This window comes from Musca vetustissima, unplaced genomic scaffold (assembly GCF_032173495.1).
Source record: "Musca vetustissima isolate MV318-11 ecotype Yass unplaced genomic scaffold, APGP_CSIRO_Mvet_v1 utg8833, whole genome shotgun sequence".
Taxonomy (NCBI): domain Eukaryota; kingdom Metazoa; phylum Arthropoda; class Insecta; order Diptera; family Muscidae; genus Musca; species Musca vetustissima.
In genome coordinates this window covers 44,513-150,746 of record NW_026879097.1, presented here as the reverse complement: position 1 = coordinate 150,746, position 106,234 = coordinate 44,513, and the positions used below count along the sequence as shown (strand labels likewise).

The window sequence follows — 106,234 nt, the reverse complement described above, 5'->3', positions numbered from 1 at the left end:
AGCTCCCATATATAGTTTCGTCCGATTTAAGGTAAATGGTGCACCAAAGTCCCTCTATATCTTCCGATTTGCACGAAATTTGGCACAGACTACTGAATTAGGTCCAGAATGATGTATGCCAAGTTTCGAGAAAATCGTTTCAGATTTAGATATAGCTCCCATATATAGTTTCGTCCAAAGTCCCTCAATATTTTTCGATTTGCACAAAATTTGGCACAGAGTACTGAATTAGATGCAGAATGATGTGTGCCAAGTTTCAAGAAAATCGGTTCAGATTTAGATGTATCTCCCATATATAGTTTCGTCCGATTTAAGGTAAATGGGGCACCAAAGTCCCTATATATCTTTCGATGTGCACGAAATTTGGCACAGACTACTGAATTAGGTCCAAAATGATGTGTGCCAAGTTTCGTCCGATTTAATGTAAATGGGGCACCAAAGTCCCTATATATCTTTCGATTTGCACGAAATTTGGCACAGACTACTGAATTAGGTCCAGAATGATGTGTGCCAAGTTTGGAGAAAATCGGATCAGATTTAGATATAGCTCCCATATATAGTTTCGTCCGATTTAAGGTAAATGGTGCATCAAAGTCCCTCTATATCTTTCGATTTGCACGAAATTTGGCACAGACTACTGAATTAGGTCCAGAATGATGTGTGCCAAGTTTCGAGAAAATCGTTTCAGATTTAGATATAGCTCCCATATATAGTTTCGTCCAAAGTCCCTCAATATTTTTCGATTTGCACGAAATTTGGCACAGAGTACTGAATTAGGTCCAGAATGATGTGTGCCAAGATTCGAGAAAATCGTTTCAGATTTATATGTAGCTCCCATATATATTTTCGTCCGGTTTAAGGTAAATGGGGCACCAAAGTCCTTCTATATCTTTCGATTTGCACAAAATTTGGCACAGAGTACTGAATTAGATCCCGAATGATGTGTGCCAAGTTTCAAGAAAATCGGTTCAGATTTAGATGTATCTCCCATATAAAGTATCGTTTTAAGGTATTTATATATCACAAAATTTGGCACAGAGTACTGAATTAGATCCCGAATGATGTGTGCCAAGTGTCAAGAAAATCGGTTCAGATTTAGATATAGCTCCCATATATAGTTTCGTCCGATTTAAGGTAAATGGGGCACCAAAGTCCCTCAATATCTTTCGATTTGCACGAAATTTGGCACAGAGTACTGAATTAGGTCCAAAATGATGTGTGCCAAGTTTCGAGAAAATCGTTTTAGATTTAGATATAGCTCCCATATATAGTTTCCTCCGATTTAATGTAAATGGGGCACCAAAGTCCCTCTGTATCTTTTGATTTGCACGAAATTTGGCACAGACTACTGAATTAGGTCCAGAATGATGTGTGCCAAGTTTGGAGAAAATCGGATCAGATTTAGATATAGCTCCCATATATAGTTTCGTCCGATTTAAGGTAAATGGTGCACCAAAGTCCCTTTATATCTTCCGATTTGCACGAAATTTGGCACAGACTACTGAATTAGGTCCAGAATGATGTGTGCCAAGTTTCGAGAAAATCGTTTCAGATTTAGATATAGCTCCCATATATAGTTTCGTCCAAAGTCCCTCAATATTTTTCGATTTGCACAAAATTTGGCACAGAGTACTGAATTAGATCCAGAATGATGTGTGCCAAGTTTCAAGAAAATCGGTTCAGATTTAGATGTATCTCCCATATATAGTTTCGTCCGATTTAAGGTAAATGGGGCACCAAAGTCCCTATATATCTTTCGATTTGCACGAAATTTGGCACAGACTACTGAATTAGGTCCAAAATGATGTGTGCCAAGTTTCGAAAAAATCGGTTCAGATTTAGATATAGCTCCCATATATAGCTTCGTCCAAAGTCCCTCTATATCTTTGGATTTCCACGAAATTTAGCACAAAGTACGGAATTAGGTCCAGAATGATGTGTGCCAAGTTTCAAGAAAATCGGTTCAGATTTAGATATAGCTCCCATATATAGTTTCGTCCGATTTAAGGTAAATGGGGCACCAACGTCCCTCAATATTTTTCGATTTGCACGAAATTTGGCACAGAGTACTGAATTAGGTCCAGAATGATGTGTGCCAAGTTTCGAGAAAATCGTTTTAGATTTAGATATAGCTCCCATATATAGTTTCGTCCGATTTAATGTAAATGGGGCACCAAAGTCCCTCTGTATCTTTTGATTTGCACGAAATTTGGCACAGACTACTGAATTAGGTCCAGAATGATGTGTGCCAAGTTTGGAGAAAATCGGATCAGATTTAGATATAGCTCCCATATATAGTTTCGTCCGATTTAAGGTAAATGGTGCACCAAAGTCCCTCTATATCTTTCGATTTGCACGAAATTTGGCACAGACTACTGAATTAGGTCCAGAATGATGTGTGCCAAGTTTCGAAAAAATCGATTCAGATTTAGATATATCTCCCATATATAGCTTCGTCCAAAGTCCCTCTATATCTTTCGATTTCCACGAAATTTAGCACAAAGTACTGAATTAGGTCCAGAATGATGTGTGCCAAGTTTCGAGAAAATCGGATCAGATTTAGATATAGCTCTCCTTATATGGTTTCGCCCGATTTTAGGTAAATGGTGCACCAAAGTCCCTATATATCTTTCGATTTGCAAGAAATTAGGCACAGCGTAATAAGTTAGGCCTAGAATGATGTGTATTAAGTTTCCTGAAAATTGGTTTAGATTTAGATATAGTTTCGTCCGATTTAGTATAAATGGTGCACCAAAGTCCCTCCAAATCTTTCGATTTGCATGAAATTTGGCACAGAGTACTGGATAAGGTCCAGAATGATGTGCGCCAAGTTTCGAGAAAATCGTATAAGATTTAGATATAGCTCTCCTTATATGGTTTCGCCCGATTTTAGTTAAATGGTGCAGCAAAGCCCCTATATATCTTCCGATTTGCAAGAAATTAGGCACAGCGTAATGAGTTAGGCCTAGAATGATGTGTATTAAGTTTCCTGAAAATCGGTTGAGATTTAGATATACCTCCTATATATAGTTTCGACCGATTTAGTGTAAATGGTGCACCAAAGTCCCTCCAAGTCTTTCGAATTTCACGAATTTTTGTATAACGTACTGATTTAAGTCTAGAGTGATGTCTGTTAAGTTTCGTGAAAATCGGTTCAGATTTAGATATAGCTCTCATATATATTTTCGTCCGATGTAAGGTAAATATTGTACCAAAGTCCCATAATATCTATCGGTTTGCACGAAATGTTTGCCTTACAGGAAATTCGATGTAAAGGGACTGGCGTATGTAAATCAGATGATGACGCCCTGTATTATAGCTGCCATGAAACGAGACATGATTTTGGCTGCGGATTTATGGTTAACAGGAGAATAAAAGACCTCGTCTCCAGATTCACTCGAGTAGATGAGCGAATTGCTATAACCCGTATTAAAAGCAAAGTTCTTCTACATCAGTCTCATTTGCGCCCATGCTCCGACCGAAGATAAAGATGAACAGACCAAAGACATATTTTACGAGAGCCTAGAAACAGCAGTTCCTCAGAAATTGATAAGAAAGAAATGCTTCCGAACAAGTTTGCATCGTCAAGATTAGTCGATTCAGTTCTAAAATCGCAATTGATCAGTACGCTACTATGAGATTCATTTGGTTGCTGTTGTTAATTTTGCAAGCGGTTTATGCCGGAGACAAAAATGAGATTTCAACAAAGCAATATTTGGTGAGAGAGAGAGGGAGTATTGAATTTTTTACTATTTTTTTTTTTTTTTGTAAAAAATTGTTTTAATAGGACTTAAACAATCCGGAAGATAGTGCTTTGATATGGGAGAGTCTTTTCATAAAATTAAATAGGGTCGTGGAGGCAACACAGACATTTGAACAAAATTTTGAAAGCATCAACAAAAGGTATGACGACATTCGAATATAATGATATGGAAATATTAAAAATAACAAAAAAAAATGAATGGAATTTCAGGTTGGATGAATTGTCTAAGAGGTGAGGAAAAAAATATAAAAAAGGTAAGGAAAAATATTTAAAAAAAATGTCCTCGTTTTTGGTCTTCTAGGCTAAATGAACAGAAGAGGGATCTTCCAACCAAGCCATTGGATATTGGGAATATAAATGGAGCCCCAAAAAAGTAAGTTCGCAGCTGTTATCTTGATTTGAACAAATACTCTATTTTTTCTCAATTTTTTTTTTTGGTCTCCAGCCAATGGACAACGATTCTGCGACGTCAGGATGGTTCGGTAGATTTCAATCGTAATTGGAACGATTATAAAAATGGTTTCGGCAATCCGGATGCCGATTTCTTTATTGGCCTTGAAATGCTGCATCGTCTAACAAGTAACGGCAGACCCCAAGAGCTACTGGTCGTTTTGGTGGATTATGAAAATGTAACACGTTTTGCCCGATATGACAGGTTTCGTATTGGTTCGGAGGCTGAAAAATATGCCATTACTGATTTGGGTAGTTATAGTGGTGATGCTGGTGACGGTATGGGCTGGCATAGAGGCAAAAAGTTTACTACCTTCGATCAGGATAATAATGCTGGTAAAATCAGGGATTGTCCACAAAATTTTAAGGGGGGTTGGTGGTTCCATGACCCCTGTTATAGTGGGTAAGTATTTTGAGGTCGGAATAAATTAAGAAATCCGATTAAGATTTGTTCTTTTAGACATTTACATGGTCCATATAGGACAAAGGAAAATTCACAGACTTGGGGTGTTAGCTGGGATCCATGGAGAAAATGGAATGTTTCGTTGAAATACGCAGCTATGATGATACGGGATAAAATGTAAATAATTTTTCCGGGATATAACTATGACTGGGTCCTGATAATAAATCTTTTAAAAATTATTATCAAAATTTTCAAATATTTTTAAAAAAAAATTCTTATAGGCAAACAGAGCAGGAAAATCATCCAACCAAGGCTGTGGACAACAAGAATGGCAAAGAAGTTCCAGAAAGGTGAGAAATAAATCGAAACTATTACCCTGATCTTCACATGTCTTTAAAAATGGTGTTCCCTTCTCGTTAATTTTTTTCTTCAGCCAATGGACAAAGATACTACGACGTCAGGATGGTTCGGTAGATTTCAATCGTAATTGGATGGATTACAAACTTGGCTTCGGCAATCCTGATGCTGATTTCTTTATTGGCCTTGAAATGCTGCATCGTTTAACCAGTAACGGCAAACCCAAGGAATTATTAATCGTTTTGGTGGACTATGAAAATGAAACTCGATTTGCCCGCTATGACAGATTTCGTATTGGTTCGGAAGCTGAAAAATATGCCATTACCGCATTGGGCACATACAGTGGTGATGCTGGTGATGGTATGAGCTGGCATAGAGGCAAAAAGTTTACTACATTTGATCAGGATAATAATGCCGGTAGTATACGGGATTGTCCACAAAATTTTAAGGGTGGTTGGTGGTTCCATGACCCTTGCTATAGTGGGTAGGTATTCATTCATTTCGAAGTATGCAATCAAATTAAGATTTCTTTTACTTCTAGACATTTACATGGTCCATATAGAACCAAGGAAAATTCTAGAACCTGGGGTGTTAGCTGGGATCCTTGGAGAAAGTGGAATGTATCCATGAAATATGCAGCAATGATGATACGAGATAAAATGTAAACTCAAAATGATGTAAATATTAAATAAAACTTATTTTCTGGACTTAAAAAATTAAAGTTTTTTGTAGTACCCGGAAAACATATTTTGACGCCTTGTATGAAACCCTAAAAAAATATTTTTAAAAATCCACAATCCAGCCTGAAAATTTATTTTTAACCAGTAAGGAAAGTAGTAAAGTTGGACTGGGCCGACTTCACCACTTTGGGTATACATATTGTACATATGTATCCCTACAATTGCTTGTCAATGTTCCATCGGTGGAACATACTCATGACTTTCGGCAACTATTTTCATTTCGGCAATTTAATTTCATTCGGGCAGATTCAGAGTCGTCTGCGTACCATGGGACAAATTTATGAAAACGATTTAAAGCAAAATTGTTACACGCTGTTCGGTACGCCGCATTGTTAAAAATGTGATTTCAATCAGAAACCCGTTCAAAATACATATGGAAGATATGGCTGCATTTGCACCAATTTCAACAAAACGCATTTAAATAAAATGTCCAAATGTCTATGTGGGGGCTATATCAAAATCTGAATCAATTTTTGCGAAACTTATCACACACCATTCTAGACTCAATTCAGTACCCTATGCCAAATTTCGTGTAAATCGATGGATATATAGGGGCTTTGGAAGACCATTTACCTTAAATCGGACAAAAATATATATGGGAGCTATATCTAAATCTGCACCGATTTTCAAGAAATTTTATACACATCATTCTAAACTCAATTCAGTACGCTATGCCAAATTTCGTGCAAATCGGAAGGGATATATAGGGACTTTGGTGCACTATTTACCTTAAATCGGACGAAAATATATATGGTAGCTATATCCAAATCTAAACCGATTTTCAAGAAACTTAACACACATCATTCTGGACCTAATTCATTACGCTGTGCCAAATTTCGTGCAATTCGAAAGATATAGAGGGACTTTGGTGCACCATTTACATTAAATCGGACAAAAATATATATAGGAGCTATATCTAAATCTAATCCGATTTTCAGGAAACTTAACACACATCATTCTAGACCTAATTCATTACTCTGTGCCAAATTTCGTGCAAATCGAAAGATATATAGGGACATTGGTACACCATTTACCTTAAATCGGACGAAAATATATATGGGAGCTATATCTAAAGCTGAACCGATTTTCACGAAACTTAACACACATCATTCCGGACCTAATTCATTACGCTATGCCAAATTTCGTGCAAATCGAAGGATATTAAAGGACTTTGGTGCACCATTTACATTAAATCGGACGAAAGTATATATGGGAGCTATATCTAAATCTGAACCGATTTTCACCAATTTCGATAGGGTTCGTCCTTGGGCCAAATAAGTGACCTATGCCAAATTTCATCCAATTCGGATCATAAATGCGACATGTTCTTTGTTTACAATTTAACATCAACAGACGGACGGACGGACATGCATAAATCGACATAGAAAGTGATTCTATGCATATTGTCAAAAGGAACCATGTGTCTATCTCGTTTCCTATTGCCTGTTATAAATATATGCACAAATACATAATACCCTGTACCACAGTGTGGTGAAGGGGGTTATATGGGGCGAATATTAATAATTTTTGGTAGGGATATCTGTTACCATATACGACTACAAAATAGCTATGCGCAAACAAAAGACTCTACCCACTCTAGCGTCTAAACGATCTATCTTAATTCGTTTAGACGCTAGAATGATTACAACAGACAGCCGGACATGCTTAAATCGTCATAGAATTTTACGCTGATCAAGAATATGCATATATGGGCAATATTGTCAATTTTTTAATATTCCATTTTCAAAAAATCGGCTTTTTTGTTTTCATAGTACATCAATGATTTTTGGTACACATATAGAGAAAAATGTTCTGACTCCGAATCCGTTCGCAATCAAATTTTTGGTTCATTATAGTTCGGATTATAGTAAGACCCTTCCGATAAATCTTGGGGTCCTATGGATTTTCACGAAGAAGATTTTATGTCATCCGAAACGTAAAAAACCTTGCTGATCGCGCGTACCCATATCATTCAATTAACAGATCTAAAAAGTTGGCCCGAAATATAGGATGAGTATTACTCTAAAGCTGTGCATACTACAAAAAACACAATATATATATCAAATAACTCAGATTAGCGGCTACAATAATAATATAATCGATTTTCAGAAGTTCGTGATTGCGCATTGAAAATCGAGCTTCAAAATGTCAGCCTCATTTAAAGATAGATGCAGATAAAATTTTGAAAAATGATGCATAAGAGACTTAGTCCTCATTTTGTAGGCTTCTAGTTTTACTTTGACACGAAGACCGTGAAATGAGTGGCTTAGTCACAAATCGATAGAGAACATTAAAAAACTGGTTCGCCTCAACCTGTTTTTACACATTTTTTCACATTTAAGTAGACACAGCTTCCACGCATATAAACTTAAGAGGTCAATATCACGAAAAGTTTGCAACGACAGATCAATAAACCCAAAATTATTCACTTTTTATACCCTTCACCACACTGTGGTACAGGGTATTATGTCTTTGTGCATATGTTTGTAACAGGCAAAAGGAAACGAGATAGACACATGGTTCCTTTTGAGAATATGCATAGAATCACTTTCTGAGTCGATTTATGCATGTCCGTCCGTCCGTCCGTCCGTCCGTCTGTCCGTCTGTCCGTCTGTCCATGTTAAATTGTAAACAAAGTACAGGTCGCATTTATGATCCGAATTGGATGAAATTTGGCATAGGTCACTTATTCGGCCCAAGGACGAACCCTATTGAAATTGGGAAAAATCGGTTCAGATTTAGATATAGCTCCCATATATATATTTAACCGATTTAATGTAAACGGTCCCTATATATCTTTCGATTTGCACGAAATTTGGTACAGCCTAATCATTTAGGTCTAGAATGATGTCTGCCAAGTTTCGTGAAAATCGGTCCAGATTTAGATATAGCTCCCATATATAGTTTAGTCCGATTTCATGTAAATGGTGCCCCAAAGTCCCTATATATCTTTTGATTTGCACGAAATTTGGTATAACGTGCTGAATTAAGCCTAGAGTGATGTATGCCAAGTTTGGAGAAAATCGGTCCAGATTTAGATATAGCTCCCATATATAGTTTCGTCCGAATTCATGTAAATGGTGCCCCAAAGTCCCTATATATATTTCGATTTGCACGAAATTTGGTACAGCCTAATCATTTAGGTCTAGAATGATGTCTGCCAAGTTTCGTGAAAATCGGTCCAGATTTAGATATAGCTCCCATATATAGTTTCGTCCGATTTCATGTAAATGGTGCCCCAAAGTCCCTATATATCTTTTGATTTGCACGAAACTTGGTATAACGTGCTGAATTAAGCCTTGAGTGATGTATGCCAAGTTTGGAGAAAATCGGTCCAGATTTAGATATAGCTCCCATATATAGTTTCGTCCGATTTCATGTAAATGGTGCCCCAAAGTCCCTATATATCTTTCGATTTGCACGAAATTTGGTACAGCCTAATCATTTAGGTCTAGAATGATGTCTGCCAAGTTTCGTGAAAATCGGTCCAGATTTAGATATAGCTCCCATATATAGTTTCGTCCGATTTCATGTAAATAGTGCCCAAAGTCCCTATATATCTTCTGATTTGCACGAAATTTGGCATAACGTACTGAATTAAGCCTAGAGGGATGTCTGCCAAGTTTGGAGAAAATCGGTCCAGATTTAGATATAGCTCCCATATATAGTTTCGTCCGATTTGATGTAAATGGTCCACCAAAGTCGCTAAATATCTTCCGATTTGCACGAATTTTGGCATAACGTACTGAATTGAGTCTAGAATGATGTCTGCCAAGTTTCGTGAAAATAGGTCCTGATTTAGATATAGCTCCCATATATAGTTTCGTCCGATTTCATGTAAATGGTGCACCAAAGTCCCTATATATCCTTCGATTTGCACGAAATTTGGCATAACGTACTTAATTGAGCTTAGAATGATGTCTGCCAAGTTTCGTGAAAATCGGCCCAGATTTAGATATAGCTCCCTTTTATTATAGATTGATTTTAAGTAATTGACGTACTAAGGAACCAATTGGAATAAAACGTTCTGAAAGTTGTATAACCTAACCTGTGACAAGTTTGTTTGAAATCGCTCAATATTTGGATAGAGCTTCCATATATATTTTCGCCCGATTTCTAGTAAATTGGGCATCAAACTCCTCATGTTAGTCAGATTGACATCAAATTTTGCACAACTTAAAAAATTGAGCATAGAATTACGTAGTTGCGTTTTCTAGAAGTGCAGACATAGCCCAACGGATGACCTATTTATATTTGTTTGAAGTCGATTGACATACTTTATGGATAGATCTAGGTAGATTCACTGATAAATATCACATTTTTTTCATCCAATTTTATGTTATAGTCCTGCTTAATATACCCATAGTGGTGAAGGGTATCATATAGTCGGCCCCGTCCGACTTTACTACTTTCCTTACTGGTTTTACTTGTTTCATATTCTTCAGTAATTTCCGTGTTATAAAGGGGTGAACCTCGGCTTCAGCTATGTTAAAAAATTGACAATATTGCCCATATACTGTATAGGGTAGGAAATGATTATTTCGATGCGTTACAAACGGAAAAACAAAACTAATATACCCTCCATACTATGGTGGATATATATGGGGGATATATCTATGTACAAAACTGTCAGCATCAATACATCCTACCCCATAAAAACCCAGAGAATGCGTCTAAAACCTTCAAAATTAAGAAGATAGAGGAGTACAGTCGAATTCGGTTAAGCGAAAACGCCTAATTTCAGAAAATATTTTTCTCTTAAGCAGGATTTTCAATTAAAAGAACTTTGGATAAGCGAAACTCGTTGCGCTTTAGGGAACCCCCCCCCCCCCATTCTCGATTTGAATTTTTTAAGATTTTCAATGGGCTGGTAAATCAATACCAATGCTTGTTAAGGTTTGTAACTTTGCACATATATAATTGAAGATTTAAAAAAGAAGAAAAATAATTTACAAAAAATTTTTGTTATTGTTTTGTTGTTGTTTTTTGTAATTAAAGAAAAGTCCTTATTTTTGATGGCGGGCATGATAACTCCTCACTGGAACATCGGAATCCGAAAATTCCAACGGTGTTAGAAAGAGTACATGTCTGGCTCTCGTATGAACTAGGATTATTGACTTCGCTCTAAAATTAACAAAATGGTGGACCTTTGAAAAAATATTTTTGGAAAATCGCCGATTTTTGACCAAAAACCAAATTAAAAAATAAGGAAGATCTTCACCGATTGGCTTTATCCTAGTTCATACGAGAGCTATACACTCCCAGAGAAACGATGTAAAATTTGGAACCGATTGGATTATTAGTTTTTGAGTTATCGTGCCCGCCATTCGCAAAAAAATGTTTAGAGAAAAACGCGTTTAAAGTTTGAGAAACCCTTTAGCCGTCACTTGATGCTGACACACTAAATCGGATATATCTTCAACAGTTCTTGAGATTTTCACTTGAAATTTTGTAGAGACATTCTTTAATCAGTGTAGATTCGAATTATATCAACAAAAATTTTGACCCCGAGAATGGGGGGGGGGTCCCCTTAAACGAAGTTTTCAATCAATATCTGAAAAAATCGTGAAATTTATAAATCATATTATAAAATGAATTGAGTATGAACTACTTTTTTTCGTAGACATTTGCTTGGATGGTTGGAAAAATGTGCAAAATAATTTTAGGGTTGGACATAAAAATTGTAATGAATTTCGTCGTCCTTACAAAAATCATATTTTTCTCTTTAACAAGTGCTCGTTTCATATATATTTGAGTTTTTGCAACAATAACGTATATCTCTTATACAGATTTTCAATTAGCCGGTTTTTCTTTTAATCGATGTAAAGTGTTCGAAAAATCACTCGAAATATTAGTTTAAAATTTTTAGTTTCAATTAACAGATTTTTTCGATTAGCCGGCGATCGCTTTTCCGAATTCGACTGTACTTTAATATGAGGACTATGTACAAATCATTCATATTGACAATTTTCTGTATAAATGCCATTCTCCAAAACCCCGCAAAAACCGGCATTAATACTTTTTATTGGGAAAATTCGACACACAATTAAAATCGAAAGTTTCAAATTATAGTCAATTTGATGGAAAAACGTGCTTGAGGGCCTATTTGGTATTTTTATACCCTTTACCACACTGTGGTACAGGGTATTATGTCTTTGTGCATATATTTGTAACAGGCAAAAGGAAACGAGATATACACATGGTTCCTTTTGAGAATATGCATAGAATCACTTTCTAAGTCGATTTATGCATGTCCGTCCGTCCGTCTGTCTGTCTGTGCATGTAAAATTGTAAACAAAGTACAGGTCGCATTTATGATCCGAATTGGATGAAATTTGGCATAGGTCACTTATTCGGCCCAAGGACGAACCCTATTGAAATTGGGAAAAATCGGTTCAGATTTAGATATAGCTCCCATATATATATTTAACCGATTTAATGTAAACAGTCCCTATATATCTTTCGATTTGCACGAAATTTGGTACAGCCTAATCATTTAGGCTAGAATTATGTCTGCCAAGTTTCGTGAAAATCGGTCCAGATTTAGATATAGCTTCCATATATAGTTTCGTCCGATTTCATGTAAATGGTGCACCAAAGTCCCTATATATCTTTCGATTTGCACGAAATTTGGCATAACGTACTGAATTAAGCCTAGAGAGATGTCTCCCAAGTTTCGAGAAAATCGGTCCAGATTTCTATATAGCTCCCATATATAGTTTCGTCCGTTTTCATGTAAATGGTGCCCCAAAGTCCCAATATATCTTTCGATTTGCACGAAATTTGGCATAACGTACTGAATTAAGCCTAAAGTGATGTCTGCCAAGTTTCGAGAAAATCGGTCCAGATTTAGATATAGCTCCCATATATAGTTTCGTCCAATTTCATGTAAATGGTGCACCAAAGTCGCTATATATCTTTCGATTTGCACGAAATTTGGCAAAACGTACTGAATTAGGTCCAGAATGATGTGTGTTAAATTTCCTGAAAATCGGTTCAGGTTTAGATATAGCTCCCATACATATTTTCGTCCGATTTTAGGTAAATATTGCACCAAAGTCCCTATATATCGTTAGATTTGCACGAAATTTGGCATAGCGTAGGGAATTAAGTCTAGAACGATGTGTGTAAAATTTCGTGAAAATCGGTTCAGATTTAGATATAGCTCCCATATATATTTTCGTCCGATTTTAGGTAAATAGTGCATCAATGTCCCTATATATCCTTCGATTTGCACGAAATTTGGGATAGCGTACTGAATTATGTCTGGAACGATGTGTGTTAAATTTCGTGAAAATAGGTTCAGATTTAGATATAGCTCCCATATATATTTTCGTCCGATTTTATGTAAATGGTGCAACAATGTCCCTATATATCCTTCGATTTGCACGAAATTTCGCATAGCATACTGAACTAAGTCTAGAACGATGTGTGTTAAATTTCGTGAAAATCGGTTCAGATTTAGATATAGCTCCCATATATATTTTCGTCCGATTTTGGATTTATAAGTAAATTTGGATTTATAAGTAAATAAAGAACTCAAAATGTGGCCGAATGCAAAAACCATACTGAAATAAGTGTAACCTATATTTCGATATTTCGCTTTAAATTTATTTACATTATTTTGTCCCATCGTAAGAAGCAACTCTATACCTGACCAAAATTTAGTATAGGTTGCAGAATGGCATGTTTAATTTCATGTTAATGGTTCTTCAATAATGCGACGTCTGTTAGGATTCATCTGTTTAATATACCCACAGTGGTGAAGGGTATCATATAGTCGGCCCCGTCCGACTTTACTACTTTCCTTACTGATTTTTAGCACTTCCTAGTACTTTTTCAAACAAATTCTAGCATTTTTTATCAACAAAGTTCTGGCAACACTGCCTGAGAAAGACTTCCAAAAATATGAGATAGACTTTCAAAAATATTTTTAAAAAATCAACGCCTCTGATAGCCCTTGAAAAAATATTCTTTAAAAATTCCACTTCTGAGATAGACATCCAAAAAATATTTTTTAAAAAGTTCACGTCTCTGATAGCTCATGAGAAACTATTCTTTAAAAAATCCACGCATCTGATAGTCCTTGAAATTTTTACTTTCGAAAAATCCACGCGTTTTCCTTAAAGAAAATAAAACACCATTTTTTGATTTATTTTATAAAATAGTGTTTTTTATTCTTTTCATTGTTTTTGTTTTTTTGTTTCTTTCCATTATTTATAGTTTGTTTGACTTCTTATTAACTTATTATCAATTTGTTGTTGTTGATTTAATACATTATTATAATTACTTTTTTTAATATTTTTGTTTTTGTTTTATTTCTTGTGGTTTGTTTGTAGTTGACCAATTTTCAAAATGTAATTAATTATTTTTTTATTTGTTTGCTATTTTGTTGATGTTGTTTGTGTGAGTATTTGTTTATTGTGTTGTTCAATTAAATTTCATTTAATTTAAACAAATTAGATTTTTTTATTTCAGCTGTTAGTGATTGATGTGTTTGTTGTTTTTGTTGCTGCTTTTTTGTTTTTATTTTCTTTCTATGGCAGTGGTATTTAAGAAAAAATAAATAAATCCATTTTTTTAATAATAAAATAAAATTTGTTGGTTTTTTGTATTAATACATTTTTTATATTATATATAGAAACTAAACACACACATATATTTTGTTTTATTTATTTTTTTATTATAATTTTTATTTATGAATAATATTTTTTTTTATTTTATTTTTAATTTTTAATTCTTACTTTATAGTTTTCTTAATAATACTTGGTTTTTGTTGTTGTGTTTTTTGTTTGTATATATATAATTATATATATTTTCAGTTTTTTTTTTAATTTTAATTTGTGTAGTTTATTTTTTAATTTTTTATTATCAAATATTTTTTTAAATTTTCTTTATATACAAGTTTTAGCTATTTTTTAAGAAAAACAAAACATATGAACCAGTTCAAAAAAAAAATTATACACAAAATTGGGAAGCTTTCTTAGTTCTTAAAAAATTATGTAGAAAATAAAAATAAATTTTTACAAGATATTTCAGTGGCTTGAATCGAAAAAATAATAATATTTATACTTTTTATTAAAGTTATACGCCAATACAAAATGTTCAAAACAAATGGTAACAATTCTTTATTCTTAAAGAAAATATTTAGAAAAAATATTAATTTTTTACAGAGTGTTTTTTTAATTTTGTAAATTAAATTTTTTTTAATAATAATTTTATTTTCAGGAAGTCTTATAAATAATTATTTTTTAAGAATTTGTTTTTAATTTTTTTTCAATTAGTTAATAAATTAATTACATCGACATATTTTTTTTAATTTATTTTTTTTTTAACTTGACAAAATAGCGCTTACATTGTATTAGAGAAAACAAGCCGTAATTTTTTATAAACATTTTTTTTCTTTATAAAATTATTTGTTTTATTTATTAGTTTCTTATAGTTTTTTTTGGTAAATTAATTAATTACTATACAGACATATATAATATATTTTTTTATTATTTAAAGGTGGTTGTTTTTGTAGTGTGATGTTATTTTTGTTTATAAAACATATTTAAAAAAATGATTATTAATATACAATAATAAGAAATATATATAAAAGAATTTTTAAAGTAAAAATTATATATTAAAATAATTAAATTTATATACAAATATATTTTTAAACATACAAAGTTAAAATTAAAAATTTCAAAATATAATAAGGTTAAATAAAAAATATATGAAGAATTATTAAATTAAACTAAATTATAAATTCATTAAAGGAATATTTCTTTATATAAAAATATATTTTGGTATAAAACATACAATTTAATAAAAAAATAAAACAAATACCGACATTTAAATGTATTTAAATCTAATAAAAATGAATCAATAATTATATGAAATCATTTTAAACTAAAAACCAGTGAGCCGAGCAGTATTGTAGGACGGGGCCGACCATATGATACCCTACACAACTTCCACAAACATTTAACTTTGTGTGGTTCTATATTCTGAGCTTGGGCAATATTTCGCGATATTTTTACACTCTTGACCGACTAGAGGTCAACAAATATTACTAATATTCAGTACAGAACTTCTAATTACTTGTCCAGATTCCTTTCAGCGTAGGTTGTGTTGTGATGTTCGGCTTTCAATGTGGCCTATAGATCGACTCGAAAAAATACATAAACAAATAAGTTTTCGGTCCAATTCATCCCAAAATTGTTATCTGATCATCACCGAAAATTATAGGCGTTGTACTTGACCATAACTGGAACCTCATGAAAAATTTCAAAACTATCAGCGCTATATTTTCGTCCTCTAGTGTGGTAATGGGTTACTAAATAATATCTGAATACGTAAGCACCTTTAAACATTTGAGTGTAACTCCCACATTACTATATTTGGTATCGATTTAAAGACCAAACACTCCTCTTGGATATACTATCAACATCTCGGGTCTATATCCTTCAGGATTAAATATATACGCTATAGAATACAAATTTTGTAATTTTTCACACAAAAGTCAGGGTCCTTTTGACCCGCAAAATTTTTATCGATCTTTATCAAAACAGGCATGTTTATTTTTTGGGCCGATCCCCTTCACAATATAAAAATTTGCGAAGTTTGGGCCATAATTGCGGCCTGTGGAGCGACCAGAAAATCAGACAAAAATAAAGTTTTTGGTTCATTTCATCCTTTACCAAAAACAACAGGGGTCTTCATTGGCCAGAACTCATCCTACGTGCAAAATTTCGTGAAGATTGATCCATAACTGTGGCCTGTATCGTGTTTACAAATTATACTGGACAGACGGACGGACGGACACACATGTCTAGATCGACTCAGCTAGTCGAGGTATGACTATCCGTATACTTAAGGGTCTAGGACCTAGGTCTAAGACCAATATTTCGCGGCGTTACAAACTCTTGGGGCTGCACAAAGATATAAAACCCTGACAACATAGTTGTGTAGGGTATAAAAAGCCTAGAATCCTAGAAAAGTTGAAGAAGAAGAAGTTACCTACCAACATTTTTTTTACTATACGCATTCGATTCCAATTTTTTGTGTCAAGTCAACGATAAATATTCATATTTTTTAAAACGACGCATTTGATTTGCCTCAAACGTATGTTTTTTGTTTTAAATATTTCCCATGTTGCGTATACATACTGTCAACATGTATACGCCAAGAATTCTTGATAATGTGAAGGAGATCTCTCTCAAAATTTGACAGAATTAGACTTGAAAACTCTAAAATTGAACTTGCTCCCTGCAACTGTTTCAAATATTTCTCGTAAAAAATCAAAATAAATTTAATTTCTACATCATATTTCGTATACATACTGACAGCAGTTATACGCCTAGTTTTCCCAAAATTCTTTAAAAACGAAGAAAATGTTGTTTAAATTTGACAATAGTCCATTAATAAATGGTAATTAATGACTGCAGTGTGGCAAATTGGAAACGTTTCGAAAGTACCCCTTTTCACAAATATTCCTATATAACTCAAGTTTTTAGATCTGTTAAATATCTTGCTGATATCTTAAAAATCACCTTCTAGACCAGATGAAAACTCCAGAAGACTGGAAGAAATAAGTTGCTGAGGTCACGAACGATTCTTTTTGGAATAACAGAAAATAAACTTTTTGAGATTTGAAGTCATGATTAGATCAACCACTCAAAATTGTAAAAGAAAAATTCACGATTAGAGATCTGAAGTCCTTCGAACTGAATATTGAATATGCATCAGAGATTTTTTAAAGTATTTTTTCAAGGTCTATCATGGGGTATTTTTTGTTTTAATATTTTTGTTTCATGGTCTATTAGACGTCGATTTTTTAAACTATTTTTCTTTAAAGTTTTTCAAGAATATTATATATTTTTAGTCTACCAATCCAAATAAATTTAATTCTTGCACTATGTTGCGTATACATACTGTCAGCATGTATTCGCTTAGTTGACCCTCAATATTTTTTCAGATCAGAAAATCAGAGACAAGCATTTTTTAAATCTTTTTTCGTGGGTAATTGAGTTTTTATATTTATCAAGCCCTTCTTTAAGACGTATCACAGGCCTAGACTCCCCTTGTTTTTTTAAAGAATATTTTTTAAGGTTTTTCGATGGGACGGGTACTTAAAAGAATAATTTCAATGTCTTTCTGAAGCATGGATTTTTTTTAATAAAAAATAATTTTTTTTACCAAACGATTGGATTTTTGAATACTTTTCGTGGATGCGTGGATTTTTAAAAGAATATTTTTAACGACTAAAATAGCGGTACATTTTTTAAAGAGCTAAAAAAGGGATAAAATAGTGTCGAATTTTAAAGGGCTCAAATACGTGTACATATATATTTAAAATTTTTTTCATGGACTAAAATAGCCTATATTTTTTAAATGTCTAAAATAGGTGTTGATATTTTAAAGAATATTTTTTCATGGGCTAAAATAGGTGTGGATATTTAAAGAATATTTTTTTGAAGGGCTAACATATATGTGGATATTTAAAGAATACAGGGTGAGATGAAAAAACTGCAACCAACTTTAGACTGTTGTCATTTCTAAGCCACTAGTCCGACATCTGGTACAATTATTCCAGTGACAGCTCATTATATTGTTTACAAGCGTACAAAAGAATTTTGGTGACAATTGTCCAGAAAAAAGTTGTTCGTGATGAAATTCAAGCATCATTCAATCATGTGATTTCTTTATATTGGCTGGCAACTAATTTGTTTGGAAGTTTATTAAAATATTTAAAAACAAACAATTAAAATATTAGACAAATTTATAAAAAAAATAATTCAATTCAGTTGATTTTGTTTTAAATAAAAATTTAAATATTTATGAAATCTGAAATTTAAAAATGTAATACCAAAAATGTAATGTTTTCTTTCGATTTTTAAATATAAACTTTAAGGAATTTTATTAAAGTATTAAAAAAATTAAAAATCAAAATTATTTAAAATTAAGAAATATTTGTTTACAAAATTAATTAACAAATGTTATACCAAACATATTTTTGTTTTTTTTTTTAATTTTTCTTTTATTCTCAAAGGAGGGGGTCCATCGTTTAGAATCATAGAGATTTAATTTTTTTATTTTCTTCTGTTTTTTTAATAACTTTCCTTTTTTTCCTTTAACATTTCAAAAGTCTAAACATAATTTGTCCTTAGAATATTATTTATTTTTTTTCATATTCAAATATGTTCAAATATTTTATACAGAGTTGGTTTGTTTGTTTGTTTTGGTTTCATTTCTTGTTCTTAACATTGTATTTTATCGTTTTCATCATGAATGTATTTTATTTATTGTGTTCAATTTGTTACTTAATTTTTGTTTTTAATTTATTTTTATATTTTTATTAATTATTTTTTGTGATTATTTGTTTATGATTTTTTTTTTGCATTTCTTCTTTTGTATCTTCACTTTTGATTTGAATTTCAATTTATGCATTTTTTTCGTTTCGGGGAAGGCAGAAAATAAAATAAACTAAAATTTTAAATTAAAATGAAACACTTTTTAATTAAATATTTAAAATTTTAAAAACTGTTTTATAAAAAAAATAATAGAACAGTTTTTGATAATAAAAAATTGGGAGTTTCTTAGACCCATTAAAAAAAACAAAAGCTTACAGCAGACGTGACTTTTTTCGAACATATTTTTTACAACATAGTCGAGGACCTGTATTCAAAATTGCCAGCATTTTATCGCCCTTTTTTCGAAAATATAGATTTAACCTCATAGAAAATAAAAAAATATACAAATATTTTAAATACCTTCGTTTTCTGAAAAGCCTTCAAAATACAGTTTTTTTTTAATCCACGCCATTTGATATGCCTCAAGATCAGGATCTAGACTTTTTACCTAATATATTATTTGTGTGGGGTATATAACAGGCTGCCCAAATCAGCTACACTGCTTTGTTTTCATTTAATAAAAAAAATATTCGAAATTTTAATTATCTTTGAAAGTTCATATAATGCTAATTTTCTCTCAGATAATATAGGCTTATATATGCAATATCAATATGGAATAAAACTTTACAATCCCTTCTAACCACTTTTGCAAAATTTATGAAAATCGGTCAAGTAGTTGCTGAGTTATTTGCATTTGAATTCAACGATGTTCCGAAATACACCCTACTGTTCGATGCTGGGCACCTGTTACCTGAAAATGTAAAATCACACAGAAACCATGTTTTCAAAAACGGCAATTTTTTTCGTTCATTGTGGCTGCTGTTCGATTGTAATGAAAATTCTAGCATACTTTTAGGCCGAAAATAGTCTCACAGCGATATTTATACCCTTCACCACACAGTGGTACACGGTATTATGGCTCTGTGCATATGTTTGTAACAGGCAAAAGTAATCGAGATATACCCATGGTTCCTTATGAGAATATGCATAGAATCACTTTCTGAGTCGATTTACGCATGTCCGTCTGTCCGTCCGTCCATGTATTTTTGTTAACAAAGTACAGGTCGCATTTATGATCCGATTTGGATGAAATTTGGCACAGTTCACTTATTTGGCCCAAGGACGAAACCTATTTTGTTAAAATCGGTTCAGATTTAGATACAGCTCATATATAGTTTCGTTCGATTTTTTGTGAATGATGCACCAAACTCCCAATATTTTTCCAATTGAGACAAATTTTGCACAGGGTACTGAATTATATTCAGATTGATGTCTGCGAAGTTTTTTTTTTAAATCGGTTCAGATTTAGATATAGCCCCCATATATAGTTTCGTCCGATTTTATGTGAATGATGCACCAAACTCCCAATATTTGTCCGATTGGGACAAATTTCTGTACAGAGAACTGAATTAGGTGCAGACTGATGTATGCGAAGTTTTGTTGAAATCGGTTCAGATTTAGATATAGCTCCCATATGTAGTTTCGTCCGATTTTTTGTGTCCAATTCAGGCAACATTTTGCACAGGGTACTGAATCATATTCAGATTGATGTCTGCGAAGTTTTTTTTTAAATTCGGTTCAGATTTAGATATAGGTCCTATATATAGTTTCGTCCGATTTTTTGTGAATGATGCACCAAACTCCCAATATTTGTCTGATTGAGTACAATTTTGCATAGCGAATACTATTGAGAAAAAAATGATGCGTGATAAGGTTTGTCGAAATCGGTTCAGATTTTGATATAGGTCTTATATACATATATTTTCGTTCGATTTTATGTAAATGGTGGTTACACGAAATTTGGCAGAGGGTATTAAATTGAATATAGAGTGAGTACAAACCGTTGTATGCAAGGGTTACTAAATTAGGTCCATATGTTTATATATAGCTCCCATACATAATTTGACTCGATTTCATACAAATGCTACACCAAAGAATTCAAGTCTCACCGTTTGACATGCAATTTTTCATTGATTTCAGAATGGTATGTGTATGGGGTTTTTTCCATCTCAATGGTACTCCAAAGATACTATGATCGTTCTATCTACAGGATATTTAGATATTAACATGTCTTGCATGTACTCAAAGTGTTGAAGGGTATCATATAGTCGGCCCCGTCCGACTTTTGAATTTTCCTTACAGGTTTTAATTTAATCTCTTTTGGAGCTCCGACATAGACGTGGATTTTTTTAAAGAATATTTGTTTGGAATATTTGTTAAAGAATATTTTTTGGAGGCCTATCCAAGGCGTGGATTTATTAAAGAATATTTTTTGGAGGCCTATCCAAGGCGTGGATTTATTAAAGAATATTTTTTGGAGGCCTATCCAAGGCGTGGATTTATTAAAGAATATTTTTTGGAGCTCCAACTGAGGCGTGAATTTTTTAAAGAATATTTTTTGGAGGCCTTTCCAAGGCGTGGATTTATTAAAGAATATTTTTTGGAGGCCTATCCAAGGCGTGAATTTATTAAAGAATATTTTTTGGAGGCCTATCCAAGGCGTGAATTTATTAAAGAATATTTTTTGGAGGCCTATCCAAGGCGTGAATTTATTAAAGAATATTTTTTGGAGGCCTATCCAAGGCGTGAATTTATTAAAGAATATTTTTTGGAGGCCTATCCAAGGCGTGAATTTATTAAAGAATATTTTTTGGAGGCGTGGATTTTTTAAAGAACATTTTTCAAGACCAATCCTAAAAACCCTTAAGGGAACACCACCCCCCCCATTTTCGATTTTTTATTTTTAAGATTTGAAATGGGCTGGTAAATGAATACCAATGCTTGTTAAGGTTTGTAACTTTGCACATATGGGAAATTACAAAAATCTTTTAAATTCCTTGAAGCTGAGGTTTGCAAGGTTATAACTCGCGAAATATGAACATATTGCATATAATTTAAATTCAATTCTATAAAATGAAGTGTTCTTGTCAAAATCTTGAAATATTGGTAATAAATAATAAGTTGCGTGGAAGCTGTGATGGTGGTAATGTAAAAAAATGGGTGAAAATGTGTTGAAGCCAACGAGTTTTTTTGTGTTCGTTCCCGATTTGTGGCTAAACTACACAATGCACGCACATGTGATCAGTGACTAAGTTGCAGAATACCCCATGGACAATATGGTTCTAATGTATGATTTTTCGATATAATCACTGCATCCACCCAAAATGGATGCTGACATTTTGAAGCCGGATTTTCGGTGTTTTTTGAATTTTTCTTATAATTAGGATGCGCATCCAGATAATAGAATAAACTAATTATAGGATCGTAGAACTTGTGATTCTGCTTCGTTTAGTGTATATCTCATGAATGTGCTCACTGTAGCTTCTTTGCAATTGGGTTCCAATGACGAAAATTTGGTGCGTAAATTTTTATAAAAAACATATTTTTTGAGTCTTAAATTAAGAAAGTCCATTCAAATTCCGTGGAACCCCGCGTGATTTTAGTTTTTTTACGTGCCGGATCTAATGAGCCCATCCATGTTGAATTCCGTCCAATAAAACGGCGGATATAGGTACCTTGAATGTGGGAAAAACTGCAAAAACTTATTTTGACAAATTCGCGTAAATAATCGCGGTTTTCTTCGAATTAATTTTACATTCATTTATGCTTGTATTGTCAAATTCGCGAATCTGTGTGGAAATAGGTCAAAAATACATCGATACGCGAATAATATGCATATTTTATCCAAAATTGATTGTGGAGGCACATCCGCGGTTCTTAACCGATCCTTTTAAAATAGGTGTCCTTTTGCGTATTTTCATAGGAGATTACTAAAATCGGATGCGCATAAAAATCGTATGCACGTTGCGTGATTTTTAGCCATTTTTAGGGTTTTTGCATAGTAAAGTGCATCGAGTGGCACACTTTGACCGCTAAATTAAACATTGAAAAATTAATAATTATTGAAAGACATTGATTTTTATACGAAAATCGCATGCGCATCAACTGATTTCAATTAATTCGCGAATTGCAAGCTTTTCAATATTGATCATTTTTATGTATTGTAAATGCAATATATTTAGCCATTAATGACGTCGAAACTCTTATCAGATGAATCTGCCGATATTTAAAATCATCTAAAAGAATTTGCAGAAGAAAGCGTCGTATATTTTAGAAGATTAAGGCAAAACCGTATCCTCTTAACCATACTAAAAAAATCGAAAATTAAAAAAAAAAAAATAGTTTTAATTCAAAAATTAATTTATTTTATTTTCCGATATCTTCATGTTTCTATTTGTTTTTCGCGACTATTAAACCGTATTTCAGTGTGATTTGACTAGTACGCAAAGAAAACAATGGTGTTTAAGCATTTGTGAAGAAATTCGCGAATTACAACGAATAGGAATCCATTTAATATATATTTGAAATACAAGATTTAAAACCGCTATAACTTTTGTGCGCAGCATCCGAATTTGTGAACGCGAACAGATTTCGAATCAGCATATTTTTCTTAACCTATGTACCAAAAATCATAAATGTGCTCGCAAAAAAAATTTTCAAAATTTTTTTAATGGAATTTTAAAAGAATTTTGTAATTTCCCATATATACTTGAAGATTTAAAAAGGAAGACAAATAATTTACAAAAAATTTTTGTTGTAGTTTTTTGTGATCAAAGAAGAGTCTTTATTTTTGATGGCGGGCATGATAACTCCTCACTGGAACAACGGAATCCGAAAATTCCAAAGGTATTAGAAAGGGTACATGTCTGGCTCTCGTTTGAACTAGGATTATTGACTTCGCACAACAATCGCCTATTTTTGACCACAAACTAATTTAAAAAAATAAGGAAGATCTTCACCGATTGGCTTTATCTAAGTTCATACGATAGCTATATACTCACAGAGAAACGTCCCAAAATTTGAAATCGATTGGGTTATTACTTTTTGAGTTATGGTGCCCTGATGATTCGAGAAAAATGCGTTTAAAGTTTGAGAGTCACTCTTGCCGTCACTTGATGCTGACACAATAAATCGACTATATCTTCAAGAGTTCTTGAGATTTTCACTTGAAATTTTGTAGGGACATTCTGGAATTAGTGTAGATTCGTAAAATTAAATAAAATTTTTTGACACCGAGAATGGGAGATGTCCCCCCTTAAATAAAAAGAAAACAAAAAGAGTTACATTTTTTTTCGTTTAAAATCAAACTAAATTTCTATTTGTAAAATCAAACAAAATAAAAAAAATTAGTATAAATCATAAAACTAAAATAAAAACTAAAAAAATATTATTATGAATTACATTTTTTTACTGAGAATTTTACTGTGTGTTGTTGTAGTATGTATTGTAACGCTATAGAGGTATTACATATATATTTAAATTTAAAATTAAACATACAAAAAAATTGGAAATCAATAAAGAATACTAAAGTCAATTTGACAAAGAAAAGAGAAGGAATCATGATAATCGCAGTAATAATAAAGTAAATATAAAATAGTATATCCTTGGCAAAGGATTCGAAGAAAAAATATATATTTTTTATCTCTCACATGTGTGTGTATATAGAAAAAAAATACTATTAGAAGAGTACCGTTAAAAAAATTGAGAAAAATGAGAGAAAAGAAAACCACTAAAAATACCTGATATAAAATATAATTAATAATCATAATATTTATATATATAACTAACATGATCTATGTGTATACATAAATATATATATATAGTTCGAAGTGGGATATTTTTCTTTCACATTGTTGTTGTTGTTTTTTTTTTTGTTTGTTTGGTTGATTTATTTCTTCTTCATCATAATTATTTTTTTTCTTTTTATAAATTTTTCATTCAAAAAAAAATTTTAAAATAGAAAATAATTGTCAATTAAAATTTAACAAATTAAATTATAATAATTAGCATAGAAAATATTATTTATATTTAATTTGAGTTCATGATTTGATTTTTGTATTTTTCTTGTTGTTGTTTTATTATTATTAATTAAACTAAAATTTTGTTGTGGCTGCTTTGGCTGCTGCTGCTGACGCTTCCGGTCTTCTTCTCTTCGATCCGTTGTTGTCATCATTTCGTGTGTCTGTCAAACTTTGTTATTGGGCGCTCGGGTTGTTGCTTCATATGCTCCACGTCCCAAAGCAGCATAGGCATCGGCATATAAATCGGGATTATGCAATGATGGCGGTCGGTTATAATTTACTTGTTGCGGACCGACGACTAGAAATGAAAAATAAAATCAAAAAAAGATAAAATCAAATTATATATATTATTAAATTCGAATAAAAATATTTCAGGGCATTCAGAATAATTCGTTAGTGTGTGTTAAACATAAAAATAAAAAAATATAAATAATATTTTAAAAAGACAGGCATTTTTTAAAATATTTTCCCAGAGACTATAAGAGGCGTGGATTTTTAAAGAATATTTTGTCAGGGTCTAACTGAGGAGTGGATTTTTAAAGAATATTTTGTCAGGGTCTATAAAAGGCGTGGATTCTTTAAAGAATATTTTTTCAGGGTCTATAAAAGGCGTGGATTCTTTAAAGAATATTTTTTCAGGGTCTATAAAAGGCGTGGATTCTTTAAAGAATATTTTTTTCAGGGTCTATCAAAGGCGTGGATTTTTAAAGAATATTTTTTCAAGGCCTATCAAAGGAGTGGATTTTTAAAGAATATTTTTTCAAGGACTATCAAATGCGTGGATTTTTAAAGAATATTTTTTCAAGGCCTATCAAAGGAGTGGATTTTTAAAGAATATTTTTTCAAGGCCTATCAAAGGCGTGGGTCTATCTGAGGCGTGGATTTTTAAAGAATATTTTTCAAGGCCTATCAAAGGCGTGGGTCTATCTGAGGCGTGGATTTTTAAAGAATATTTTTTCAAGGACTATAGAATTCGTATATGTTTTAAAAATGTTTTTTCAAGGCCTATCAAAGACGTGGGTCTATCTGAGGGTGGTATTTTAAAGAATATTTTTTCAGGGTCTATCTGAGGCGTAGTTTATTTAAAGAATATTTTTTGAGGCGTAGATTTTTTAAAGAACATTTTTTAGGGTCTATCTGAGGGGTGGGTTTTGTAAAGAATATTATTTGGGGTCTATCTGAGGCGTAGATTTCTTAAAGAAATTTTTTTAGGGTCTATGTGAGGGGTGGATTTTGAAAAGAATATTATTTGGGGTCTACCTGAGGCGTAGATTTCTTAAGGAATATTTTTTCAGGGTCTATCTGAGGGGTGAATTTTCTAAGGAATATTTTTTTTTAATTAGTAAAATGTTAGTAAAAAACAAATAATATTTAAATTAATAAAAAGTCATGCACATACAATAACAACAACAAATGATAACAACTACAAAAAACCAACAATGCAATCAAACGAGCAACAACATAATTGTAACCAAATAAAAAAATTAAAAAAAAAACAGCACAAAAATCAAAAATTCAATTCAAAATCTTAACTTAATTTCAAACCAAAAAAAGAAAATATTGTGATTATTACCAATTGTGAGATCATTATGATCACGTTATTCAATTAAAAATAATATATTTTTGGCGGCATATATATATGTGTGTATAATTATTATTAGTTATGTAAAACTATTCTTCTGTGTGAGATTTCATTTTCTTCGTTCTTGTCTTTTTTTATTTATTTTTTTTAGATTAACTAGCAGTCATATATGGCTGTGTGTGTGATGTGATGTAAGTTCGTTTGATGATGTGTGCGTGAGTCCGTTTTAATTTTCAAAAATTATTCATCAGTCAGAACTTTGCCCCGCAAAAAAAGAAGTCGTCTAATAGACAATACGTCGACTTTTACTCGAGGGCTTTTGACTGTTTGCCTGATCTTTGCATTTGTGTTCTTTGTGAGCGCCATGTTTGCTATTCGAAGTCGCCGCCGCCGCTGTAGAGGAGGAGGACGAGGTGTTTATACGTGATGATCGGGATTTATTGCGTATGTCAACTACAACAAAAAAATAAAGGAAGTGAGGGGGAAGTTTTTTGTTTTGTTTAAAAGTTGTAATAAAAATAGAACAAAAAATAAATATTCAACTATTTTTAACTGAAATTTAAATAAGTTAAACAAAAATTCAAAATATTAAAAAAAACACAATTAATTAATTTGTCAACAAAAACTAGTGTGTGTTGAAATTTTTATACTAAATTTTCAGTAGAGAAAATAAGAGGAGAGATATGAAAAGTTGTAGACAAAAATATGTTTTCGGGATCTATATGAGGCGATTATTATTTTTAAATAAATTGTCAAGGACTATAAGATGCGTGGAATTCGGAAAATATTTTGTCCAATGACTATAAAAGGCGTAACTATAAAAATATTTTTTCAAGGTCTATAAAGGGTTGCATTTTTTAAAAATATTTTTTTATGGTTAATCCGAGTAAGGGATTTTTAAAGATATAGCTATATATGGGTGCTATATCATTACCCTTATATACTTTGGTCCGATTTAAGGTAAACGGTACATCAAAGTCCCTATATATCTTTGGATTTTCACGAAATTTTGCAAAGCGTAATGAATTAGGTCTAGAATGATGTTTTTAAAATTTCGTGAAAATCGGTTTAGATTTAGATATAGTTCCCATATATATTTTGTCCGATCTAAGGTAAATGGTGCACCAAAGTCCCTAAATATCATTCGATTTGCTCGAAATTTGGCACAGCGTACTGAATTAAGCCTAGAATGGTGTGTGCTGAGTTTCGTGAAAATCGGTTCAGATTTCGATATCGCTCTCATGTATATTTTCGTCCGATTATAGGTAAATAGTGCACCAATGTTCCTTTATATCCTTGGATTTGCACGAAATTTATCATAGCGTACTGAATTATGTTGAGAATTAAGTCCAGAACGATGTTTGTTAAATTTCATGAAAATCGGTTCAGATTTAGATATAGCTCCCATATATATTTTTGCCCGATTTAATGTAAATGGTGCACCACCGTCCCTATATATCCATTGATTTGTTCGAAATTTGGCATGTTACGTTTCGGGAAAATCGGTTCAGATTTCGATATAGCTCCCACATATACATATATATTAGTTCGATTTTACATAAATGGTGCACCAAACTCCTGTTTGTCCGATTAACACGAAATTTTGCACAACGTATGAAATTGAGACTTGAATGACGTTATTGCGTTTTGTTGACGGCCTGTAGATGAGGAAGTGGATAATCCTCGCCTCATTTGAAAGGAACGGCGGTGTCGTCTCGAAGTTCGCTACGGATTCTGCGGGAGAGCAATATTTGAGGAATAATAAGGGTGAGCTTTGTTGGGGAATGGAGAAACTCTGTTTCCGCCTCCCATCTCCAAAGCAATAAGCGGACAGCAGCAAGCACTAAACGTGGTGCAGATCAATCTGCATCACTGTAGAGCAGCAGCTGCTGACCTGCTACTCACCCTCTTTTCCTCAAATACGGACATCGCGCTCATCCAGGAACCTTACCTGTATAAAGGTAAGGTGACTGGCCTGGGCGAAAAAAAATACACGGTTTTGACCGCCTCCAATGAAGAGAAGGTAGGTGGAGGTGCTGAAAAATTGAGTTTAGTACAGCGATCGGCTTCTATCCTGATTACCGAGCGTTAAGAAGAATTTCCAACCTTTGGACATTCTGATTAAATTCCAGGCGGCCAGGTGTGCCGTGAGTCTCCGGGAAACGGATGCCTTGAAATCGGTGAACTATGGTCATGGCAGCATCCTAAACATAACGCCAGGTTGTGACCTCTTTAGGCGAATAGTCATATTACTGACTATGTTCCTTCTCATAGGGACTTTAATGACATCAAAGTTCAGTTTCCTAGTAGGGAATCCTGGACTAGTGGCTGTTTACCTCTGCCAGGTCCGTCATTCTTTACAGACGGGTCAAAGATGGAGGAAGGCACTGGCGCAGGGGTTTACTGTAGGGATTGTGAACATATAACTCATATAAACTCAACAATATCTTTAACGTTTTTCAAGCAGAGATTCTTGCAATCACGAAAGCGGCCGAGATAGTAAAATCACTTAATGAGATAGTAAAATACTATAAACTCAAAAGCAGTTCATGATTGCAAGTCCGCTTTTAATGATATACGACAGATAGTTAGTTTATGTTGGGTTCCAGGACATAGCGACATTGAAGGGAATGAGATAGCCGACGAGCTTGCTCGAGTGGGCTCACAGCAGGGATGGAAAATGAAAAATGTGTAAATGTACCAAAAGAGTACTTTTTTTAATAAAATAGTACTTTCTTCAAGAAAATAAAAAAAAAAACATTTTATTCAGTTTCATAAAGATCGATTTTCAGGATATCATCACATAGATTATCTTTTTGATGGTGATAATATGATAATTCTTGCTTCTTTCGATTGCATTTGAATATGTATTCTATTGACTAATTTTAATTTCACTCCCACTTTCTCGAAAGCCAATATACCCCAAACTAACATGAATTTCAGTTCCAAAGTGCTCTTGAAAATAATTGAAGTAATCACGACGACTAAGAATGTACACAGATAGCACAGAGTATGCCAAATTGAGTATCTGACAAACATATCCAGTTAAAAAGATTGGAACTGACAAATTAATTTAATGTTTGTAATTTCAATCATAACTGAACAGTTATCAGCGCAAACCTATTTTTAAAGATGAATATTGCAATCACATCAATATCTTTATCTGCAATACTTTTGCCGGTCAAAACCATAAAAAATTCTAATCCAAAAAATATATATCATGGTGTAATGAAGGATTGGAATGGTACTGAAATGGTCACGGGGGTACTACGGTACTTTTTTGGGTAAAAAAGTACTGAAAAAGAACTATTGTACTGAATTTTCCATCCCTGGCTCACAGTCGTCCAATTTTCCGATTGAGAGATCTGTGAAACCTCACATCGGCTATTTCATTGGCAGAATCCGTGCGTTCTACTGCGAGGTAGTCGGCAACAGATGGCTAAGAGAACCTGCTTGTAGAATATCAAAATCTGAATTCTCTCGTAAAAGAACGTCTTCGCTGCTGACACACAACAAGAGGGAGATCAAAATCGTTGTGGGGATTATAACAGGTCACTGCAAGATTAGATCTCCGACTTCGAAATGGGACTCCAATGGAGAGGATTACTGTCGTCTATGTGAGGACGAAGAAGAACTGGAAATAATTGAACACATCCTCTGTAAATGTACATCGCTGATTAGCATATGAAATTGATAATCTAGTCTTCTTCTCCAAAATAGACCCAAACCAGATCCTATGCTTTGTCAATGGCTTTGGCATGGCTAAAATAACCTTTCTTCCGTTCTTCCGTTCTTCTTTTCTAACTATCTTTTCTTCTTGCTCCTTCCCTCTCTCTTTTTCTTTTCTTTACAGGTAATATAAAAGGATGATCACGATGGACATAGTCTCCGAGTGGACGATTGTTATTAACAACCGTACATCCCTAACCTAAACTACAGTAGATCTATCATTAGGGGTGGAGTTGTTAAGAACTATTTTTGAAGCCTATATATATGCGTGGAAATACAGTCCGGACAAAGAGCTTTGCGGATAATTGGATGTTGATGATAGGAGGATTGCAAGTCCCGTTTCAGATGCAGACACCGATTTTTTTCTCTGGAGTTGGATTTTTTTCAAATAATATATAATTTTTCAAAGAGATCCCTAACAATAAATTTTCATATCTCTCTCCTCTTTTCCCTTTTCAATTCCCTATCCTAAAACACCTAAAATTTCAATATTTAAAAAAAATTTGTTTTCACACCTTTCGGCGCATAATAAGCTTGATGTGGCAGTTGTTGTTGCTGTTGTTGCGTTTGTGCATTGGACGGCAGGGCGGGTAAAGGCATTTGGGCACGTGATAAACCACTAGTTGATGAACCCGACCCAGCAGCCATGGCTGCACCACCACCACCCATATGTAAACCACCAGCACCGCCACCACCTGTTGGTGATGGACCCAAACCACCCGGTGGTGGTATATCAGCATACCCATGTTGTCCAGCTGAACGTGAACTGCTTGGTTGCCGAGATCCGTTGGAACGTGAACTGCGACCAGCACCACCACCTGAGGGTCTTGATGAAGAAGAAGCGGCCGCCGCCACACGACTGGCATGATTACTGCTAGACGAGGGTAGGGGAACAGCACCAGCGGCGCCACTGCTGACAGCACCTGAACGATGATGACGATCCCATTCGGGTGGATAGTTGCGATGATGGGCACGACTGTCGTGCACTGGCGGTGGTATGCTGCGCGGGCCAGCACTGCGGCCATGGGGATGGCGCTGGAAAAATAGGGAGAGTTTGAGATTATTATTGAAAATATGGGGGGTTTCATTTGACTTACCATTCTCCTTATTGTATTCATGGGAGCTCTTAAGGTTTCGGAGATTCTACGGGCTCTTCTCTTTTTAGGATTTGAACTGGGCGTATGCACGGCACAACATTTGATAAATATACCCATAACAATAATAAATGCAATGCCCAGCAGTACCACAATATACCAATTCTCCGTTATCCATTGGGCCACCGTCAATAGGGTCTCCTTGTTGAGTAGAAGATTTTTGAGTCGCAACAATGGACCATCAGCATCGACGGCACGACATTTCAGGAACACATCACAGTAACCTTGGAAATTATCACACGGTGACCCAGGGCGCAGACTGATACCGCCCTCGGGTAAACCAAATAGATGAGCAAATTCAGATGTACTACGGCATGTCGTGGTGTCATTGCCATTCTGACAGGCCAATTCACAGAGTTTACGTTTGTCGACATGCGGCTGCTGTTGTGAGGTTAAAAAGCATTCGGACATATTCCACAACAGGCATATGGAGCCGGAACACTCGCCGCGTATACATAGAGCAGTGCCGTTGTTACATTTTGTCTTATCATCGCGTGGCTTGGGTTCAGGGCACTCAGCTGTGGTGCCATTGCAGCTACTCGACCAGGAACATTCAGTTTCCTCTTTACATTTTTGATGATAGTTCGAGGGTACAAAAGTGCAGGAGTTGGGCAGACAGCATGGGCCCTGGGAGGGTGAGCATTGGGTCTTGGCACGTCGCGTGCAACCTCGAGCTGAACTATTCAAGGAGAGGTCATATTCGCTAATTAGACGAGGATAGCAACATTTGTCCTTGCATTCATCCTCATTGAAGCCGCAATCGCATTCTTCACCTTGTTCCACGATTTTATTGCCACAGAAGGCTCCCTCGGATACCTTGAAACAATCACGTTTCATATTGCCCACAAGAACATCGAGGACATTGGATATATTCCGTATGGAACAGGAGGAGAATTTTGAGTTGTTGGGACGATCACCGGATGTGGCACTGGCGAACATAATGTAATTGCCGTTCATGCCGCCCGGACGGCATTCTTGGGGGTAGTCGTGCTGTAGGAGAAGAAAAAAAGAGAAGATCAAGGTGAGAATCTGAGAGAATTTTATGGAGAAATTCCTCTACTTACCGGTGATCCAAAATTATGCCCAATTTCATGGGCCAGTGTCAGCTGTGAAACCTTGGGCGGCACCCGACTATTATAGTTGACAAAGGTGATGATGCCGGTATTCAGCGACCTCTTGGTACTTTGATATTGACCACCCACTGTCTCCGTGTAGGTTTTATATTTTTCACAAATACCTCCTGAGGCTCCAGAGGCACTGGCCACCCAGGCCAAACCCAAAGTGCCACCGGTAAAATCACGATAGGTGAATACATAGGCCAAACAGAAGTCCGAATGATCCTCTAATGAATGGAGATTAAGGAAATTCGAAACATCCATATGTTCATTGCAAAAGGCATTATGGGGCCCGTTATAGGAGGAACGGCAGGCTGAGTCATCATCAATTTTGATGCGTTGTACCTGTGGAGGAAAAAATGGAGGAAACGGAAATTATGATTAATGCAAACGATGATGATGATAAACAAAAACAAACATAACCCTCCGAACACATATGCACGCACACACTCTCGTACACACACATAAACAGGAAATTGCAGTTTAAGCCATAAATCGCCAGGATTGTTTCGGCGGATTTTTTTCCTACACCCACCACTTAAAAGTAAAGGTTGGGGGAGGGGGCGGTATACAAATTGTATTGTGGTCTGGTCGGACTGGCGGGTTGCCTTACGGATGATGAATTAATTAAAAATTCGTGTAAGCACTTTCCGATGGTAGAGTGGTTGAGAGCATGCCGGACAATCTGTGGATTTATTGGATTGTCAACCATTTTTCCATATTATGACCCAACGACATCGTCATCGGATTCAGCCAGCCAGCATCCGGAACATGGTGGCCACCACAATTCGTTGTTAACATTGTGTACATCTTGTTAAAAAAAAATATATGCGACAAAATGAGTGTGCTGTGTTCCGAGGGTTATGATGATGAGCTCGACCACCTCCGCCTGAAGATGGATGCAGGGTTCAAAGGCTGTGAGGCACATAATTAAGTAAATCTTACCTCAAAGCGTATATTACGATGTTCGGTGCGTCCATCGAATTTGGTGTTGCGATAAATATAATTAACCGCTGTGACATGATGGGCTATTAACGAGGTAATTTCCTCACGGGTTTTTATGTCACGTTCGTATTTGTGGGTGCGATCGTGCTGGAAAAGAGAAAAAAGAATGAAAACAACTGATTACAGGAACTGTAGAACTAAGAGAATATTTTTGGATTTTTTTTCAAAAAATATATTTTATGGCATACTTTTAGGGGTGGATTTTTTAAATAAATATTTTTGAGGACCAACAAGAGGCGTGGGTGGCGTAGGGGATGATAGATACCAAGCAATGGCTCTGATTGGCTTTAACATGGTGAATCTTGGTCCCTCTATCATCTCAATTGTGGACACTGACCTCCCCGCGGTGCCACATGGGGTAGCTATTTTTATCACCCGATGAAATAGTGAGCTAATATGTGCCGCGAGTTCACCCATAAGAACTATAAAAAATGGAAACTCGGAACACCCAACCTACTATGCAAAAAGCAAAGAGAAAGAAAATCAAACCCCCCTAACGTTGACGACCCCTGCAAACTTATAAAGGACCACGATCTGCGAATCTGCACTTGAAATGTGCGCACGTTGTACAGTACAGGTGCAGTGTTCGCTTTGGCGGATGTTCTCAAGAAGTACAAAACTGATATTATTGCCATACAGGAAATGCGATGGAAAGGGACTGGGGCGTAAGTAAATCAGATGATTACGCCCTGTATTATAGCTGCCATGAAACGAGACATGAATTTGGCTGCGGATTTATGATCAACAGGAGAATAAAAGACCTCGTCTCCAGATTACCTCCAGTAGATGAGCGAATTGCTATAATCCGTATAAAAGCGAAGTTCTTCTACATCAGTCTCATGCTCCGACCGAAGACAAAGATCAGCAGAACAAAGACATATTTTTTGAGCACCTAGAAACAGCATATAATCGCTGCCCTGGTCATGACATTAAAATTCTGCTAGGAGATTTAAATGCAAACACGTAATGCGATGGAGAACTATCGGGAGAAAAGGAGAGAGGAGAAACGCATTTTCAGAAGAAAGAACATGAACAACGTGATCAAATCGAGATGTACAGGAGTCAGAATGAAGTCCGAAAATTCTCCCAACGAGTAAAATACCAAACCGAAGGCTTTGGTGCAGGCACATCCTCCTGTAGCGATGAAGAAGGAAAACTGGTGACAGATACAGACATCGTGCTGAGGAACTGGAAGGAGCATTTTGAAAAAATTCTGGTATCAAATAGTAGCAGTGAACTGGATAACTCAGAACCAATAACTTTATACGATCATCTAAGGTGTATACCACCTAGCCAAGATGAGGTCAGAATAGCAATCAATCGGCTGAAGAATAGTAAAACAGTAGGTGCCGATGGGTTACAAGTCGAACTACTCAAGACTGGTTGTCAGATGCTGGTAAGGAACATGTACCAGCTGATTACAATTTGGCTAGAAGTATGCATGCCCAATGATTGGATCCTCAGCATCCTGTGTTACGTGCACAAAAAAGGAGACAAGACGATATGTGCCAACTATAGAGGAATTAGCCTTCTTCCCAGCGTGCTGTGTGAACGACTGAAGCCAATGTTCAATGGCATTATTGGACCATACCAATGCGGCTTCAGACCTAGCAAATCCACCATTGACGAGATTTTCACACTGCGCCAAATCCTGGAAAAAACCCACGAAAAACACATCGACACATTCCACCTATTCGTCGATTATAAAGCCGTATTCGGCAGCCCTATCCGTTCAGAGGTATTTAAAGCCATGTCTGCGTTCTGCATTCCTGCAAAATTAATACGGCTATGAAGGATAACTTTAAGTGGCACAAGATCAGCAGTTAAAGTCGGAAAAGGACCTCTCGGAGCCCTTTAATATAGAACGAGGATTCAGGCAAGATGACAGATTGTGGTGTGACCTTTTTAACATCCTGCTGAAAAGGTCATATGAGACGCAAAGGTGAACAGAAATGGCACCCTGTACACCAAACAACACATGTTACTCGCCTATGCCGTGACATCGATATAATGGGTCGAACAATGCGAGCGATAACAGCCACCTTTGAACAAATTGAGAAGGAGTCTGCCAAAGTGGGTCTGGCAGTAAACGGCGAGAAGACCAAGCTGATGGTATCAACGCGCCAGACGTCCAGTAGACTCGGACCAACTGTGGAACTTGAGAACTACAACTTCGAGGTATTTGAAGATTTTATATATCTTGGTACCGCCATAAATGAAACGAATGACATGAATTTTGAAATTCGCAGAAGGATAGTGATGGCCAACCGATGCTACTATGGTCTGAGCAAACAACTCAAAAGCAAGGTCACCTCCCGCCAGACCTAACTCACACTCTACAGGACGCTGATACTATCCGTGCTGTTATATGGTTCTGAAGCATGGGTACTTGCGCAGGCAGATGAGGCAGCTCTTGGAGTGTTTGAGAGAAAAATTCTACGAAAGATCTATGGGCCGATCTGCGTTGACGGTGAATATCGCCGTCGAATTAACGATGAGTTGTACCAGTTATTCTCGGACATTGACATTGTTAGACGTATTGAGCTGCAGCGACTACGTTGGCTGGGTCATGTTGTGAGGATGGATGAAGATGCTCCAGCCCAGAAGGCATATAAAAGTGAACCAGCAGATGGTTCACGCAGAAGGGGAAGGCCACGAATAAGATGGAAAGATCAAGTGGAAGATGACATTGCGGAATGTGGTCCTTCAAATTGGAAATCTTTTTATACCCTTCACCACACTGTGGTACAGGGTATTATTATGTCCGTTCATCCGTTCGTCCGTTTGCCCATGTTAAATTGTAAACAAAGTACAGGTCGCAATTATGATCAAGGACGAACCCTATTGAAATTGGGAAAAATCGGTTCAGATTTAGATATAGCTCCCATATATATTTCCGTCCGATTTGATGTATACGGTCATTATATATTTTTCGATTTGCACGAAATTTGGCACAGACTAATGATGTGTGTTGAGTTTCGTGAAAATCGTTTCAGATTTAGATATAGCTACCATATATATTTTCGTCCGATTTTAGGTAAATTATGTACCAAAGTCCCTACATATATTTCGATTTGCACGAAATTTGGCATAGCGTACTGAACAAATTCTAGAATGATTTGTGTTAAGTTTCGTGAAAATCGGTTCAGATTTAGATATAGCTCCCAAATATATTTTCGTCCGATTTAATGTAAATGGTATACCAAATTCTCTATATATCTTTCGATTTGCACGAAATTTGGCACAGCGTAATGAATTAGGACTAGAATGATATGTGTTAAGTTTCCTGAAATCGGTGCAGATTTAGATATAGCTTCTATATCTGACCAAATGAAAAAGTTAGTATCGGTTGCAGAATGAAATGTTTATAGATCCAATTTCATTTTACTGGTCCTTTAAAAATTCGACGTCTGTTAGCATTAATTTGTTGAATATATCCAAAGGTGTGAAGGGTATCATATAGTCGGCCCCGTCCGACTTTAGTTCTTTTCTTACTAGTTTTATGTTGCGTATATGTACTGTCATTACTTATACGCTTCATACAATTTATTTAATAGGATTTTGGCTACATTTATATATAAACTTTTATCCATTATCAAATTAAATTTTAGAATATTTTATTTATTCACAATATATGATGTGATATTAATCTATCACGAAATTTTATGTTTGGCTGAACTTTATGGCTCGTTTTTTCTTTGCATATTGAAAAAGTGAAATTGTTTTCTGTTTTTTGGAAAAAAATTGGAAAACTTTACATTCATCCCTTAATGAAAAATAAATAAAATAATAAAAAAAAAAAAACATTGTGTATCCAGACATTAATTAATCAAAATATGTAAATTGTATAGACTGATGGCAGCATAACTGAACTGCGGATTTTGATGTGCAATTTTCGTTGAATATCAAACACATAGACACACAGAAAAAATAAACAAAAAATAAAAAACAATAAAAAATGAAATAACAAATATTGAAAATAAAACCACGATAATGAAAATGTGTTTTGGTTTGATCAGCATCAGAACAAATCAAAAAAGACTGAAGGCTGTGTAAAGCCCTTGAGAGATATTAAATCATAAAGGTATTGCAAAGGTGGCTGGAATTGTTTGGGGGATTATATTCAACACCACCTCCCCCTTGACACATCATGTATATTCAATAAGCTATGCAGTGTCATAGAATGACAAAACCAAATAAAAATTTATTCTCATATCCGGAATTTTTAAGTGGTAGTATTCCCAACCATCCTCTCCAACGCCATTTGATTTGATGGCATAGCATATTCATTGGCAAAAGGTGGAATATTTATTCTAATGAAATTTTTATTTTATTCTATGAATATTTTTTTGTTTCCATTTTTGCAATTAAGGTTGGCTTATAAAAATCTATTCAAATAAATGGAAAATGAAAAAGGGAAGGAATGAAAATTTTGAGAAACTCAAGAATAGTCGCCAAAAAATATTTTTAAACCAGTGAGCAGAGCAGTATAGTCGGACGGGGCCGACCATATGATACCCTACACAACTTCCATAAAAATCTAACTTTCTGTGGTTCTATATTCTGCGATTAGGCAATATTTCGCGATATACACATTTTTGACTGGCTAGAGGTCACAAAATGTTACTAATATTCAGTACAGCCCCTCTAACATTTTAGGCGTTGTCCTTGACCATAACCGGAACCTCATGGAACATTTCAAAGCGATCAGGCTATATATCCGCCCTAAAGTGTGGTAATAGATTACTAAATAATATCTGAATACGTAAGCACCTGTAAATATTTAAGTGTAACTCCCGCATCCGAGTACCTACGACAATATGATTGGTATCAATTTAAAGGGCAACCACTCCTCTTGGATATACTATCAACTTCTCGGGCCTATGTCCTCCAGGAGTAAATATATACGCCATAGAATACAAATTTTGTAATTTTTCACACAAAAATCAGGGTCCATTTGACCCGCTAAATATTGACCGATCTTTATAAAAACAGGCATGCTTATTCTTTGGCCCAAACCCCTTCTCCATGTGAAAATTCGAAGTTCGGGCCATAATTGCGGCCTCTGGAGCGACCAGAAAATTGGACAAAAATAAAGTTTTTGGTCCATTTCATCCCCTAAATATTAACCGATCTTTATCAAAAACAATAGGGGTTTTCATTGGCCAGAACACATCCTACATGCAAAATTTCGTGAAGATTGGTCCATAACTGTGGCCTGTATCGTGTTTACAAATTATAATGGACAGACGGACGGACACACATGTCTAGATCGACTCAGCTAGTCGAGATATGCCGATCGGTATACTTAAAGGTAGGTCTAGGACAAATATTTCGCGGCGTTACAAACTTTTGGGGCTGCACAAAGCTATAATACCCTGACAACATAGTTGTGTAGGGTATAAAAATCCACGCCTATTGTTGGGTCCAGGCCTAAAGATAGTCCACAAAAAATATTTTTAAAAAATCCACGCCTATTGTTGGGCCCAGGCCTAAAGATAGTCCTCAAAAAATATTTTTAAAAAATCCACGCCTATTGTTGGGCCCAGGCCTAAAGATAGTCCTCAAAAAATATTTTTAAAAAATCCACGCCTATTGTTGGGCCCAGCCCTAAAGATAGTCCTCAAAAACTATTTTTAAAAAATCTACGCCTATTGTTGGGCCCAGCCCTAAAGATAGTCCTCAAATAATATTTTTAAAAAATCCACGCCTATTGTTGGGCCCAGGCCTGAAGATAGTCCTCAAAAATATTTTAAAAAAACCCACGCCTATTGTTGGGCCCAGGCCTAAATACAGTCCTCAAAAAATATTAAAAAAAAAATCCACGCCTATTGTTGGGCCCAGGCCTAAAGACAGTCCTCAAAAAATATTTAAAAAAAAATCCACGCCTGTTGTTGGGCCCAGGCCTAAAGACAGTCCTCAAAAAATATTTTTAAAAAATCCACGCCTATTGTTGGGCCCAGGCCTAAAGATAGTCCTCAAAAAATATTTTTAAAAAATCCACGCCTTTTGTTGGGCCCAGGCCCTCAAGAAATATTTTTAAAAAATCCACGCTTATTGTTGGGCCCTCAAAAAATATTTTTAAAAAATCCACGCTTATTGTTGGGCCCTCAAAAAATATTTTTAAAAAATCCACGCTTATTGTTGGGCCCTCAAAAAATATTTTTAAAAAATCCACGCTTATTGTTGGGCCCTCAAAACATATTTTTAAAAAATCCACGCTTATTGTTGGGCCCTCAAAAAATATTTTTAAAAAATCCACGCTTATTGTTGGGCCCTCAAAAAATATTTTTAAAAAATCCACGCTTATTGTTGGGCCCTCAAAAAATATTTTTAAAAAATCCACGCTTATTGTTGGGCCCTCAAAAAATATTTTTAAAAAATCCACGCTTATTGTTGGGCCCTCAAAAAATATTTTTAAAAAATCCACGCTTATTGTTGGGCCCTCAAAAAATATTTTTAAAAAATCCACGCTTATTGTTGGGCCCTCAAAAAATATTTTTAAAAAATCCACGCCTATTGTTGAGCCCTCAAAAATATTTTCAAAAAATCCACGCCTATTGTTGGGCCTTCAAAAAATATTTTTAAAAAATCCACGCCTATTGTTGGGCCCTCAAAAATATTTTTAAAAAATCCACGCCTATTGTTAGACCTCAAAAATATTCTTTTAAAAATCCACGCCTATTGTTAGACCTCAAAAATATTCTTTTAAAAATCCACGCCTATTGTTAGACCTCAAAAATATTCTTTTAAAAATCCACGCCTATTGTTAGACCTCAAAAATATTCTTTTAAAAATCCACGCCTATTGTTAGACCTCAAAAATATTCTTTTAAAAATCCACGCCTATTGTTAGACCTCAAAACAATTTTTTTTAAAAGATAGTCCTCAAAACAATTTTTTTTAAAAAATCCACGCCTAAAGATAGTCCTCAAAAATATGTTTTGGAAACTCCTCACCTAAAGATAGTCCTCAAAACATTTTTTTTAAAAAATCCACGCCTAAAGATAGTCCTCAAAAATATGTTTTAAAAACTCCTCGCCTAACGATAGTCCTCAAAACAAATTTTTAAAAAATCCACGCCTAAAGATAGTCCTCAAAAACATTTTTAAAAAATCCACGCCTGTTATTGGTCCTCAAAGTCCTAAAAAATAATTTTATTTAAAAAAAAACATAGGTGGCGTATGCGTGTTGTCAATATTTATACGCCCGCATGAATATTGAATTTTATGTTCCTGATTTCCCACTCTTAAAAAAATCATAAGTTCATTTAATTTTATTGTTATTGTTTGTTATCTATTATTTTTCCCTGTCATCAACTTACATCAGCGATTCCATCACGTATATGACGCCAAATCAATGGATCCGTTTGTATATACAGCGAACAGGTATTCTTATTATCTTCACGCCGTGGCGATGAGCCCGATGAACGACGTACACGTTCATGGACACGCTCATGCCAATCATTGTCGGTGGGTTGATAACGACGTCCCGTTTCGGGATCATAAAAATAACCGCTGGCACCGGCACCCGCAGTGGTACCATCATAATCGTCCTCCTCCTCGAATCGTGCATTTGCTTCTTTGGTGTATTTTACATAGGGATAGTTGAAATCATCTGTGGCACCATTGTTGTTGTTACTGTTGCGGTAGTGGTTGTTGGCATATTTTTTCGGTGGTTGTGCATCAGAGGATGTGGTAGTTGAGTTGTTGTTGTTTCTCTTCTGTTTTTTACTGCCGCCATGGCGTCCACCGCTTTTACTGTGGTCTTTGGTTATAGTCGTGGAAGCGGAGCGATTATCTTCGTCCGCATCATCATCATCGTTCAAAAGAACGATTCTATCTTCCACTTCTTGTTGGGTTGGCGGTGTACGCTTCTTGGGAGTTTTAATATCCTTTGACATGGGTTCGGGTAATTCTTCTACGGCTGAATTTTGTATATTCTCCATCCATTGGGATACTTCATCAGTAATACCGCAACCGGCTGCATGGCCTATAAAAATTGAAAAAAAGACAAAAGGAAAGGAATGAAACAGAATGAAAACACAAATCCAGTGAGTAATATATTTTTAATGAATTTAAAAAAAAAAACAGGATTGAGAAAATAAAGGAAACACGAATTACAACAATAAATCCCCATGAAGACTATGCAGAATAAGAAACAGCTGCAAAATAATATGCCAAGGATATTTTGTAAAAAATATTAAACTCCACAAGAATAAATTAAAAAAACCCAAGCCTATTGATACTTCTCAAAAATATTTTTTTAAATAACCAAGCCCCTAGATAGTCCTTTTTAGAGATTATTTTTTCTAATGGAAAATGTTGAAAAATAATCGGAAGAAATTTGTTAGAATATTAGTTTCCAATTCGTTGGTTCATGTGACGTATAACTGTTGTCAATACTTATACGCCGTATGCAATATTTTTTTAAATGATAGTCCTCGAAAATATGTTTTAACAAAACCACGCCTCTTGATAGTCCTCGAAAATATGTTTTAACAAAACCACGCCTCTTGATAGTTCTCGAAAATATGTTTTAACAAAACCACGCCTCTTGATAGTCCTCGAATTTTTTTTTTACAAAACCACGCCTCTTGATAGTCCTCGAAAATATGTTTTAACAAAACCACGCCTCTTGACAGTCCTCGAAAATATGTTTTAACAAAACCACGCCTCTTGACAGTCCTCGAAAATATGTTTTAACAAAACCACGCCTCTTGATAGTCCTCGAAAATATGTTTTAATAAAACCACGCCTCTTGATAGTCCTCGAAAATATGTTTTAACAAAACCACGCCTTTTGATAGTCCTCGAAAATATGTTTTAACAAAACCAATCCTCTTGATAGTCCTCGAAAATATGTTTTAACAAAACCACGCCTCTTGTCAGTCCTCGAAAATATGTTTTAACAAAACCACGCCTCTTGATAGTCCTCGAAAATATGTTTTAACAAAACCACGCCTCTTGATAGTCCTCGAAAATATGTTTTAACAAAACCACGCCTCTTGATAGTCCTCGAAAATATGTTTTAACAAAACCACGCCTCTTGATAGTCCTCGAAAATATGTTTTAACAAAACCACGCCTCTTGATAGTCCTCGAAAATATGTTTTAACAAAACCACGCCTCTTGATAGTCCTCGAAAATATGTTTTAACAAAACCACGCCTCTTGATAGTCCTCGAAAATATGTTTTAACAAAACCACGCCTCTTGATAGTCCTCGAAAATATGTTTTAACAAAACCACGCCTCTTGATAGTCCTCGAAAATATGTTTTAACAAAACCACGCCTCTTGATAGTCCTCGAAAATATGTTTTAACAAAACCACGCCTCTTGATAGTCCTCGAAAATATGTTTTAACAAAACCACGCCTCTTGATAGTCCTCGAAAATATGTTTTAACAAAACCACGCCTCTTGATAGTCCTCGAAAATATGTTTTAACAAAACCACGCCTCTTGATAGTCCTCGAAAATATGTTTTAACAAAACCACGCCTCTTGATAGTCCTCGAAAATATGTTTTAACAAAACCACGCCTCTTGATAGTCCTCGAAAATATGTTTTAACAAAACCACGCCTCTTGATAGTCCTCGAAAATATGTTTTAACAAAACCACGCCTCTTGATAGTCCTCGAAAATATGTTTTAACAAAACCACGCCTCTTGATAGTCCTCGAAAATATGTTTTAACAAAACCACGCCTCTTGATAGTCCTCGAAAATATGTTTTAACAAAACCACGCCTCTTGATAGTCCTCGAAAATATGTTTTAACAAAACCACGCCTCTTGATAGTCCTCCAAAATATGTTTTAACAAAACCACGCCTCTTGATAGTCCTCGAAAATATGTTTTAACAAAACCACGCCTCTTGATAGTCCTCGAAAATATGTTTTAACAAAACCACGCCTCTTGATAGTCCTCGAAAATATGTTTTAACAAAACCACGCCTCTTGATATTTCTCGAAAATATCTTTTTAACAAAACCACGCTTCTTGATAGTCCTCGAAAATATGTTTTAATAAAATCACGCCTCTTATTAGTCCTCGAAAATATTTTTTAACAAAACCACGCCTCTTGATAGTCCTCGAAAATATGTTTTAACAAAACCACGCCTCTTGATAGTCTTCGAAAATATGTTTTAAGTAATCCACGCCTCTTGATAGTCCTCGAAAATATGTTTTAACAAAACCACTCCTCTTGGTAGTCCTTGAAAATATTTATTTTGTTTCTAATAGAAAATGTAAAAAATAAGCAACAGGAATGTGTTCGAATATTAGTTTTAAATTTGTTGGTCCAGGTGACGTATGACTATTGTCAATACTTATACGCCGTATGCTATTTCTTTTAATGGGGTTGATATGCCACTAATTGGCACTTTTGTATGAGAAAAATGTTCTTATGATATGAAGAAAAGGCCTTGGAGACTATTTTTTCTATAAGAAAAAAATTCATCGAGCCTTGAGGTCTACTTTTTCTATTAGGAAAAATGTCGCAAGACGAAAGACGGGGGCCGATTTTTTTCTATAAGAAAAATGACTATGAGAACATTTTTTTTTCTCTTGAAAGAAATATATCCTCAAATCCAGAGGATATCTTCCCTCACCAAATACATTTGGCATAGTACATCGTACCATGTCGTTGATTTTATGTTACTTTCTATGCTGTTGCCAACCATAGCCTGTGGAAATTTAAAACCACCAAAGCTTAGAGTTAGTCGTTGATGTTCTTGTTTTTATTTTTGTTATCCCATTCGTTGTAGAATTTTCGCCCATTGGCAAAATTATGAAATTCTGTTGCATGTAATGCATTTTTTACTTCTGTGATGAAAAACAAAGCAAAAAACAACTCTCAACTTCAATCCGAAAGTAGAACAGGAATTGCATTCCCCGTATATCCCACCCTACGTTATATTATCCGTTAAATATATAAACGAAGTGCATAAAAGCAAAATACGAAAATATATTGAGTTAATATTCTATGAAAAGAAATTTATTTGCATTTTAAACAAAGGAGGAGGAAGGGAAGGACGTGGTAAGACGAGGGTATATGTGGATTACAAAAATATGTAAAAAAATAAATAAAAAATGAAATTATTTTCCTTGCGGATTTTTCGTTAAATAATGCTGTAGCCCATGTGACGTATAAGTATTGTCAATACTTATACGCCGTAAACAATTTACTTTAAATGGGCTTTGCGTGCAATTTCTTTGCACTTTTATTTGAGAAAAAAGTTCGCAGAGTCTAGGAAGCAAATTAAGAGAAATTATTTTCCTAGTGGATTTTTCGTTAAATAATGCTGTAGCCCATGTTACGTATAAGTATTGTCAATACTTATACGCCATATGCAAATTACTGTAAATGGGCTTTGTGTGCTATTTCTTGGCACTTTTATTTGCGAAAAAATCGCAGAGTCTAGGAAGCAAATTCGCAGAGTCTAGGAGGCAAATTAAGAGAAATTATTTTCCTTGTGGATTTTTCGTTAAATAATGCTGTAGCCCATGTGACGTATAAGTATTGTCAATACTTATACGCCGTAAGCAAATTGCTTTAAATGGGCTTTGCGTGCAATTTCTTGGCACTTTTATTTTAGAAAAAGGTGCGCAGAGTCTAGCAGGCAATTTGTTTTTGTAAAAATATTTAAATGAAAATAATTCTGTCTTGGGTTAAGCGAAATATCTCCTTTCGAAATATTAGTAAAAATGTGGTCTCTGAAAAAATTATACAGAAATTCCTAGGCTGCAGGGATAACCTTAGAATAATATATGGGGGAAAATTAGTGACCTATAATTTATCCTCCTGTACATTCTAAAACATCTAGAAAATAATATTTTCTATTAAAATAATAGGTCTCTCCATTTTGTGGCTATAAATTAGAGCTCCCACTGCATTTGGAAATTTCGCTATTGGAATTATGTATTTATTTCTGCATTCTTTTTTTTTGCTGTTGCTCTAAATTAATTCAAATGAATAATTCATTTTCGAATTAAGTTCAATTATTGTTTTTAGCGGCAGAGTGGGAGAAAAAAAAATACCAAATCAATAGCATTGTTGATGAAATTGCACAAAAATTGTAATGTATGGACTCACTAAAAATGGAACAAATGAAGTGGAAAAACTATTGAATTAACTAAATAAACATGGATGGCACAAAGCAAAATCGTATTGAAATTATATCAATTGGAAATTTCAGTAGTGCGACGGCAGCAGCAGACGATGACGGATTTTGATATTTTGAAAAAAATGCTGATTATTTAAATAAATATTAATTAAAATAAATTAGAAAATGATATTAAATAAATTATATAACAATAAATTTCTTTGCGGAGGACCAGATGGTGTATTAGTAATATTAATGAGAATACTCTGGCGTGGATTTATTTTTTGATAGAATATGGCTTTTCAAGGGCCAACTGAGGCGTGGATTTATTAAAGGGGCCAACTGAGGCGTGGATTTATTAAAGAATATTTTTTCAAGGGCCAACTGAGGCGTGGATTTATTAAAGAATATTTTTCATGGGCCAACTGAGGCGTGGATTTATTGAAAGAATTTTTTTCAAGTTCCATATGAGGATTTTTTTTATTAAAGAATATTTTTCAAGGGCCAACTGAGGCGTGGATTTATTAAAGAATATTTTTCAAGGGCCAACTGAGGCGTGGATTTATTAAAGAATATTTTTCAAGGGCCAACTGAGGCGTGGATTTATTAAAGAATATTTTTCAAGGGCCAACTGAGGCGTGGATTTATTAAAGAATATTTTTCAAGGGCCAACTGAGGCGTGGATTTATTAAAGAATATTTTTCAAGGGCCAACTGAGGCGTGGATTTATTAAAGAATATTTTTCAAGGGCCAACTGAGGCGTGGATTTATTAAAGAATATTTTTCAAGGGCCAACTGAGGCGTGGATTTATTAAAGAATATTTTTCAAGGGCCAACTGAGGCGTGGATTTATTAAAGAATATTTTTCAAGGGCCAACTGAGGCGTGGATTTATTAAAGAATATTTTTCAAGGGCCAACTGAGGCGTGGATTTATTAAAGAATATTTTTCAAGGGCCAACTGAGGCGTGGATTTATTAAAGAATATTTTTCAAGGGCCAACTGAGGCGTGGATTTATTAAAGAATATTTTTCAAGGGCCAACTGAGGCGTGGATTTATTAAAGAATATTTTTCAAGGGCCAACTGAGGCGTGGATTTATTAAAGAATATTTTTCAAGGGCCAACTGAGGCGTGGATTTATTAAAGAATATTTTTCAAGGGCCAACTGAGGCGTGGATTTATTAAAGAATATTTTTCAAGGGCCAACTGAGGCGTGGATTTATTAAAGAATATTTTTCAAGGGCCAACTGAGGCGTGGATTTATTAAAGAATATTTTTCAAGGGCCAACTGAGGCGTGGATTTATTAAAGAATATTTTTCAAGGGCCAACTGAGGCGTGGATTTATTAAAGAATATTTTTCAAGGGCCAACTGAGGCGTGGATTTATTAAAGAATATTTTTCAAGGGCCAACTGAGGCGTGGATTTATTAAAGAATATTTTTCAAGGGCCAACTGAGGCGTGGATTTATTAAAGAATATTTTTCAAGGGCCAACTGAGGCGTGGATTTATTAAAGAATATTTTTCAAGGGCCAACTGAGGCGTGGATTTATTAAAGAATATTTTTCAAGGGCCAACTGAGGCGTGGATTTATTAAAGAATATTTTTCAAGGGCCAACTGAGGCGTGGATTTATTAAAGAATATTTTTCAAGGGCCAACTGAGGCGTGGATTTATTAAAGAATATTTTTCAAGGGCCAACTGAGGCGTGGATTTATTAAAGAATATTTTTCAAGGGCCAACTGAGGCGTGGATTTATTAAAGAATATTTTTCAAGGGCCAACTGAGGCGTGGATTTATTAAAGAATATTTTTCAAGGGCCAACTGAGGCGTGGATTTATTAAAGAATATTTTTCAAGGGCCAACTGAGGCGTGGATTTATTAAAGAATATTTTTCAAGGGCCAACTGAGGCGTGGATTTATTAAAGAATATTTTTCAAGGGCCAACTGAGGCGTGGATTTATTAAAGAATATTTTTCAAGGGCCAACTGAGGCGTGGATTTATTAAAGAATATTTTTCAAGGGCCAACTGAGGCGTGGATTTATTAAAGAATATTTTTCAAGGGCCAACTGAGGCGTGGATTTATTAAAGAATATTTTTCAAGGGCCAACTGAGGCGTGGATTTATTAAAGAATATTTTTCAAGGGCCAACTGAGGCGTGGATTTATTAAAGAATATTTTTCAAGGGCCAACTGAGGCGTGGATTTATTAAAGAATATTTTTCAAGGGCCAACTGAGGCGTGGATTTATTAAAGAATATTTTTCAAGGGCCAACTGAGGCGTGGATTTATTAAAGAATATTTTTCAAGGGCCAACTGAGGCGTGGATTTATTAAAGAATATTTTTCAAGGGCCAACTGAGGCGTGGATTTATTAAAGAATATTTTTCAAGGGCCAACTGAGGCGTGGATTTATTAAAGAATATTTTTCAAGGGCCAACTGAGGCGTGGATTTATTAAAGAATATTTTTCAAGGGCCAACTGAGGCGTGGATTTATTAAAGAATATTTTTCAAGGGCCAACTGAGGCGTGGATTTATTAAAGAATATTTTTCAAGGGCCAACTGAGGCGTGGATTTATTAAAGAATATTTTTCAAGGGCCAACTGAGGCGTGGATTTATTAAAGAATATTTTTCAAGGGCCAACTGAGGCGTGGATTTATTAAAGAATATTTTTCAAGGGCCAACTGAGGCGTGGATTTATTAAAGAATATTTTTCAAGGGCCAACTGAGGCGTGGATTTATTAAAGAATATTTTTCAAGGGCCAACTGAGGCGTGGATTTATTAAAGAATATTTTTCAAGGGCCAACTGAGGCGTGGATTTATTAAAGAATATTTTTCAAGGGCCAACTGAGGCGTGGATTTATTAAAGAATATTTTTCAAGGGCCAACTGAGGCGTGGATTTATTAAAGAATATTTTTCAAGGGCCAACTGAGGCGTGGATTTATTAAAGAATATTTTTCAAGGGCCAACTGAGGCGTGGATTTATTAAAGAATATTTTTCAAGGGCCAACTGAGGCGTGGATTTATTAAAGAATATTTTTCAAGGGCCAACTGAGGCGTGGATTTATTAAAGAATATTTTTCAAGGGCCAACTGAGGCGTGGATTTATTAAAGAATATTTTTCAAGGGCCAACTGAGGCGTGGATTTATTAAAGAATATTTTTCAAGGGCCAACTGAGGCGTGGATTTATTAAAGAATATTTTTCAAGGGCCAACTGAGGCGTGGATTTATTAAAGAATATTTTTCAAGGGCCAACTGAGGCGTGGATTTATTAAAGAATATTTTTCAAGGGCCAACTGAGGCGTGGATTTATTAAAGAATATTTTTCAAGGGCCAACTGAGGCGTGGATTTATTAAAGAATATTTTTCAAGGGCCAACTGAGGCGTGGATTTATTAAAGAATATTTTTCAAGGGCCAACTGAGGCGTGGATTTATTAAAGAATATTTTTCAAGGGCCAACTGAGGCGTGGATTTATTAAAGAATATTTTTCAAGGGCCAACTGAGGCGTGGATTTATTAAAGAATATTTTTCAAGGGCCAACTGAGGCGTGGATTTATTAAAGAATATTTTTCAAGGGCCAACTGAGGCGTGGATTTATTAAAGAATATTTTTCAAGGGCCAACTGAGGCGTGGATTTATTAAAGAATATTTTTCAAGGGCCAACTGAGGCGTGGATTTATTAAAGAATATTTTTCAAGGGCCAACTGAGAGGATTGGATTTATTAAAGAATATTTTTCAAGGGCCAACTGAGGCGTGGATTTATTAAAGAATATTTTTCAAGGGCCAACTGAGGCGTGGATTTATTAAAGAATATTTTTCAAGGGCCAACTGAGGCGTGGATTTATTAAAGAATATTTTTCAAGGGCCAACTGAGGCGTGGATTTATTAAAGAATATTTTTCAAGGGCCAACTGAGGCGTGGATTTATTAAAGAATATTTTTCAAGGGCCAACTGAGGCGTGGATTTATTAAAGAATATTTTTCAAGGGCCAACTGAGGCGTGGATTTATTAAAGAATATTTTTCAAGGGCCAACTGAGGCGTGGATTTATTAAAGAATATTTTTCAAGGGCCAACTGAGGCGTGGATTTATTAAAGAATATTTTTCAAGGGCCAACTGAGGCGTGGATTTATTAAAGAATATTTTTCAAGGGCCAACTGAGGCGTGGATTTATTAAAGAATATTTTTCAAGGGCCAACTGAGGCGTGGATTTATTAAAGAATATTTTTCAAGGGCCACCTGAGGCGTGGATTTATTAAAGAATATTTTTCAAGGGCCACATGAGGCGTGGATTTATTAAAGAATATTTTTCAAGGGCCACATGAGGCGTGGATTTATTAAAGAATATTTTTCAAGGGCCACATGAGGCGTGGATTTATTAAAGAATATTTTTCAAGGGCCACACAAGGCGTGGATTTATTTAAATATTTTTTCAAGAGCCCACACAAGGCGTGGATTTATTTAAATATTTTTTCAAGAGCCCACACAAGGCGTGGATTTATTTAAATATTTTTTCAAGATTTATTTAAATATTTTTTCAAGAGCCCACACAAGGCGTGGATTTATTAAAATATTTTTTCAAGAGCCCACACAAGGCGTGGATTTATTAAAATATTTATTAAAATATTTTTTCAAGAGCCCACACAAGGCGTGGATTTATTAAAATATTTTTTCAAGAGCCCACACAAGGCGTGGATTTATTAAAATATTTTTTCAAGAGCCCACACAAGGCGTGGATTTATTAAAATATTTTTTCAAGAGCCCACACGAGCTCCATCTGAGGTTCAGATTTTTGAAAATAAAATTTTTCGAGCCATTTAAAAATATATTAAAATATTAAAAAAAAAAATTATCACTAGAGTCCCATAGTAACCTCCTTATCTAGGACAATGACCTCCGCTTAAAAAGAAAAGCTCCCAATAAACGATGAACGTTACAACAATGGTGGTAAACAATCATTAATAACGGCATTGGCTTCGATGAACAATGGCGACGTTAACGAAATGGGACTTCCGAAAAATATACAGACACCCCTGCCCTCACCCCTAGAAAATATATATTTACAATTTACAACAAAACCAATAATAATCAGGACGGCAACGAGGACAACGACGATGATGATGATGCTACCACTGCTGCTCTCCAGCAGACATTTGGGGACAACCATGTATTGGTTGCCAAAGAAGAATAAATACCAACAAATTGAATGAATGGCTGGCGGACGGACGGGCGTTCGAGAAGTGAATGACTGACTGCCCGACCGAATTGGTTACAATAACCAACAACAACAAAAAAACTGATATTTTTAAAAGGATGAGAGGAACGCACACAAACCTAGAAATGAGTACGCACACACATGTGTGTGAACATAACCTGAATATTTGCAGTGGCCAGCGTGGAGAGACACACAGCATGACAAAGGGACATTCCTGTGCTACCAGCCATATCCTTCACACACACCCTTACACACACAAATTATCATTCTGAATGCAAGAAACCAAAAATATGAATACGTGTTCCATTGTTGTTGTTGTCGTTGTTGCGGATTCCTCAACAACATCAATTCATCCATTATTCCATTCATAAATTTACCTTACCATCGACGACGAACAGCAGCAGCATTTGGGTCCAGAGAATGTCCGTGCGTCCGTTTTGAAAGTTATGTGGCATGAACAATGATAATGGGTTCGGTTTTTTTTGGGTTCGCTGGCGGTTAGTGGTTCAATGGGTAAGGATACAATGGAAGTTGAAAAAATTTTTTTACAGGGGAACAAGAAGCGTGAAAAGTTTCATTCAGAGAAAATAGTCTTTAAAATTCCGGGCCTACTTTAAAAATCCAGGTCTCAGTAGGAACTCCAGAAAATATTCTTTAAAAATCCAGGCCTCAGTAGGAACTCCAAAAGATATTCTTCAAAAATCCAGGCCTCAGTTGAAACTCCAAAAAATATTCTTTAAAAAATCCACGCCTCAGTTGGCCCTTGAAAAATATTCTTTAATAAATCCACGCCTCAGATGGAGATCGAAAAAAGTTTCTTTAATAAATCCACGCCTCAGATGGAGATCGAAAATAATATTCTTTAAAAAATTCACACCTTGTTATGTCCCTTGAAAAAATATAAAATTCACGCCTTACTATGACCCTTGAAAACATATCCTTTAAAAATCCTCGCCTTGCTATGACAATTGAAAACACATACCTAGCTGGCTTGTGGCAGAACTTTCGTTCCATAAGCCGAGCTTAAGAAATATTTCCAGGCGCGTCGGACTTTTGCGCAGTTTTTCCAATTTGAAAGACCATTTTCGGCAATGTTTTCTTCCACTTGATCTTTTCATCGTATTCTTGGCCTTCCCCTTCTGCGTGAGCCATCAGTTGGTTCGCTTTTATATGCCTTCTGGGCTGGGGCATCTTCATCCATTCTCACAACATGACCTAGCCAACGTAGCCGCTGCAGCTCAATACGAACTCTTGATTCATTCGACGGCGATAATCACCGTCAAGGCAGATCGGCCCATAGATCTATCGGAGAATTTTTCTCTCAAACACTCCAAAAGCTGCCTCATCTGCTTGCGTAAGTACCCATGCTTTAGATCCATATAACAGCACGGGTAGTATCAGCGTTTTGTAGAGTGTGAGTTTGGTCTGGCGGGAGGTGGCCTTGCTTTTGAGTTGTTTGCTCAGACCATAATAGCATCTGTAGGCCATCACTATCATTCTCCGAATTTCAAAACTGATGTCATTCGTTTTGTTTATGGCGTTACCAAGGTATATAAAATCTTTGACTACCTCGAAGCTGTAGTTCTCAAGTTCCACAGTTGGTCCGAGTCTATTGGACGTCTGGCGCGTTGATACAATCAGCTTAGTCTTCTCGCCGTTTACTACCAGACCCACTTTGGCAGACTCCTTCTCAATTTGTTCAAAGGTGGCTGTTATCGTTCGCAATGTTCGACCCATTATCGATGACCTCGGCATAGGCGAGTAACATGTGTTGTTTGGTGTACAGGGTGCCATTTCTGTTCACCTTTGCGTCTCATATGACGTTTTCCAGCAGGATGATAAAAAGATCACACGACAAAACGGTCACCTTGTCTGTATCCTCGTTCGGTATTGAAGGACTCTGATAGGTCCTTTCCGACATTAACTGCTGATCTTATGCCACTTAACGTTATCCTGCATAGACGTATTAATTTTGCAGGAATGCCAAACGCAGATATGGCTTTAAACGCCTCTGAACGGATAGGACTGTCGAATGCGGCTTTATAGTCTACGAATGGGTGGTATGTGTCTATGTGTTTTTCGTGGGCCTTTTCCAGGACTTGGGGCAGAGTGAAAATCTGGTCAATGGTGGATTTGCCAGTTCTGAAGCCGCATTATATGGTCCAATCATGTCATTGACCATTGGCGTTCACACACTGGATATCACTTTATATGCGATGGGAAGAAGGCTAAATCATCTATAGTTGGCAATATCGTCTTGTCTCCGTGTTTGTACACGGGACACCGGATGCTGAGGTTCCAATCATTGGGCATGCATTCCTCTAGCCAAATTGTACTTATCTGCTGGTGCATGCTCCTTACCACCATCTGACCACCAGTCTAGAATAGTTCGGCTTGTAACTCATCGGCACCTGCTGCTTTATAATTCTTCAGCCGATTGATTGCTATTCTGACCTCATCTTCGCTATGTGGTATACACTCCATACCATCATCTCTTATTGGTTCTGGGGTATCTTCTTCACCGCCACTATTTGATACCAGAAGCTTTTCGAAATGCTCCTTCCAGATTCTCAACACGCTGTCTGTATCTGTCACCAGGTTTCCTTCTTCATCTCTACAGGAGGATGTGCCTGCAACAAAGCCTTCGGTTTGGTGTTTTACCCGTTGGTAGAATTTTCGGACTTCATTCTGACTCCTGTACAACTCGATTTGCCCACGCTTACGTTTTTCTTGTTTTTTTCTTCTTTTTTCTGTAAATACTTTTCTCCTCTCGCCTTTTCTCCCGATCGTTCTCCATCGCATTACGTGTTGCTACTGTCTGCAGGGTTGCCATATACGCTGCGTTTTTCATATCAGTAGCATTACGACACTCCTGATCGTACCACGGATTTCTTGATGGTGGTCTTTGGTACTCAAGTGTTGCTTTTGCTGCAGTTTGTAGGGAGTGAGCAATTCTCTGCCACTGTGCTTCTATATTATTATCGGGACAAGGGGTGCTTTCGTCAAGCAGTTGGGTAAGTTGAGCGGAGTAGGCTTCTGCTATCTGTTGTGTTTGCAGCATTTCGACGTCAAATTTCCGTGTTAATTAGATCGCTCCTTTGCTACGCTACTACATTAAAACGGGTGCGTACCTTGGCTGCCACATGGTAATGGTCCGAATCGATATTCGCTCCTCGGATCGATCGGACGTCTAAAAACACTGGATGAATGCCTTCCGTCTATCACAACATGATCGATTTGATTTCTCGTTGTTCGATCGGGAGAAATCCAAGTGGCCTTGTGTATATCGAGATGGTTGAATCTGGTGCTGCTTACTACAATGTTTTTTGCTGCCGCGAAGTCAATCAACCTCATGCCCTTGTCTGATGTTTCTTCATGGAGGCTGAAATTTCCGACGGTGAGGCCAAAGATATTGTTACGTTCTTGGGTTTCACTAAATCCCGTGTAGACGTTGTTTTATTTCCCGATACAATTCGTACCAAATAAAACGCAGGTTCTTTCGGATTACGATTATTACAATGATTTTATTCACACAATTTTACTTTGCACTTTACTTTACACGACGGTTTCAATTCGCGATCAGATTCACAACTGACTCACTGCCTTTCCATTTCCCCTATTTATATGAGCCTTGCTTCTCGCTACAGAAGTTTCTAGACGATCTGGTAACACCTAGATCACGAACAATCTACCAATGCAACAAACACATTGAGTAACAATAACAACAACAAACTTACTGAGTGAACAATAACAACAACAAACTTGAGTAAACAAACTTACAATAACAACAACACATATACAGGCGAGGGAATAACAAAGAAAGAGGAATAATAACAACACATATACAGGCGAGGGAATAACAAAGAAAGAGGAATAACGTTTAACAAGAATTGTATGACAATAACAAAATAGAAAATGAAAGAGGAAATGGAAGGATGTAGAAAAATCTATACAGTGGTTGTTGTTGTGAAGTTATTCAAATAAACTGCGTAGTAGAAATTTACGTTACAATTCAAATTCTTAAATTAACGGAATTCATCTAAATTAACTTAAATCTAAAGTTATATTCGTAACATTGCCCCCCGCTTAAGCCTGTTCGTCCCGAATAGGCACAGTTCCCGTTCCGTAGGGGGTCAGCCGCTCCAAATGTACAACTTTCATCTTCGACCTGGGACTGTCGCTCCTCTGGATGCGATAAACGACGTCATTTATTTTCGTGACAATCTTGTAGGGTCCTTCCCAGTGCGTTTGCAATTTGGGGCATAGTCCTTTCTTTCGTTGTGGGTTGAACAATAGTACCAGTTGCCCTTCTTGAAACCCATCGGTATTTGCCGCTCGATCGTACCTTGCCTTCATGCGGTTGCTAACCATTTTTATTCGATGTCGGACTGCATCGTGGACTTTACTAAAAGAGTTTGGACTGTCTTCATCTTGGTTCACATCGTCGTTTGGGGTAGCACCGAATATCAAATCGCCAGGTAGCTTTAATTCATTTCCGAACAGAACTTTGGCTGGGGTCCGGGATGTGGAATCATGAATGGCCGATCTATAAGCCAATAAAAACTTTGGAATATGCTCATCCCAGTCTCGTTGGCCACTGTCCACCACTTCCCGTAGATGTTCTTCTAGGGTGCGATTGAATCTTTCCACCATGCCATCTGATTGTGGATGTAGGGGCGTCGTTCTGGTTTTCCTGATTCCGTAGGAGTCACACATTTCCTTGAAGATCGCTGATTCAAAATTCCTACCTTGATCGGAATGAACCTCAGATGGAACACCATAGCGACAAATCCAATTTTTGCTGAACACATCCACAATTGTCCTGGCTTCTTGATTTGGGATAGCATAAACCTCTGGCCATTTACTGAAGTAATCCATGACCACTAAGACATACCGGTTCCCAGAGTCGCTTGTTGGGAACGGTCCAGCTACATCCATTGCGATTCTCTCAAAAGGGGCTCCTGAATTATACTGCTGCATGTAGCCTCGACTCTTCCGTGTTGGACCTTTAGCTCTTATGCACCTTTCACAATTGGCGATCCAGTCGGCAATGGATTTTTGACAGCCGACCCAGTAGAATCTCTGCTTCACCTTTTCAGCGGTCTTTGCTATGCCAAGATGTCCTCCACTTGGCCCATCGTGAAACTCCGACAAGACATCTCTTATTTTGGAGTCTGGGACGACGATCAAGTTCCGGTGAGATTTACCGTCCTCACTTTCCCATTTGCGATATAGGCAGCCATCTTTTATAAGTAGACTGTCCCACTGGGCCCAATAGGATTTTAAAAGAGGGCTTTCGGAGGTAATTTCTTTACGACTAGGTCGCTTGCCCGTTTCTATGGCCGAAATTACTTTGCCCAGAATGGGATCTCTTCGTTGTTCCGTCGACCAATCTTCTCCCGACTCAAACTGCAATCGTCGGACATCCACGATATTCTCTTTGCACTCAGCCTTTGAGCAGTGGCTGTATTCCACCTTGCATGGCCGACGAGACAGGGCATCAGCATTACATTGTTTTCCGCCTTCTCTGTGCTCGATTCTGTTTAACGGTGACTCATTGGTGGACTGTTGAGCCATTCTTCTACCATCTTTCGTTGGGGGTGGTGACGATGACCTGGATCGTTTGCGCTTAGCTCTGCATTCGCGCGCAATATGACCTGCTTTATCGCAGTTGTAGCATCTAACCCTGTGCTTAGTCATCCCTACAAACTTTGTTTCTTCTATTACCCGCCTCATGGCGTCCTTGATCAAGTTAACGAGAGATTTGTGTTCGCAACATTCGGTCTCCAGTTGGCTAATCTTGTGGGTCTGGGGCTTAACAATTATTCTTGCCGTCTCTTGGGCAAGGGCAAACGACACGGTTTCGGCAAATGACGTTTTTGGTGACGCATATGTTGCACATTTAATCTCAGGGTCACGTATGCCATTCACAAAGGTTTCGATTTTCATACGGTCCACCAATGGGTGATTCTCTCCTGGATACGCCATTAGCACCAAACGTTCCACCTCAGCTGCAAAGTCTTGCAACGTCTCGTTTGCCCTCTGCACTCTTCCCCTTAATTCCATAAGGTAGATGTTTTGTTTATGTTCGCCACCGTACTTACGTTCCAGTGCAGCAATAACATCTTCATAGTTGTTTCTAGAAGCGACAGGAATACTCTGTATAACATCAGCAGCACTGCCCTTCAATGCCAGAAGTAGTGCAACCGCTTTGTCGCTGTCGTTCCACGAATTTCTAGAAGCCACTGTCTCGAACTGTAACTTGAAAACATTGAATGACGTAGAGCCGTCGAATACAGGAGGTTTGATTTTTAGTGTGTTATCAGGAACTCGCACCGGACCACCCTTAATTTCCAGTTCTGATATTTTCTTCTCCAGATTCGTAACCCTGTGGTCGTGGACCAGAAATTTCTCATCCACAGACAGAATCTTCTCGTCAACCGACTGCACTTTCTTATCCAACTCTTTTATTTGGACCTCCACGGTTTCCACTCTCCTTCCAATAACTTCTGTAATGTTCTCGAGTTTATCCATCATTCTTCTCGAATTTTCCTCGCTCCTTCTGTAATTTTCCTCAAACATTTTAGCCAGCATTTCTCTTAAATCGTCACCCCTGGCAGCTACTGACGAGGCTTCCCCACCGTTGAATTCGCTAATTTCCGATAAATCCACTTCATCCTTACTGTCAAACTCATATGTATCGATGTTCATACCACGGCGCCCGAACTCATCCAACAGACGTTTTTGTAGCTCAGCCTTGTTGCCAGTAGAGGACAATTCCAATTTATTGAGCTCCTTCTTCAAGTCTTCCACTCGTAGATCCTTGAACTTCATCGTAGTATTATCGTAATCCCACTTCTGACACCAATTGTTACGTTCTTGGGTTTCACTAAATCCCGTGTAGACGTTGTTTTATTTCCCGATACAATTCGTACCAAATAAAACGCAGGTTCTTTCGGATTACGATTATTACAATGATTTTATTCACACAATTTTACTTTGCACTTTACTTTACACGACGGTTTCAATTCGCGATCAGATTCACAACTGACTCACTGCCTTTCCATTTCCCCTATTTATATGAGCCTTGCTTCTCGCTACAGAAGTTTCTAGACGATCTGGTAACACCTAGATCACGAACAATCTACCAATGCAACAAACACATTGAGTAACAATAACAACAACAAACTTACTGAGTGAACAATAACAACAACAAACTTGAGTAAACAAACTTACAATAACAACAACACATATACAGGCGAGGGAATAACAAAGAAAGAGGAATAATAACAACACATATACAGGCGAGGGAATAACAAAGAAAGAGGAATAACGTTTAACAAGAATTGTATGACAATAACAAAATAGAAAATGAAAGAGGAAATGGAAGGATGTAGAAAAATCTATACAGTGGTTGTTGTTGTGAAGTTATTCAAATAAACTGCGTAGTAGAAATTTACGTTACAATTCAAATTCTTAAATTAACGGAATTCATCTAAATTAACTTAAATCTAAAGTTATATTCGTAACAATATTTTCCCTTCCGATTTTTGCATTAACATCTCTTAGCTGAATTTTAATGTCATGGCGAGGGCAACGATCATATGCTGTTTCTAGGCGCTCGTAAAATATGTCTTTGGTCTGTCCGTCTTTATCTTCGGTCTGAGCATGGGTGCAAATGAGACTGATGCAGAAGAACTTCGCTTTTTTACGGATTATAGCAATTCGCTCATCTACTGGAGTAAATCTGGAGACGAGGTCTTTTATTCTTCTGTTAACCATAAATCCGCAGTCAAATTCATGTCTCGTTTCATGGCAGCTATAATACAGGGCGTAATCATCTGATTTACTTACGCCCCAGTCCCTTTCCATCGCATTTCCTGTAAGGCAATAATATAGGCTTTGTACTTCTTGAGTACAACCGCCAAAGCGAAAACTGCGCCTTTTTCTGTAGAACGTGCGCACATTCCAAGTGCAGATTCGCAGATCGGTGTCCTTTATACGTTTGCGGGGGTCGTCAACATTATGGGGGGTTTGATTTTCTTTTTCTTTGTTTTTTCATAGTAGAAGGGGTTTTCCGAGTGTGGGCAACTAACCCGACGTCTCAACCCATTTTTTATAGTTCTTATGGGTGAATTCGCGGCACATATTAGCTCACTATTTCATCAGGTGATGAAAATGGGCACCCCAGGTGGCACCACGGGGAGGTCAGTGTCCACAATTGAGATGAAAGAGGGACCAAGATAAGCCAATCACAGCCGTTGCTTGGTATCTATCATCCCCTACGCCACCCACCAGTGAAAACATATTTTTTTTTAAAAAAACTCGCCTTGCTATGACCCTTGAACAAAATTTAGAAAGGTTCATAGCAAGGCGAGGATTTTTAAAAAAATATGTTTTCAATGGTGGGTGGCGTAGGGGATGATAGATACCAAGCAACGGCTGTGATTGGCTTATCTTGGTCCCTCTTTCATCTCAATTGTGGACACTGATCTCCCCTGGTGCCACCTGGGGTACCCTTTGCTTTGAATATTGAGAACATATTTTTAAACTGTTTATCTATTTTTATATCCTTAAAATAGGATTTTGTTTGTCAACCATACAAAACATCGATAATTTGTGTGCCACTATAATTATCTATCCGCTGTCTGGCAAACCCAAAAACAAAAATGTCCTTGTGTGTGTGAGTGGGTGTCGGATTTTTGTTAGATCTCCACTTTCTATAATTATCAATTTATAACAAAAACAATAAAAATCCATTTGTCGCCACACATAAAGCCACCATTCAATTTATTTTTATCCCCTGGTCATCATCATCGTCATATTCGATTCATACAGATTTGAGCAGGACATTTTTATTCTCATAACATTGTGAAAAATATTCTGTAATAAATCCACGCCTCAGTTGGCCCTTGAAAAATATTCTGTAATAAATCCACGCCTCAGTTGGCCCTTGAAAAATATTCTGTAATAAATCCACGCGGTCTTGCAAAATATTGTTTACTAAATCTACGCCTATATTTGGGGCCTGACAAAATCTTTACGTTGTTCTCCAACCCTTCCTATGGTGATAGTCATCCTCCTCCTTTAGCCAATAAGGGTGAATGCACTTAAATCTCGTTTTTTTAATTATCAGCCATATAAACCCAATTATATTTCCGTGTTAAAAGTAAAACCCGGAAGGTGGAGAGACATCCTCCACACCCATATACAAATCCTGCATGTCTTTTATGTTCAAAATCCATGGAGGAGTAGGTACCTGTAATGAGCATTGGGATGGCGTTGATATGCCTCTCTGTGTTCGCCGCCCCCCCTCCTCCAGCTGGTTTGTTAAAATCTAGTGTTGCGGAAATTTTTAATAAACTATTTAACGTGTGGATAAGAACTAAATCGAAATAAAATGACTGAACACTCAACACCGTCAATATATACTCTTGACAATATCAGCAACAACAACAAGAACAACAACGACGAGGAACAACATAACCGGCTGCCATTCTGTGTGATGGCTAACGGCCTGGAGGCTAACAACTGTCAGTAGTCAGTGCCGACCGACCGTCCGTCCGAACAACAGCAGCAACTACAAATTATAGTGGTCGTGAACATTATTAATTGGATGTATGACACTTATTTTTTGTTGCTGTTGCAGTGGTAGTACTGGCACTGCTTCTATTCCCTTCAGGCAGGCCAGGGATAGGGAGGAAATATAATAATGTTGGTGGTGGCAGGCATGGCTTCCTGGTCACCATCATCATGTGCGCTCGCGGTAGCTGTTGTTACAAAAGGTGTTTATGGTTGCATGGACAACAAATAGCTCGTGCCCCTTGCAACAACAGCAACAAAAAAAAAAAAAAACAAAGTTTTTCAAAAATAACAACGACAACTCACACATGATGTGTGTGTGGGTATTGTTGCAGTTGACCGGCCGGCCCTTCGTTGTCGCTAAAGCGACAAAAGTTGTCGTCATCGCCATCCATCCACCATCGTCGTTCCATGGACAATTTCTATATTCAACAGCAACAACAACAAAAAACTAAAATAATGATGGTCATTCACCGAGGCATTTATGGGTTCAATGGTTAGTTTGAACTGCAATTACGGTCAGTATTTTTATAAATTAAACGGGCTGAAAAGTAAAGGCTTTTATTTAAATACTAGCATATAACCGCTACTTCGTTAGCGAATGTGGGAAGTATTTAAAACCCAATACCAACCAATATTAACACTTTTAGAACTGTTTAGTACCAATGTTCTCTTATAGTATTCAACCCTGCACACAAATTCTGACCGCAAAATAAATCTAGCTCTATACAAAATTTGGTGTCATTTTTTACCCTTTGTACTCTTGTAAAATTTCCAAATTTCAAATAAAGCTTCACTTAAATCCAAATTAAGTACCAGTTAGTAAACATTAATATAAATTGCCATAACTACCTACATTAACAATCACAAATACGAATTTGCAACACTTCATACATACCCCAATCTTAATTCCAAATTTCAGGATTCTATCGGTTCACCTAAATCCAATTTGTTTAAAATTTAGTGCCATTTAATACACATATGTACTATGTGTAAAATTTCCATTACTACCTACATCATGCAATCCAATGAAAATCTTATTACTCAATTTCAAGATTTAAGCTCTATCGGTTAGCTTTTAATCCAAACTGCGCCAAATCTAGTGCAATTTAGCACACATTAGTAGACATTTCCAAAACTTCCTATATATCCCATTCGAACCCCCCAACACTGATCCTCTTCCTACATACCCCAATCCTACACTTCTACTGTGTTCCTAAATCAAAACTTCAAGAATCCAACTCTTGCGGTTCATCCACAAATAAAATGGTACTAAATTTAGTACATAGTTGTACCAATTTCCTAACCTTCCTACACCTCCACAATGATCATAAATCAAAATTCCAGGATTCCAACAACTCTATCGCTTCACCCACAATTTAAATTGTACCAAATTTAGTGCACTTAGTAAAAATTTCTAAAACTTCCTACATACCCCAACCCTACACCCCTACAGTGATCTCAAATCCAAGTTTCACGATTCCAACTCTATCGGTTCACTCACAATTCAAAATGTACCAAATTTAGTACACATTAGTACAAATTTCGAAAAATTTCCTACATATTTCAATCATACACCTCAACAGTGATCTTGACTCCAAATTTCATGATTCCAGCTCTATTGGTTCACCTAAAATTCAAATTGTACCAAATTTAGTACCATTTAGTACCCATAAGTATTATTTTCTTAAACTGAATCCTGACACCAATCCCACACCCCTACAGTGATCCTGACTCAAAATTTCATTGTTCCCGCTCTATCGGTTTACCCAAATCCAAACTGTACCGATTATAGTACGATTTAGTACTTTTCGTACACAAAAGTAACAAGATTTCAAAACTACGTTCATTCCCCCATCCTACATAAATTCCAGGATTCCAGCTCGATTTGTATCTCCAAATTAAATTTGTACCAAATATAGTACTATATAGTACTTTCCGTACATATGAGTACACGCTTTCAAAACCATCTCATTAAATGGTCCCTACTTCTCAATCTTAATTCACACTCCAAATTTCAAGTTTTAAGCACTATCCGTTCACATGCTACAGAATTGTATCAAGTTTAGTACATTTTCGTACTTTTTGGATAGTTATAGTTCGAATTTCCAAAAACCCTTTGCTACACCCATCCTACATCAACGACCACCAAACCAAATTTCAGAGTTCTAGCTCCACCGGTTCGCCAAATACAAATGGTAGCACATTTAGTACTTTTCGTACATTTCACATTTGGACCAAGGGTGACCCTCACCCAAAATTTCAAGATTCTAGCCTTAGCCGTTTCGCCTGAGCGTTAATGGATCGTAAAATCAGTCAGTCAATCACTTTACTCCTTTATTAGTATAGATTAAATTTGTACCAAATATAGTACAATATAGTACTTTTCGTACACATGAGTACACGCTTTCAAAACCATCTCCTTAAATAGACTCTACATCTCAACCCTAATTCGCATTTCCCATTTCAAGTTTTTAGCTCTATCCATTCACATGCTACGAATTTGTACCAAATTAAGTACATTTTAGTACTTTTCGGATAGTTATAGTTCGAATTTCCAAAAACCCTTTGCTACACCTATCCTACACTCCATCAGCGACCACCAATACAAATTTCAGAGTTCTAGCACTACCGGTTCGCCAAATACAAATGGCGATCTTTTAAGTACTTTTCGTACCGTTCTAGTACGAATTTCCAAAAACCCAGCCTTTTCTGTCACCTTTGGACCAAGAGTGACCTTCGCCCACGATTCTAGCTCCAGCCGTTTCGTCGGGGCGTTGATGAATCGTTAAACCTGTCATTTTTTTTAACTCCATCTGAGGCGTGGATTTATTAAATACTTTTTCAAACTCCATCCGAAGTGTCTATTTAAAAAAAAAATGGTGCTGCGAAACAGTATCACCACCGGATTTAACATGAAAATTTATGAACCGAACAACATGACGTCGTTGACGATGACCAACGACATTGTTTAATGGAAATATATAGAGGAAGACCTCAACATGAGTTTCAAAAGAGAAAAAAACTACAACAACAAACCAACTACCACATATGTAAAATAAAATATATATGACAAATAATAATTACCGGAAGCATTTCAGAGGAAGTGGCGGAGGAGAAGGAGAGCAAAACAGGATTAACTTCAATTGTCCTAAGGATGTGGGGACTACCATGGAAGGGGTGGTGGAGGGCATATGAGGCATACATAGGAGTGAAACCAGTTAAATAGTCTTCGCCTATATTTTTTTCCATCAGATTTGATAGCCCAGTGATTAAAAAAATCATTTCACCCTAATTGAATAACAGACACCATTGTTCCGAATGACTAATTGAAACATTGCATGCCGAACATTTTTTTTTTCAAAATATAACTGTAATTTACCTAACTGAATTTGCAATCTTTTGTCAGCTCCGATATGACTTATCTCTATCATCATCTCAGGCAACCATAGATAACAATAACATCGACAGACAGCAACAACCTCATGCAACTCGTTATGGCCCATTTACAACAAAATATGGGTATTAGAAGTGGCAGGACAGGGGGTCTGGTACACCGACACAATGACCACAGTATCTGGTCGACACAAAGGAACCCTGACAGACAACGGTAGTAATAGCAATTAAAACCAAACTACTATTCCATATCCTGTTAGTAATTCGCACAGACAAAAAAAAATCCAATAAAATACCCTCAGAGATAAAGTGAGGACTGAATGCAAGAAACAAGAGAATGCGAAAAATTAACAAAAAAAAAAAAAAAGAAAGGAAAACGACACAAAAACGCAAGACAATAACAAAACCGATTGCTAAAGGAAAAAAGAAAACCAAACCAGCAACTACATAAAATGTTCAGTGAATTCAATTAACCGCAAATGTTTTGCAATTCGTATTTTTTTGGTTCTGCTCCTTACCTCTCTCTCTCTAAGGGTTTGAAATGAAACGGCTATTATTGTTACACATTTTCATTAAATTAAGTTAAAAAATGAAAAACGAAAAAGTTGAATTGGACAATGCGATTGGACTCTTGAAAAATAAGTTTTAAAAATCAACAAAATGAATGGGACATGAAAAATATTATTTTTAATATTTACTCTAAAAAAATATCCTTAAAAAATTCTTTCGAAGCACCAGGTTCAAATGGCTTCGTGGAAAAATAATCTGATTAACAACCCGGTTTTTAACCTGAACCAGCACTTCATGTCGAACCAGCACTTCATGACAGTAGCCTACCAGAAGAGCAGATAGATAGAGGGCATTTCACACGTTATGTCTTCGTAGGAGTACATAAATCTGCCACGGAGCAGATCTACCTTACTGTGCATTAAACCTATCCTTCAAAACTTCAAAAAGGAATTTCGCACAGAATACAAAAAGAAAGGTCAAATGGTCTTCAAAAGTTCTTCCTATATATATATATATATATCTTCCTATCTCAGCTTTTAGGGTTTTGAAAACTTCTATGAATGGTCTGTCCTTATACACAATCAGTTATAAAATGAAGAATGTCATGGGTGTAGGACTTTTCTTTGATTAACTACTTCAATAATCAAGGGAGTATTGTTTAGTAACTAAGATCAGGTGACTACATAATTTAATAGCCAAGCCGTCATAAAGACAATTAAATTGTGGACTATAAATTCTAAAGATCTTCATGGATGCAGATAAGTTATGTTATATACGATATATCAGATAATGCTGCCAAAAATATTATTAAAAATCTATATTCTTAAAATTGACTCCTAAAAACAATATTTTCAAAAATCCATAAAAACATTCATAAAAACCGACAACTCAGTTTGATCTCAAAAAAAAAAAAAAAACTTTAAAAAAATATTCTTTTACTCAAACCACGCCTCGGTAGGAGCTCCAAAAATGTTCTTTAACTCAAACCAAGTCTCAGTAGAAGCTTCAAAAATATTTTTTAACTCAAATCACGCCTCGGTAGGAGCTCCAAAAATATTCTTTAACTCAAACCACTCCTCGGTAGGAGCTCCAAAAATATTCTTTAACTCAAACACGCCTCGGTGGGAGCTCCAAAAATATTCTTTAACTCAAACCACGCCTCGGTAGGAGCTCCAAAAATATTCTTTAACTCAAACCACTCCTCGGTAGGAGCTCCAAAAATATTCTTTAACTCAAACACGCCTCGGTGGGAGCTCCAAAAATATTCTTTAACTCAAACCACGCCTCGGTAGGAGCTCCAAAAATATTCTTTAACTCAAACCACTCCTCGGTAGGAGCTCCAAAAATATTCTTTAACTCAAACACGCCTCGGTGGGAGCTCCAAAAATATTCTTTAACTCAAACCACCTCGGCAGGAGCTCCAAAAATATTTAAAAAAACAATAGATCTCAAAAAATATTCTTTAAAATCCACGCCCATAATAGGTTTATAAAAATATATATTCCTTAATTACGCCTCGTATAGAACTTCAAAAATACAATTTTTAAATAACGGTCAGATGGTAGACCTATAAAAATATTCTATAAAAAAATCAAGTGTCTGATAGACGCCTCATATAGACCTCCAATCTGTTCTCCGGTGGAGATCACCTTCCATAGATTCTGATGAACAAGTACAGTTTTTATTTACAAGCATCATGTCGCGTAATTGCTATTAGTTTCTTGATGTCGAAGTGCTGCACTCACTGCTCCGAACATATTTCGTTATTGATGTAAGAAAGCTGATTAGAATTTCCTCATCTTTGACCTACAGCATCATCTTTCAGACTGTGCTATTTATAAGCATGATCATAGCCAATCTTTAGCTTGTTCCTCCTTCTGTCCCTATCCTACATTTTATTGGGGAAACCTACCCCTTCTGCTTGGCCATCTTTCTTGGCACTAAATTCGTCCCTCTTCGGCTAAACGACATTTTTGTTCCCGGCCTTTCTATTACGGGCCACACCATCTAACGTTGGCTGCTTATTACACGTGGCTGTTGAATCCAACTTCCCGGTCGCATTTCCACGATTTATATCAACAAGTTTTATCTTTATGGCCGGAACATCCATAACCACTGGCATTTGCTTACCGGTCCAATAACCTTTAGTAGTTGATTCACAGCCATTGTGTAACCGGCGTCTACCCACGGACGGCTCACACTTCCCAGCAGGTATTATTTTATGGACATGCTTCTTGTTCACCGAATTCAACTTCACAGCCGGACACTGTTCTATAACAGGTTTCTCCACGTCAGTCTCACAATCGTTCTTTTCGGTGGCCAACTCGACTGGAGGAAATTTTTGTGAAGTATGAATGTAAGCAAATGCGATCATTGGCGATCATTAATCTGGCCAACTTGTCACGTTCGGCCTCTGCTGATCAATGGGTCTTCTCTGAAAGAGTCAGTTCTTTCAAAAGTTTCCTTTTCTCTTCACAGGATTTTTTTCTGGGCTACCTGGGCTTTCTCCGCAATCGGACTCATTTTAAAGTTCGTGAACTTCATTTTCTAATTTCTTTTTATCCTCTTCAACCTTTGCCTGCAACGACTGCACATTTTCTTTAAGGCAACCATTCGCGTCTTCCGTTGTTTTTAGAGAAACTTCTAGCTCCCTATTTTTTGTACGTAACTCCGCCAAGTCACGACTTTCTTCTCCAATTATTTATCATTGCGTTCGGTAAATACATATTCGTAAAATATGTCGGACACAACCTTCGCTGAACTAAGATTTCGTCGCGCCTCCTCCAATGCCGTTTGAAGACAGTAATTTTTTTCATGTGCTGGCCTAAAACCTCCTGCCATATTGAATTTCTTCTCCAATATCTCTATTCATCGATCACGAACCACCGGATCGTCTTTCACTTCATCGGGTGGGTCCCTCACTAGATTTTCTATATAGTCATATATGCATTGTATCTCTCGCATATCCACAGTCGTATCCAGTCTATCGATACCCTCTGCGAACATATCAATAATCGTTAGTAGTGCGCTTATCTCTAACTGTTGTTCAGTTAGTGACGAGGCTCTGTCTGGCTCATCTTCTAGGGTAAGGGACTCCATAGCCTTCTCCCTTTTATCTGCAGCCGCTATGCTATGCTCAAAATCGAAGATTCACCGACAAAATTTCTCGCCGTCACCGCCTTCTTCCTTGCCGCAGTCTCCTTTTGACATGGACTGGCCTAAACCCTCCTGCCATATTGGATTTCTTCTCCAATATCTCCATCCACCGATCAGGAACCACAGGATAATCTTTCACTTTATCAAGTGCGTCCCTCACTAGATTTTCCATATAGTCATATAGGCAGTGTATCTCACCCATATCCACAGTCGTATCCAGTCTATCGATACCATCTGCGAAAATATCAATAATCGTTAGTAGAGCGCCTATCTCTAACTAAAGCTCGATCAGTGCCGCGTCTCCTCTCTTTTATCTGCAGCCGCTATGCTCAGAATCGGAACTTCACCGACAAAATGTCTCGCTGTCATCGCCTTCGACCTTGCGACAGTCTCTTTCAGACTCAGCATGTTATTTATTTCAGACCCTCTGTCGGTGCCAAGGCTCTGTCTGCCTCATCTTCTAGGGTAAGGAACTCCATAGCCTCTTCCCTTTTATCTGCAGCCGCGATGCTAAGAATCGAAGCTTCACCGACAAAATATCTCGCCGTTACCGCCTTCCTCCATGCTGCAATCTTCAGAATTTTATTTATTTCAATTTTTTATTTATTTTTTTTTTTCTGATTTTCCACCAAGTTGACAGAAATTCCTTGACAAATTCAGCATCTATTCTCCACGATCTTCAGCATCTATTTCTCCACGATCGGTCACTGATGCGGCTCGAAGGACCAATGTTCAACACGGTTCTATGTCAAGATATTTAGTGAAGAGGTCTACCATTCTTTCGAGTCCCTTTCTTTTAAAAAATTACCACTTCTGCAGTACAACCTCCTTGATTTCCACCGCCTTTATCCATGACTAATGACTCACACATTTTTTAATTGAATATTAAACTGTGTTGAGTCCAAACTTCAAAACCCCTTCAAATTAATGTTTTTCCCATGTAAATACTTTTTTGTTGTTATAACATTGTCTGCCACATATACATATATTTTTTATGATGTAAAGCAAATGAACCATTAAATGCTAGCCTTGCATTAATTGCAAACAACTTTACAATCTAAAATTAATTACTGTAATTTCCCAACAAACTGGAACAGCCAGCAGCAGTTAGTTCGCACAGGGTAGAGCTAGGCAAAAATGGAGAAGGAAAAATGAAATAGCTTCGACATATGCTGTTGAGCGAATTGCAAAAAACGAACATTAATTTCAATTTAATTGGCAACTCAATTTTTAAAGAGTTTGAACTCCAGGTGGCTGAGCAACGCCTCCTCACACCCTCCAACTACTAACCCGCTGCCATAGTTTCTATTTTTTTATTCGGCCGAACAAAATATGTAAATGATCCACTTAATTCAGGGAACTAAAGTTTAGAGTAACTTTGACGCTTTAAAGTGAACAGCAGAAAAATGGCTCTGCAACACAATGACCCCAACAATTTCCTTTTAAGATAAACGGGAATGGAAGACAAGCAAGCGATAGAAAGAGAAAAATCTAGAGGGAGGACAATGGAAGAGGGAAATCAGCATATGCTCCAACATTATAAAAATTCCCAGTATGGAATTTAAGCTCGCACTCCAAACTGCTGCAAACATACGGACGCGAACGTCCATCCAACATTCGCTGTCCAGGGGGCATTAACCAAGTAGATGATTTTTTTCCCACTCGCCCCTTTTCTTTGAAAGTAAGTCAAGAGAAGAGTGGCCACATAATAGTTTATAATGTAAGCTGTGGCAGCAGTAGGAAGGCAACGAGCAGAAAAGGAATACTTAAATTGATATAATTGTTGCATATTTAATGGGGTGCAAAATGAGGGAGAGGGAGATGAAAGAGGCCAGGGGGAGAGCTTATATACCAGTAGCAACAAGGAGATGGGGATTTAAAAATTAAGTCGAGTTGTTGTCATAGTCATCGTCATCATCATCCTCATACTCCACGACAAGACGAACACTAAACATAATATTCCAATCGCGTATGACGTTGCCGCCATATGTTGCTGGCTGGCTGTCGGAATAACTGACTTACGGCCATGCCACATGGCCCACCAACTCAACAACATGCACATGCAACAGTCAACAACCCTAAAACATGAAATTGGATTAGAGAGCCAAAGGCAGCAGCAGCATGTTCTTGGGTATTAAATGCGTTGAATGAATTTCTTTGGAAATGGGGAGCAGCAGAACAGAGGACAAATGGAACGAGGGTGGATAAGGAAAAATAAGAGAAGATAATATATTCTTTAATAAATCCAGCCTTCAATTGGAGCTCCAAAAAATATTCATTAATAAATCCAGCCCTCAATTCGAGCTTCAAAAAAAAAATCTTGAACAAATCCTGGCCTTAATTAAAGCCTCAAATAATATTCCTCGGAAGGACCTCCAAAATTATTCTTTAATAAATTAATTAGATTCAAAAATATTCCTCGGATGGACCTCCAAAATTATTCTTTAATAAATTAATTAGATTCAAAAATATTCCTCAGATGTAACTCCAAAAAATCAACGCCTCAGATAGACATCGAAAAATATTCTTTAATAAATCCACGCCTCAGATAGACATCGAAAAATATTCTTTAATAAATCCACGCCTCAGATAGACATCGAAAAATATTCTTTAATAAATCCACGCCTCAGATAGACATCGAAAAATATTCTTTAATAAATCCACGCCTCAGATAGACATCGAAAAATATTCTTTAATAAATCCACGCCTCAGATAGACATCGAAAAATATTCTTTAATAAATCCACGCCTCAGATAGACATCGAAAAATATTCTTTAATAAATCCACGCCTCAGATAGACATCGAAAAATATTCTTTAATAAATCCACGCCTCAGATAGACATCGAAAAATATTCTTTAATAAATCCACGCCTGAGATAGACATCGAAAAATATTCTTTAATAAATCCACGCCTCAGATAGACATCGAAAAATATTCTTTAATAAATCCACGCCTCAGATAGACATCGAAAAATATTCTTTAATAAATCCACGCCTCAGATAGACATCGAAAAATATTCTTTAATAAATCCACGCCTCAGTTGGACCTCGAAAAATATTCTTTAATAAATCCACGCCTCAGTTGGCCCTTGAAAAATATTCTTTAATAAATCCACGCCTCAGTTGGACATCGAAAAATATTCTTTAATAAATCCACGCCTCAGATAGACATCGAAAAATATTCTTTAATAAATCCACGCCTTGGATAGGCCTCCAAAAATATTCTTTAATAAATCCACGCCTTGGATAGGCCTCCAAAAAATATTCTTTAATAAATCCACGCCTCAGATAGACACCGAAAAATATTCTTTAATAAATCCACGCCTCAGATAGACACTGAAAAATATTCTTTAATAAATCCACGCCTCAGTTGGCCCTTGAAAAATATTCTTTAATAAATCCACGCCTCAGTTGGCCCTTGAAAAATATTCTTTAATAAATCCACGACTCAGTTGGCCCTTGAAAAATATTCTTTAATAAATCCACGCCTCAGTTGGCCCTCGAAAAATATTCTTTAATAAATCCACGCCTCAGTTGGCCCTCGAAAAATATTCTTTAATAAATCCACGCCTCAGTTGGTCCTCGAAAAATATTCTTTAATAAATCCACGCCTCAGTTGGGCCTCGAAAAATATTCTTTAATAAATCCACGCCTCAGTTGGGCCTCGAAAAATATTCTTTAATAAATCCACGCCTCAGTTGGGCCTCGAAAAATATTCTTTAATAAATCCACGCCTCAGTTGGCCCTCGAAAAATATTCTTTAATAAACCCACGCCTCATTTCGTGGATTTTTCGATGTCTATCTGAGGCGTGGATTTATTATAGAATAGTTTTTGGGATCTATCTGAGGCGACGATTTATTAAAGAATAGTTTGACTCGTAATTACTTTCTGTTAACTTCAAATTTGCCACTGAAGCCTTGATTTAGTCGAGCTCAAGGCAATGAAATTCTATAGGCGATTATAATCTCGTATATATGCTCTGACAAAATCCCCCACCATGTACCGCCGTTCCTACTGCTCAACTGGCACACCAAGCACGCACATAGAATGTGAATTTTGTTTTTGCAGAAGCGAAAAAAAATAAATGTACTTTTGAAAAATGCAACAACACCGATGAGCTTAACCGCACCATACCACTCACAAATACGAAGCAGCAGCACCAGCAAAACCGTAGTTGAAAAGTGTGCTCCCCTCATACCCGGCGGCCACGATAAGAGATGAAGAATAAGGTACGGAGGAGAAGAACACGAAGCTAGCGCGCTAGCGGTAACGCTGACAAAGTGGAGCCATAAAGTAATAAAGAGTTGGGAATTGATATGAGTCACTTGCAGTATGAAAGGGATTTGTTAATGTCACTTGTCGTAGTGGTTGATTTGTCGTTGTTGTGGTAGAGAATCTTTTGTTCAACACATTTTTTATTATGATTCAAAGCAACAACCAACTAACTATTCTGAGGGGCATGTTAATATTAGGAGTCATTGTCACCATTTGTTGCGGATTTTAGAAAGGGGGAATATAGGGAGGAGGGAGAGACCGATTGTAGCATGGAATTTGAAAAACGAAAAATCGGAAACATTTTGCTGTTCGATAGGGGGAGTTATTAGTTAATGATCTGCCTTATATATGAGGTCTTAGAAAAATATTCTGCAAAAAGTCCTTGCCGAAAAAACCGAAACCGAAAAAACATTTTTAAAAAATCTACCCCTTGCTGTGGTCTCAGAAAAATATTCTTTAAAAAATCCTCTACGCCTTAGAAAAATATTCTTTAAAAATCCTCTACGCCTTAGAAATTTATTCTTTAAAAAATCTGGAAAATGGAGTTGTTCAAGCTGATAAAAGGCGAGCTGAAAGGAAGCCTTCTTTCTGGGCGTAATGAAAGGTAGCTTTCTTTTAATGCAAGCTTGAGGAGAGCTCAAAAGGACCTTTCATTATAAAAGATGTGAAAATGAACCTACTTACTAGGTGAGCGGAAAGAAAGACTTATTTAAAAGTGAAGATAACCTTCCTTATAGGCTAGCTGGAGATAGTCCTTATTCTCCATAGAATAACTGAAAATATCCTGAAGATAATCTTTATTATTTGCTAGCTCTAAGAAGCCTTTTTTATGAGTAAGCTGAAGAGAGCCTTCTTTAAGGCGAGCGGAAAATATACTTCATTATTGGCTAGCTCTATAGGCTATCTGAATATAGCCTACCTTATATATATATATATATATATATATGAAAAAGACCCTTCTTGTAGGCTAGATTGAGATAACCTTCGTTATGGACTAGCTGAAGATAACATTCATTATAGGCTATCAGAAGATAGCCTTCACTATGAGCTATCAGAAGATAGCCTGCTCTAAGGGAACTTACATTATAGGCAAACCGAAGATAGTATTAATTATAGGCAAGTTGAAGATAGCATGCCTTTTAGACTATCTGAAGATGGCCTACATTATAGACTAGCCCAAAATAGTATTCATTGTAGGTAAGCTGAGGATAGATAGCATTCATTATAGGCTAGCTGATGGTAGTCTTCTTTAAATGTTAGCTGAAGGTAGTCTTCTTCATGGCCTAGCTAAAGGTAGCATTCTTCAACGGCTAGCTGAAGGTAGCCTTCTTCATAGGTTTGATGAAAAAGAGCCTTTATTATAGGACGAATTAGAAGGAGTCTCTGCTATATAGGAATTGAAAGGAGTCTCTACTACAGACGAAATGAAGGAAGACTCTATTATAGACAAACTGAAGGAAGTCGCTACTGCAGAAGAGCTGAAAGGTGTCTCTATCAAACACGAACTGAAAGGAGTCTCTACCATAGGCGAGCTGAAGTGTGTCGCTAATATAGACGAACTGGAGGAAGTCCTTACTATCCCTTTTTATATGTAATATCCTTTTTTATAGGAAGTTGGAAATAATGTTTTGCCTATAGGCAAGCTGGAAGGGAGCATTTTTGAGTCGCAACAATAGACGAATTGGAGGAAGTTTTTACTATCCCTTCTATCCCTTTTTACATGTGATATCCTTTTCATAGGAAGTTGGAAAGAATGTTTTGCCTATAGGCAAGCTAGAAGGGAGCATTTTTTATTGGCAAGCGGAAGATAAGCTATTTTAAAGGCGATATGAAAATATTCTTTCTTCATAGGCGAGCTTAAAGAGAGCTTTCCTTATAGACGTGTTGAATATAGCCTTTTTATGGCCGATATGAATAGGCATCCTTCTCTATGTACGAGCTGAAGGAAAGGTGAAAGAAATCATTCTTAATAGATAATTTGAAAGGAAGTCTTCCTTATGGGTGAGCTGAAGCAGGGATCATTCTATATAGGTTAGGCTTTGTAGAGGGTTAGTTATATTATTAGATTTTTATTATTTTATTTTCAGTCCAATTTATATTGAAGCTTCTTTTTGAGCTATTAAGGCTGAATACAAATGTTAAAAAAAATAAATATCTCCAAAATAATATATAATGAAGTTCCAACATTTTAGTAGCTTAGAACCTTTGACTATTTAATCTATGCACAATTAGTTCGATACAACAAAATACAGTTTTAGGTGCCTTATTACAATTTTAATCCTCAAATAAATTAGTAAGTACGACAGCTAATAGTAATTGCCTGGATTCAAGAAATGGTATCTTACAAATTATTACCAAATTACAAATTTAGTCCCTTTCCATCAGCACATATACAATTTTTCGAGTTCCGAAGGAAAAAAGTTGTCCCGAAGCCAAAACAACAATTTAGAAAATGTTTTATTCTGAATGTGAATTACAAAACTAATTCTCAAACATTCAATTAGTTTCACAAACTAAGTAAATAATTTCACCATTAATACATTGTGAATGCATTCCCTTTCCAGCTAGAGAGGAGATGGATAAAAAAAGGAATTCAAGCTTGAACATATTGTAGAAAAGCTTTTGACCTTCGAATCCTCTTAACAATGAATAAAGGAGTTGAATACGAGGGGAATAGAGAGGGACATGGGGGTGGCAGAATATATAAAGATGTTCGACAATTTCCCGGCAGCGTATAAATAAGTTAACATTGGCAAAGAATAAAAAAGATGGAAGTAGTATTGAAAGGATGGGGAGAGAACAAGAAAGACGAAGTTCTCAGGGCAAATAGTGAAGGAGCTGAAGCAAATCTCCTAGCTAAAGAAGATGTATGTGAACACGCAGCATACGTAATAAACATTGTGTGTGGAGCTTTATATTTAACTGTTAAGGACACGATAGAAGAATGTAGAATACACGCAGTCACATAGATTTCCTAATATGTCCTGCCCTGCACTACCTCAACAATAGCAATTGAAATAGTTTTTTCGCAGATTTTCATATTTTCCACTCCCTTTCATCCTTCTTTACAACATCTCATACATTAATATATGTATCTATGTTAAAAAGGCGAGTATAAATCTATTGTTGTAAGTCACTCCTTTTGTACAGCGTTCATTCAGTACTCCTCTTCCCCCTTCCGTCCTCTCCTCTCAACACGCTCAATATATTTTAAGTTTATTATTTTTTATTATATTTTCTTTCTTTTTAAATACCTTTAAATACGATTTTCTCTCCCCTTTTTTCTATGGCGGGATATTTGCTTTTCCTTTCTTCGTTCGCTGTTAGCTCGAAGTTCTATGAAATATGAAAAATGTTTATGTTTGTGTATGACATACACATTCTGCTGCCAACAACAACACTAACTTTAATGCATTCCATATACAAGAAAACTATGTATAGAAAATAAACATGGCATAACTTCCTCACCCTCCTACGAGAGAAGGGAGGTGCGGGCAAATTTGTTTGCCTTTAGCTGTTTATTTTAGCTGCCAGAACTACTACCAGTACTACTAACGCTGATGAAGTGAAGAAAGGGAACTTTACAGTGGAACTTAATGGAAAGGAGTTAAGGAGATAATCTCTAGAGACAAACGAAGAGCCTCTATAGATCTGAAGATATCCTTTTTTATATGCGAGCTGAAAGGAGTCATCTTTGTAGACGTTCTGAAGATGGCCTTATAGGAGAGCTGAAGGATCTTCTTCTTAATATGCTAGCTGAAGTTAGCCTTCTTTGTAGGTCAACTGAATCGCAGCCTTCTTCATAGGCTATCTGAGGATAACCTTCCTTATAGATTTAACAAAAATAGCCTTTTCTATAGGCTAGCTGAAAGGTAGCCTCCCTGATAGGCTAGCTGATGATAACCTTTCTTATCGCTGAGACTTCTTTAAAGGGGAGTTGAAGGTAGCCTCTTCATATGGAAGGCTACAGCTGATGATAGCCTTCTTCGTAGGCTAGCTGAAAGTGATACTTCTCTACAGGATAGCTGAAGGCTGAGGATAACCTTCCTTATACGTTTAACGAAAATACACTTTTCTATAGGCTAGCTGATGGTAGCCTTTCTTTTAGGCTAGCTGAAGGTGGCCTTTCTTATAAGCTAGCTGAATGTGGACTTCGTTATAAGCGATTTGAAGGGGAGCCTTTATTATAGCCTAACTGAAGGGAACCTTCTTTATAGGCTTGCTGAATATGGCCCTCTTTTTAGGCTAGCTGAAGTTAGCCCTCTTCATATGCTAGCTTAAAAGGTAGCATTCTTCATAGGCTAGTTGAAAGTGAGATTTCTTTAAAGGCAAGTTGAAGATAGCTTTCTTGATAGGCTAAATGAAGGTAGCCTTCCTCATAGGCTAGCGGAAGGTTGACTTCTTCATAGGCAAGTTGAAGGTAGCCTTCTTCATAGGCTAGCTGAAGGTAGCTTTCTTCATAGGCCAGCTGAAGGTAGCCTTCTTCATAGGCTAGCTTAAAGCAGCTTCCTTCATAGACTAGCTCAAGGTAGCCGTCTGTATAGGTTAGCTGGGTGTAGCCTTCTTTATTGGCTAACTGAAAGGGTGGCTTCTGTATAGGTCAGATGAAGGTAGCCTTCTGCATAGCCTAGCTGAAGGTAGTCTTTTTCATAGCCTAGCTGAAGGTAGCCTTCTGCATAGCCTAGCTGAAGGTAGCCTTCTTCATAGCCTAGCTGAAGGTAGCCTTCGTCATAGCCTAGCTAAAGGTAGCCTTCTTCATAAGCTACCCGAAAGTGAGACCTCTTTAAAGACGAGTTTAAGGTATCCTTTTTCATAGGTCGCTGAAGGTCGCCTCCCTTTTAGGCTAGCTGAAAGTGAGAAAGTGAGAGAGGAGCAGTGTAGACGAACTAAAGTGAATTTCTACTATAGACGAACCGAACTTATGGGGGTCTCAGCAATAGGAGAATTTAAATGGATCGCTACTATAGACAAACTGATGGGAGGCTCAGCAATAGAAGAATTTAAATGGGTCGCCACTCCAGACGAACTGAAAGGAGTCTCGACTATTTGTGTACATAAGGAAGGCTATAGACGAACTGAGTGGAGTTTCAACTACAAAATAATTTAGGGGGTCGCTACTGTAAACGAGCTGAAGGGAGCTTCTATCCCAGACGATCTGAAGGGAGTCTCTACTGTAGGCGAAATGAAAGAAGTCTCTACTGAAGGTGGTGACTACTATAGACGAACTGAAATAAGTCTCTACTCTATACGAACTGTTATAGGCGAACAGAATGAATCTCTACTAAAGACCAATTGAAGGGACTCACTACTATAAATTAGCTGAAAGGAGTCCTTATTATAGACAAACTGAAGGGAGTTTCTACTAAAGACTAGCTGAAGGGAGTCGCTACTATAGACGAACTGAAGGGAGTCGCTACTATAAGTGACCTGAAGGGAGTTTCTACTAAAGACTAGCTGAAGGGAGTCGCTACTATAGACGAACTGAAGGGAGTCGCTACTATAAGCGACCTGAAGGGAGTTTCTACTAAAGACTAGCTGAAGGGAGTCGCTACTATAGACGAACTGAAGGGAATCTCTACTGTAGACGGACTGAAGGGAGTTTCGATCACAGACGAGCTGAAAGGAGTATCTCCTACAGGCGAAGTGAAAGGAGTATCTACTATAGTCGAGCTGATGGGAGTCGCTACTATAGACGAACTGAAAGGAGTATATACAGTAATCGAACTGAAGGGTGTTTAGTCACTGTCCAGTGTGTTTGATCCGACGGGCCGGATACCCGAGTGGTTGCGGTCACTGTCCTGTGTGGATGGGTGGTGTGGACAGTTGGGATGTTTTGTTCTTTGGTGTGGAGAGCCTGCAGTTACTAGTTCAAATGGTAGTAGCTTCGGCTACAAAAACGTGCAGAGTTTAGTCTATGGTGGACCATTCCCGGACTAGCAGGCTTGTGGAATAATTGTTGGGAGAGGTGAGATTCATGGTGGCTACCAATATCGTGTAATGTTGGTGGCCACTTTTGCATTGTATCCCCTTTCAGCAATTGTTTCATTGTAGAGAGCCTGCATGTTAGTCCTAATGGTAGTAGCTTTGTCTATGAAGCTGGGCAGAGGCTATAGTCTGTGAGTGACCATTCTCGAACTGTTTGGGGTTTGGCTATGAACCTGACCGAAGGTTTCGGTAGCACGGGTGTCAGGGCCCCTAGATCTAGCCTGGCAGTTGGTGTTGGCCCTTCGGGGAGCATCGTGCTGGATGTGGTTTATACCCAAATCGCGGGTAGAGCTGTGGCTCGGTGTGGAGTTGCATTACAACCGGGTGCCTGACCCATAGAAAGGCAGGAGTTTTAGATGGGTTCCGCTCCTCATCCAAGGAGGTGATCGCGTCCAAATACGTGTGATCGATTGGTACCTGCATTTAGGTGTGGGGGCGTTGGTTGACGCTTTGTATTAACTGGTGTTTACAGCACCGTGGGGTAGGACCGCAAGGTAGGTACCCAAGTACTCTAAGCATCTCTGAAGGGAGTCTGAGCTACACACAAACTGAAGGGTTTATTTTGAGGGAATTCTACACTACTTCACATTCCTCTTAAAGTACTTCTCCATCTACAGCCATCCACTGTCCGTCGCGTCGTTAATTTTTATCTAAACTCAAGTATTTTAACCCCAAATGAAAATGTGTTGCTGTTTACAGTACGGCGTTATTGTATATTAGATTTTTTACGAGTGTGTGTGGGTTCTTCATAAACACGACGCATAAACACTTTTACTGCTAACTTCTTGTAGTTGTTGTTGGCTTTGTTTACAAAAACCGAACAATAGAGGGCGGTTTTCAAATAAAGCTACACACCACATGCACTTTAGTTAAAGGGGGGTGTTGTTATTGTGGCTAAATAGGAGTTCAACACTATAGGGGTTTTGTGTTCCGAGCACCTTAAGAAGAAAAACTGAAGAAGAAGAGGAAAGTCATGGCGAGAATGTGGAAGGGTGAAAGGTTTCCTACTGTTTTATTATGTGTGGTTTCATACTTAAAGTCAACACGAAAATTCTTAAGGTGAGCTGAGCAACAGCAACTTCAAGTAAAACTTTTATAAAGACACGGTTAAAGAAATTGTTAAGTAATTAAAGTGCGGTGTAATGAGGTTTTAAGGGATTTAATTTTATTTAAAAATTATTAAGAAATTTTAACGACCTTCTAAGGTCTAGGTTTTTTAAGGAAGTCTCTTCTACACACGAGCTGAAAGGAGTACCTACTATTGACGAGCTGAGGGAAGTCTCTACTATAGACGAGCTGAAGGGAGTCTCTACTATAGACGAGCTGAAGGGAATCGCTACTATAGACGAGCTGAAGGTAATCGCTACTATAGACGAGCTGAAGGGAGTCTTTACTATAGATGAGCTGAAGGGAGTCGCTACTATAGACGAGTTGAAAGGAGTCGCTACTATAGACGAGCTGAAGGGAGTAGCTACTATAGACGAGCTGAAGGGAGTCGCTACTATAGACTAACTGAAGGGAATATTTACTATAGACGAGCTGAAGGGAGTCTTTACTATAGACGAGCTGAAGGGAGTCTTTACTATAGACGAACTGAAGGGAGTCTTTACTATAGACGAGCTGAAGGGAGTCTTTACTATAGACGAGCTGAAGGGAGTCTCTACTACAGATGAGCTGTAGGGAGTCGTTACACGAGCTGATGGGATTCTCTACTATAGACGAGCTGAAGGGAGTCTTTACTATAGACGAGCTGAAGGCAATCTTTGCTATAGACGAGCTGAAGGCAGTTTTTACTATAGACGAGCTGAAGGGAGTCTCTACTACAGTCGAGCTGCAGGGAAGTTTCTACTATAGACGGGCTGAAAGGAGTCCCTACTAAAGATGAGATTTAGGGAGTCGTTAGACGAACTGAAGGGAGTCGCTTCTACAGACGAGTTGAAGGGAGGCTCTAGTCGTCGATTTGAAGAATATTATTAAATAATATTTTTTGGAGGCCTATCCAAGGCTTGGATTTATTAAAGAATATTTTTTCGAGGCCAAAGCGTGGATTTATGAAAGAATATTTTTAGAGCTCCATCTAGGTGTGAATTTTTTCAAGAATATTTTTAGAGCTCCATCTAGGTGTGAATTTATTAAAGAATATTTTTTAGGGGCCAACTGAGGCGTGGATTTATTAAAGAATATTTTTCAAGGGCCAACTGAGGCGTGGATTTATTAAAGAATATTTTTCAAGGGCCAACTGAGGCGTGGATTTATTAAAGAATATTTTTAGAGCTCCATCTAGGTGTGAATTTTTTCAAGAATATTTTTAGAGCTCCATCTAGGTGTGAATTTATTAAAGAATATTTTTTAGAGCTCCAGCTAAGGCAAAACTTATTTAAATAATATTCATATCACAAAACCTACAAACATCTGTGGCCACTGCCGATTATATAGGTTAAAAGTTCAATTTCCACAAGAACACTCGTTCATAAATATTTGCAATTCATGCCATCCATATATATATTTACACAAAAACTTATTACCTTTCCAGTTGTTTGGATTCCATTTTTTACAAATGTATTCAGGAAAGTGAAATATCGAACTTATTAAAAAATGTATATCGGTTGTTTGGGGTTTTTTTGTTTGCCTTACTTCATATTTGATTTCATTTGCAATATTTACGGCTTATTTATATAGGATTGAAAAAATAATAAATTAAAAACCTGAATATTTTATTCATGTTGTGTGTGTTTGACTGAAAATAAACTAAAAATCCCAGTCCATTAGGGAATTGTCGTTTAAAATATAGTCCGACCACATGACAAAAACAAAAGCACTGAATAAACAAAAAATTATAAATGGACGAGATGATGTCAAAATGACCACCTAAAAAACCCAGCTGAAATATTATGCAAATGGTCATGAAGAGCAATAATATGGCAAGGGTACAGCACTCAGAATATGTTTGAAGGGTGCGCGTAGCTTAAACATGGGTTCACTGCAATTATGAGTACACCATTTTCAAGAGAAAAAAAGAATTGAAAGGGGTCTCTACTATAGGTGAACTTGAGGGAGTATCTAATATAGATGAACTGAAGGGAGTCTCTACTATAGATGAATTGAAGAGAGTCGCTAGACTGAAGGAAGAATATTTCGCGGGTCTATATGAGGCGTGGATTTTATAAAAAATATATTTGACGGTCTTTACGAGGCGTGGATTTATTAAAGAATATTTCTGAAGGGTCTATCCAAGGCGTGGATTTATTAAAGAATATTTCTGAAGGGTCTATACAAGGCGTGGATTTATTAAAGAATATTTCTGAAGGGTCTATACAAGGCGTGGATTTATTAAAGAATATTTCTGAAGGGTCTATCCAAGGCGTGGATTTAGTAAAGAATATTTCTGAAGGGTCTATCCAAGGCGTGGATTTATTAAAGAATATTTCTAAAGGGTCTATCCAAGGCGTGGATTTATTAAATAATATTTCTAAAGGGTCTATCCAAGGCGTGGATTTATTAAAGAATATTTCTGAAGGGTCTATCCAAGGCGTGGATTTATTAAAGAATATTTCTTAAGTGTCTATGCATGGCGTGGATTTATTAAAGAATATTTCTTAAGTGTCTATGCATGGCGTGGATTTATTAAAGCACATTTTTGGGGATCTATCTAAGGCGTGGATTTTTTAAAGCACATTTTTGGGGATCTATCTAAGGCGTGGATTTTTTAAAGCACATTTTTGGGGATCTATCCAAGGCGTAGATATTTTAAAGCCTATTTTGGGGATCTATCAAAGGCTTGGATTTTTTAAAGCACATTTTTGGGGGTCTATCCAAGGCGTGGATATTTTAAAGCACATTTTTGGGGGTCTATCCAAGGCGTGGATTTTTAAAGCACATTTTTGGCGGCCTATCGAAGGCGTGGAGTTTTTAAAGCACATTTTTGGCGGCCTATCGAAGGCGTGGAGTTTTTAAAGCACATTTTTGGGGATCTATCCAAGGCGTGGATATTTTAAAGCACATTTTTGGGGATCTATCCAAGGCGTGGATATTTTAAAGCACATTTTTGGGGGTCTATCCAAGGCGTGGATATTTTAAAAAACATTTTTGGGGGTCTATCCAAGGCGTGGATATTTTAAAGAACATTTTTGGGGGTCTATCCAAGGCGTGGATATTTTAAAGAACATTTTTGGGGTCTATATGAGGTGTGGATATATTAAAGTATATTTATGGAGGTCTGTATGAGGTGTGGATACATTAAAGTATATTTATGGAGGTCTGTATGAGGTGTGGATATATTAAAGAATATTTTTGGGGCTCTATATGAGGTGTGGATATTTTAAAGATTATTTTTTGGGGGTCTATATGAGGTGTGGATATATTAAAGAATATTTTTTGGGGGTCTATATGAGGTGTGGATATATTAAAGAATATTTTTTGGGGGTTTATATGAGGTGTGGATATATTAAAGCACATTTTTTGAGGTCTATATGAGTCGTACATTTTTTGAAGAATATTTTTTAGTAATCCTGCTGTTCGGAAACAGTGTTCTGGTACCTCTTATTTAAAAATTACATAAATCTCATGGCTGTTGTATTTGTGTGTGTTTTTTTTTTTTACATTCACACATTTCAAATGCAACACCAACAATAACGAAAATGATATATGGTTTGTAATAAAAACTACTCTTACAAAGCCGTCGTGTATAAAAAAACATGCAGACCCAAGCATGTCACTTCGAAAAACATGTCAGTCAAATATGTTTTAACAACCTTACTTGTGTAACGACGAACCACCAACAAAAAACCAAATATGGAGACAAAAAAATTTACACCAAAAAATAGGGGAACCTGGTTAGCTGACGAAAAAAAATCAGAAAATAAATTTAAAGGTAAATAGAATTTAAAATTTTTACAGAAGGACTGAGTTGGGTCCTCTATCAGTAGAAGGCCTCATCAGGGTGGTCTAGAAAATTTCAGGATGAAATAACCTTCAACTTTTTTTCGATCCTAAGATAAAGTGAACATTTTCGAACCCTCCCAAAATTAATGAAAAAAATTAAATTAAACAAAAAAAATTCTCCACTTACCCTCTCGCACATCCTTGTAGGCATCGTCGACATGCGACTCCTTATAGATAACCGAATGGAAGCCAACATTTTTCACAGCTTCATCGTGATGTTCGATTATGGATTTAGGTTTTGTCGACTTGACTGTGGGAGTTTCTGTTGTGGTTGTAGTTGTCGTCGTCGTAGTAGTTGTTGTTGTCGTCGTGGTCGACGTTGTTGTTGATGAACTATTGGTATCAGTACTATGCAACGATTGCATTTCTGGTTGTGTTGTTGTTGTTGTAAAATTTGTTGGAAAATAACGTTTGGCATGTTCAACATAATAGGCATCACGTTCGGTAATAATTTTACCCTCAAATACACCATCCAATATGGAACCGAATACATAGCTATTACGGTCCCCTATCACGTGGCCCTCATATATGTGATCCGTGGATACATCCAAAGGGCCATTGCTATCAATTATCTGGAAAAAGAGAGAAAGGAAAAAGCAACAAAACAATGTTAGAGAAAAATGTTCTAAAGGCGTGGATTTTTTTAAAAAAAATATTTTTTCAAGGTCCTATCAAGGCGCGGAATTTTTTAAATAATTTTTTTCGGGGTATACAAGGCGTGGATTTTAAAAAATATTTTTTCAAGGTCCTATACAAGTCGCGGAATTTTTTAAACAATATTTTTTCGGGGTCTATACAAGGCTTGGATTTTTAAAATATATTTTTTGAGACCTCGTCTCCAGATTCACTCCAGTAGATGAGCGAATTGCTATAATCTGCATAAAAGCGAAGTTCCTCCACATCAGTCTTATTTGCGTCCATGCTCCAACCGAAGACAAAGATGAGCAGACCAAAGACATATTTTATGAGCGCCTAGAAACATAATATGATCGCTGTCCTGGCCATGACATGGAAATTCTGCTAGGAGATTTTAATGCTAACATGAAGAAACATCCGACAACGGCATGAGGTCGATTGACTTCGTGAGCACCAGATTGAAGCATCTCGATATACAAAAGGCCACCTGGATTTCTCCTGATCAAGCAACGAGAAATCAAATTGATCATGTTGTGATAGGCGGAAGGCATTCATCCAGTGTATTAGACGTTCTTTCGATCCGAGGAGCGAATATCGATTCGGACCACTACCTTGTAGCAGCCAAGGTTCGCACTCGTCTTAATGTTGCAGCAAAAGTGCCATCCAACCCAACACGGAAACTCGACGTCGAAAAACTGCAAACACAATAGGTAGCCAAGGCCTACTCCGCTCAACTTTCCCACCTGCTTGACGAAAGCACTTCTTGTCCCGATAAAAGTACAGAAGCACAATGGTAAAGAATTGCCCACTCCCTACAAACTGCAGCAAAAGCAACACTTGGGTACCACAAACCACCACCAAAGAACACATGGTACGATCAGGGGTGACGTAATGCTGCCGATGTGAAAAACGCAGCGTATAGGGCAACCCTGCAGACAGCAGCAACGCACAATGCGATGTATAATTATTAGGTGAAAAGGAGAGAGGATAAACTTTTTTTCAGAAAAAAGAAGAAAGAGCAAGAAAAACGTAAGCAAATCGAGATGTACAGGAGTTAGAATGAAGTCCGGAAATTTTACCAACGGGTAAAACACCAAACCGAAGGCTTCGGCGCAGGCACATCCTCCATTAGAGATAAAGAGGGAAACCTGGTGACAGATACAGACAACGTGCTGAGAATCCGGATGGTGCATTTTGAGAAACTTCTGGTATCAAATAGTAGCAGTGAAGTGGATACCCCAGAACCAATAATAGATGCCGGTATAGAGTGTATACCACCTAGCCAAGATAGCAATCAATCGACTCAAGAACAACAAAGCAGCAGGAGCCGACGGGTTACCAGCGGAACTATTCAAGACTGGTGGTCAGGTGCATGCACCAGCCGATATTAGTACAATTTGGCTAGAGCAATGCATGCCCAATGGCTGGATCCTCAGCTTCCTGTGTCCCGTGCATCAAAAACGGAGACAAGACGATATGTGCCAACTATAGAGGAATTAGCCTTCTTTCCATCGCATAAAAAGTGCTATCCAGTGTGCTGTGTGAACAATTGAAGCCAATGGTCAATGACATTATTGGACCATGCCAATGCGGCTTCAGACCTGGCAGATCCACCAATGACCAGATTTTCACTTTCGGTCAGATTCTGAAAAAACCCCACGAAAAACACATCGACACATACCACCCCTATTCGTGGACCATAAAACCGCATTCGACAGCCCTATCCGTTCAGAGGTGTATAAAGCCATGCGTTCGGCATTCCTGCAAAATAATAAGGCTATGCACGATAACTTTAAGTGGCACAAGGTCAGCAGTTAAAGTCGGAAAAGACATATTCGAGCCCTTCAATACCGAAAGAGGGTTCAGACAAGGTGATAGTTTGTCGTGTGATCTTTTTAACATTCTACTGCAAAAGGTCATACGAGAGGCAAAGGTGAACAGAAATGGCACTCTATACACCAAACAACACATGTTGCTCGCCTACGTCGATGACATCGACATAATGGGTCGAACACTGAGTGCGGTAACAACCGCCTTTGAACAAATTGAGAAGGAGTCTGCCAAAGTGGGTCTGGCAGTAAATGGTGAGGAGACCAAGCTGATGGTATCAACGCGCCAGACGTCCAGTAGACTCGGACAAACTGTGGAACTTGAGAATTACAGATTCGAGGTAGTTAGAGGTTTTATATACCTTGGTACCGCCATAAACAAAACGAATGACATCAGTTTTGAAATTCTGAAAAGGATTATGATAGCCTATAGATGCTGCTATGGTCTAAGTAAACAGTTTAGAAACAAGGTCACCTCTCCCCAGACCAAACTCACACTTTACAAGACGCTGATACTACCAGTTCTGTTATACGGATCTGAAGTATGGGTACTTGCGCAAGCAGATGAGGCAGCTCTTGAGGTATTTGAAAGAAAAATTCTCCGAAGGATCTAAGGGACGATCTGCGTCGTCGGTGAATGTCGGCGTCGAATGAACCACGAGCTTTACAGTTTATACGAGGACATCGATATAGTCAGTCGTATTGAGCTGCAGCGACTACGATGGCTAGGCCATGTTGTGCGAATGAATGAAAATGCCCCAGGTCAAAAGGTATATAAAAGGGAGTCTACTGATGGTTCCCGTAGAAGAGGAAGGCCACGAATTAGATGGAAAGACCATGTAGAAAACAACATCTTGGAACGTGGACTTTCAAATTGGAAGAGATGCGCACAAGACCGACGCGCTTGGAAATCTTTTTTAAGTTCGGCTTATGGAACAACCGTTCTGTAACAAGCCAGCTTAGTAAGTAAGTAAAGTATTTTTTCAGGCTACTATAAAGGCGTGGATTTTTTATAAATATTTTTTTCAAGGACAATTTTTTTAAAATATTTTTTCAAGGACTATTCACAGACATGGATTTTTAATAAATTTTTCCAAGTCTATACAATCGTGGATTTTTTAATATTTTTTTCGGGGTCTATACAAGGCGTGTATTAATATTTTTTTCGGGATCTATACAAGGCGTGTATTAATAATTTTTTTCGGGGTCTATTTAAGAGAATTGTATAGTTTTTGAAGGAAAATTTTGAAAGTAAATCGGTGTTTTCACTTACCTCTAACTTATCGCTAAATGTTTGTAAATCACGTTTTAATCTAATATGGAAGTCTCTTCCATGTGCTTGAAATTTTAAATATACATAATGATCTTTGGTCACTGATCGCCGGGCTCTATGGTGACTAGCGCGTATGTGTTGATGATCATAACTAAGTGTTTCATAATGCGATATGTATTCGTTCAAACGGTTGTGACCTGGAAGAAGAGAAGAAGACAGGGGAAATATTAGTAAAAGTCAGCACAAATAAAAAATATAAAAATGAATTAATATTAAAATATAGATGCCATGTGAAAATTATTTCAAAATGAGTAAAGAAAATAGTAAAGTCGGACTGGGCCGACTATATGATACCCTTCACCACTTTGGGAATATTGTAAATATGTATCCTTACAATTGCATGTCAAAGTCCTCTCGAAGAAACATACTCATGTCTTCCTGCAACCTTTGCTAAATTTATTTTCATTCGGGCAGGTTTAGAGTCGTCTGCGTACCATGGGACTAATTTTTGGAAAATGATTTATAGAAAAATTTATAGGCGCTATTTGGTACGCCGCACTGTAATTGTAATGTAATTTCAATCAGACACCTGTTCAAAATAAATATGGAAGCTATAGCTGCATCTGTACGAATTTCAACAAAACGCAATAACGTCATTCAAGTCTCAATTTGATACGATACGTGCAAAATTTCGTTAAGGTAAAATCGGATAAATATATATGTATATGTGGGAGCTGTATGGAAATCTGAACCGATTTTCCTGAAACTTACCACACATCATTCTAGACTCAATTCAGTACGCTATACCAAATCAAAGGATATATAGGGACTTTGCTGCACAATTTGCATGAAATCGGACGAAAATATATATGGGAGCTATATCTAAATCTGGACCAATTTTCACGAAATTTAATACACATCGTTTCAGACTTAATTTGGTACGCTATACCAAATTTCGTGCAAATCGAAGGATATATAGAGATTTTGGTGCACCATTTACGTTAAATCGGACGAAAATATATATGGGAGCTATATCTAAATCTGGACCGATTTTCCCGAAACCCACCACTTATCATTCGATGCTCAATCCAGTACACTATGCCAACTTTCTTGCAAATCGAACGATATATAGGGATTTTGGTACACCATTTACATTAAGTCGGACGAAAATAAATATGGAAGCTATATATAAATCTGAACCGATTTTTCCAAATTTCTATTCTATGCATATTCTCAAAAGGAACCATGTATCTGTCTCGTTTCCTTTTGACTGTTACAAACATATGCACAATGGCATAATATTCTGTATCACAGTGTGGTGAAGGGTATAAAAATCCACGCATTATATAGACCTCGAAAAAATTATTTAAGAAAATCCACGCCTTGTATGGACCCCGATTTTTTTTTTACATCCACACCTTGTTTAAACCTCGAAAAAAATTATTTAAAAAAAAAAATCCACGCCTTGTATAGACCCCGATTTTTTTTTAAATCCACACCTTGTTTAGACATCGAAAAACAGTATTAAAAAACTCCACGCCTTGTATAGACCTCGAACATTTTTTAATCGACTCTTATTACAGTCTTAAAAAAAATATTTAAAAAAAATCCACGCCTTGTATAGACCCCGATTTTTTTTTAAATTCACACCTTGTATAGACCTCGAAAAAATTATTTAAAAAATCCACGCCTTGTAAAGAGCCCGAACATTTTTTTTAATCGACTCCTATCACAGTCTTTAAAAAAATTATTTAAAAAAAAAAATCCACGCCTTGTATAGACCCCAATTTTTTTTTTTTTTTTTAAATTCACACCTTGTATAGACCTCGAAAAAAATATTTTTTTAATCGACTCCTATTACAGTCTTTGAAAAAATTATTTAAAACAAAATGTATAGACCCCGATTTTTTTTAAATCCACGCCTTGTATAGACCCTGAAAAAAAATTATTTAAAAAATCCGAAGCTTTGTTTAGACTCCGAACATTTTTTTTAAATCGACGTCTATTACAGTCTTTGAAGAAATTATTAAAAAAACCCACGCCTATTATAGATATCAAAAATATATTTGGCAAACAGATTGCACCCTTATTGCCCCATTGATATAACATCCAAACCCCCTTCTCTCCTAAGATCTCTATATAAACCCTAAACAAATTTCCTGCAATTTATCACCGATCAACCTTTTCTTCTTTTGTATTAAAAAAAATTGTAAATAAATACGAAATTTATCTATCTCGTTTATATTACATTTACATTGATTTATAATAAAAATAAATTCCGGAGAAGAAAAAAAAAACAAGCAGACAAAAAATCCAACAACACCAACAAAACGTTTATCAATCTAATTGTATGGCATTAAATTATTTATCCTTCCCCTGATATATGGTTCAGAGCAGGCTAAAAGGGATTAAACACTTTCATTTGTTATTTGGCTTGACTTGGCTTTTGTTTTTTGTGGGGAGGGCATAAATTTGTTAAGAAAAACACATAAATTGTAATAACAACAACAACAAAAAACCTGACCGACTTTTTGTTGCTGTTGTTGTTGTAGTTTCCGAAATGAACACCAAAAGGAAAATAATTGCCAGCACATAAAAAAAACAATGGAAGGATGAAAGGGATAGAGAGAGGTGGATAAAGGCAAACTTGTTGCCAGGATAAAGGATGTTCATGATGTTCAATGGGAAAGGAAGTAGATACATTTTATAGAATATTTAAGGATAAATATTTTAAGGATACATATTTTTGAAAGGGGTACGTGGATTTTTTAAATAATTTTTTTCTAAAGATATAATATGAGTGGATTTGTATACCCTACACAACTACAGGGTTGCCCATATTCGACGGACCCATGTTTTTTTTTTTGAAAATCAAAGAAAAAAAAAATAAAAATCTGGCTGTTGGCAATGTTAATCATTTAATTTGTTCCAAGTAGATTTGTTTTTTTTTTTTCAATTTTTGAATATGATATCTCTCAAATGGCCGCCTCTGGCGTTGATGACGTATTGTGCCCTTTTTGCTGCATTTCATCCATCGTTTTGCCAACATTTCGGCAGGAATAGCAGCTATTTCTTCACGAATGTTGTCCTTGAGCTCTTCTACGGTCCTTGGCTTGTTAACGTAAACCTTTGACTTCAAATATCCCCACAAGAAGATGTCAGGCGGCGTCAAATCGGGCGAACGCGGAGGCCAGTCCAAATCACCACTTTTCGACATCAAACGACCCGAAAACAAATTCTTCAGAAAATCCATTATTATGCGACTTGTGTGCGGTGGAGCGCCGTCTTGTTGAAACCAGAACTGTCTCATACGCTTTCGACGAATAATTGGCATCACAAAATTGGTCATCATGTCGCGATAACGCTCCTGATTGATGGTAACAGCATGGCCATTTTCATTTTGGAAGAAAAACGGCCCAATGACCGTTTTCGCACTAACGCCGCACCAAAACTGTGACTTTTTCGTCATGAAGAGGCATTTCTTGAATCTCCTGAGGATTTTTTTTCGGTGGCGTAAAAACGGCAATTTTGCTTATTTACGGTCCCATTCAATGTGAAATGGGCTTCATCGGACATGATAATTTTGTTCCAAAATTGCTCGTCATCTTCGGCCATTTCGATGACTCTTTGGGCCCATTCCAATCGACGAGGCTTGTCCGCAGGCAACATTATTTGCGTCAATTGAATTTTTTACGGAAACAAATGCAAATCAATGCGAATAATCCGTTGTAAAGTGGACCGAGCCATGCCCAACTGCTGAGAACGGCGTTTTTGGGATGTTCTTGGGGAATATCGCTGCCGTACGAGCCAGTGTTGGTACGGCAGCGATATTCTCGGCCGATCGCCTTGGTCGACTTTTATATGGCTTCTTCGGATTAGAAAGAGCCTTACCAGTCGAAATTTTTTCGTATAAACGCTTAATGGTGTTCTTAGATGGCGCACTTCTCACATTTTTTAATGTTTTAAAAGCCTTTGAGTTTTCACAATTGACTTCTTCTGTTGAATGTAAATTTCAACTAATTCAGAGCGCTCGCGTGGCGTGTATTGGTTCTTGGTAAAAATCTGCTTGGAATGACGCTTCAAAGGCGGTATGTCATTAAGCAATGTGACATCTCTGTCAAAAGTTATGGCGTTGCCAGATGGGTCCGTCGAATATGGGCAACCCTGTATGTTGTCTGGGTATTATAGCTTTCTGCAGCCCCAAGAGTTTGTAACGCCGCGAAATATTGGTCCGCGACTAGCTAAGTCGATCTAGACATGTGTGTGTTCGTTCGTCCGTCCGTCCGTCTGTCTTTTATAATTTGTAAACACGATACAGGTCACAGTTATGGACCAATCTTTACGAAATTTTGCATGTGGGATGGGTTCTGCCCATTGGTTTTGGAAAAGATCTGGTTATATTTAGGGGATGAAATGGACAATATACTTAATTTTTGTTCGTTTTTCTGGTCGCTCCAAAGGCCGCAATTATGGTCCGAACATCGTGTAAGTTTACATGGAGAAGGGGATCGGGCCAAAGAATAAGCATGATTGTTTTGATAATGATTGGTCATTATTTAATGGGTGAAATGGACCCTGACATTTGTGTGAAAAATTACAAAAATTGTATTCTATGGCGTATATATTTAATCCTGAAGGACATAGACCCGAGAAGTTGTTGTATTTCCAAGAGGAGTGGTTGACCTTTAAATTGATACCAATTATATTGTCGTATGTACTCAGATGTGGGAGTTGCACTTAAATATTTACAGGTGCTTACGTATTCAGATATTATTTAGTAACCCATTACCACACTAGAGGGCGGAAATATAGCGCTGATCGCTTTGAAATATTCCATGAGGTTCCAGATATGGCCAAGGTCAACGCTTATAATTTTCGGTGATGATCAGATAATAATTTTGGGATAAAGTGGACCGAAAACTTAATTTGTTCTGTTTTTTTTTCGAGTCGATATATAGGCCACAATTATAAGACGAACATCACAACACAACCCACGGGGAATGGATTATGGACATGTACCGAATATTAGAATTATTCGGAAAATATGTCAGTGTAAGGAAGAGCTGTTGATCTCTAATCGGGCAAGAGGGTGCAAATATTACGAAATGTTGCTCAGGCTCGGAATAAAAATCCGCAGAAGGTTAGAGTCCCGTGGTAGTTGTGTAGGGTATCGTATGGTCGGCCTCGTCCGACTATACAGCTTCGCTCACTGGTTTAAAAATATTTTTGAAATGTGTGTCCATCCGTCCGTCTGTCCATTATAATTTGTAAACACGATACAGGTCACAGTTATGGAACAATCTTTACGAAATTTTGCATGTAGGATGGGTTCTGGCCAATGAAGACCCCTATTGTTGTTGGTAAAGATCGGTTAATATTTAGGAGATGAAATAGACCAAATACTTAATTTTTGTCGATTTTTCTGGTCGCTCCAAAGGCCGCAATTATGGTCCGAACATCGTGAAATTTGACATGGAAAAGGGGATTGGGCCAAAGAATAAGCATGGACTCTTCTTTTGTGTGAAAAATGACAAAATACATCGATGTTCCATGAGGTTCCAGTTATGGTCAAGGATAACGCCTATAATTTTCGGTGATGATCAGATAAAAATGTTGGGATGAAGTGGACCGAAAACTTATTTGTGTGTGTGTGTGTGTTTGTTTTTGGAGTCGATCATAAGCCGAACATCACAACGCAACACACGGTGAAGGGAATCTGTTCAAGTTCAAATTAGAAGGGCTGTACTTAATATTAGTAATATTCGGAAAATATGTCAGTGTAAGGAAGAGGTGTTGTTGACCTCTAGTCGATCAAAAGGGTGCAAATATTGCGAAATATTGCCCAAGCTCAGAATATACAACCACAGAAAGTTAGATTTTCGTGGAAGTTGTGTAGGGTATCATATGGTCGACCCCGTCCGACTATAATGCTCCGCTCACTGGTTTAAAAATATTTTTTTATAGCTCTAGACAAGGCGTGGATTTTTATACCATACACAACTATGTTGTCAGGGTATTAGCTTTGTGCAGCCTCAAGAGTTTGTAACGCCGCGAAATATTGGTCCTAGACCCACCTTTAAGTATACCGATCGTTATATCTCGACTAGCTGAATCGATCTATACATGTGTGTCCGTCCGGCCGTCCGTCTGTCCATTAAAAATTGTAAACACGATACAGGCCACAGTTATGGACAAATTTTGCATGTAGGATGGGTTCTGGCCAGTGAAGACCCCTATTGTTTTTGTCGGTTTTTCTGGTCGCTCCAGAGGTCGCAATTATGGCCCAAACATCGAATTTTTGCATGGAGAAGGGGATCGGGCCAAAGAATAAGCATGCCTGCTTTGATAAACATCGGTCAATATTTAGCGGGTCAAATGGACCCTGACTTTTGTGGGTCCATTTGACCCTCTCCTGAAGTACATAGACCCGAGAAGTTGATAATATATCCTAGAGGAGTGGTTGACCTTCAAATTGATACCAATTATATTGTCGGATGCGCTCAGATATGGAAGTTATACATAATAAGGTAAATGTGACTATGTGAATAGTTTTACTATTACTCCATTAGAGGACGGAAATGTCGCGCTGATCGCTTTGAAATTGTAATGGAAGTTCCGATTATGGTCGAGGACGACGCCTATAGTTTTCTGTGAAGTTGATTCAGGGGGTGCAATGAACGGAAAACTTTAGTTTTGTCAGACTTTCTAGTCGCTCTAGAGGCAATATGCAGAACATCGCATACTTTACAAGCTGAAGGGGATGTGTCCAAATACTTATAGCGGCTTTTTAGATGATGACCGGTCAATATTCCGAGGGTCAAATCAATCAAAACCTAAAGTGACCAGTTTTTTTTTATTTTATGGCGTAAAAACTCACTTCAAGAAAAAAAAAATGAAAATATGCCAGGGTTAGAAAGTAGAGTTGTTGACCTATAATTGATCAAGAGGGTGCAAATATCACGAAATATTGCCCAGTTTCAGAATATAGAACCGCAGAAAGCTAGAGTTGCGTGGTAGTTGTGTAGGGTTAGTTAAGGCGTGGATTTTTTTAAATATTTTTTTTAGGGTCGAGTTAAGGCGTGGATTTTTTTAAATATTTCTTTAGGGTCTAGTTAAGGCGTGGATTTTTTTTAAATATTTCATTATGGTCTAGTTAAGGCGTGGATTTTTTAAAATATTTTTTTAAGGTCTAGTGAATGCGTGATTTTTTTTTTAAATATTTCTTTAGGGTCTAGTTAAGGCGAGGATTTTTTTAAATATTTTTATAGGTTCGAGTTAAGGCATGGATTTTTTTTTAATATTTTTTTTTAGTTAAGCCGTGGATTTTTTTTTAAATATTTCATTATGGTCTAGTTAAGGCGTGGATTTTTTTAAATATTTTTTTAAGGTCTAGTGAATGCGTGATTTTTTTTTTTAAATATTTCTTTAGGGTCTAGTTAAGGCGTGGATTTTTTTAAATATTTCGTTAGGGTCTAGTTAAGGCGTGGATTTTTTTAAATATTTTTTTTTAGTTAAGGCGTGGATTTTTTTTAATATTTCTTTAGGGTCTAGTTAAGGCATGGATTTTTTTAAATATTTTTATTAGTTAAGGCGTGGATTTTTTTTAAATATTTTTATAGGGTCGAGTTAAGGCGTGGATTTTTTTAAATATTTCTTTAGGGTCTAGTTAAGGCGTGGATTTTTTTAAATATTTCTTTAGGGTCTAGTTAAGGCGTGGATTTTTTTAAATATTTCTTTAGGATCTAGTTAAGGCGTGGATTTTTTTTTAAATATTTCTTTAGGGTCTAGTTAAGGCGTGGATTTTTTTATTAATATTTTTTAGGGTCTAGTTAAGGCGTGGATTTTTTTTATTAATATTTTTTACGATCTAGACAGGTTCTGAATTTTTTAATTTTTTTTTTTTTTGGCCTGAACATGACGTGGATTATTTTAAAATTATTTATTTAGGGTCTAAACAGGGCCTGCATTTTTTTTAAATATTTTTTAGGGTCTAGGAAAGGTGAGGATATATTAAAAAAAATTTTGTGGTTCTGAACAGGGAGTGGTTAAAAAAAATCCACGTGGATTCTTTTAAAATTATTTATTTAGGGTCTAGACAGGGGCTGCACTTTTTTAAAATATTTTTTAGGGTCTACACAAGGCGAGGATATGTTAAAAAATATTTTTATGGTTCTGAACAGGGAGTGGTTTAAAAAAAATCCACCTTCATATTTAGCCTTCGTGTGTCTGTTTTCTAGTTTATCTCTTCCCTTTTTTTGTTGCTACACTTCTTAGTATTATGTCAATGGTTTATGTATATTTTTCCACATAGTTCTGCCATAGTAGAGGAGGTCATAATCTGTATTTTTATTTATTTTTCACCAACTTCCTCTTAGACGTCACTGCCAAACAAATTCTCTACTTTTACAGTTATCCTCTTTAGATATTATTATTTGCATATGGATATCTATCCGGCACGTAGTCAAGTCAAGATCCATTATGTGGAAGTGGAAGGTTGATGGTCGTTTGCTGGTGGATGCTACACCAGCTAAGGTAGCTATCACCTACGTAGCTGAGTGGAGAGGTCGGAAGATGGGATGGGATGGGGTTGGTGAGCTTGTAAATGTTACATTAAGCTGTTATTCTTTTTTCCCATTTTTTTTTGCCAAAACAGACAAGTGCTGCTCTCCATGTTTATTGCATTTATATATTTTTCTTTGCGAACAGCTCTTCCATTTCTATGGGTATTTATTTATGGTTATTTGCATGGTTGGTCCAAAGAAACAAAACAAAAAAAAACCCGAACTTCTCTAAATATAATTTTCCTTTGAAAGTGATAGAGTTTTATGTTTATATATTTGATGTTTTTTTCTGAATGCAGGTATGTTTGTGTGTATTTGCTTTCAGAGCCTTGAAGCATAATCATTTGTCTTTGATAAAGTCGAAGAAGAAGAAGAAGTAGCAGTAGAGATGTATTTTAGGAAAAGGTTGTACTTTTATTTTTTAAAAGAAAAAACTTCTGACAAAAGTCAGCATTTTTCCTTCGGTTTTACAAATATTTACCTTAAAGCGGTTTTTACATCAATGACCAGTCATCAGAGGCTATATTTCTATTATTGTGTAATTGGAGATTTTAGATTTGCATCTTTGCATATGACTGACCTTTTTTAGGCTGGAGGCCAAAAGGACAATAACACAGGAATCAAGACAATAGCAGATATCTCTTTATACCCCACACAACTATGTTGTCAGGGTATTATAGCTTTGTGCAGCCCCAAGAGTTTGTAACGCCGCGAAATATTGGTCCTAGACCCACCTTTAAGTATATCGATCGTCATATCTCGACTAGCTGAGTCGATCAAGACATGTATGTCCGTCCGTCTGTCCATTATAATTTGTAAACACGATACAGGTCACAGTTATGGACCAATCTTTACGAATTTTTTGGACTTTTGGATGTAAAACTTTGGATGTAGGATGGGTTCGGCCCAATGGAGACCCCTTAAATATTTAGAGGTGTTTACGTATTCATATGTTATTTAGTAAACCATTACCCCACTAGAGGGTGAAAATACAGCGCCTTTAAATATACCGATCGTCATATCTCGACTAGCTGTGTCGATCTAGACATGTGTGTCCGTCCGTCTGTCCATTATAATTTGTAAACACGATACAGGCCACAGTTATTGACCAATCTTCACGAATTTTTGCATGTATAATGGGTTCTGGCCAATGAAGACCCCCTTGTTTTTGATGAAGATCGGTTAATATTTAGAGGATGAAATGGACCAAATACTTAATTTTTTTCGGTTTTTACTGGTCGCTCCAGAGGCCACGATTATGGTGCGAACATCGTGAAATTTTACATGGAGAAGGAGATTGGGCCAAATAATAAGCATGCCTGTTTTGATAATGATTGGTCATTATTTAGCGGGTCAAATGGACCCTGACATGTGTGTGAAAAATTACAAATTTTGAATTCTATGGCTTATATCTTTATTCCTGAAGGATATATACCCGATAAGTTGAGGAGTGGTTAACCTTTAAATTGATATCAAATATATTAATGTATCTATTCGGATGTGGGAGCTACACTTAAATATTTACAGATGCTTACGTATTCAAATATTATTTAGTAACCCATTACCAAATTATTACCGTCTGTCTGTCCATGTTAAATTGTAAACAAAGTACAGGTCGCATTTATGATTCGAATTGGATGAAATTTGGCACAGCTAATTAATTGGTCCAAGGACGAAACCCTATTGAAATTGGGAAAAATCGGTTCAGATTTAGATATAGCTCTCACATATATTTTCGTCCGATTTAATGTAAATGGTGCAACGAAGTCCCTAAATATCTTTCGGTTTGCACGAAATTTGACACAACGTACTGAATTAAGCCTTGAATGATGTGTGCTAAGTTTTGTGAAAATCGGTTCAGATTTAGATATGGCTCCCATATATATTTTCGTCCGATTTAAGGTAAATGGTGCACCAAAGCCCCTATATATCTTTCGACTTGCACGAAATTTGGCACAGCGTACTGAATTAAGTCTCAAATGATGTGTGCTAAGTTTTGTGGAAATCGGTTCAGATTTAGATATAGCTCCCATATATATGTTTGTCCGATCTTAGGTAAATGGTGCACCGAAGACACTATATATTCATCGATTTGCACGAAATTTGACACAACGTACTGAATTGAGCTTAGAATGATGTGTGCTAAGTTTCGTGAAAATCGGTATTGATTTAGATATAGCTCCCTTATATATTTTCGTCCAATTTAAGGTAAATGGTGCATTAAAGTCCCTAAATATCTTTCGATTTGCACGAAATTTGGCACAGCGTACTGAATTAAGAATAAAATGATGTGTGCTAAGTTTCGTGAAAATCGGTTCAGATTTAGATATAGCTTCGATATATATTTTCGTCCGATTTAAGTTAAATGGTGCACCAAAGTCCCTAAATATCGTTCGATTTGCACGAAACTTTGCATGGGGTATTATGTATAAGTGTACCTATAAAGAAAAGAAAAAAGATGGTGGAAGAGTAGAGAGAAAAAATAGAGGAAAAGGGGGGCGGAAGAGAGATTATTTTAGCCAAGTCAATTTTTTGACAAAGCCCCTCGAGCAAGCTCGTCGGCTATCTCATTCCCTTCAATGTCGTTATGTCCTGGAACCCAGCATAGCCCAACTATCTGTCGTATATCATTCAGAGCGGTCTTACAATCATGAACTGCTTTCGAATTTATAGTATGCGACTTCACCGCTTTCAGGGCCTATTCTGACTATCTACATAAATAGTCACCGGTCCCGTAATGTCGACATTAAGTGCTTTAACTATCTCGGTCGCTTTCGTGATTGCGAGAATCTCTGCTTGAAAAACGCTACAATCAATGTTGAGTTTATATGAGTTCTGTATACCTAATTCCCTACAGTAGACGCCTGCGAAAGTGCCTTCCTTCATCTTGAACCCGTCTGTGAAGATTGACAGACCTGGCAGAGGTAGGGAGCCACTAGTCCAGGATTCCCTACTGGGAAATTCAACTTTGATGTCACTAAAGTCCCTATGGGGAGGGATATAATCACTGATATGACAATCCCCCCTAATGAGGTCATAACCTGACGTTATGTTTAGGATGCTGGCATGACCATAGTTCAGCGATTTCAAGGCATCTGTTTCCCGGAGTCTCAGGGCACACCTGGCCGCCTGGAATTTGATCAGAATATCCAATGGTTGGAGATTCAAGATTGCATTCAAGGCTGCCTGTGGTGGACTTCTTAATGCTCCGGTGATCAGAATTGAAGCCAATCGCTGTACTAAGCTCAGTTTTGTCAGCAGTTTCTTTTTGTTCACCCCCTGCCACCAGACAAGACAACCATAAGTAAGTATGGGTAAGACGATCGTCGTATACAGCCAGTGTATAATCCCGAGTCTCAATCCCCAACTTTTGCCTATGGAATTCTTGCATGAATAGGTAACCTCTTTCCATAGACTTGGTATGTATGACAGAAGTAAACAAGCTCTAAAAATGTCCCGCAGAAGTGATATTATACGTTCATCTGCGTATTGCAACATGGCCAGTATTATACCATCTGGACCAGTTTTGGGTATCTTATAGTATCTTCTATCAACTTCTCCTCTTCCCTCGTCCGTAGGCTGTAGGCTGATGCACACACTGCGCATCAGTCCTTCCCTATAGTCCTTGCAACCAGGAAAGTGGGTAGAAGAATGATGATAGAAGATCAAGAGTCTAACTACCAGAGTTTGTCCACGTACCATCACTTCGCTTAATACTTCCTATGGATTTTGGATTCTTAGATAGGACTCTGCGGAATCTGGCCGCTTCGTTGACTCCTTCGATCGACTCACTATAGCAGACCCAAGACTCACGTTTAGCTTTCTTGATTTTGCCCTTGTACCTATTGTATTGTCTTTTATAAACATCCCAATCTGTACTGAGCTTTGTCTTACTAGCTCTATTATAAGCTTTCCTTGCAGCCTTCCTCAAGGTTGCAAGCTCTTGTCACCACCATACCGGCTGAGATTTCTACCCAGGGTATGTTAGGGGACAAGAAGCCTCATAGCTCTTCGGAGAAGTACAATATACCCAAAGGGGGTGAAGGGTATCATATAGTCGGCCCAGTTCGACTTTACTAAATAATTTTTTTAGGGCTCTATCCTAGTCGCGGATTTTTTTATTTAATTTTTTTTTAAGATTACAAAAGCCAATATCTCTTGTGCACTTCCTCCTGTGCCTTCCCATGGGGAAATATGTGTCATATTTTTGTTTTCTTCGAATAAGTCCATTGTATCGATTTTTTGTTGTTCCTCACAAACAAAAATTTCCAATTTACTCTTCACGAAGAATAGCAACCATTTTTTTAATGGCCATATGGCATGCGGTATGGCGTTTGTTGTTGCTGTGTTTTTGTTTTTGGTTCGGCTTCTTTATGAAGTTTTGCAATACAATTTTTTCTACTGCTGCTGCTTCTGATATAAACTGGGTCAAAACAAATCTACTGTGTATAAGCCATGTTATTCGTCGCTGATGTTGTTGTTGCTGTTTTTTGTTGCAATACTCTGTCAGCCTGTCCTGGTTGCCTGCCTGGTTGGGCCGGTCGTTCGGCTGATGAGGGTTCCTCCTGCTTTGATTCCACAAAAACACAAAATATTGTGTTGGATTATTTCTTTGGTTGTTGTTTTGTTGTTGTCTTCTGTTTCTTTTTTTCTCAATTCCATTTGTCATTGCAGTTTTTGTTTTGCTTTTGAAAATCTATACAAAAGTTGTTACAAAGAGACATAGACATGGTCACCATACATATGTTCCGCAGAGAAATGATACAGATGTTGCTGCTGTTGTTTTTATTTTTGCTTAGACATTATTTTTAGAAAATGAACCATTTCGTTTCGTCTCCCTCCTCCTCCCCCCTCTTCACCTTCTTCTTCTTCTCTATCTTCATCCTCTTCCAGCTAGTTTTCAAATTGTAACTGATGTTGTTGATGATGGCTGTGGCATTGCCACAAATTTGTGGGCCCCAAAGAGTTAACAACACTTTCCTCTAATTTTGTTGTTGTTGTTGTTTTCGTTGTTGGCCTAAAGAAAAAGTGAAACTCGTTGCAGTGAAATGTTGGACAACCAGCAATAACAACAAAAATTCAGGTTACAAGTGAAGCCTCTCTCTCTGTTGTTGCCAAGAAGCTGTTGTGCGGATGGGATGCAATTTTTTTGGGTTCTGAGGGGAGGGGGCTGGTTTTCTTTTGTGGAACTGGTTTTTTTCTCATGGTTTTGGATATGTCGTTCTCAGCAATCTGCTGAGGCCAGAAAATCAACCCACATAAATTGCAACAGTAGGCATCAGCGACAGCAGGCATTGGGAGATGGGTGGGTGGTTGGGTGGTGTGCACCCAAGGGATTTTTTTTTCTTTAAAATTGGCCTAAAATGCAATGAGGCCCAGCTAACCCGAGAGGGGGATGGCTGGATGACTCCTGCTGTTTTTTTTTTGTTGTTGTCATAAACCAAAAAATTCCTTCTTTGCGGAATTTACTTCGAATAGTAGGACACATGTTTATATGGGTTGCTTATGACGGAACTATTTCTGTGTCAAATGTTAGGTTAGGTGGTGGGGAGTTCGGTCCTGCCTCCTTGGATATTCTTGGTGGTTGGTGTGTTTTTATTTATTTCATTTTTTTGTTGTGGCCTGGTTTCTGAACTATAAACTTGCAACTACGATTTTCACTTTCGGTTTTGGTCCTTTCCACAAAAAGGCATCTTTTTTAGGTCACACAATAATTTTGAGCAGCACATAACCGAATGAGTTTGAATGGATTTAATTGAATTTGAAAGAAAGAAAGACGTGTTCAAAACTATGGACGATTTGAATTAAATTTAAATTAAAGTTTTGAAAGGAAATAGAAATAATATAAATTTAAAATAAATAATTTTCGTGGTCTATACAAGGCATGGATTTTGAAATATTTGTTTCAAAGACTATACAAGGCGCGGATTTTTTTAAATACTTTTGTGGACACTGACCCCCCGCGGTGACACCTGGGGTAGCTATAGTGAGCTAATATGTGCCGCGATTTCACCCATAAGAACTATAAAAAAATGGGTTGAGGCGTCGGGTTAGTTGTCCACACTCGGAAAACCGAACGTACTATGAAACAACAAAGAAAAAGAAAACCAAACCCACCTAAGGTTGACGACCCCCGCAAACGAATAAAGGAACACGATCTGCGAATCTGCACTTGGAATGAGCGCACGTTGTACAGAAAAGGTGCAATGTTCGCTTTGGCGGATGTACTCAAGAAGTACAAAGCCGATATTATTGCCTTACAGGAAATGCGGTGGAAAGGGACTGACATAAGTAAATCAGATAATTACGCCCTGTATTATAGCTGCCATAACAGGAGAATAAAAGACCTCGTCTCCAGATACACTCCAGTAGATTAGCGAATTGCTATAGTCCGTATAAGAGCGAAGTTCTTCTACATCAGTCACATTTGCGCCCATGCTCCGACCGAAGATAAAGATGAACAGACCAAAGACATATTTTACGAGCACCTAGAAAAAGCATATGATCGTTGCCCTGGTCATGACATTAAAATTCTACTAGGAGATAGATTTAAATGCAAAATTCGGAAGGGAAAATATCTTTGACCCCACCGTCGGAAAATTCAGCCTTCATGTAGAAACATCCGACAATGGCATGGGGTTGATTGACTTCAGCAGAAAACATGGTAGTAAGCAGCACCAGATTCAAGCATCTCGATATACACAAGGCCACCTGGATTTCTCCTGATCAAGCAACGAGAAATCAAATTGACCTTGTTGTGATAGACGAAAGACATCCGAACAGTGTTTTAGACGTCCGATCGATCCGAGGAGCGAATGTCGATTCGGACCATTACCTTGTGGCAGCCAAGGTACTCTCCCGTCGTAATGTAGAAGCAAAGGTGCGATCTAACACATGTAACACGGAAATTCGACGTCGAAAAGCTGCAAACACAACAGATAGCAGAAGCCTACTCCGCTCAACTTACCTAACTGATTGACGAAAGCACCCCTTGTCCCGATTATCATATAGAAACACAATGGCAGAGAATTGCCCACTCCCTACAAACTGCAGCAAAAGCAACACTTGGGACCACCATCAAGAAATCCGTGGTACGATCAGGAGTGTCGTAATGCTACTGATATGAAAAACGCAGCGTATAGGGCAACCCTGCGGACAGTAGCAACTCGTAATGGGATGGAAAATTATCGGGAGAAAAGGAGAGAGGAGAATCGTGTTTTCAGAAGAAAGAACAAGAAAAACGTGAGCGTGAGCAAATCGAGATGTACAGGAGTCAGAATGAAGTCCGAAAATTCTACCAACGGGTACAACACCAAACCGAAGGCTTTGGTGCAGGCACCTCCTCCTGTAGAGATGAAGAAGGAAATCTGATGACAGATACAGACAGCGTGTTAAGGATCTGGAAGGACAATTTTGCAAAGCTTCTGATGTCAAATGGTAGCGGTGAAGAAGATACCCCAAAACCAATAAGATATGACGGTATAGAATAGCCATCGGCAGAAGATTAATAAAGCATCAGGTGCCGATGTGTTACAAGCCGAACTATTCAAGACTGGTGGTCAGATGCTGGTAAGGAGCATGATTAGTACAATTTGGTTAAAGGAATGCATGCCCAATGATTGGAACCTCAGCATCCTGTGTCCCGTGCACAAAAAAGGAAACAAGACTATATGTGCTAACTATAGAGGAATTAGCCTTCTCTCCATCGCATATAAAGTGCTATCCAGCGTACTGTGTGAACGACTTAAGCCAATGGTCAATGACATTATTGGACCATACCAATGCGGCTTCAGACCTTGCAAATCCACCATTGACCAGATGTTCATACTGCGCCAAATCCTGGAAAAAACCCACGAAAAACACATCGGCACATTCCATATAACTTTAACTTCCTCAAGATCAGCAGTTAAAGTCGGAAAGGACCTATCGGAGCCCTTCAATACCGAACGAGGATTCAGACAAGGTCATAGTTTGTCGTGTGGTCTTTTTAACATCCTGCTGGAAAAGGTCATACGAGAGGCAAAAGTGAACAGAAATGGCACTCTGTACACCAAACAACACATGGTACTCGCCAACGCCAACGCCGATGACATCGACATAATGGGTCGAACACTGAGAGCGGTAACAGCCACCTTTGAACAAATTGAGAAGGAGTTTGTCAAAGTGGGTCTGGCAGTAAACGACGGAGAAGACCAAGCTGATGGTATCAACGCGCAAGACGTCAAGTAGACTCGGACCAACTGTGGAAATGCAGAATTACCGCTTTGAAATTCGGAAAAGGATAGTGATGGCCAACCGATGCTACTATGGTCTAACTAAGCAGTTTAGAAACAAGGCCACCTCCCGCCAGACCAAACTCACACTTTACAAGACGCCGATACTACCCGTGCTGTTATATGGATCTGAAGCATGGATACTTACGCATGCAGATGAGGCAGCCCTTGGAGTGTTTGAGGGAAAAATGCTCCGTAAGATCTATGGGCTCATCTGCGTTGATGGTGAATATCGCCGTTGAATGAACTATTCTCGGACATCGACATTGTTCAATACGTATTGAGCTACAGCGACTACGTTGGCTAGGTCATGTTGTGAAAATGGAAGATGCCCCAAACCCAGAAGGCATATGAAAGCGAACAAGCTGATGGTTCACGCAGAAGGGAGGCAGAAGGACACAAATAAGATGGAAAGATCAAGTCGAAGACAACATTTCCGAATATGGTCTTTCAAATTGGAAAAACTGCGCAAAAGACCGACGCGCCTGGAAATCTTTTTTAAGCTCGACTTATGCACTGAAAGTTCTGACACAAGCCAGCTAAGTAAGTAAGTAATACAAGGCGTGGATTTTTTTCAATAATTTTTTTCCAAGTCTATATAAGGCGTGGATTTTTTAAATAATTTTTTTTTTCGGGCTCTATACAAGGCGTGGATTTTTTAAGTATTTTTTTTTCTTGGTCTATACACGACGTGGATTTTTTAAGCATTTTTTTCTGGGTCTGTACAAGTTGCGGATTTTTAAACATTTTGCCCCTGAATGCCTAATGAAAAAGAGGACAAAATAAGATGGTTTGACTAAAGAAGAAAATAAATCACCCAACTAGTGATTTCAAGGGAAACCTCTAAATTATGCATTTTACATATCCGCCGTGTGGCTTCTGTTGTTGAGTCTCAGCAGCGCCATTGTTGCTTTTGTATCCGGCTTTAAGTACTGCCATTGTTGTTGTCATTGTCCTCCTTTGCTTTATGATTACTTTGTCCTTGCATGAAAAAGGATAAACCACAGCAGTACAACATCATTGTTACTTATACTACTACAGCCACCCACCATACACAACGCTTGTCAATGGGTTCCGTTCGTAGGGGGTGATGTAAGGATGTATTTGTGTGTGTGTATAAAGAACATACATTAAATAGGGGAAGCAAGGAGGAGGAGGGTGCATTTGTAGAACGTTTATTTTGTTCTTAAAGCAAGAATATTTTTCTTCATAAATTCGTGATTTAAAATTGGGGTCTCATGACAGTTCCACGAAGTAGAGGCTCTTCTATGACCATGTCTTAGAATAAACTTTCGTTTCGAAATCTAGACCCTATGTAGGGTATTTAAGAATTTTTTTCTATGACTTTCTTGTTTTCTGGTTTTGGATCTCCTGACTTCCCCACCCTCTAAAAATGCTCTCGAACAAAAGCTGAAAGTAAAACAAAAAAAACACATTCCAACAAAAAACAAAAAGTGGGAAGCATTTATCTTAATTAAAATAATGTTTTGTGGTTTTGGGTTTTTTTATTTCGTATTTTTAAATTTAGTTGCGGTTAAAGGATAATGTATATAGAAATGAAAATATTTGCCCGGGGCATGTCTCAACATACATATATCTTGTTGAACTTCTACTGCAAGCCCTCACCGAGACCTCCTCACATCCAACCACTCCACCGCCCACATTTCCGCCCTCTATTCTCATTGGACCCACTTCTTCTTCGTACACAATCATTGTTTTGTACATAATGTGAATGGCTTTGAATAATAAATTTGTGCAAATGGAATTTGTTGTTCGCTCATTCGTTCATTTCTTCGTTCGTCGTTTGGGGAACCAACGACAAATGCCAAAAAATGGAAAGAGGATCGCAGGGAAATGGAGAAAGTCAAATAGCAAAGCAAGAAGAATGTCCCTACTCGTCGTTGTGATAGTGTCACTAAATGTTATTTAGTGAGCCAAAGACATTACATTAACTTATCATTAGTTATATAAAACGGACGAAGAACTAGAAAACTAACTAAACAAGTTATGCACAGAGGATATATTTCTTTTGTTGGAAGGGAAAACAAAAATAAAACAACAAGAAAACTCATTAAACAAGAGAAAAGAATTTAAATTATTGAAAATATTTAAAAACATTTAAACATAATTATTTAAAAATCCACGCCTTGTATAGAGTCCTCAAAAAATTATTTAAAAAATCCACGCCTTGTATAGAGTCCTCAAAAAATTATTTAAAAAATCCACGCCTTGTATAGAGTCCTCAAAAAATTATTTAAAAAATCCACGCCTTGTATAGAGTCCTCAAAAAATTATTTAAAAATCCACGTCTTGTATAGAGTCTTCAAAAACTTATTTAAAAAATCCACGCCTTGTGCAGACTCCAAAAAAAATTATTTAAAAAATCCACGTCTTGTGTAGACTCCGAAAAAAATTATTTAAAAAATCCACGCGTTGTATAGAGCACGAACAAAAATATTTAAAAAATCCACGCGTTGTATAGAGTCCTCAACAAATTATTTAAAAAATCCACGCCTTGTATAGAGTCCTCAAAAAATTATTTAAAAAATCCACGCCTTGTGTAGACTCCGAAAAAAATTATTTAAAAAATCCACGCCTTGTGTAGACTCCGAAAAAAATTATTTAAAAAATCCACGCCTTATGGAAGTCTCCGAAAAAAATTATTTAAAAAATCCACGCCTTATGGAAGTCTCCGAAAAAAATTATTTAAAAAATCCACGCCTTATGGAAGTCTCCGAAAAAAATTATTTAAAAAATCCACGCCTTGTGTAGACTCCGAAAAAAATTATTTAAAAACTCCACGCCTTGTGTAGACTCCGAAAAAAATTATTTAAAAAATCCACGCCTTGTGTAGACTCCGAAAAAAATTATTTAAAAAATCCACGCCTTGTGTAGACTCCGAAAAAAATTATTTAAAAACTCCACGCCTTGTGTAGACTCCGAAAAAA

General features: G+C 36.9%; 2 protein-coding genes across 2 annotated transcripts; one reads left to right on the top strand and one right to left on the bottom strand.

Moving 5' to 3' along the window:
- The first annotated feature begins 3,634 nt into the window (after window positions 1-3,634).
- On the top strand, window positions 3,635-5,339 carry LOC133323896 (angiopoietin-related protein 1-like). The gene is made up of 9 exons (XM_061532798.1): window positions 3,635-3,718; window positions 3,788-3,903; window positions 3,974-3,994; window positions 4,065-4,136; window positions 4,209-4,616; window positions 4,674-4,793; window positions 4,898-4,966; window positions 5,050-5,264; window positions 5,317-5,339. Exons 1-9 carry the CDS (start codon window positions 3,635-3,637, stop codon window positions 5,337-5,339), a joined length of 1,128 nt encoding a protein of 375 aa, XP_061388782.1.
- Window positions 5,340-26,836: 21,497 nt separating this feature from the next.
- Window positions 26,837-86,884, bottom strand: LOC133323895 (disintegrin and metalloproteinase domain-containing protein 10-like). Its single transcript, XM_061532797.1, has 9 exons — window positions 86,881-86,884; window positions 86,453-86,649; window positions 82,842-83,286; window positions 40,880-41,547; window positions 33,497-33,643; window positions 32,501-32,896; window positions 31,380-32,426; window positions 30,798-31,317; window positions 26,837-27,006 (listed from the first exon to the last, which is right to left on the bottom strand). Exons 1-9 carry the CDS (start codon window positions 86,882-86,884, stop codon window positions 26,837-26,839), a joined length of 3,594 nt encoding a protein of 1,197 aa, XP_061388781.1.
- Window positions 86,885-106,234: the final 19,350 nt, after the last annotated feature.

What these genes read in the sequence shown, in the direction of transcription:
- LOC133323896 (XM_061532798.1), top strand. Translation starts at nt 3,635, where the DNA reads ATGAGATTCATTTGGTTGCTGTTGTTAATTTTGCAAGCGGTTTATGCC. An exon ending in TTGGATGAATTGTCTAAGAG is followed by an intron (nt 3,995 to 4,064) that starts GTGAGGAAAAAA and finishes TTGGTCTTCTAG; the next exon opens with GCTAAATGAACAGAAGAGGG. An exon ending in ATAAATGGAGCCCCAAAAAA is followed by an intron (nt 4,137 to 4,208) that starts GTAAGTTCGCAG and finishes TTTGGTCTCCAG; the next exon opens with CCAATGGACAACGATTCTGC.
- LOC133323895 (XM_061532797.1), bottom strand. An exon ending in TACGTGATGGAATCGCTGAT is followed by an intron (nt 33,644 to 40,879) that starts GTAAGTTGATGA and finishes TCTCTTTTCCAG; the next exon opens with CACGATCGCACCCACAAATA. An exon ending in ATCGTAATATACGCTTTGAG is followed by an intron (nt 32,897 to 33,496) that starts GTAAGATTTACT and finishes TTTCCTCCACAG; the next exon opens with GTACAACGCATCAAAATTGA.